The 121,896-nt window shown below is 37.4% G+C and overlaps 1 long non-coding RNA gene and 1 other non-coding gene across 3 annotated transcripts; both read right to left on the bottom strand.

Moving 5' to 3' along the window:
* Positions 1-3,816: 3,816 nt before the first annotated feature.
* On the bottom strand, positions 3,817-91,191 carry LOC131752674 (uncharacterized). Of its 2 annotated transcripts, XR_010838058.1 has the most exons (7): positions 90,989-91,191; positions 53,490-53,648; positions 26,706-26,818; positions 12,234-12,373; positions 9,618-9,707; positions 5,701-5,759; positions 3,817-4,184 (listed from the first exon to the last, which is right to left on the bottom strand). It is a non-coding gene; the product is annotated as an uncharacterized lncRNA (long non-coding RNA). The 2 variants fall into 2 exon arrangements; XR_009334589.2 differs by lacking the exon at positions 5,701-5,759.
* On the bottom strand, positions 76,684-76,810 carry LOC131746929 (small nucleolar RNA SNORD22). Its single transcript, XR_009332708.1, has one exon. It is a non-coding gene; the product is annotated as a small nucleolar RNA SNORD22 (small nucleolar RNA).
* Positions 91,192-121,896: the final 30,705 nt, after the last annotated feature.

Here is a 121,896-nt window from a genome sequence, read left to right as displayed (position 1 = left end):
TAATTGGAAAAAGATCAGTTTTTTCTTGCAAAATTTAAAACTGTCTTTCCCAGTTCTTCTTCTCTGCTCCTTTGTGTATTTGAACCTCAAACTATCCCTTCATGTTTAAATTAGGCCCCTGAATTGTTGGGCAGTCTACTGACATGGCCTCCCCCCTTTGAGCTGAATACGTTGCATGTTATACAGTCATTTCTCCAAGCTGTGAGCCTGCTCTTTCTCCTGTATAGGAAGTGGCACTTGAGAGAGAAATGGGTCCAGGAGAAAGGGACAGAGAATGGTTCGAACAAATAATGTAATTTACCAAGACTGTCATTGCTTCTAGGCTTTTGCTGTGGACAAAATTTGGACATACATATTTGTTTTTTAAAGATGTGTTTATACTATTTCCAATTAAATTATAGTATTACATGGTTTTTAATTAAATTATTTGATTTCATATTTGTCTCTCTTTTCACTTATACTGAAAATCTTGGCTTTTATAACAGTAACATTATTATGTATTGTTGTAAATTATTTATATTATCCTATAATTTATATAAGTTTCATAATACCAGAATTACTGAAGAATTAAACCATTAAATGAAATTTAAGACTTATTTATAGCTTTATGTATCCCTCATATATATTCTGCAAAGTTGACACTGTCATAATAATATTATATATCATATAAACTCACTTAAAATAATTATTTTTTCTACCAACTGGATAGGCAGTTAGCTTCATCTATTTCAGTTCATTTTTAATTTTATGAATGTCAATATTTTTAAATTAATTTAATTTTTTGAATATGTAAAGCGTATGCAACATATATATTTACAAGCTTGCACATATATATAAAAGACCTATTCAGAGAAGTCTAACTTCCATCCTTACTGCTTTCCACCTATAGGTAGCCATTCTAGCTTTTGGTTTATCTTTCTAGTGCTTCTTTTTGCAAATACATTTTAATACATAATATTTTCTAACACAAAAGGTAGCATAAAATATATAATGTTCTTCATCTAGCTTTTTTCACTGAACAAAACATCCAGGAGATTTCACCTTTTTAGTGGCTACTGACTTTCCCTCTTTCTTTTTACACATCCTGCTATTTCATTATGAGGAGGTGGCATCATTTACTCATTGTGTCCCCCTTGTTGAGGGTCATTTTATTGTAAATATTTTAGTACTCAATGATCTTACGACAAATAACTGTACATAAGTCATTTCATTTTTTTTCAGTAGATCTTTGGAATAGATTCCTAGAAGTGAGGTTACTAAATCAAAGAGCTAATGGATGTATTATTCTGTTATATGTTGTCAAACTCCCTTTCATTGCGGTGGTACTAGCTGCATTCCCATCTGCAATACCTGAGGGTACCAGTCCTTCTCTCAATCTAGGCTCACCTGCCTATATTTAGTGAAGGAATTCTTCAAAGGTTTCAGAATGTGAATAGCACCATTCCTTATGTTCTCAATTTTTCTCTACTGTTGCTTTCTTTTGCAATTTCAGTGAAGATTTGCAAAGGGAAGCAAGTTCTTCTTGTGTAACCAGATTGCCATTTTGTTCCCAATGGCTGACATTCCCTTCTGACAGCATTGAATCAAATAAAGTAGAAGTCACATAATATGTCTGTTACCCAGGTGCAGCTTGTGTGCCCATGCAGATATTATACAAGGTCAAATAAATCTGGCAATGAAATCAGACTTCTTTATAGTTTACATGTATACTTATTTGACATGTTTTATTTGTGTTGGGGCACTCTTGGTACAAGATAAGTTAGTAACACAAACATTGAGTCCCGCTTGGTGCCAGGGCTCAGAGTCAGGTGTCTGAGTCAGTTGCCTTTCTTTTTTGATGGACTCATGATGTGATTTCCACCTCATTGAGAATTGCTAGTGTGAAGGAAAACAGCAAAAACTATAGCCTGCTGCTGACTTCCTCAGAGTGGAAATGAGATTAAATCAAAAATGGAAACATCAGGATGACTCTTCTTCTCATTCCCTGTATTGTCACTCCTTTCACACCTCCTTGTACTTGTCCTGCTTTAATATGCATTTTCTGTTTGTCTTTCAAATTTTCTTTTCTCGTCTCATCTACATATTTTTAATTGGTTAATCTGATTATTAACCCAAACTAACATACGCTTTTCCCTCTATTTATATTTCAGTTGAATAAATGGAAAAAGTGAGTAAAAATGTATAAGCATTAAAAAACCCCAATTATCAACAAACACATGTGTAAAACAAAGTTTCTAACTAAGTCATATAATCCTTTTGCTAAATACTTTGGCCAAATTTCTTTTTTCTTCTTAGTTCAATTGTAGAGATTTAAAGTTGCAAAAGACTTTAGGAGATCAACTATTCCAGAAACTTTATTTAGAGATGAGGAAATCATTGCATCTGGAAAACTCTGGGAGAATATTCAGTCTGACTTGCATCAAAGAAGCAGTGTGTGTTAGAGCTAGCCTGAAACACGGATCTCCCAATTTTTAAATTCAGTGCTTTTACCATGAAATCTCGAGACATTTATTCATTTTTTGTTTTTGCCGTTGTTGCTGTTGTTGTTAACAGAAGGACATGAAAGGGCTAGAGGATGACTTTCCTTTGATGGTGGGTAGAATTAGTTTGACGTCAAGTAGTTTCCTTTGCTGTGACTCAGATGATTCTGGCCATGCCTTCCCTAGAATCTATTGTGTGAAAAATTGAGAAGCTTTCTTACAGACAGCTCCATTCTAAGAAGAGGAAGAGAGAGGGATTTTAATTTGAGCCCAATCTTAAAACCTTAGCCTTTACATGCAAGGCAGTTCAGAATTTAGCAAGGTGCTTGACATGGAGATGAGTCTGCTGGCTCCACTTACAGATTTATGCTTGGTTCTCTGAATAAACAGGAAGAACTGCTCCATTAAGGCTGTATATGATATTGGAAAAAATGCAGTTCTTCGGTACCATTTTACCAGAGCGTTACACCGAAAGATGAAAGAAGGTCCCTTGGAGTCCCCCATACTGGCAGCTCTGGAAGTTTGAGTCAGCACTCCAGGGGTGTCGTGGTTCTCAGAAGCAGCAGAGCTTGGCGGCCAGATTGCTGTTACCCAATGAGATTGTCAGCAGGGGGAAGCAGTCCCTGCTGAGGGTGACTGAAAGCAGCGAGAGGACAGTGATGCTAATGGGAGTGGTTATCATTCACAGGAAAGCAGAAGTAGGGAAAAGGAGGGTGGTGCGGTGTCAAGTTTGACTGGGTTTGTAAAATCTCCTGGAACCTCTCAGAAATACTTCGAGATTGGAGGAAAGATAGGAAGGGAATTACTGAAGACTAAAGCCCTGTAGTATCCAGTGGACAAGATTTTCATGGAAATAAGTTAATTTCATAATCTATATATGCCCAAAGTCCATTTTATTTTGTAGTAGCCAAAAATCATCAATGAGATACCAAGAGATCTTTCTTTAATTATTACTTAATTGCATCAAAAATCTGAAGACTGTTATTTTTACTTGATAAGTACAACCATAGTTTTTACCAAAATCATTAAAATTAACAAAGCAGAGAAGATAAAAGTACTTTAGTACTTTGAGCTCATCTATTCTTTGAAAGTGTGAAATTTACCAAAGCAAAATGCCTCCTAACTTTATAATAGAGTTGGACTTATAAAAAGTCATACCACTATTCATTTTGCTTTTATCAACCTGTGAACTATGAAAACTTAAAAAGCCATTTAGACTTTCTGTTATGTCTATCTGTTGCTGACTGCTGTAAAACATAACATTTTAAGAAAAGATTTAGTAAGAAAAGTGACAAGTCATAAAATGGTGAAGAAGTATAAAGAAGTGCATCGGGAGATTTAAGAAAGAAAAAATCAGTAAAAGTGACAGAGGAAGGGCAAACTGCTTGCTAAACCAGCAAGCTTTCTACATTAGTTATCCATTGCTGTGTAACAAATCACCTCAACACTTAGCAGCTTCAAAGAATGAAGACTTGCTCTCTCACAGTTTCTGGGGTCAGGAATCTGATGCGGTTTGGTTGGGCTCCTCTTGGCTCAGCATGCAGTCAAGGTGTTGGTCCAGCTTCAGTCACATCTAGATTGGATTACAATGGGGTCCACTTGCCAGCTCACTCAAGCAGCTGTGGCCTCAGTCCCTCATCACGAGTCACTTTCCACCAAGATGGTCTCAGGATACAGCAGGTGGTTCTCCCCATAGAGAGTGAACTGGGAGAAAGCAAAAGAGAACCACCAAACGAGAAAACACATTTGTTGGTACCCTAATCTTGAAACTGATTCCCTCACCTCCACCACATTCAACTGGTTAGAGTTAAGTTTCTGGGTCCAGCCCGCACTCAAGAGATTGTGGCTATACAAGAGTATAAATATCTGTCGAAGAGGATCATTGGGGCCCATTTTAGAGACTGCCAACCACGCTGTCTAAGATGGAAAACGTTGGGTCAAGGGTTAAGGGTCAAGGGTTAAGTGCTATATCCGTGAATTATTGGGTAGTTTGCGCTTCAGGTGCCCTAATTCAGGGGTCCCCAACTCCCGGGCCACAGACCGGAACCGGTCCCCCCATGCTCCCTGCCGTCTGTGGAAAAATTTCCTTCCATGAAGCTGGTCCCTGTTGCCAGAAACGTTGGGGACGGCTGCCCTGATTATTTCTTCTCACACTATCACTCTTTTTCATCGTGAAAATAATCCAGATTTATTGGAAACTTCTCTGTTTAGAATTCCTTCATCTTTATTCTGGATAATGATCATTTTCTCCTAAATGGTGTATCAGCAGCTCCACTAGCAAACCCATCAGGTCATCCTTCACACGCTAACCAGAGTGAATTTTTTTTCTTTTTGTTTTTTGAAACTCAATTGGATCATCCGCTACCCTCCAACTCCCACCCTTACCCCTTGTTTTAAAATTCTTTGGTGGATTCTTATTGTGCTTTGGACAGTAGACCAACATGTTTAACATGGCTTATATATTCTTATATGGCCTGGCCATAGGCCACCTTCTCAACCTCAGGTGACAACAGTTCCGCAGGCTTTGTTTCATCCATACCATGCTGGCCTCTATCCTATCCTTAAACTGACTTTCCAATACCTCTGCTGGTGTCCACATTTGTTATTCTCTCTGCCTGGGGTGCTTTGTCTCCTTCCTTTGACTCCTTATCCTCAACTCCTTTACCACTTACCTCTACATCTGCAAATGGAAATTTTTTCCACTTCAACAGAACTTGCCTGGAAGATATCAAAACTAAATTTCATGACAACTCTTACTGGATGTTAATTTCAGCTCTAACCGGATGAAACTTGTAGAAGACTATGAACTTTGAGTGACCTTGGTATACCAAACCATTACTGGATCTAACTGAAGATGCTTCATTGGTCAATAAACTATGAGGTTTTTTTTACCCAACCATAGATAGACCTTGAATTTATTCAGAGAGCTAGTTTTTAATCCTGACTTGTCTTTTGGTCAAGAATATCCTTGTTTAGCACTCACAAGCCATAACTTTGCCCTCTCCCTAAGTGATCTAGTGAAGTTCTTCATTGGTTTTCATTCCCTTGCTTTGCAAGTTAGGAAGACACAGTCTTGACCTTTTTTCTCTTTTTTATAAGTTCTGGTGGTCTACCTTTTACTCTCTAGGCCTTGACATTAGAGCTCTCTATTAGCAAACTTTGTGATGAGTATTTTTCTGTGCCTCTCTACTTCAAGTACCCAGGAGGTGGGACCACTTACCATGATACGACTCAGCACTCAACAAAATGTCAGGAAATAAATAGGCTCCCAACACATACCTGTTGAATGGAAGAGTACACAGCTTTGCATTTTATGACCTTACATTCTAAACCAAGAAACTACATACCATGAACTTATTCATTTCCTTTTCCACTGGTTTAGGTCTTCATTTTCAGGCAACAGCTGTCATTTTTAAATTTAATCAAGATTCCTGTATCTTAACTGCTGTGTTAGTTTGTGTTTACCAGTTGCAAAAGGCATTTAATGGATTGGAGAAGGTGATCTCTCCTCCCCTTCCTTCTGACATGCCCAGTAATGTGCTTGGCCAGCTGTGCAGTGCTGTCCGTGTACACAGAAATTCTTTTCTGAAAAGCACAGGTGATCAGGTTACACCCTGAAGCCTGAGATCTGATTACTCTTATTATAGTAGCTTGAAAAGTAACACATGTCATTAGGAGTCCTTAAATTACTCTCTTTGGCTCTCTAAAAGGAGCTCTGGTATTTGACTCAGCGATCTCACATGGCTGTAAATTCCACATTTTAAACACGCATTTTCATGGGACTTCATATTCTTTGACAGATTCTATGTGTTATTGCTCTGAAAGTGACTCTCAGTAATGAAAGTAGAACCTGAGCCCAAGTATTCTAATGGAAATTTATGGAAATCCAAGCCTTGGAACTAAGTGTGTGTGAGTGCTGGCCTGACCAAATTGTCTTCTCCACCCCTTCGACTACCCTCTTCTTTTTTGCTGTGTTCAAGCAATTTAATTTTGCGTCTAATTTTAATCTGTAAACCATATCCTCTCCTGCAGTTGTAAAGCATGTGTTAGCACTTAACCAGCAGGAGGGTTTGTCTAAGGTAAGGGGACTGATAGCACAGAACAGGCATCTAGAAATGGCTTTGTGTGATTTGGCCCTACTAGTGAAGGCTTATGTGCCTGGGTCCAAGCTGTCTGTCCAGGGCTTAGAGAGATTCAGGCAGGGAATATAGTGGAATCTTTTATTCTTATTATTTGGTGTTGATTTTCCAGAAAACTTTGCATGAGGAGGGGTGGTTTAAAGGACTCTGAAGGTATTCAGAGAGGGAGCAGGAAGAATGAGTGATTTTGTCTGAAGAGGAAGCGGGACTTACTTGGAAAATGTGATTAAGACCTTTTAAAATTATATTGAATTGTGATGGTTTCATGGAAGGTAAAAGAAAGGATTTGTAAAAATACAAATTTAGCTGCTAGATAAATGCTAGCTCTTCTTACTACCTATAATTTATGGTCTTAGAAATTAGGAAAAAATCTGTTTATACCTAGGAGTTATTCTTACCTTAAGGTCAAGGGGAAAGTTAGATTTTTAAGCCAGCATCTAGGATAAACATCATGTAGAACTCAAACAACCCTTGGAAATTCTAAAAAACACTTGTAAACTTCAAACCGTACATTTCATTTGTGGTCAATGGTGGGGAAAAATTAAACCCATTCCCAAAATCTTTCCATCATTTTTTTCTTATTTGCATTACCTTTTCAGGTTTAATTGTGTCTATTGTTTAATAGAAGGAATGCAACCCGGTGGACTTCTGGGAATAAATATTCTATTTCATTGATTCTAGATGTATCTGTTTTATATTTTAACATCTCTTAAATTGAGACGTCTCTTATAATTGATGGCATTTTAAAATCATAATGGTCAGAGTTCTCTTTCTTTCTTTCTTTCATTTTCTTTCTTACTACTTTATACAGTGATGGTTTGTCTTGCCATTGTTAGTCTATTAGCTGGAAGAAATATTGTAGTTAAATTCATATATGGTAAATATATAAGAGAATGTTAGGAATCCACTCTGGAGGCTAGAAATAAATGTCACTGTTGTACATGTAGTTTTCTGAAAAAAAATTACAGTCTTCTAGCCAAGACTCAACTTTGATTCATAGCATCTGGCATAAAGCATCATATCATATGAGTCAGTCATTGAGGGCTTGGCTTGCTATGTAGCCATGCTTATGAGTCATTCATTCACATAATGTTTGTTGAGCTCTTATCATGTCTTTGACATTGCTCTTGGTGCCAGTTTGAAGCAGCAACCAGAGCAAGTAATTTTCACTGATGAACAAGAAAAACCAGGTCTCAAATCACTTAAATTACAGTGCCATCCTTCCAAATATGAAGTCTGAGAGGACACACCTTGTTCTCAGACTATATCTTTGTATTTCACTTAAATCCCAGGGATACTTAATTTGGGCTGAATTATTGTCTTGAAAGGAATATACTATTCTTTTTCTTAGAAGTTATTCATTAACGGATAGATTCTCAAAATTTGAATATAAATGAAATGGTAGAGTTTAGTGCTATCACTCCACCAGTTATGACACAGACATATGACTTATTGTCTTGTCCCCATCTTCAAAATTGTATGTCCTTCCTCAAATGGTTCCTATGAGGATTGAAGGAGACAGTATACCTAGATCATTGTGTGAGTTTAGTAAAGTAAATGATAATTCTATTTAATTTTATTTCTTTTTGCAGTTGACTAAAAGTTAAGCATAATTTGTGGTGTGACTTTTTTTGAAACAAGACCTAGAGTCTTTTAAGATAGTAAAGAGGTAAATGTTGTCAGCTTGAACAAATCAAAGAAAAACAAAGCAAAAAAATAATAAATAAAATAAAATGATGTCATGCATATGAGAAGTAAAAGGACCACAATTTCAGCACTAAGAGTTAAATAAAAAGAATACATTTTACATAATGGGATCCTATCATACATAGGATAGAGTTTACTACCGCTACTACTACTGAATATTTATTGTGTCAGGTATTGAGCTAAAGTCATTACATAAATTATTTCATTTATCCTCAGAAAACATTATCAGATAGAAAATATTATACCAATTATATAGTTAAGAAAATCGAGTCTTAAGAAGCTTGATTAATTTTGCCAAAGCTGCTTCTTTAGTAAGTTGGGATTTAATCCTCAGTTTGAGTTTTACTTAATTATAAGCAGGCTCTTCAGTCATGAAAACATTCTTGGGTAATTATTATTTTCTATCATATTCCTGTTATAATTAATTGCTCCATTCCCCATTGTTGGACATGTAGCTTGCTGCCAGCATTAAATTTTTGAAAATAATGTTGCTTTGAACATCTTCATACATACATACATTAAAGAGAATCCTAGAATAAGAATGAAAGATTCAAAGTTTACAAACATTTAAATTTTTTTAATGAATAGTGCCAAATTGTTTCCATAAAGTTTACATGAGTTCATATTCTCATGAGCACTGTATGATTCTGAAGGCAAAGAATAGATACCAGTGTTAGCTAACAAGTAAACTAGGGTTAATTTCAAGGCTTCAATCAACTGGTAGATATCTAAAAGCTATCCAAAAGCATAGCAAAGACAGCTGGGAAAATGAGTGTTGGACTTGGAATTTTGTGGATGAAAACTGCCCTGTCCATCTTTCAGGGAACTGCTGTTCTTCACTAATCACCCTCTGCTTCTGACTTACTGACACATAAGTAAAGTAAAATGAAGTCTACCTCACATCTTCATGACATTATGGATCTCTTATACACCTACTACCTCCTGACTGATTTAATAGATTTTAGCTCAAGTTCCCAAGGGAAAAATTATGAAAGTCTCTGCCAAGTTTATGGATTAGCTCCCCTTGGGACAGGTGTGTGCCCTTGGTCCAATCAGCCATCACTGGGGAGGTCACATTTTCAAAAAAGGCAGATCGAGCATAAAGTGAGTATTAGCAAAAACCAAAGATAATCATACATCATACAGTACGAGTACATTTCTTTCAGCGTTGGTGGCTTCTGTGTTCTTTTGTTCATCAATTAACTTTACTAAAGATAAATTACATCTCATTGTTTTAAACTTGAATTTTCATGAGTGAAGCAGAATTTTACATCATATATGTAAAATTTACCTCTCTCATTTGTATTTCTTTTGTGACTTCTCTGTTCAGATCCACTGTTCATTTCTCTCTTGAGGTGTTAATTTCTCCTTATTGAAGTTTCTATATTAAGAACATATATTTTTAAATTTTACATATTAAGCATATTAATAATTTGTCTTATTTATTTTTCATATTCTTTTTCATTTGACAACTGCCTTTTCATTGTACGTTTTTTTGACATGCTAAAGATCGAAGTTCAAGTAGTCAAATCTTCTCATTATTTTGTTTTCCTTTTTCCTCCTTCTTTGTCGTTAATATTTTAAAAGTTCTTCACCATTTTAAGATTAGTAACTCTTCAACCTCACTTACCTGAGAAAAAAATTTTAAATTGCCATTAACTCCTTAATGTACTGAAATAAAACTTGAGAACTTCTGTGAAGTTTCAGGTAAAACTTCATTTTTTCCCAGTTAGCTAATTTTCACATTTCCCACTAGAACAATGTGTGAAACGTATTAGGACATTGTATTCAGAGTGCATAAAAGGATTCTGTAACACAATTAAATGTTTTAAAAGATTTTGTTTTCAAATGCTATGGGGAAAGTATATTGACCAGATGGTGGATTGAAGACAGAAAGTTAGTTAGGTGACTATTGGAATAGTCCCAGTAAGAAGTGTGAGTTTCTTAATGACACAGGAGAAGTACATAGAAAAATTGGACTCTTGGCAGGATAGCGAGAAGTGGACACCTTTATGAGTTCGTGATTATATGTGCAGGAAAGAACAGAAAGGAAGAGTCAGGAGCATGTGATGGTGTCCAGATTTCTGGCTTTGGTTGCTCAGGAGATGAACGTTGTTATTCCTTGGGGAAAAGATGATGAGTTTGCTGTGGTCATGGATGGACAAGGGTCTATGGGAAGAGCAGATGACAGAGCCATAGATTTGGGATATCTTGACTGGAGATAAACACTAGAGTATCAGCAACATCTAAGCAGATATAAACATCATACAGGTGACTTAGATCCCTTGAGAGATTGTAAAGCATGGGAAGAGAAGCAAATCTGAAAACCAGTGATGTGTCTCACAAAGAAACTAGTCATGCTAAGTAAGGCAGAATAAGATGGGCCTCTAAACAGTAAGATTTCACTGTAATAAAGACAGAAAGAAATTCCATTGAGAATAGGCTCACGTCAATGGAGACTAGAGTTTTAAAAAGGAATGAATGTCAGTAGTGACAGACAAGAAGGGGTGTTCAAGTGGTATCACTGACAGAAAAGTGTGGTTTGTAGTATTCGGCTCTATGGAGTTTGCTGGTGATTTGGTCAAGAGCAACTTCAATAGAATAATGTTATGCATGAGTGAGTGTAATGTTAGACGCAGCCAAATTACAGACAACTAAGGTGAAATAGAAAGTCATTGAGTACAGAAAGAAAGTGCTGTAGCTCCCACATCCTATATCCAAAGACCTAGCTTGAAACAGCAGGAAAGAAGTGGGATGATTATTTGGAGGATGCAGCAGTACAGAGATTTTTCTTAACTTTCTTTGTTTCTGTTTGAAAAAGGAGAAAACTGAACTTTGTTACACGTTCAATGAAAAGAACCAATATACCAATATGGCGACAAAGGAGAGAGATATTAGGGAGGAAGACCTGTCCTGAACAAGGAGGAAGCAGTAAGAAAACCACAGGTCAGAAGCCTGGACATTCAGAGACCGTGAATGAGGCAGTGGGGGAAGAGTCCGATGAACTAAAGCTTCTTGGTGAAAACCAGAGGTCACTACCTCTGCTGCTAATAAGCTGGTGGAGAGGAGCAAGGAGAAGGTTTCGGCTAATTCCTGGGGAGCAGGCTGGGAGAATGCAAGGTTGGTGTTGAGGGACCAAGGGATTTGGAAGCCCATGAAGACATCCAAACACAAGAGCATAGGATCGTGTGATTGTTTTCAGCAACGCCGCAGCTGAAAAGACGGTTGTTTGGGGGATAAGAGAATGAGAAACTAGAATAGTAGGAGGTGATAGGCTGAGAGTGGACTACCACAGTTTAGGTACTAGATGTGGTGAAATATTTGATGGTCATAATGAGATCTAGAGCAGAGGCTCAGGAATGGGCTTCTGCAGTGGGAGTTGAAGGTAAATGGAACTGAAAAGGGCAAGAAATGGGAAGAATAATGTATGTGACAGAGTTTTAAAAATAAACATTGAAGCCTTCCAGATATTCCTAATATGGCCACTCTGTATAAGTATTTATATTGTGAGTATTGTAACAAGAATATAATGGTTATTATCATTACAAACGATAAGCTTAAAACTGCTGTGATCAAATTCAAAGACAGATGTACTATATAAAAACATAGAGCCAAACTAGTTAAGAGAACCAAACCAGGCGTATTATAAGTCCCACAGACTTATGAGGCTGTGGTCCTAAGTCTAATTATATATATAAGGTTCTTGGAAGGGAGAAACACAAAGAAGGTGGATAAAATTTCATCTTCAAGTTGGATTTAATTATGGACATTTATCTGCTCTCTGACTCTTAGAAGTGTTCTGACAGATATATAGTTATATATATTTTCTTCCCTCCTTAGCAAATTCCATGAAAGAGGAAGTATTCTTTGAGTCAGCCCCCACCCAGAGCAGCAGAAATAAAATTACCTGGTGATTATGTCCCAATTTATCAGGAAATCTAACAAAAGATGCAGAGAATGGATACTGTTAAGTGTTGTTGCTGTTTTAAGGGCATCGGTACCAATGACAAAGATGCTGATGGACTTCTCATGCTTTCTTTTTCACCCCTGTAGGAAGATGTAGAAACTTAGACGGTTATGTTATAGATTCCGTGAGCCAAATAGTTTACCTTTTTGAAAAAGTGCTCTATTTATAACTTACAGAAGTGTAGAAAAGTGTGATTCTTGTTTAAACTAGTGCCTTTTTCATCGAAATCTGATCGTATGGTATACATTGAATAAATAAACCTGAAGACTCTACAGATTGGAAAAGTTGACGTAAACCATATTACTACTTTCAATGCATCTTTCAAGGATGAACTAGCTCTTGACTGCAAAATGCGGGGCCACAGTTGCATTCATCGTTCAGTGAGCTTGTCCACACAGCTCAGCCCACCGACAGCAATGAATGTTGATTGTGACCTTTTAAGAAATAACCTCTGCCAGGGGAAGAGAAGGTCCTGGTGTGTCCTGCTTTGGTTTCCTGTCTTCAGCAAATTCTGAAGCCACGGTGGAGATGGTGGTTGGCCATAGGGTACAATCAACGGTCGATGGTTTTGATTTTAATTCCAAACTCACCGACAGCGTTGAATGTTCACTGAAGCAACCTCTAAACTCAGAATTCTGCTGACTTTACAGGACCTGTGAGTATCTGGAGGGGTTGGGAGGGGAGACAGAAACAACAGAGTAGCTGTAGTCATACATTTGATGCATTTTAAGCCATTTCTAAAGAATCAGAAAGAAGCAGCATGATTTCTCCAACGGAGACTTTGGCAAGTCTCCACGTCACATTGTGTGTGATAGAAGGATCTGTTTTATTGAGCTAAAAAAATTGTCTATCCTGGATTAGTTCCAGGGATGAAATTATCTCACTATTGATGACATGGAGAATTTGTTATTCAGAGTAGCTTGAGGTATCAAATCAAAACAATATCTTCTAATTTAAATATGGTTATTCTTTTTTTTTTTTTTTTTTTTGAGGTACGCGGGCCTCTCACTGCTGTGGCCTCTCCCGTTGCGGAGCACAGGCTCCGGACGCGCAGGCTCAGTGGCCATGGCTCATGGGCCCAGCCGCTCCGCGGCACGTGGGATCTTCCCGGACCGGGGCACAAACCCGCGTCCCCTGCATCGGCAGGCGGACTCGCAACCACTGCGCCACCAGGGAAGCCCTAAATATTGTTATTCTTATAGTAGGTAAACATGATGTATTTAGATTATACAAATTAAACAGAATTTCTTACATTTCCTAAAATCATATTAATGTTAGTCAGTGTTATCCTATTATATTTAATGCATTTTTAAAAAAAATAAGGTTGTAAAATTAGTATCATTTAGAAACTACTGAACACATAATAAACGAAGAAACCAACTCAACACATTTTTCTTAGCTTATGACACAAAGATTTCATTAATACTATGAAAGGTACAATCTAGGTATGCTTCAAAACCATTCATTTCCAAGGTTTTGGATATGAAAATCCTGGTTTTTGTTTGTTTCTGTTCATTTCAAAACCATTCATTTCCAAGGTTTCGGATATGAAAATCCTGTCTTTGTTTGTTTTTGTTCTTTTCATATCTCCTTTCTCCAAGAGTGCTTTGTGATTTATACTTATTTTTAAATTATTGTGAACTCCAGTGAATGTATTTTTAGGACCGCTTTCAATAATTTTCTATCATCAATTCAAAAAAAGTCACTTTGCATGTATCAAAACCAGGGTAGAAAGTCACTATTTCATGCATTAAGCTGGCATCCAATGTGGTTATAATTATCTGTGGGTGAGACAACCCACGACAATTTGGGCTACTACTTTGAAGGTGACCATAGTCTATTCAATTAAGACAATTGTTCTCGAAATATAAGTGAAACAGGTCCTCTCAACTTTTATACATTCCAATATTCACTCTGTTAAAATATTTTAAAGCCTCTAATTGTTTACTACCTTCTAGACAATTTTTTTTAGGGGCAGAGGCTTTAGTGATCTATTGGGAGTTCATACTGCAGTGACAAAATCTTAGAATATAAAAACAGTGACTAATCTGAATTTTGTGGTGTGTATTTCTGTTGAAATAAGCAAATGTTTCCTATGGAATACCACTCCTTAGGAAGATGTGCTTTATCAGTAGGTACTCGTGTATTGCTGCTGGAAAGAATATTAGCGTGGGGCTGGGGACTCACTTGTTTGCATTATCAATTACCAATGAAAGCCTATCACCCCGACTCTGTTACCTGTCCATTGCAATATCAGTGTCAGGTCAACATACAACCATTTTCAATCATGCCTATTCATCTCTTGGTACATCTGCTAACATTTGTATAATAGGGGTGCCATGAAAAGAGGCTCTAAACTGTGTATTTCACATTAACACAAAATATGCATTGGCCTACTAATAAGCAAATCTCTAGGGCAGTTGGAATGAATTGCAAGGCATAAACTTATTTTTCTTTGTATTCCAACATATTTTCCTAGAAGCCCTTAGCAGAATATAATTAACTTAAAATTCTTAAATATAAAAATGATTCACTTATAGCAATAAGAAATTCCATTAAATGTCAAATACACATAAAATAACAGTAGTAAATTCAGTAATGAATTCTTTCTTCTTTCCTTGGACTAAACCACATGTTTCCAATAGTTATAGTTTGCTGAAGATAATACCTCATCTCTGAGTAGTTTAAATTTTCTACAACTGGGAAATAGGATCTTATTCTTGCTTGCAGGTACCTAGTGCCAGAAAAGAGAATAAACTTTAGGGCCCTATATTCTCTGATATTTTTGTTCTCTCCTTGGCTTTACTTGCTGGTTCAACTTAGTCTTTCACTGATTCAAGAGTGGCTTTCAATCAGCACTTTACATCTTCCTATGTCTTCCACATCTTTATTTTCATGACTTAATCCTTGGTTTTCAAGTATTTATATTTAAAACATTGAGATTCAACAGTACCGAGGTTTTACATTTTCTGTAAGGAAGTGTGTAGTGCCGTTTTGGGGAGAACACACCGTCATAATTCCAGAATTCTAAGTGGATAGCAGCAATCTGAATTCTTGCATAGTTTTCTTTGAATGAAAAGAGCCACAAGCAATAGATCATTTATGGACAAATATCTTCCTTTTCACTTTCCCATAACTTTGGAGGGTTGTGTGGGCAGAATAAGACCAACTTATTTTAGCTTTTATTTCTCCATCCCTAAGCTTGTGAGAACATTAAGTATTTCAGTTTTCCTTAAGGTTAGTAGGTCATAAATAAACAAAAGCAATTTCTTTGCTTTGACCAAGAGGGTCACAGAATACATGAAGTACCACTTTTAAACACAGCCAGCCCTAATGTGCTTTGACAGAGGAACACCAGGAGGTAGTGTTATGTGCCCTGGTAAAAGGCCATAGAGATTTGGGATGCTCGAGTTGTCTGTTTTAGGAATAGATTATATATCTTGCCTGATGACCTGTGTTTAATTTAAGTGACTGCTACTGCCAGTGCTTCCAGAGGGCAAGTGTGTGAAATAGAGCATCTCAATGTCAGTCTGCAGTCCTTCCTTCTGCCTGACGCCTTGACCTACATCGAGAACCCGGGCTCTGATCTGGACAAACGGAAGGGAAGGAGCCTTTCCTACCGCACGAGTCTTACTCTTCATTCTACTTTGTTTGAACGCTTTAGGGGCAGCTCATATTCATGAATATTTATAGTTTAATCAGCTTTACTTTCTGTTCATGGAAATGAATATTTTCAAAATAGAAAGAGTGAGAAATGTTGCTTTAGAAAAACAGCCATCGCTGTTCCCCCTCCCCTCCCCTTCCCCTCAAAGGACATAACGCTCTCTCTGAAACCTATAAGACATTGAGAGGCCACTTAACTGTTATTTGGGGGCCCCCACCCCTTTCTTAAGTCGATTTCCACTTTCTTAGAGGATTTCTTCCTCTTTTTCAGGCATGAAATCTTGTGAAATGTTTCAGCACTGGCACTTTCACCTTACCAATTATACACTTAAAGTGAAATATAGATCAATGGAACAGTATAGAAAGCCCAGAGATAAAAACCCATGCACATATGGTCACCTTATCTTTGATAAAGGAGGCAAGAATATACAATGGAGAAAAGAGAGCCTCTTCAAAAAATGGTACTGGGAAAACTGGACAGCTACATATAAAAGAATGAAATTAGAACACTCCCTAACATCATATACAAAAATAAACTCAAAATGGATTAAAGATCTAAATATAAGGCCAGACACTATAAAACTCTTAGACGAAAACACAGGCAGAACACTCTATGACATAAATCACAGCAAGATCCTTTTTGACCCACCTCCTAGAGAAATGGAAATCAAAACAAAAATAAACAAATGGGACCTAATGAAACTTAAAAGCTTTTGCACAGCAAAGGAAACCATAAACAAGAGGAAAAGACAACCCTCAGAATGGGAGAAAATAGTTGCAAGTGAAGCAACTGACAAAGGATTAATCTCCAAAATTTACAAGCAGCTCATGCAGCTCAATATCAAAAAAACAAACAACCCAATCCAAAAATGGGCAGAAGACCTAAATAGACATTTCTCTAAAGAAGATATACAGATTGTAACAAACACATGAAAGGATGCTCAACATCACTAATCATTAGAGAAATGCAAATCAAAACTGCAATGAGATATCACCTCACACCAGTCAGAATGACCATCATCAAAAAACTTACAAACAATAAATCCTGGAGAGGGTGTGGAGAAAAGGGAACCCTCTTGCACTGTTGGTGGGAATGTAAATTGATACAGCCACTATGGAGAACAGTATGGAGCTTCCTTAAAAAACTACAAATAGAACTACCATACGACCCAGCAATCCCACTACTGGGCATATACCCTGAGAAAACCGTAACTCAAAAATTGTCACGTATCACAATGTTCATTGCAGCTCTATTTACAATAGCCAGGACATGGAAGCAACCTAAGTGTCCATCGACAGATGAATGGATAAAGAAGACGTGGCACATATACACAATGGAATATTACTCAGCCGTAAAAAGAAATGAAATTGAGTTATTTGTATTGAGGTGAATGGACTTAGAGGCTGTCATATAGAGTGAAGTAAGTCAGAAGGAGAAAAACAAATACCGTATGCTAACACATATATATGGAATCTAAGAAAAAAAATGTCCTGAAGAGATTAGTGGTAGGATGGGAATAAAACACCAACCTACTAGATCATAGACTTGAGGACATGGGGAGGGGGAAGGGTAAGCTGTGACGAAGTGAGAGAGTGGCAGGGACATATACACACTACCAAATGTAAAATCGATAGCTAGTGGGAAGCAGCCGCATAGCACAGGGAGATCAGCCCGGTGCTTTGTGACCACCTAGAGGGGTGGGATAGGGCGGGTGGGAGGGAGACGCAAGAGGGAGGGGATATGGGGATATATGTTTATGTATAGCTGATTCAGTGTGTTATACAGCAGAAACTAACACAACATTTTAAAGCAATTATAGTCCAATAAAGATGTTAAAAAATAAAAAATAAATAAAGTGACTATTACAGATGCTCATTCTGGGTAATTATCATTGTAATTATTGGGACTTCTGGCTACTTCAATAGAAAAAGTGGAAGCATTAAAGCGTCGGAGTCTGAGTCAATGCAGAGAGAGCCAAGTTGAATACTTGGACATGGTTCTTCAGCGAGAAAGCAGAAAAAGCAGGGCAAGTCATGCCAAAGCTTGGCTTGGATTAGACAGCTTTTACTACTGAAACACTGACACCCCAGAGGGGCTATAATTTTGTTTTCCAACAGACTCATAATTACTGATAGCCCTTACTCCTGTTGACGGCAAAGGGCCTGAAACATTTCTCGTTTTCCTTCCCCTATAAACTGTGGAAATAATTCCACACTACTCACTTTGTAAAATGTCTTTATGACTTGTTTTGGAGAAGCGATGCATTTCTAGCACAACCTTTGCACTATTTGGCAAAGTTACTAGTAATGAGGAAAAAAGTGTTTGATGTTTAATATATATATTAACTGGATATATACATACGAAACCCATACTGTATATATGTTCCAAAATACACTGTAAGTCATTGAAACATATTTTTTTCACAGGTAAATCAGTCTAGCTGACATTTATGGAGCCCTTATAATTTTTTTTTTTAAATTGTATTTTTGGGAAAGATATGGAAATCTACTGATGTGATGTTTGTTTTTGGAAGTATTCACAAACATATTTACGTCTTTTGTATAAAAACCATATACTACCTCAAATATTTACAGTTTCATTTAGTAGAGAAGGTTAACAAAGAAAGAACCAAATAGAATGTTTTAATAAAAGCCTAGAATTATTGATATTTTGTGCTTATCTTACTTTCCTTATATTAACCATTTATTATTACATGTTGGATTAAAACTGGGGGTTTTTTTGTACAAACTATATGTATATGTCTAAAGGTTTTCTCTGCATGGGAATTGCAGCAATGTAACAGATGTACCTTTACTGGGAAACACAATACAATAATTTTAAAAAGAGCAAAAGAATTGGGTCATTTTTCCCGGGTCTGCCACTCACCGGCGTGGTTACCTAACCTCCCCGAGCTTTCATTTCCTAGATCAAACCTGTATAATAAAATCATCCTCATGTACACTAGCTCACTTTATTTCTAAACAATCCTGTATAATAGATATTCTGCAGGTGATAGTGTGATACTCATTATATAAGGGGTAAAAGATTTAAATCTAGGTCTCGTAAGATTTTAATGCTTCTTCCCTTCACAAACTGCTGCTTTCCCACTTCTAAGATTTAAAAAAAAGAGAAATATTAGATTTATTTTCTAACTAGCTTCCTAATATGTCCTTTTTAAAAGACCAATACAATAACATTCCCAGTAAGATCAGCCCTTTGCTCTGTCGCCCTCTTACCTGGTAGGTGGTACTGCTTGACAGGTAGGGAGACTCCTTCCGGGACACGTGGTTCTCAAGAGAATCGATGTTGACCTACAAGTTATAATTCATCTCAAACTCTCCTCAAGAACCCCTGATTAATCTAATGCATCTTTGTCTTCATCGCCAACGTTAACACAGAGGGTGGGGACCAGAGCACAGTCAAGATGGCTTTTCCTGATCACCTTTCAAATAGTTTATTGTCCTTGAGGTTCTGTCATAAATCATTTTCAATCGAATAAGTACGTCATGGGCTCTACATAGAATTAGACCAGTGTTTCCATATTATTGTATATTTAAACAGTCATCAAATCTTCATATTTTTTAATGTTTCAAAGTTTGTCTACTGGAAAAATATGTCAGTGTTTCTTTGCTCTGAAATTTAGACTTCTTCCGAAGCAGAAAAAGGAAAGAAATATATACATTACTACATTTTTCCAAAAACTGTGAGCTTATTTTGTAGTTATACTGAGCCATCAAAACTATTCCTTTATGAACAATTAATCGTTTAAAGAACCAATTAACAAGAACATTTAAAAAAATAGAATAAACCTTCTTTATAGAAAAAGGAACAAGGATGGTGTTCAGTTTGGAGTGAACTGAATATAGTGAAAAATTCAAATCACAGTTGAAGCTAGATTGTTGTTTCTTTTTGCAGAGTGAAGAACCATTATGTCAATAGTACAGCCATCATGACTTCAACAAATGTGTCAATGTCATGTTCAGCATGTTTATTTTTAGCAAAGAAATATGTCTGTGATCTCAGACTTTGCAAGAATGCTTGATGCATCCTTCAGTTTGGAAAGGAGATATGTGTTGACTGGTATTCAAAATAATTAAAAAATTAACTCGCAGGGAACACTATCATGGTAGTAACTCAACTTGTCTTATCCAGGTTTATTATTAATCATGTGAATTAATCTTGGAAAATTAAGAGCAATGTGTGTGCTACAGAAAATAAGTATTTTTCTAGGAAACTTGTTAGTTTTTGAAAAGAGGTAGACCTATTGCTTACACAGATTGTTTAAAGTTTGTCAGCAGAAGAGATCAGATATGCATAATAAAAAAAACACATGCTAGATTTTTATTTTTCATGTAAAATGATCAAATACTACTTTATGATTATATTGTTACATTGTAAACTGAGTGATTACAACCATATTTTTAGATTATTGATAGCATCTTTTGAATTGTCTAGGCTCCATTCAAAATAAGGTCTACAACCTTGAGGCTCCCAAACTTTTTGACTTCATTCCCCACGAACTGTGTTATTAGAATATCTTACTATTTGGGGGAAGATACTGTGAATGTATTTCTGGCTTCATAAATTATACAAGCATCCGTTCTGCTCTTTCAATCAGGATACCAAATGTTTTTTACATCAACCTGGGTGAAACAATGTATATAATACAATTTTATTTCCCATGAGTTTTTAGTAAGCACTGACTTTGTAGCAAAAAAGAAAAACTCTTTGAATGATTAGGAAAGTGAAAGGGAGATGAAAAACAGTAAACAAAATATGTATTATAAAGTAGGATCTGTGGGAATTATAAAAAAGAATTTATGATATAAAAGTGGCTTATAATAGTTTTCTAGGGGTCAATTCTACATAGAAATTTTAAAATAAATGAGATCAGCAGAACTCGATAATTTTTAAGTACAAGCTGTATCTCTATCGAAAGATTACTTCTTGTGGCTTTAGTATTATATAAAACTCTATATTTGGAAAATACGGGAGTTTATAAAGATATTTTTTATATCAAGTTCTGATATGCAGAACTTGATATGAAAAGTTTGGTTACTCCATCAAAATCACTTTTTATTTTTTCTTTTTGGCCACACCTCGTGGCTTGTGGGATCTTAGTTTCCCTACCAGGGATCTAACCCAGGCCCTGGAAGTGAAAGCGCCAAGTACTAACCACTGGACCACCAGGGAATTCTCCGAAATCACTTTTATTAGAATTTATCCTTAAGAATGAATAATCGAAAGGAGACTTGGACATGCAAGAACATAACCTAACTTGTGGCGGAGAAAGGATTCCAACCAAAGTGAAGAGTCCATTAAAGTTAGCTAACACATTACTCAATAAATCTTATGAAAATGAAATACCTTAGCACAGTTATTCATCAGATAGATGCCGTATGATATGTTTGGATTGTCTAAGGAATTTATGCACTGATTTTGAATGTTGATTAATGACCTCTTCTAGACATGAGATTCTATGTTTTAAAATTCTACATTTTCAAAGAACAAACAGTCAAAACCCCAGTATTTAGTTAACAACTCACAGTACTTTTTTTTAAGAAATATTAATAGATCAGCTTGTTCCTTGAACAATAGGACCTTGTGTCAACTCAATTTGTTGAAATCATAATTGAAGAGAGAAAAGACAAAAGACTTCATTCAGAGATTACTTTATGTTGGTACCATTGTAAGAATGTTCCTTATTAAATGTGTAGCAATAATCCAGATATTTTAACAATTTTTAAACTACTCATTGTATTCTTTATAACTGTTTCTCCTCCAAAAAAAGTTACACAGACATTATTATCTATTAAAGTACGTCTCCAGAAAGAGACACAGAGACAGAGAGAGAAAGAGAGAGAGAGAGAGATAAGAAAGTAAGAAAGAAAGATTCCTTCTATCCAAATTTTCAAATCTTCACTGTTGGGTTGCTTACCTTTCATACCGACATATTTACAGAAAATCAAATGGCTTAAAATTTCAAAAAGGACCATATGATAAATGAAAGCCTATGAGAGATGGAGTTAAACCACCTTTGATGTTACTAGGTAATAGTGGAAATTATGATTTGATTTAAGCAATCCTTATGAAATTACTATTTACAACCCTGTAAGGACACCTCACCACCACAAATCCAGGGAGAAACACCTAGTTTCTGGCAAAGATATGTGATAACTGTACCATATTTTTTGGAATTATTCCTTTTGGACTTAATTCACAAGCAGCCTCTCTCCTGTATTAATCATAAATGGTTATTGGAGGCTAATGCAGAGGGAAACTGACACAATGACACATTTGTAGAACTGTTTTTAACAACCTTTATTTACCATGTATAATAGAGTGGCTCTAGAGCTTACAATTGTTTAATCAGTGAGGGTATTAAACAGATAATCTTGGAGCAAAGTCAATATAGGTGCTTTTTTAAATGTCCTCTCTGAAACCCCAATTAAATGCACTACTGTTCCCAGTTTCCTGTCTTAAAAGTAGTTTTTAGTGTTGCCTGGAGGCTGGTGAACAGCTGCAACATTCCAGCCATGAAGCTAATGCTTTTTAGTGATGAGAGAATTACACAAATGCAAATACTGTTACATGTCTTCTGGAAAAGGATTTACAAATACATGAATTTGAGGAAAAAAAAAAAAACTTAGATATCAAAGGATTTCAGGCATAAGAGTATACATATGCCCATATGTACCTTAACTGCTTTATGGAAAAGATGGTGATCATTGTACAAATAAACACATAATATAGCCATAGGATGGAGACAAAGTTATTCTTTAAAAACATGAAATGTCATGCTCAGTTGATATAGAGACTCAGACACACTGAATAACTGGGGACAAGCGATCGGACAGTGACAGAATTCTACTCGCTACCCCAGCCCCTTTTCACTTTTCATCGTCCTATGTATACAATGTATTAGATTTTTTTTTTTTTTTTTTTTGCGGTACGCGGGCCTCTCACTGCTGTGGCCTCTCCCGCTGCGGAGCACAGGCTCCGGACGCGCAGGCGCAGCGGCCACGGCTCACGGGCCCAGCCGCTCCGGGGCACGTGGGATCCTCCCAGACCCGGGCACGAACCCGCGTCCCCTGCATCTGCAGGCGGACTCTCAACCACTGCGCCACCAGGGAAGCCCAAGCTTCTATTTTTAACACCTTTTCGTTACCCAATTATTAGCTACGGATTTTTAAAATCAAAATTGCACAAGAAGACAATATAAATGATTCTGTATATATACTTTGAGACTTAAAGGTCATTTGCTATTTCCCACTGAACTTGAAAATGAGAGGAGAATAAGGAAGGGTAGTAAGTTAAGCACAAGTGCACCAAGAGATGTAGAATTCTAGTTTCAATACTGAATTTTTTTCTATGCGACACGACTTTCAAAAATAAAAAATAGATACACCCGTCACTGCACGAGGGTTCGTTGATAATGCTTCTTGTCCTTTGTCTGTTCTCCCACTAGACGGTGAGACCCTTGAGGTCAGAAACTGTTTCTCAATCATCCTTGGACTCCGGGGACCTAACGCATCTCCTTGAACACAGTAGGCGTTCAATGTTTGCTTGTGTCCTCTTTAATTTTCGAGCACAGGTCTATATCCAGCTGCTCCACCAGACATAGGCTACACCCCAACCATCCCTCATTTACCTGATGATGAAAAACGGGTGCAAGTGGCTAACTTCCACGTTGGGGCCCCATATGCGTCTGGATAATCGAGAACCTAAAGTCGGTCACAGATGCTAATCATCCTCCAAAATTTTAACACAGAAACATTCAAACAGGTTACTGCTCGTCAGAGATCTTGGCCACCGCCCGAATCACTGATATCAAGCAATGCCGAGGGCCAAATTTCAGACAAATAATTCTTTTCGGTTCTTAAATAAGGTGTTTCATTAAGTTAGGAATTCTACTCTTCTACGCAACAGACCATATACCTTCTGCTAACAATAGAAAAAAGATGACACTTTTAAAAAACTTACAGTCATGAACATGTTTCCAGACCTTAATGTACTTTTTGAGCAACTGTCTACTTCTTCCAATAATATTCTCATTTTAGTAAACGTTCCTGTTGTCTCTATTGATCCAGACTAGGGTACTATGGAAAGTATGATAATTTGGGGCCTATTCTTTAACTTTTCCAAGTTTAATTTAGTGAAAGCCTACATCATGTGCTCTGGGTAGACCAAAGTCCTCCGTAGAAATGAGCTTTTCTACTTCGGTTCTTACCAAAACACACCTCTGGTAGTGAGTTTTGTGCTCCACCCCCTCTTGTATCTAAATATTTTAACCACATACTGTTTTCCCATTGAGGAAAGGTCCAGTAAAAAAAAAAAAAAAAAAAAAGATAATCTGATTCTGTCCATCAAAATGACCTTCAGAGTTATTTCATAAACACAGGTGAGAATTAGTGTTAATTTTTTCATTCCATTGCGTGTGAATCAATCTGATCAACTATTATATGCACCAAACTTTGTAACGTGAAGGATATTTCGGCTCTTCTGAAAACTGAATCATTAGAGGAAAGTTGCCATCATTCACAATCTTTAAAAAGTAGGGTTAAAAAATAAGGGCTTCCCTGGTGGCGCAGCGGTTGAGAGTCCGCCTGCCGATACAGGGGGCGCGGGTTCGAGCCCCGGTCCGGGAAGATCCCACGTGCCGCGGGGCGGCTGGGCCCGTGAGCCGTGGCCGCTGAGCCTGCGCGTCCGGAGCCTGTGCTCCGCAACGGGAGAGGCCACAGCAGTGAGAGGCCCGCGAACCACACACACACACACACACACAGAGTGGGGCTGGATATAAAGACAATTCCAAAAAGTGATTGGGGGCAGATTTCCTGGCTTATGTTTCCACTATCTAAGGCGATTAATTCTGAAGGCCCAACGGAGTTTGGATTATATACTGGGATACGTTTATCCAAAAATCAGTTACATTAACATAAACTTGACATTTATAAAAAGTCTCAGCAAATGGAAAATTTGCTCCACAGTCAATTTAAAGAAACACAAAGATTTACTTACTAATGGTTAAGATGCTATCAATAACAATGTTCTTAAGGGAAAATGTTCCACCTTTCTTGGATTTTTTTTTTTTCTTTGTTAAAATCGTGTTAGCAAGAAGATATTTTGCCCAAAAGATACCATTAGAAAGACCTTTAAAAATATCATAATTTATTCTAGAGTCTTCTTTTTCCAACACTTCTTTTGCTGTTATTAAATTCACCTTCCATCAGTGTCTAAAAAGTTGATAATCACTCCATTGTCGTGTTATTACTTTTATTTTATTTTTCAGTACAACTTTCTCAGTGAGATGCCTGTTTACACTGTGATCATCATATTATACCTGAAGTCGCATTTCTTCATGTAACTTTGGATTTCTGCTATTACTCAAAAGAAGAAATTCTGAACAGAAATCAACAAATTCTATTGCATAGTTACCTAAAAGGCTAAAGATTTCCCAAATAGTTTCAAACATGTTGATTAATTTGAGCATTGCAATTAGTTTCTCCCCATACTTCATACTTTTCCACAGGGAAGGCATATTTTACATAATGATATTTGCAGAGAAAAATCTGTCATTTGGAAAGAGAGCTATAAAATATAGTATGTTTCAGTCTACTTTCAGCTTTTATTTTATGGTGAAAAAGGAAAATAATTTTGGCAATTACTTGTCAAAAAATCCCCTCAATGATTTTCGCTGTTTTAGGGTAACAAAAAGTAGTTTACCAAATGGGGTTTTTGACCTAAATGTTAATTTAAAAATGGTTTCTTTCACATTTTCAATTCTACACTCTCCCCAGTTATGTTAAGATCACCTGAATGATACAAAATGTTGCTAACTTATGCTGACTTAAAATAAACCAAAAAAGCACAATTCTATGGACTGAAACTACATGACTGTAATTCTAATTAACAAGATTCATTCCATGAGATATCTTTCAGTGAGCGCCTTTAAACTACCACAGTTTTCCCACACTTTACTGAAAACATCCGAGGGCACTGTAGAGAAATATTATCGTTTTTTGGGGATAAAACAATTAGTATCAAAAAGCTAAAAATGTCCTTTGGAGGCAAAAGATATGAACAAGCTTTCCTTTCTATTATGGGAAATAGCTTGACGTATATGACAGAAGGAATGGTAAAGGGCTCAGTTTTCCTAATGCCTTTAAATATAACTTTTTACTTTAGCTAAAGCCAATCTTACATTGAAAGTACAATTTTTGTAAAACCTCTGTGGTTACTAAACATACATTACTGAAATGGACAGTAAAATGTCAAAATTAGCTGTACATCCATTATCACAAATCTGGAATACTTTGGGAGAAATAGTGGAATAAAAATATACACGGTACCCTGAAAAATCCAAAACAGATGTCTCCTGAAATTCAGCATATTTACATACTTGTAAATAGTATATCTTTTCCAAAACATGACATTTCTTCTTTAGGATAGTTTGTGTATGTCCATGGGATAGTGGGGGTAGGAGAAGGAGAATACATTTAATTCAAACTTATATGCTCGATGAAACTAAGATTGAGTCCTTAGAGATATTCCAAGAGCAACAGAACGTTTCTATTTGAAGAAACATTTGAGTGAATAAAGGTTGGTGATTTGATTTAAGTTGATTTATTTTCACACTTTTGCACGCATCCTGTGGAATATCTGCTCAATATTCACTCCATGGTTTTTATATTTTTAAAGATTTCAGAGATTGATACATAAAAATACAAGCCAGGGCTGTTTTCAAATACCTTTCTGCAGGAAGATGGCTGAATTTGGAGGCTGCATCCCTTCTCTTATTTTATGGCTTCCTAGCTTGCTTTGGAATTCTCAGCAGAGTATCATCAGGTAGTAGTTACAAAACCTTGGAAACATAGGGAAAGCCTTCAGGAATCTGAAGGTAACATTTCCAAACAAGATCAACCCTTTTTTTTTTTTTTCCCTTAGATTTAGAAGCTCACATGAAAACCAAATGATAACTTCTATTGCTATTTTAGCAACTGCACATCGAAACCCCAAATACAAATTGATAAAATATTTTTCCATCTAAAGCTACCCTTGCATAAATTGTTTTCTTAGTAAAATAACATAATAAAGAAAGGAAAGAAGAGATGGAGGGAGGGAGGGAGGGAGGGAAAGGGGCAGATTTCTAAATGGGCATGTTACCATCCTAACATCAATTTCATCTTTAAAAAAAGGGCAAACAAACCAACCAACAAACTAAAAAAACTCTTTAACATTGCTTCATCTTTGTTTTTCTTTGTGAAATTTAAAGTTATGAAAGCCTATGGTTTAGTTACAGGGAATATCAATGTGAGAGGTTGACACCAAATAGAGCACATATTATACTTTAAGTAAATAGTTCTGCAATACTTCTTTGATTACAGATTATTAGCTGAAAGTGATCATAAATTTGGATTATTTCCAGTTTAGCTAAAACACAAGCATACGCTCTCTCATAAAAAGAAATCTTAAAAAGTAACTCTAAAATTAATGATGATTTCAAGAAGTAGCGTTGACAAATGATTCGAGCTCATTCTATTGATATTTATTTTATTATAAAGAATATTCTAAGATTATGCTTCCTATCAAAATAAATTAGTACTTAAACTCCAATTCTTTTGATTTTTTTCTTCACCTAGTCTAATCAAATCACTTTATCTCATAAAAGAGGAAATGGATGCTTGGAAAATTTAAGCGACTTTGCCTGACACACAATAAAAATGTAGAGTTAGAGCCCGGAGTCAATTCACAGTCACAATCGCGGACCAGTTTCAATCATCATTTCCTCTTCTTTCAGGTGCTTCGAGAAGCTCATGAGGCTACAATTCTTTTTCCAACTTTCAGGACTGTCGTTATTGCTCCAGACCTTTTTCCATGTTTTGGTTCATCATATGAATGTATTTTTATTTTGTTTTAGCCAAAAGATAACACCTAGAGTTTTATAATCTTTAATTATAACATCATGTATCTCCTAATTGTTTTTAATCTCCTTTACCTTTTGTTTTTAAAAAATGCATTTAAGGGACTTCCCTGGTGGTCCAGCGGTTAAGACTCCATACTTCCACTGCGGGGCGCAGGTTCAATCTCCAGCCCCCCAAATGCATTTAAGAACCTAGAACTTCCCGGGTCCTTCGGATCAATGTCACCACACTGGTGCCACAGGGACAGTGAATCTCCTGTCCAGCCCTCCCTGCCCAACCACCCCAAAGCCACTGGCAAGTACATTTGATCTCAAAATGTCATAAAACATCAACGTCCATTCATTTGTATTTTGAAGGGCAAGGATGCTTAATGAATTTTTTCTTTGCTATTTCTTTTCTGGGACTAGGAGTGGAATGCTTTCTGTTTTGTAGTAAATAAAAACTTTTACTCCTTTAATCCTTAACCCCCTGGCTACTTTTTCTTCCTTCCTTCCCCCCCCCTTCCCCTGCCCCTGCCCCTCCTCCTCTAAAAATAGTTACCTTATTTTTCATTATTTGGAAGGAAGAAGGGGAAATAGAACTTGGAAACAGAAGAAAGCATTACTTGCAGAACTATACATTGGACCTTAAAATTGTATTTTCTCAACATATCTTCCCATTATTGAACTGATATTCAAAAAAATCAAAAGCTCAAGTTCTATTTGATCCACGTGAGAGATACATAACAATATATTGTGCGAGATGTTTACCAACATGTGTTATTCATATAGACATTTAGGTTGTGGGGTAGCTATGACACAGGTTTGGATTTTGCTATTTACGGCTTTCCCTCTTGCCTTTCACCTCCAACCAAATCTGTACACACCAACGTGTAGATCATTGGATTCTTAAAATATAAAACTATTCTAAATATCTAGAAGAGTGGAGTATGAGAAGTGGGAAGTCCATAAAAATGAAAAAACACGTTTTCTGAAGTCTTTTCAGACCACCGACAAAGCTCATCACAGAGCTCTGGGACTCTCAATAGAGTCTGTGCCTCAACAGACATCAGAAGCTGTCCTTGGCCCCTGTCCTCTCCTGTGACAGAGTTGTGGCCCCGTTTTTGCCTCTACAACTATGAGAAGAATCCTTAAACAAAACGGTGTGTTAGTTTTTTTTTTTTATCTGAGATCCTTGATAAGAAGATTGAGGGAGTAGATTTCCCAGAAATAAAAGAAGTACTAGGTGATAGTTAAGTTGGGTTGTTTGAACGCCTAATTCATTGAAAGCAATTTTCCTGCATCATTTTATTAAGTGAAAGGAAGATACTTAGAAAAGGTCAGATAGAATACTTTTTTTTTTATTCTAAATGAGGAATAACCAAATTAAAAATTATTTTCCTTCCATTGGAAACAGAGCAGTCACGTAGTAAGACGACTCCGAGAGCCAATTGCAAGGTGACAGCTGCTGACCCTTTGTGCTGTCAAGGCTGGAGCTGGCCATGCTCACCTAACGATGTCCCTTCACTTCAGGCTCCTGTGAGGAAGCAGCGTCAGGACCCTGATGGTTGGGTTTGAAAGAGCAGATGTAACCTAAAAGCGCTGATTTTGGGGTGGGTTCATTTCTGTTTTTTTTTTCCCTTAGGTATTTATTTTTTTAAATTGAAGTAGAGTTGATTTACAATGTTGTGTTAGTTTCAGGTGTACAGCACAGTGTTTCAGATATATATATACATAATTTTTTTCAGATTCTTTTCCATTGTGGTATTAAAAGATACTGGATATAGTTCATTTCTTCTAAGGAATATTCCAAGGGACCTCTTAGCTCTCTTCCAGGGCTAAAGTGACAGCTTTCAGGTGTAGGGCCAAGGGCCAGAGCAAGTCCTGTGACCTAGGGAGGTGCCTGGTCCCTGGCCAGGCATTCATCTCAAGGAGGACTCAGCACATCCATTAGAAACAGAAAGTCTGTCTCCAAGGAAGTCGAGGGGCAGCTGAGCACGAGAAGGAGCCCTCGTCGGCAGCTCCTTCTGGCTGTCTGCTCAGGGTATAATTACAGGCTGGAAAAATGCAGCCCCGCAGAGGTACACGGGACTGAGTTACAACATAGCAATTCATTAGAGCAGCCCATACTCAAAGTCCTGAAATATGAACACGTTTTCAGGACAAATGGAATTAATTTATAATGTATAATAGGCAGTGTGCCCAGTGCCGTGCCTTTTGGACAAGCAAAATAATTAAAAGCCTACATATTCTACCAACTCTATGTGAATTTTTGGACCAATTTCTAGAACTCTTTTTGGGATTAAATATAGCACATGCTTTTTAAACTTGACAAGTAAAATCGGTATAGAACCGGCAAATATGCGAGATATCTTGTAATAACCCATAATGGAAAATATGGAAAAGAATGTATCTATCTATCTATATGTATACATATATATGTATGTATGTATAACTGAATCACTTTGCTGTACACTTGAAACTAACACAACATTGTAAACTAATTACACTTCAGTTTTTAAAAATCTGCTAAATAGATTAGATTCTCGCTATCATACATAGAATTAGACTAAATGATGAAGTATAAGAAAGGCCCAAGACTCCTATTTGGAGTTTTTTGAAAAAGCAGCTTCCTTTCTCTGGTGAGGCTGAAAGGGCATGTTCTGGTGTTACATTGAATCTGTGGCCACCTTGACAATGAATTATTAGGTGATTTGAAAATGTTCTTTTCAGAAATGCCATCATATTTACTGAAAATTCCAGAGAATATGCTGAATGTAGAAAATTATTAATAGAAAATATTGATCAATAAGGTATATAATAAAGCACAGGCTTTAATGCTACCATGTACCCTCTTGCTGAAGATGATTAGAAGCATACCCAGAATTGGGCTGGAGATTATCAATAGTGAGAAATCATTTCCTCCAAAGGTGGATAGTTTATCGAGGTTACATGATCTGCCTGGTAATGTTTTGGTGAGTTTCTGAGACCAAACAGTAGTTTGGAGTAAACAAATTCTGTGACAGGAAACTATTGTCATTTCATTGATTGATTATTTGATAAAATACTGCTATATATTATGAGCAGAAAAATCCATAACACAGACTAGAACTAAAAAGTTTCTGGTTCTGTTATCTACAAAACAGAAAGAGACTCACAGACAAAGAGAAGAGACTGTGGTTGCCAAGGGGGAGGGGTGGTTGGGAAGGACGGTGTGGGAGTTTGGGGTGAGCAGAGGCAAACTAGTACACATAGAATGGATAATAACAAGGTCCTACTGTAGAGCACAGAGAACTATAGTCGATATCCTGTGATAAACCATAATGGAAAAGAATATGAAAAAGAAAGTGTATATGTGTGTGTGTGTGTGTGTGTGTGTGTGTGTGTGTGTATAACTGAATCATTGTGCTGTACAGCAGAAATTAACACAACATTTTAAATCAACTATACTTCAATGAAATAAATTTCAAAAAATGTTTCAGGTTCTATGAGTGGACGGCTATGCATGATATGCCTTTAAAAAGATAAGACTAGGACTTCTCTTGTTATTACTCTTTCTGTATTTTCTTATGGAAAACTTTCCTCGTGTTCCTAAGTTGCCTTCTGGGTGTTGAGTTGTTCTTGTCATAAGGGCTGTAGATTGGGAGGAAAACCGAGCATTCATTTTGTTGGTTTTCTTTTCTTTGACCTATAACCATGAATCTATCCATGGCATACAGTAAGTAACTTGTACTGAATACTGTGTATACGTCAGATATTCAGCTATGTGTGTTAATTCTCTCAACATCTCTCAACACCTGAATTTGGCGGCTCTCTTCTTATCAAATCCACATCCTCATCGGGGTTTACATCAACAGCCTGGATAATTCCTCTCACTTTGGCGCCTAGCTCTCGTCTCCTAATTCACTCTGCTCCAGTCACACGCGTCTTCCATGCTGTTAACAGAATGTGCCAAATACGAATGACCTCACGGACTTTGCACATGTGGTTTCTTCTGTCTAGAATATTTAGCCATCAGTTACCCCATGGCTTACTTTTCTCACTTCATTCATGTCTCTTGTCAAAGATGGCCTTCTGAGAGAGGCCTTCCCCCACCACTCTATCAAAATTAGTACCCAAGTTTGCAGGACTAGTCAGGAGCTAAGCTGGGATTCAGTCTTGGTCAGTATGATGCCACAATCTGTGCTAAACAGGGGTCAGGAAACTACAGCCCACTGGCCAAGTCCAGCCCAATGTTTGCTCTTGTAAATAAAGTTTTATTGGAACACACACATACAAAAAATAAAATAAAATAGTACCCTGGTTACTCTCTCTATCCACTTACTCTATTTTGCTTAATTGCAAATATAACCATAGGACATTATGTTAGATTTGAATGCAGTCATTTAATAAATAGATCACAAACCCCTGATAGATACCAGCTGCATTCTAGGGCCTTGGGACAGAGTAGAGGATAAAACAGACAAATGTCCCTCCCCTCCTGAAGTTTATCCTTTAGTGAGGAAGATGTGACATAAACAAGATAAATAAGTAAAGATAGGGTATGTTAGTGCTAAGGACCACAGATTTTAAAAAACCAAGACAGAAAAGGGAATAAAGATGTGATAATGGTGAAATTGAAATTTAAAGTTGGTATCCAGTAAAGGTGACTTTTAAATAAGAATCTTAAATTCTGGGAAGGGGCTAGCCCTTTGTCCATCTATAGGAAGAAAATTCCAGGAAGAAGGAAGACCTCACTTTGGGTGGAGAAAGCAGAGGGCCCATGTCATTTATCAGCTGATTATCTGTACCCTAGCACGAGAATTCACCACCAAGAGAGCAGGATTTTTCATTGTCTGGTTCACTGATAAATCCCCAGAGCCTAGAACTGAAAGCTCCCACTAAGCATGTTTGAATGAATTAAATATGGTAATTATGAACAGTTTGCAAATGAAGAAGTTGAGACACAGAAGTTGAGTTGTACCCAGCTGGACATAAGTATCCAGTTGGACATAAGTGGTGAAATACACTTTGAACAACTCCAAAAATCTAAGCCACAGCCTGAGTTCTCACTACTGTCTTCAGATGTTCTGGGAACCCCCAGTTCTCTCTGAAGGTAAGAACACAAGGTATGGAGACTAAATGCTGAAGTGGGAATCAGAAAAAGATGACAAAAAGAAGAAAAGAAAGGAACTATCCTGGATTATTCATTTCATTCTCAATTTTAAATTTAGACTCAGAAAGGCTAACACATGTCCAAAGTTTAATTCGAGAATTATCTGAATTGAAGACTGATGTGATCACCACTGGAGAGACTGGCAAGAGATGGGTAACGGTTTGGGGCCCCCCATATCACTCTTTGACTTTGGGCAATATTTTCTCTCCGTGCCTCAGTTTCTTTGGCTGCAAAATGAAAAGACTGGACTGGATAATCCCTACATCTTTTTCCATTTTAATAGTCTCTTTTCTCTAAATATTAAGTCCCTGAAAATACTCTGGAAAGTTTTGAACAATTCTTGTCCATTAAAGAGATAAACAACTCGATTAAAAAGTGGGCAGTAGAATTGAATAGACATTTTTCCCAAGAGGAAATGCAGATAGATGGTCAACAGGCACATGAAAAGATTTTCAACATCACAAATCATCAGGGAAATGCAAATCAAAACCACAATGAGATATCATATCACATCTGCCAGAATGGCTATCATCAAAAAGAACACAAACAACAAATGTTAGCAAAGACGTGGATAAAAGGGAACACCTGTACACTGCTGGTGGGAATGTAAATTGGTGCAGTCACTATGGAAAACAATGTGGAAGTTTCTCAAAAAACTAAAAATAAAACTACCACATGACCCAGCTACTACACTGCTGGGTAAATATCCAAAAAAAAAAACCAAAAAAACAAAAAAAAACCCCAAACATGAATTTGTAAAGACACATGAACCTCAATGTTTATTGCAGCACTGTTTACAATAGCCAAGACATGGAAACAACCTAAGTGTCCATCAACAGAGGAATGGATAAAGAAGATGTGGTACATATATACAATGGAATACTACTCAGCCATAAAAAATGAATGAAATTCTGCCATTTGAAGAAACATAGATGGACTTGAGGGGCATTATGCTAAGTGAAATAAGTCAGACAGAGAAAGACAAATACAGTATATTACTCATATGTGGAATCTAAAAATTACAACAAGCTAGTGAATATAACAAAAGATAAGCAGACTCACAGATAAAGAGAACAAATTAGTGGTTATCAGTGGGGAGAAGGAAGGGAGGAGGGACAGTACAGGGGCGGGGGATTATACATACAAGCTATTAGGTATAAAATAAGCTACAACGATATATTGTAGAAGACAAGAAATATAGCAAATATTTTATCATAACAATAAATGAAATATAACCTTTAAACATTTGGAATCACTATATTGTACACCTGTAAGTTATATAATATTGTACATCAACTATACCTCACTTAAAAATAAAGAAAATAAAAGTGAATAAATAAATAAAGAGATGAGTAGAAATTATCCATAAACAGAAATGGATAGAGGTGTTCCAAGGAGAAAGGGCTGTTTTTTGAAATATATTTTATTGTTTAATTTTATATTGTAAGATAGTTGATTAACAATGTTGTGCTAGTTTCAGGTGTACAGCAAGGTGATTCAGTTATACATATACATGTATCTATTGTTTGTCAAATTCTTTTCCCATTTAGGTTATCATAGAATTTTGAGCAGAGTTCCCTGTGCTATACAGTAGGTCCTTGTTGGTTATCTATTTAAAATACAGTAGTGTGTACATGTCCATCCCAAACTCCCAATCTATCCCTACCCCCGAGAAAGGGATTTTAAGAGAAGGCAACAGGGCATAACAATTCCCATGTTAGGGAAATGGTACCCAAGTATTAGATGGGTAGGGCTGGAATATAAGGTGCGGAGAGAGGCAAAGAGGATGTTTGAAGATGCTAAGTTCCTGAGCTCAGAAAATAAAGAGTTTTCCACACCGCGGTAGGAGATTCGGACCCTATTTGCTGGGTAGCATAAGTATGGACACTTTCTACAAAGAGTTCATGGGGGGTTGTTGTATATATTTCACGTGATCACTGTGCGCTACAGCAACAATTGATTGGTTTCTTGTCCTAAAATGCTTTCTTTGATATGAATTGTTTCAATGAGAAAGAAGAAAGAAGAGACAGAGCTTTAAAGACTGATTGGAAGAATTATACAGATGTAAAAAATAACATCAGAAGACCACTCTATCTCCCTTCCACTCTGTCCCACGCGAGGTCCTTGTAGACTGTGAGTCACGTGGTCCACACTCTCACACAGCTCATCGCCGAGTGGAAGACAGTGTTAAACAAACACAGAAACTTGCTCTCCAAGTCACCTAACAGTATATAATGTCGAAGACTTAAGAGAGCAATTCTAAATTGAATATGAAATTCTAGAATGTTCAAAAGGCCACCGGTACATGAGAAAGGTAATTGTTAAAAAGAGTTGCATTTATATGTGGAATCTAAAATAAGATACAAAAGAACCTATCTACGAAGCAGAAACAGACTGGCAGAACAGACTTGTGGTTGCCAAGGGGGGGGGTGAGGGGAGGGATGGAGTAGGAATTTGGGGTTAGTGGATGCAAACTATTACATTAAGGATGGATAAACAGCAAGGTCCTACTATAGCACGGGGAACTATATTCAATGTCCTGGGATAAACCAGAACGGAAGAATATGGAGAAGAATGTATATATATGTATAACTGTGTCACTCTGCTTTACAGCAGAAATTAAAACAATATTGTAAATCAACTATACTTCAATTAAAAAAATATCGTAAAAAAAAAACAGTTGCAGGTCTCCTTTAAATGTTTGGTTCAATGGTCAAGAAATTAAGGAACAAGAAAAGCTGCTTATAGAGAGGCCTCCTGCCTACCTGCACCCCCAAACATCATTTCTTTTTCCCATCCCTGTCTCTCCCCTCCTCCCCTTCATTCCTCCTCAGGCTTTACCGCAGCCAGCTGCATGAAAAGCTCAAAAAGCTTTCTTTACAGATGGAGATTCACCAGTCTTTACACAGTATTGCATTTCTTGAAGACTTACATGTCAAATAACCCACGTGTGCCCTTCATTTTTACCCGGAAACTGTACTCTTCCCCCAGAATTATAAATAGTTAATTTGGTTGGTAACACATGAGCACCTCTACAATATAGGCCGATAAAAAAAATTAAAATACAGTTTCTAGTAATAGCTTGTAAAATGCACTAAGAGAATTTTGTAGAAATCCATTTCTGAACAGATAAGTCAAAAAGAAAAGAAAATACTCTGGGCTTGGACCATTTTCAAAAATTCCAGCTACTTTCAAATCTAAATATTTAACTCATCGTCGATCAATACATTTGACTTAGGCCAAACCAAGTTACCACTGTAAAGAAGAGTGACCTAATTCTGGAAATTACTACAATGTCTACCAGAACATTGAATTCAAAAAATGAAATTCATTGTGTGTAATAGTGATTGTTTCGAAGACGTAAAGGGATTATTGCATTGATGGTTTTGATGTGTGTGTGTATCACATACATCGATATTTTGGTAACATACCTGTATATATATTTAAAAAATAATATCATTGCCTTGCTGTAAGTAGTGAATCCTTTTCAGAAGTAAATTGATATCATGTATAAGCTTTATCTTCCCCTTCCCATTAGATCCTCGTATTTCCTGTGATGACAGACATAGAACCCGCTTATTTTCCAATATTGTTCTTTCCCTTTCTTTGCCTTCGTGACTACCATTCATATTTTTTAAATTAAAGCCTTCTTTTACTCACCTACCCTCATATTTTTTTTAGAATATATGTCTTACCTTCAAATTGTTCAAAGTTATTAAGAACATTCTGGGTCTCACTTTTTGTGTACCTTTGTACAGTGAATATTTGGCAATGACAAGAAGAGTATCGCTATAAAAGAAGAACCACTTCACAACCCTGAAAACAGGCTCTGGAGAAACGTCTTCTAAGAATTAGAATGTAACCCTTCCAAACATGAATGACTATATCAGCGGTAAATGGCAGATTTTTTTTTTGCAAAGTGGATGACTGAGAGATAATTAGTTCCACCTTGTATGGGGAAAGCCTATGCAATTAGTTAATCCATCATAACAAAAACAAATTTTATTATTATTATTATTTTTAAAATTTTATTATTTTAAATGGAGAAAGTGAGGACAAATAACCATTCTCCTTTGGAAATGAAATTATCCTAATATTTCAGAATGTTTGAATTTTTAAAGCGTGTACATACTAAAACTATAAACATAGGTATGTTTCTAGTTTTCTCTAGTGAGCTCTATTTTTGCTTGCATCTGAAAATATTTCAATATTATTATCAACTATCTTTTAGCAACAAAATAATTTTTTAATTCCTTTATTTTAGGTTTAAGTAATGATGAAGCTCTGCTCTGTTTTATGCTAATAAAACTGAAATGTAGAGTGAGTGAAATCAATTGGATAAAAGTAAAGCTTACTTAATAATTCATACTCCAGGAAAGAAGGACCATGGGGGCGTGGATGAACGCTTGTTCGGGCACAGGCATTAGTGGGGAATTAGTATACAGGAGTCTCTAGGCTGAAATGAAGCCCCTTGGTGGGAGAGGTGATAACAAATGCACTTGTAATAAGAGGATATGATATCCATTTTCTTAGCAAAATCCTAGGAAGGTATGGGTCTGGATTTTTTAAAAGCACCTCATTTATACAATTATGTGTTTTAACATTTACAGTGCATTTCTCCCCTTTCTTTTTGGAAAGACATTGCACTCAAAGGGGCAAAGATATTTTGATGAAGTGACTAGAGGGTGAAATTTTTAGGCCAGACAAAATGAAAGTTCAATTAATCACATTTGTAACTGTTCATTTGCATCTGACTGTATGGAAACTGCTGCCCAGTTCTTTGACACAAACGGGCTTAATCCAAAAGATAGTGAGCAGTGACCTTTAGGGGATTCCCCCCTGTGTTGCACAAATGACATTTTTATTCACTAAACTTCAAACTTGGCTAAATTACAAATATATCTAGTGATAAGCACTGAATTTTTCTGTGGATAGATGATTATCATGTTGGAAACTACTAAAAAGTGATATTACTGGGAGTTGCTAATAAAGGTGAGCTGAGGTGGCAACCCCTTAAGGGATCCAGATTAAAAGCACCCATGCAATTCCTACTATATCAGGTCAGTACTAGCAGGATTGTATCTAAGCTTAAAAATATGTTTAATACTACAAAAGATACATGTGCTGTAAGCTTATACTTAAGGAAACTTCTTGCAGTAAATTGTCTTAAGTATAATGAGATTAAGGTCCAGATGATGGAGATCTGCTCTCAAACTCAACAAATCTAAAATGTGATACTCGTTCTCTAGATAAAAGAAGTATGGCACAGGGCAGGTTTTATCCTTTACGTAGTTTCAAAAATATACAATCCATGTAGAGGGTTCAGACTTTATCTCGGGGGGGAAAATGCTGTATATTAACTTCAACAAAAACTGATGTCACCCATGGAATGCGTAGGATAAAAAATGAAACAGAGGACCTGAGTTTTTGCTATACCAACTGTCAGCTATGAAATCCTTATCAAATGATGGAACCTCTCCCCTCCTACACTGTCTGTGGAAATGTAAGTTGGGGCAGCCACTATGAAGAACAGTATGGAGGTTCCTTATAAAACTAAAAATAGAGCTTACCATATGATCCAGCAATCCCACTCCTGGGCATATATCTAGAGAAAAACATGGTCCAAAAGGATACATGCACCCAATGTTCATTGCAGCACTGTTTACAATAGCCAAGACATGGAAGAAACCTAAATGTCCATTGACAGAGGAATGGATAAAGAAGATGTGGTACATGCATATAATGGAATACTACTCAGCCATGAAGAAGAATGAAATCATGCCACTTGCAGCAACATGGATGGACCCAGAGATTGTCATACTGAGTGAAGTAAGTCAGACAGAGAAAGAGAAATATCATATGATATCGCTTATATGTGGAATCTAAAAAGAAATGATACAAATGAACTTATTTACAAAACAGAAACAGACTCACAGACTTAGAGAATGAACTTATGGTTACCAGGGGGGAAGGGTGGTGGGAAGGGATAGTTAGGGAGTTGGGGACCGACATGTACACACTGCTACAGTTAAAATGGATAATCCACAAGGACCTACTGTATAGCACAGGGAACTCTGCTCAATACTATGTAACAACCTAAATGGGAAAAGAATTTGAAAAAGAATAGATACATGTATATGTATAACTGAATCACTTTGCTGTACACCTGAAACTAACACAACATTGTTAATCAACTATATTCCAATATAATATAAAAAGTTAAAATTTTTAAAAATTAAAAAAAATAGATGCAACCTCCATAATTTCATTCCTTAAGAGAAAATGAAAGGCTGCCAACACCCCAGTAGACCTCATGGTGTTTGGGTGGGAATTAGGTTAGCTAAGGGAGGACAGACTCTATCACAGTTAAATGGATTTTGGTACCAGGAAGACCTGAGTTTGATCTTTGACTTTGCTGCTTTGTAATCATAGGACCTTGAACACTTAACCTCTCAAAACCTCAGTTTCCTCCTCTATAAAATAGATATGAAAGGGTTGAGCCAGTCTTACTGATTGGTTATCTATCTATCTATCTATCTATCTAACTAACTATCTGTCTTCCTACTTACCTACCATTTTATGTATGAAGTAATCATCACATTGTGAGTTTTGGTAAATATTAATAAGGTAAAGTATTGTGACGATTAGTATTCCACACAACTGTAACCTGTTATTAGTAGAAGTAGCTTGAGAAAAATTGCATATCTATAATGCATCCTTCAAAGTATCAACATTATACCTATAGCTAAAACTCAAGCAATTTCATATTATTGGAGTATAGCAACCTGGATATTATATCAATATCTAATTTTTATTCCTAGAAGAAATGAATGCATTTAAGTAACAGAAAAATAATGTAAAATTTTAAAAAAGTATAAAAAGTGTATTTTCTCTATCCTTTCTTCTGTCTAGCTAAAGAAGGTATTCTTTGGATTTTCTTTTAACACTAGAGGAGTAGCTGCCCAGGATGCTGATTCATGGGGGTTCTTGAAAAATCTTCACACCTAAAGAGAATTGAAAGCAGGGACTCAAGTAGATACTGGTACCCCCCACGTTCAAAGCAGCATTATTCACAATAACCAAAAGGTGGAAGCAGCCTACTGTCCATCAATAGATAATAGATTAACAAAATGTGGTCGATACACACAATTAAATACTATTCAGCCTAAAAGGAGAAAGTTCTGCTATATCATGGATGAAGCTTGAAGACATTATTCTAAGTGAAATAAGCCAGTCACAAAAGGACTAATACTGTATGATTCAGCTTTCTTGATGTGCCTAGAGAAGTCAGATTTATAGAGACAAAAAGTAGAAGGGTGGTTGCCAGTGGACGGGGGGGAAGGGCGAATGGGAGTTTTTGTTGAATGGGTCTGGAGTTTCAGTTTAGGAACATGAAAAAGCTTCTGGAGGTGGATGGTGATGATGATTGAACAGCAATGTGAATATATTTGAAGTCACTGAACTGTATGCTTAAAAATGTTTAAATTTTACGTTATGTGTATTTTACACCATAAAACATGTTGGGATCTAACAATTTTCTCTATGTTTTTCTGCCTCCTTATATTTAAAAATGTAATCACAATCTTCAGTTTTTGGTGTGTATATTCAGTATCTCCAAAAATAATTTGAATGGATTGAACAGGGCATGGAAAGGGGAGTAAAATAGGTCATTTTTGCTTTGGCTGAATCCTCTCATTTTAATCCTTCTTTCCTAAATTTAAAATAAATACATTTAATCCATGTTACGAAAACCAAAAGGGTTTCTGGCTTTGCTTCCTCTTCTAGCTAATGGATCTGGATAGAATGATTAATTAATTGTTTCAGCAAGCCAGGCATTTTTTAGAACCACCCAAATAGCTACTTATCAGTGGAATTGATGCAGAGCCACAAATAGTACTCGTACACATATTGCAAGTATTAGAAACTTCTTGTGTCTTTTAAAGAAAGCCCTATCTAGCCCAAAATAATAATATTATTTACATAGGAGTTTAAGGTTTTATTTTTCACATATACGCCCTTAATCCACACACAAATCTTAAGACTCAGAAACTCCTATTCTAGTACATACCTTAGAGCATTTCTTGCCCATGCATACCAAAAGGCATATACAAGGATAATTACAGCAACAGTGTGTGTAATTGCCAAGCAGATAACAACCCAAAGTCAAAGAAGAGAGTAGAAAAATAAATTGAGGATATGGACACAATGGAAAATGACACCGAAGTGAAGTACAAAAACACACAACTATATTCGACAATGTATATAACTCTTAGAAACATAATTTTGAGTTAAAAAAAAAAACCTAGTTCTAGTAAGACCATACAGGAAGTGTTACTTTTATGAAGCTCAAAAAACCAAAACTATCAGGTATATGAAAAGAATCTCAAAGCAGCCCACGAGAGTGACAGAGCCATTGTGCAAATCTGTGTAGGTTACACACTGCACACTTCAAGGGTCATAATTCACATGAGGCTCAGCTGGATGGGAGGGTCAGCATCTCTTAAACTTGTAAAGTGCACACTTTGCACAACTTTCTGTGGCAGGCCTGATAACAGCAGCTTCTGGGAACGGAGCGGGGGATAAAGTAGAGGCATCATTTTGGCACTCTTCTGGTTCTCAAATTGGATAGTAGTTTTACAAATGTTCATTATATTGCATGTAACCTTTTGTATTTTTCAAATAATAGACTCCCCAAAATATTTCTAGGCTGTATCTTGGGGTTTGAGGCAGAAGAGAATGGGGATATATAATCAACTACTTTACACATAAGGAGAATTTTTCATTCTATTCTGTTCTCTTGCCCCTAAAAATCATTATATTTTTGGCTCCGATACAAGAAAAATATATATTTCAAATTAAAATGGCCCCATTTAGCTACAGCAAATTCTGATGGGAAAATATTTGCCACGATTCCTTGTCAATTGTCAATGAACTGTGGAGACATCCAATTCTGATTCCATGAAAAAGTGATATATTAAATTGTGACCCTTCTCAATGAATCAACTGCAGTTCCTCAGGTAAGTTAAAGTATGTTGAAGAATTCCTGGCATTTCCAGGTGGTAAAAGAGACCTTATTCTTCAAAGCCACCACATGCCCAGTGATCCCCTTCCTTCCTACTCTATGTGTAGCATACAGAATGTGTGATTTTCTACACAAAAATATTAGGAATAAAAGTTGGTCAAAATTGTTTGGAAGATTAGGAATCAATTTATTTGCAGTAGATGGCTTTTCCCCAAACAGATGCATATTAAAATACATCTATCTGTTTGGGGAAAGTTGAAGCTTAGCTGAAGTACTGTCACTTAAATTAAAAAACAAAACAAAACAAAACAAAAAATAACTACATAAATGTCTCCCATGGGCACATTAAAGTCACTTAATCTCAAACAAGCATCTTGCAACCCAATCTTAATATGATTTAAAAGCTCATTATCTTTTCAAATTATTTAAATATGCTTGAAAATGCTTGAAGCTTCATGTTATATTTTTGAAGCATGAAAGCGAAGTTATCCATCAGTTACCAATCAAACATATGCTCCTAGACAAAATAAGTTTCACTTTTTTAAACACTGTAATAACTATTTAACAATATATATATAACATTGGGTAGCAAAAAAGGTGTAAGATCACTGATTGCATGTTCCTGCTTATATCTAATAGCGCTACAAAGAATTCAGATTACAGCCCCTTTCACTTATATGTAATAGTCACTCTCTTATATATCAGTTTAAACTGATAGAAAACACTTTGCTTTGAGGAAAAAATATTTTAGCTATAATTCCCTAATGGACACACATTCTTGATTTTCATTTAATATGTGTCTATAGTATATACCATGCATCATGTCATATATAAGAAAGATGATAATAGTAAAAACAAACAAAAATGTGGAGGAGGTAGTGCAGAAAAAAAATCTATAAATTGGTTTAAATTAAATTAAAATAACATAAAGCAAAGTAATCTTTTGTCTCGCTTGACTAGGTCAACTCGTAAACCCAGTTTAAAAGACAATTTGCTCAGTGTTTTTCTAGCAAAAGAGAAAAATAAGGACAAGTACAGTATGGAAGGGTCTTAAAATGACATACTGACAGATTATAATATGGTGTCTCATCAGATGACGTGGTGTTTTGACTGCATGGCTACAGAAGGGCTATAATTTAAATGCCATTAAAGACACATAAACTCTAGCATGGAGACAGGAATACTGAAAAAGTTTTTGGTCTATAGTCGCAATGCAGACAAAATTGTTTCTTTGATCTTGCAGTGCCAAAATCTGTTGTCCAGAAGGGAAATGTCTTTGTGTTTCTCTCTTAAGCTAAGACAGATTTCAATTTCCATCTAAGTCGTTTCGTTAACACCACATAAAAAGTAAAGTGTATTTTATCAGCAGAACTTAGTTTTCTTCCATCGTTATTTTAGGTTACTTTATGATCACGTAGTGCTCAAAAAATGTACCCAAAATACACGCATCTGGGTTTAAAGTGACAAAACTCTAACCTCAAATGTTTTCATAGGGGCAGTTTAGTAGCATTTCTATCTAAGGAATTAAGAACAATGCAATTTTCTTCTTTAATACATTTTTCTTTTTAAAGAATAAGGACACATTTTGTTTATAAGACTCAGCAGAACATAAACACACATATATGACCTTTGTGAGCAATGTTAGCAGCTAATAATCTGTAATAAAATATTTACTACAACCATTTGCAAAGCAGAGTGAATTCTCTCCTGAGCAAGTTTCTTAATTATTGAAAATCTTGTGAAATGTTAAAAAAAATTTTTGGCTTTAAATTGTAATCGTAAATTATATATTACATTTTAAGGGAAATATTTGGTGTGGAAAATTTTCATAATTGATGTATTATGTCTTATTCTTTGGAAAACCAGACAAAAGAAATCAGTCACTATGATTTTCACTTAGCCTTGGTGGCTCATTGTACAGGACCTGATTACATTTATGTCAAAATCATATATTGTGTTGGGACCACAGTATGGCAGCGATAGTTTCTGGAATTTAGTGGACTTTAAGACTTAGGCATTTATATTTTGATCCTTTTATATTAAAATACGAGGAATAATCTTTTAGAAAATAGACACTGAGTTGGAAATAGTTTTGCCAAGATTGGATCTAATATTATAAATCTAATTTGTATCTATCTCTCTCTATTCTCATTATACTTAAGAAGTAGATCCAATTTCTCTTCCAGGTGAAATTTTGGGGATGATTGAAAGCAGTATGTTTAATGGCCAAAGATAACATTTTTATCCTGTCAAATTTATGCCGTCAAGGTGGGAAAATCTTGATAATAAACTACCAAAGTCAGGTTTGAAAAACTTAAAGGAAAAATATCTACTGTATAAACAGTGCTTCTTTAAATTTTTTCTACCTTGATACATATTATTATATCATGGAGTAACAAAATCCTAAAGTAAATTTTTTGATTAAGAATTCTTTGGAAAATTAAAACTTATTTTACAAGTGAAAGAAAAATGTTGAAAAGCTTAATCGGCACGATTTCTGGGACCGAACCTGCTCAGGGTAAATCAACTCAAACGCATTGGGCATTTCTGCAAAACACCCACCAACAAGCAAAGCGAACGAAACCAAAACCCAAGCCTGTGACTGAAGGCTTCCTTAATGCTGTTCTTCTATATATTTGAGAGAGTGGTTTGTATTCAGTAGAAATGGGGGCTTCTTTCTTTTGCTGCCCACCCCAACGTGGAGACTAGTGGAGAGGTTTCTGTGTAAAACTCTTTCCTAGCGTTTACTGTCACCCCCCAGCAGCACCTCACGAGGAAAGACTCTAGATTGTGATCCCCTCAGCCGGACCCCACGCAGTGTCCCAGACGTCCTTCCTTGCAAAGCCCCTAGAGCTCATCAGACCTGGACCAAAGGATGAAGTCACCACCTGCTGAATAGTGGCCCAACCCTCTTTTGTGCAGATCAATCCCTTGACAATAAAAAGTACACCACTGGCATTCTACTCAAACCTCTGCGTAACGTAAAGGCTGTGTTAAAACTCCATCATATAAAAATAACTATGCTTTTGAAAATATTTCATTTGTCTATGAATGTCCAGGAACAACCCAAGAGTGATACAAAGTGTCCTATTACTCAGTGCCTGCTGATGAAAAGTGAATTCTAGTTAACATAATAAGAAAGGCAAGTGGCGTGGTTGGCAACAAAAAACAATCCCAGAGAATATATTGAATATTATGTATCTGATTTTGAAATGTTAGTTTTTAAAAATTTCGTATCAACGTCTTTCTGGAATCCATAATTGTTAACGGTTACAAGTATTGGCCCCAGGCAGATTGCCTAGCAAGGTTTTCTAGGGTAGTAAAGGTAAACAAGCCAATTACTATGCAAACAAATACTGTTTTTTATGGTTATTTAAACACTCAGTGTACATTGGAGTATTAAAATACTAAGAGGAAGCATACTATCTTCTGGTTATCATAGGAATGGTTGGATAAAACAGAAAAATGCTTAAGCATACATAGGATCAGTAGCATAGGGAAAATATATTAAACACAGAGCAAAGACATTTCTAACCAGAGGGGTATCAGAGGTCACAGTCACTAAAATAGAAGGCATAAGTAATTATTTAGAATCAACTCTTAAATTATGAGAGAGAGGATTGATTTCATCACCACGAGTTTAAAATTCCACAAGAAATAGCTAAGTAGAGAGAAATATTTTATTAAGTTGGAAATGAAAGCCAACACAAATATACAGTGGTAAATAGTGCTATGTTTTGGAGGAAATGTAAGAAAGAGAAAACACATTATAAAATGTGTAAACTAAACACAAATCATCTGTCATTGTAGTTTTGCAGCGTTCTGCTCTGAATCAGTGCAATCTTGAATGAGTTCTGCAGCAAACCAGTTTGGTTTCAAGGAGATCACTGGTAATAATTTTGATTAATAAGGTAATTGTAGGGTGTTACTAAAATCCATTTCATTCTCAATTGGATGAGTAAAAAGTACAAATGTTCTTACAATGAAGGTAATAATTATCTGTAGCCCTTTCAATGATAAATTCACAGTAAATCTATCCAGTAGTTATTCCGATTCTTTTAAAAAATTAAAGCACCGTGAATTAACAATATATAGATGTTATCAGCTCAAAACCAAAATCATTTCAGACGTTTAGTGAAGCCAAAATACAGTTGGGTTTGCCCAACGCTGAGTGATTTTGCACTTCTTTGGAGCTCTCTTGATTTCTAGTGAATTGATAAGTACCTGAAAATATCTTTTAATGGAGCATTATAAGAACAAACCCAGTACGACAAAAATCGATTTCTAGCCTATATTAATCCATTTTCTTCCAAAAATTTCGATTATTACTTGAGAAAATGATAGCAGAGTGAGGTCATCAAGTAAACCATGGAGAGTACTGTATGAACGGTATCTCTATTAATTCTCTAACAAAGCACTCTATATTGAACATGGTTACATTTGGAATTTGATCACCATATGCAGTTATAGGTCATTAAGAGAAAGACAATATCCGATACCTATAAGTGGTTCAGGTTGTGACAAGTTATGCTTTTGTGTATGGTTCCAAACGTGGTTGGTACAGAAGAGTGTGTTCTCCAAGATCCAAGCTTCTCGAGCTGCCAGAAAAATATCAAAACAATCGGGGCTCTTTGGAATGCGTACTTAACTTCCTGCTGTAGGACAGGAATGCCAGCTGCTCCTGTAGCAGTGGGTTTCCAGATGTCAAGGCCGTATGGATAGTGAGGTAATTGCAGGAAGGAAGGGATACAATTTTGTTATCACAGATTACCATCCCCATTGAAAACCATGGCTACGGCATTAATGTCAGTGCTTTGGAGACACACAGTATGAATGGGAGGTCTCCGTGTTGAAGCGTAGAGGTTTGTGCATTTGCTTCTGTGGAAGAGGATAGGCCGAAATTATTTAAATGTGTGACAAACAAAGAGAGGGAGCCTTCTCAAAGCTGTAGTGTCAGAGTGACAAAGCATCTGTAATGCTACAGGTCTTATCAGCTAAAGTAGGTCTTATAAGGCCAAGAACAAAATAACAAGGTTTAACTATAAGTGTTCTGGAACTATGGCTTGCCCATTGCGTTAAGTAAAATAAAATGTTTGGATGCAAATGAATTAATCAACAACTCTATTTAGGGCTGTCTTTTGTTATTAGTGCCTGAGTAGGGGAAAGCGGACGATGATTTGCCGGTATTCAACCAAGAATAACTTATTTCTCAATTTCCCCTGCTGTGTTATCGATAGGCCATAAGTTATCAAAAGCGCTGTAAACATTTTTTAAAAAATTTTATTGGCGTGTAGTTGATTTACAATGTTGTGTTAGTATCAGTTGTACAGCAAAGTGATATATAGACATATATTTCAGATTCTTTTCCCTTATATGTTATTACAAAATGTTGACTAGAGCTCCCTGTGCTACACAGGAGGTCCTTGTTGGTGGTCTAGTTTATATATAGTAGCGCGTATACGTCAATCCCAATATAAACTTTTATTTCAAAGCGAGAATCAAGATGCCACATTTCTATCTGGGACTTTTAAAGACTACTTTATTTTGGCATAATCCACTGGCAAAACCAGTCCATATTTGTTCCCCAATTACAGAGATTAATTGAGAAAATTGAATGTAACAATTTCTTGGCTTTCTGTCTACGGCTCCCGATTACTTACATGCTGAATGCAGCACATGTGTTTAATGCTGTTTGCAAATGAACAGAACAGTTGGTGCCTTGGGTCACCTACAAACATAGCAGGGTGGAAGACGGTGTCTGCAAAGTCCTTGATTCTGGATTCATTCCACCAGCCACGAAGATAAGGGACTTCTCAACTTCCCTCACGTCAGAAACTCTATCCTACTCAGACACCAAGATGTGCATTGTTCTTCTGGGCAGCTGCATGTTACGATTGGCTTAACACTGAGCTAAGAGCAGTCAACTAACTAGACATAAATCACACGTGCAATTCGTAAGCCAGGTCTCCCCCACCCTGCAGAGTTTTGTGGTTATGCCTGTCTTGTCGAACCTGCCCTATTATATCTGACTAAGGCACACCCGATGGCACAATTCCAGGAGTTCCATTTATATCATCGCCTCTGTCAATGGCACCTCCTGGGGATGTACTGTGCACAGTTTCTATGGCCATAGGTGACAGCCCTGCATACCCTTGAAAATATTTGTTTGAATCCTGAATAATTTATTCAATATATTACACATCCCAGAGCTTAATGACATCCTAAATATCATAGGATCTTGCCAAGTGCAGTGCATTGAAGCTACGAGATATATAAGGACAAGAGCTGTTGCATGCATTGGGAGGGGGTACGCTGAGGGTGGAGAATGAATAAAATTTTTGTCTGGCAGGTGGGAAAAGAATGAATAAGGAAAATATAAACAAAATATGGATAGCTAAGTGTTCGCTGGTGTAGGAAAATAAAATTTTACTTTGTAGTAGGCATTTAAAAAAATGTTTTGAGCTCCTTTAAATCCCTGTTTGGGAATAGTTCGTCAGTTTTGTTTTCCTTTTAACATTTCCTGTCTTTCAATGATATGTGAAGACTCTTGTATTAAAAACATTTGCTCTCATAAGTCATTCTTTCCAGTGACAAAGCTGATTTAGTCTATTGCAAATGAGTAAACCCAAATTTATACAACTCTTTTTATGTCTTTGTATTTATAGCCTCTGCCATTTTCAATAAAGAAAAAAGGTATCAAGTCAGACTAAGAAGCTACATCTGAAGTTGAACTTGTCTCTAGGGCAGTGGACATCTCTGGTTCTGGATCACCTGAGAACTTGTTAGAAATGTAGGTTCTCTGGCCTTGCCTACTAATCAGAAACTGGGCAGGAAGCCCAGTAATTTATATTTCAACAAGCCTTTCAAGTAATCTGATACAATGAAAATTTGCAAAACTTTGACCTAGAAAATCTGTGGTAATAAAAATGTTTCTTCAGTAATTAAATAGCAAGCAATAGTCACAGAGTATGTAGGTAAAAGAAATGGTAATTTCTTTTTAATTTCAACATAGTTGCTCTAAAAGTGTTTTATACTTTTCATAATTCACTGGCAATGATAATTTCTCATATCCACTTCTCCCCTTGTTTGCATCTTATATTATTTATTACCAGGGAAAGATTTCTCTGTCGTTAAAAACACACACATGGAGAAATAAAGCATTATCACACTGAGCTCCTACAGTCCTATTTTTTGTATCCTGCAGAAAATATTTGCAGTACAGAACTGTTTTTCACTTGGTACATACGAGTTCTCTATGCAGAGTTTCTACTGACCGTAATGTGAAGAACCAACGTAACTCATTTTGCAGCGAGATAAGCGAAGAAATGAAAAATGTTTAGACAAGTGGTTCTCCACCAGGGGCAATGTCTGGAGATATCCATATGGTGGGGGAGGGATGCTGCCCACATCTGGTGAGTAAAGGCCAAGGAGGCTGATAAAAATCCTGCAATGCCTAGGAAATCTCCCACACCCGTAATTATCTGGTCCAAAATATCAATAGTGCTTCTGTTGAGAAAGCTTGGCTTAGAGAAAAATAAAGTCCTATTTCATCAAATTAAGTTAGTCATAGTTACTATAATTTCCATGTTACCCACTTGGGAAGCCAAAGCCTTCCATCGTAGCTGCATAACCCTAGAACATGAATTAAATTCCCTTTCTTACCATCAAAATCCCCACTTCCACACCAATCCTCAAGCCCTGAAGAGAGCTTTCCTTCTTAGTGCAGAAGATACGGCTAATTATTACAGACCAGTATTGAACTCTCTTTTAGGGCTCACATTTTTGCACTGGCATTTTGAGTTCCATGGCACATTGCCTTGTGGGAATGTTCAGCTGTTAGTCAATTTCTTTTCCTGAAAAATGTTGTTTACTTGAAGTAAGACTTCATCATGAAAAAAGAAGCATTTATTTCACTATCTGTACGTTTATTGCTCCTAACGAGATTCTTTTTTACATTTGCATCTTTTTCTCAATTTCTGTTATAATTGAACCCTATTGGTCAGGTTGATAAGATACTAAAGCATAGCCCAATTTCTAAATAAAACATATTTTCCATTAGTAAACATTTTTCAATGGTCCTTTCAACAACTTCTACAACAGCTCTGAAAATGTTTTCTGAAGGGCATGTGATGACTTTCTCCTTTCTTAGCCAAAGGATGTTTTGGGGCTTCTCTGGCTAAAGAAGCCATTCAAAATTTAGTAGAATTGTGCAACATGAAATTTAACAAAGGACAAATGTTGTTGTGTGTATGTAATTTATCTGGAAATATACAGAGCAGACTGGGAATACTGTATTTCTATGCAATCTGATTTGAATTTTCATGAAGTTACATCCTTTGGGCACTGTCTATAGAAAGCAGGCAGGTGACACACAGCTGCACCCCCCCTGCTCCCGAAGATTCTAGGAGAGGTAATTTGACACGAAGCCTAATTAACTCTGCAACGTTTGATCACAGATATTTTTATTAAGAGCATACGTACCACCCACCTGCAAACTCTAATGTTAGCCATGGATCTGTTCACGTAGCATTAAGACAAGAAATATCAGACTCCATTGTTACAGAATGGTCTACAGAAGTACCAGGAAAAATAACCATGCAAATCTGCATGTGTGCTGAGTCCTCTCACTTTTTGGCTCAGGGAATAACATTTTCCCCTAAATCCGCACTCATGATATTACACTGCTCTGTGTTTTCCATGCTATTATGTAAATGATGACAATAATAGGTACAATTCAGATCTTGATGCTGCTTAACTCAATTTGGAGCCCCTGAAACACATGTCAAAATGTAACATGAAGTTGATCACAAAATTGCTGTTTAATTCTTTTTTAAAAAAATTAATTTCTCCTAGATGTGTCCTCGATATTTGGGGACTGAAGTATGCCCCGAATAAGGAGCCAGTGTTTATTTCTGGAAACTGATAATCTCCTGATTTTTACTATTTCATTAAAATGCCCACCTTTAACTGAGGAGGTGGCCATCTTTTAAATATTTTCATCAAAATGTACCTCAAACAAAAAGTTAGACAACTTATAAGATCTATGTAAGATTTGCATTTTTAACCTTAAGGCAGTGGGTCAGGCTTTTTGGAGACAAGACCTTCTACGTGTTTAATTTATAAAAAAATACTCATTTCTAGTAACATCACTACACACATTTCCATATGACGTTTCAAACATTAATCTGAGTAAATATTTCTTTTTTGAGTTGTTTGATATCCTAGAAAAACTAGAAAGGCAGTTTAGGGGTATAATTAAAAATTTAAAAGCTTTGTTTCATAAACATATTTAGGGTGTGTATAATATCTTGTTTGTTTGTTTTTTTAACGTTAAGTCTACTATGTCTTCAAGAGCAAATTTTATTTTCTTTAGAATACCACTGACTGCCTTTAATAATAGGATCTAGCTGTTTCTCTGCAGTAGACTTCTTCTACTCTCTCACTTCTGCCAGTTCTTTTGAGAATACTCAGAAGTGGAAGATAGGGATTTATCTGCTTCATTTTTTTAAGAGCACAATGTTAGTGATGGAAGAGAACTTCTGAATTTCCAATATGCTCGGGACAACTTACCTTCTTTTCTTCTAGGTGATCCTTTTTGTTCTGATTATAACTATAGAATTATGAGTAATATATAATTGCAATACAAAAAAAGTCAAAAATGGGGTTGTACTTATATACAAAAATAATATTCATTCATGTGTATGGTTTACATACTTTATACAATGATTAAAGGATGTTTTGCTATATGAATAATATCCTCAGGTAACTTCAATATATATTATAGCCTATTGAATAATAGTTATATTTTACTGCATATATATTTTCATGATGCTATCTCTTCTCAAACATTTCTAACCAGTGTTTGGGAAAACATATTCTTTATCTAAAAATAGGCAAAACTACAATTGAACCAATGGCACTTATAGACAAGCAGAACGACTTAGATGATTTTCTGGGCTTCATTTTCTGTGTTTCAATTTGAGAGCTGTATTACAACATTTCTATGATTTCTTCCAGACCTATGACTCAGTTAATTCCAATACCAGCTATTAGGATATAAAGAGAAGGCCAAATTATGAAGTGAAACACCCAGGATCACAGTGACTGTTATGTAACCAGACAGGCACCTATAGCTCATCATTTTATGAGTGAACTTGTTACTATTATAATTTATTCTTCAAATCACTCCACATGTGGAGGTTTGATTGCCTGACCTCCATATGTGCATACGTGTTCTTTAAAACCTTTCCAGGGGAGGGACTCTTTCTGAAAATCTACAGCCACAGCATGTCCAAAAATGAACAAGGTCAAGTACAGGTGCTCCAGAGATGCAGTGTCTCTTTTTAAAACATGTTCTTTGTTGCCTGGGAAGCTCCAGCACGGAGCAGTGGTCAGAGGCCAAGCAACTAGTGTTTAAAAAAAAAAAGTAAACAAGGTGAAAAAATGGGAGGAAGGAAAGTAATATGTGGAATTGTGAAATACAGGGATGGAGTCAAATGGTATGGGGAAAGGAGACAGAGACAAGCAGGAGAAGGACCCAGCAAGTAATCCCCACCGTCTAGTGAGTCTACACCGCTGAGTCACGGGTATACTGTAAAGTCCCCTCTTCCCAGACTCTGTGCGTAAGTGACTGTATCTTTAAACTGCCTGATCCGACAGCTGATTCAGTTGCTACCACAGAAATAGAAATTATAGCTTTCAACCCTTAATTTGATCCCTCTTACCTATAATCCTCTAGTTCCAGTCTGTCTGACCACTTGACAACGTTGTGGGTTTTTTTTCTTTCTTTTTTTTTTTTTTTTCTTTTTAAATTAGCACAGCTTTGGTGGACCACTTAAATATGCTTTACACATAGAGAGCAGTAGACACCCCTGGAAACTCTTGATGAGAAAAAAAAAAAATCCTGCTGGGAGTATAAAATGGCACAGAGAACACACAGAACAGATTCTCATAATTGAGATTGTCATGTGTCTTATTAAAAGCCATCATTTACCTGGAGGTCTTTCTTTAAAGCCTAAGATTCTTCACGGATTTTATGTAGGGATAGCTCTTCAGAGGCTCACTGATCTACTTTCACATGTGTGTTGTTTGCTTGGGTCCTTCAAAGGGCTTCAAAGTTTACTTTCATATTTAAAACGAGTAATGAGGAAGGCTATTATTTGAATGCAATGCCTTCTGTGAGACCAAGATGCTTATTGTAATTGCCCTGATGAGACGGTCAAAGCCTCTCATGGCTCGCAGGCTCCTCTAATGTGTATTTAGGTGTCCTGCCGGATGGCTCGCCTCAGTGATGTGGCATAGATTATATGAAAGGATGGTAAACGACGTCAATTGTAAAAGACATATGTTAATGGGAAGAAGGAAAGGAAGAGAGAGAGGGACTAGGGGAAAAAAAGAAGAATTATCTGCAGTACAAAGAACAAAGCATTTCAACTAAACTAAAAGAAATGACGTACCTGAATCACGTCCTAATTTTAGGGTATAACTATGCTCTTTGGAGTATATGTCTGGAGACATAACATATTTCTTCAACTTTTGTGGGACTGTTATTGAAGGTGTAGATCAAACTGCCTTCGGTTTCCTTTATGGACTTATTGGTAATTTTGCCACGATCCCTGTACAAAACAAAGATGTTATGTAAAACTCAGGTCATGTTAAGCAAACTAGCTAAAATTGATTTTTATCCTCTTATGGAAATGTTTTCCAATCCAGCAATCCATAGAGATCTGTCAACTTTTCATATCCTAAATTTTCCTTTCTCTAGGACTACTAATTTCGCCCAGAAAACATTGTTTGCCCACCTCTCCATAAAATAACAACCAGAGACCCCTGGAAAGGTAAAACAAATAGTTTTGCCTACCTCTGCTATGGTAATTCATTATAAGGATTACTTTTCTTTTGGAGGTATCTCCCATGTGTAAAAAGGTTTTAAAATATTAAATACTATTAGTATAATTCATAAATAAGTCTAGATTTTTTTCCCAAACCCGTTAAATATATTGCTTTATTTTTTATCTAATTTCTCTAAAGACACTCACTTCTCTATGTAAATAATACTGTGCTATATTTATATCATTCTTCTAGTCTATGATAATGGTTGAATCTTCAAAAATAGAAATATTGAATGTGATTAAGGCATGTGGTTTTCTGCCTTTCAATTAAACTAAATGAAGACAAGCTAATGTGGGCTTTTTCCCCTCTTTTCACTGTAGAATCAGAGAATCCTGGTATTATGTTTAAAAAAATACTGTAAGAGACGGTGTTTAGAATTTATGAGTTTGTTAGACAATGTGAGACAACTTATTTCTTCAGTTAGACAACGTATCCTCGCCTTAGGAATGTATCTGTTACTGTTACTGTAAAAGACTATCAGTATTTTCTGTCCACATAACAATATATTCACTCCCATACTTTTCCTCTGTGCTCCCTGGCACTGAGGTGAGGCTCTCGAGAGTGCCCAGGGGCACAGCTGCAGGTGTGTGAATACCCCTTGGCTGAAGTGACAAGGGAGAAGAACGTTGAACAGCCTCCCACGTGCTCCCTGCTATTCCCAAACCTGCCCAGGAAGAGGCAGTGGGTGTGGCAGTGGGGGAGGGGCTTAGCACAGCTCCTGTTTTCTGGCTGGGGTTTGGGGCATCACTCGGTATATACCCACTTAGCAGGAAAACGACTAACAAGGGGAGAAAGAGTTCATACCAAGAAATACGTCAGATATGCTTTAAGAAATTTAAAATCACTCTGTCAGTTTTAACATTACAGAAGGTTGAACCATTCTGCAAAGGCCATGCATACATCCATCACCTGGTCTGCAGTGCGGTGATTGCCTAGCTTGTGACTAGTTTCTTTTACTGAATTCACCAGGGACTTCCTATCTCTATTTATGGCACCGAATTGTTCTTCATGTGAAATTTAAAGTTTTCAAACACAATGGAAGTTGAACACACCCCCTCCCCCTATGCACTCACATATGTCAGCACTTTGGAGTCCATGCTGCCTTTTGAGATTCATCCCCAAACAACTTTCTATGACTGGCAAAAATTCCTCCTATGATAGATAGGGAAACTGAGGCTCAGAGATTCACTAAAGTTACAGAGTGATTGAATATGCATAAAAGGTTATACTCCCAAGGGTGTGGAGAAAAGGGAACCCTCCTACATTGTTGGTGGGAATGTAAGTTGGTGCAGCCACTGTGGAAAACACTATGGAGGTTCCTTAAAAAAACTAAAAATAGAGCCACCGTATGATCCAGCAATCCCACTCCTGGGCATATATCTGAAGAAAACTCTAATTCAAAAAGATACATGCACCTCAATGTTCATTGCAGTACTATTTACAATAGCCAGGACATGGAAGCAACCTAAATGTCCATCAACAGAAGAATGGATAAAAAACATGTGGTACTTATATACAATGGAATATTACTCAGCCATAAAAAGAATGAAATAATGCCATTTGCAGCAACATGCATTGACCTAGAGATTATCATACAAACTGAAGTAAGGCAGAAAGAGAAAGACAAATACAACATGATGTCATTTATATTTGGAATCTAAAATATGGCACAAGTGAACCTATCTGTGAAATAGAAAGAGACTCACGGACATAAAGAACAGACTTGTGGTTGCCAAGGGGGAGGGGGCTGGGGGAGGGATGGAGTGGGAGTTTGGGGTGAGCAGATGTCAGCTTTTATGTATAGGACAGATAAATAGCAAGGTCCTACTGTATAGCGAAAGGAACTATATTCAATATCTTGTGATAAACCATAATGGAAAAGAATATATAAAAAAGAATGCATGCATATATATAATTGAATCACTTTGCTGTACAGCAGAAATTAACACAACATTGTAAAGCAACTATACTTCAATTTAAAAGAATATATTTTTAATTTATACTCCCAAACAAGCACTCCATCCACCACACTCCTTTTTCATGGCAAATAAATGGGTGCTGGGGACACTTCGATTATTGTTAATACCACAAATAAAATCTCAATGTTATGATCTCATGTTATAAATTTACTGTATTTTGATTAGATCGGAAAGGATAGCTAGAAAGTATTTTGACCCAAATACGGTGATGGGAATAAAGAGTGTATGTGAAACATTTTAATGGTCATAGAATTTATCTACTATTCTCTTTTTCCACTCAGCCATCCTTTATTAGATTGCGAAGTCAATTTTTAGTTGTTTTTCCCTCTGCTATTCCTATTAACTAAAGAAAGGTAAGAATAGCAGGCGCTTGGAAGGCAATGGCAGAGGACAAAGGGTGTTCTGAATTTTTAAAAAAATTATTTTTGTAAAGTTTTTAAATTAAGTCTTGGCCTATAGCCCCTGACAGCTACTATTAATTACATTTTAACCTGTTAATGGTCTGACACTTTCCAGCATATTTGAAGCCCATCTCAAGTATTCCACAAGGATTGAGCCCATTTATGAAGAACAGAGAGCAGTTGAGTGGATTGGGCTGGGGATGCAAGCAGACTCAATTTGGGAGAGAAATCTTTATTAAAGGTTTCAGTGGAGCCACCAAAGTCCAGGGTATTTGAGTAAGACAAAATTCTATCAAATGGTCGAGTTAAATCTTCGTATAGGGTTCTCCTGTTTAAAAGTGGTCCCCTGGTCACTTTTCACATACAACTGAATGTGCCTCTGCATGGTGTATGAAACAAAAGAAGTACAAAGACACGCAAAAGTTGACAAGCTAAGAAGGCAGGTGGGAGAAATCTTCCTCCCTTGCTTTCAAAGATTGCGATAAATTAAAACTGCAAACTTTGGGGACTTCCCTGGTGGTCCAGTGGTTAAGAATCAGCCTTCCAAAGCAAGGGATTCTGGTTCAATCCCTGGTTGGGGAACTAAGATTCCACATGCCACGGGGCAACTAAACTCTCGTGCCTCAACTACTGAGCCCACGTGCTGCAAACTACAGAGCCCACGCGCTCAGGAGCCCTCATGCCACGACACAAAATCCCACACGCGACAACGAGGATCCTGTGTACTGCAACTAAGACCCGAAGCTGCCAAAAATAAATAAATAAAATTTTAAAATTAAAAAAAGAACCAACCACAATCTATAAAAAAATAAATAAATGAAAAAAATAATAAAGCTGTAAACTTTCTCTCTCCGTCTCCCACTCCCTTGCTCTCTCTCTATGTATCTACAATACATTTAGAGCATCACTTGAAGATATGTTATAAACTAATTCTCTAATTCATTTTGGGAGTTTTTTTTTCCACACATTTCTCTTTTCATCTGCAAAAGTCACCCTGAATTTAGAGAGGAAGAAAAGCATGACCTTCCATAGTCAATGATGATCTTTCTTTGTTTCCCGGTCCCAGCCTTTGCACCTACATACTGCCCCGGAGTGGTATGGAGGCCAGCCAGCCAGCGCTCACTGCTAGATGCCAGAGAGACTGTGGAAGCCAGAGACCCTGGGCTCACAGGCTGAAACTTGCTTGCTTGGCAAGGCTCAGATGCCATGGTTTGAATCTCTAATAAACAGCTCGCTGCCTCGCCAATAATGTACCCTGGGGCTGCTGGGAGGGGATTCTTTTTATAGAAAACATAAGGATTTAATATCTCTATGAACTCTTTTGATTGAATAGAGTTTTGGGTTTTTTTTTTTTTTTTTAAACTTTCCTCTTTATTTTGTAGACCCTGTGATGTGAACCAGTGTTAATTCTTGATGTGGCAGGAGGATGTAATCAACATCTCTCTACCGGGTTCAAGATTCTTTTTCCTTTTCAACCATGTGCTTAAAAGAAGCATAAAATATCTCGCCACCGAATGTCTTTTTACAGACTGAAAAGACTTTTAGGTTAAACAACATTTGTGAGGTTTTTGATGCAATCAAATGCGATTTCAATCTTCTTGAAAGATCCAGCCCTGCCTCTCGAAAATTGCTCATATGTGTCAGCTTTCCATCTTCCTCACTGGTGTTTTACACATGAAGTCTATTTTCACTGAGAAAATGGAATCTTTGTGTCTTTGTCTCTGAGAGTGCTGCTTTCAGGCATGTTCTGGCAAGGGCTTTGACTGTCGAGGCTCTGGGGGAGGGGCCTGGCAGTCATTTGTCAGCTTTTCTTGCATCTGTAATTTCTGGCCACTCAGCAGTATTAGGGGGTCTCAGAAAGGGGGCGAAGAGGGTTGAGGGGAGAGCTTGTCACTGATGAAAGCCAAACTCCACATAACTGCCTGAATTAATGACCAAAGAGAGAGAGAGAGGGGAGTCTGAAGAACTTTTATTGTGCCTTAATGAAAAAGAGTTTTTGGAAATGGCTAATTTACAAAATTGCACATGGTAACATTTTCAGATCTCAGCTGAGAAAGCCCCCGTCCATATTCTGTTACCGATTTCATTGCTTTTAGCTTGGCACTGGCTCATGAAACTATTTTAATTTTCCACCAGTGGCTTCTGGTTATTTCTGTCCTTATTTCCTCGTAACGTAACTGACAGGCCAATTAAACATCTGCAGTTTTTTAATCTGGATTTTCCCCCATAACTATTTTGCTTTTCTTCTAAAACTTCCAGATGTTTTGGCTCCTTTAGGATTTGACGGCATGCAACTTTACTTGCTCCTATTTCAAAGACAGAGAATCAGATGGACCGGCCAGATGTTTCTATAGGAAAAGCTTGGTAACACACCAGTAATCGGGTCAGTATTTTTGTCCCTTTATAGATACTTCTACCCTCGTACATATCTTCTTGTCTTTTAGCATTTTACTATTTGAGTTGTTGACCTTGGAAACATTTTTGTAGGTGATGAGAGTTCAGAATTCATGCTGCTATCTGTTAAGTAATCTGTTATGGCCAATGAAGAAAGTATCCAATTCTGTTATCTCAGTGTCTAGCAATGGGAATAGAAGCTGCTGTGATTTGTTTTTTTATTATTTCTGTCTTCCCCCCCCCCCTTTGTGGGAGATAAGAAGTTGTAAAACTATGTGAGGCAACAATGTATTTTAACTCAGTTTCCGGCTTTGTACAAACATTAAAGGAATCACCAATACCTTGGCTTGTCTGGAGAAGAGTTAAAAGAGGCTCTAATGTACTTCAAGAAAACCTGTTTCCCATAATTAATAACAGGAAGCCGGGTAAACAGACATTTGCTGACACGTGAAACTGAAAGAGTAACATATACACAGAAACCTGGGAAATGAAACAACGCAGCAGCCCTGTATGGTTAGACCAGAGGGCAGCTCGGCTGTGATAGATTTATTCATAGTCACATAAGGTCCAGGGTAAATGATTATTCACTTTACACTATAAGGTGACTTCTGACCATTCAAACACGTGCTCGTAGAGTGCACGGTGAGTATTTGGAAATGATCTCAAGCTATTCATACTCTTAAGATTTAGGCAGAAAATCATTCTTTCCTGGAAGATAGATTTTTCTGGACAATCAAGTAAACATGAAGGAAGACAAGCTTTTCTTTCTTAAAACATTATTATGAGATTTTAAAACCCATTCTTGCTACCCTTCTGGAAATGAGAACACTTAATGGGATAATCTGGGTGTATGTAAGTTTGCTTTATCGGGTGGCGGGGTAGTACACACTAAATAAGTATAAATAACTAAATGCAGCAGTTTTAATTAGACACATAAAGGATCACTGGGCACCCTGGCCCAGTTGTGATTACAGCTCCAGACCAGCTTCCCGGGGAAGTAATGTGTCTTTATCTTCCAGTTGTATCAGAGAGTGGGGGCCGTCTGTGCTCAGTACTGATCTTGAAAGCAGCAAACTGATGCAAACTGATGTGATGTGTGGTTTCCCTGCTTCTTAGAAGACACGGAGCTTGATTTGAATTTGGGGATTTTTGTACAGAGTTAGCCACTTAATGTGCAGTTAATTTTGAGGTATGAGTGGCTGGATCCTTTAAGTGAAACATTTTTTATTACATTTTAAAATTGACTTTCTGAGAACTGTTAAATGTAAAATGAAGCTTCATCGAATGTTTATTTCCGGTTTTGTGGGATGAATAGGAGAATAAGGAGTGATGACAGAAGTGTGGAAATGTGTGTTTTGTGATGTACATGTGCAAACTAAAGGATGTATTTTGACTATTCTAGTGTACTACAAAGAAACCCACACTGTTTCACACAGACGAGTTATGTGTCTTCCCGGTAAGCTCCCAGTAACTCACATCTTAACGCTAGAAAAATGCAGTGTCCTGGGTACCAGAATCAGAGGATTTTGCATCCACGTAACTTATCTCAAAACTGAAAGCCAAATTTCTTGTTTTCTTAACTATATCTGCAGTAGATATACATTTAAGGCAGAGGTGTTATTTATACTCAGGTCCAGTTAAAAGTAAATATAAATTATTTCATGTTTTATATACACGTGGATGAAGAAAAGTAAATAGGAAACACTTTATCTCCAGAATCTTCTATGCGTTGTGGAATTTGGAACCCACCCAATGGATATCTTAAATTTCAAGAAACAATTGAGTTGCAGTGAAGCTTTGTTAATTGCAAGCAAAAAAAGAAGACATTTTCTGAGCTGCAAGATGTTAGTGAGTTTATAAAGGCGCAAGAAAGTATGTAGACATTTAAAGTGATTCACGTGTACTTACTTATTTGGACTTTTGTTAAATATAGGATGAACTGTATATTGAATATTAGGAGTATACCAGCTATTCAGAATTTTTTTTTTTTTTTGGTAAGAAAAACATAAGTTAATGAATTCCAAATTACAAACAACAACAACAAAATTGCTGTTCTCCTTGTTAAGCCTCATGGAAAGAAAAGGGAAGCCCAGCAGGTTTGGTACTAGAATTATGCCATTTGCAAATTGATGCTGTGGAAAATAGAAAATATTTTTTTCCAAAATTTTTTAGGTGAAGATCGTCTTGGAATACTTTCAAGTATAAATTATAAACTTTCAACTATTAACCATGAATTTTACCCATTTGGAAACAATGACGATGCATTAAAAAAGAATGCTTTTCCCAGGCAGACTCATTACTGTACACTCATGTCATGGTATTTAAAGTTGTTCTTGGAAATGGTTCAGCGTAAAGCCCCTGTGGATGATCTGTGTTACGTTGCTCAGTGACGATCCCAGAGCCACGTGAGATGTGCGTTTGCGCTCCGTCCTCAGGGAGGTTTGGTTGACCAGAATATTAGCGAAGTCTGCTAAGAGCAGCGCTTCCCTTCCTTTCTCTGACTCCATCAGAGCGCAATGTCTTTACGTGAACCTGATGGAGAAAACCTGGTGGATTTCTTAAGAGAACAATGAACTCACAGTTGTGACGGAGTCAGTAAATCCTCTTGCTTTTGTGGAAACTACTAACTAAAATTTCTTAAAAATGAGATCTGGAAGCAGAAATAAACTTTTTTTTAAGACGTGAACCTCAGTGTTATATTGAGCTCAGACCAATATTTCGAATAAAGAGCTAAAACATATAAAGCAAAGTTACAAGTTAGACGTGTGTACATTTTCTAATAGTAACGTCTTTTGGTTCAAGTGGTTTGTGTGTGTGTGAATTTCACTCATCTGCTTTGCTCATCATATAAATGTCCACTTGACGGTTATCCTGCCACACTGTTTTCTAGTCTCTATTTGCTTTTTAGGAACATGCCCAGAAAAAGCTGAACATCTACTTCCTGACTTTTGCCTTTCCCTCCTTTATTTTTATTTATGTATGTGTTTATGTATATATTCAGTCCTCTGTGAATTTTCTCTAAAAGGTATTTCAGAGAGATAAAACATATGGATATGAATGGAAGCTGGCAAAATTATTTATCGATTACTTGGTGACGCCTGCTCCCTACAGCTTTCGTAATCGCTGTAGTCTATCTGGTGCCTAGTGAGTTTCCAGGACAAGCTTGGACATTTCTGTCGTGACTGTCAGGTGTGACCTGGGCAGTGCTTGTTAACAGCGTTGGCTAGGAAAGAGTTGGGGATATTGGAAACATTTTTGACAGAGAATTTAGCAGTTTCAACATGAACTTTCCTGTTCCCCCTTAAGCTTCATTGCTATGATCAAACAAAACTCGAAGACTATTCCACACGTCTCAAAACAAGGAAGTGCTTCAAGCTTCAGCCAGGTTTCTGGAGATCTTTCTGTCTTGCATTTTTGTGTGCTTTCGTTAGCACATCTCAATACATTTCCTGTCATTATCATCTTTCTAAACACTGCAACTTGTGACACACACTGAACCCATTGCTGGAAAATCTATTATTTTGCTCATAATGAGCTAGCAGCAGAAATTATGAAGATTGAAGGGCAGTTTTGAAACATGTGCTCGAGCAGGAATAAACGATGGTTGTGATGGGACCTCTATTAAAGTAACAATTAAAATTGTCTTTGTAGTATAAATATAGGTCAGACCTGGACAGGTATACGGTCTATCAATATTAGGAATGCTGATTCCACTATTAAAAAAAAAAAAAAAAAACGATACAGAAATTGCCTAAGATATAAAGATCAACCTCTTTTTATTTTTTGCCTTACATTAAAAGGGTGAACTATCACTGCCAGCCATTTAGTATGCATCTTTCTTTCCAGTCCTACCACTTACATGTCTTCCTCCTTCAAAGGAAAGCAAATTTGCTTTGCTGGAGGGGAAATTATGTTTATAAATTTTAATTTTAGAATGTAAAAGCATAAAGTTTGTCTCGGTGGTTTAACAGGTCAAGTATGTTTCATCCATAATATATTTGCAAGCTGATTTAGTTCTGCTTTACAACGTCTGAGGATATGTAGGAATAAAAGTAATTTTAAAGCATAAGTTACACTTTAAAGTGAACGTTCCTCTTTAAAAGAAAACTCTGAATGATGTTGCTTAAGAGAGTTGCTAACTTTAAAAAAAACTGTGGATTTACTTATCAGTTGCTTAGAAAATCTAAGTATGTATCGTGAATTTTGTTGAATTTTACTGGCTTCCAGATAAAAACTTTATTGAAACTTTAAAAGCATGGTACACAAATTCTCCATGAAAGAAGCCTAGAACAATGTACAGGCAACTTTTAGGAGCTGATGCTGGTCAATTCTACTTCTTCTATTCTGTATGGGATAAAATATCCCTAAAGTTTGTAGGTCACTTGTATTGAAGTGGTATAAATAGGCGAGTCAAATTGTATAGAGAGAATAGGACAGGAATCAATTCTGCCTCTTTCTGCCGTTTCTTCAGCAGAATAGTTACTAAATAAGTTGTACCTTATTTAGCATCTGGATACTAAATAAGGTACAATAGATACTAAATAAGTATCTATCGCATCTTGTAAACAGGGTGTGTGCCCTTTTCATTTAGCAGATCCTGTAGCCTCCCTGACTTCCACATTTCACAGGATGGGAATAGAATTAACAGTCTTTTATATATCTGGGAAAAATTGACTTATTGAGGAGGAAAACCACAGATTTTTTTTTTTTTCTTTTTGGTATGTCTTATACTTTCTCTTGTAAATTCAGTGGCAGCAAGCGTCATTAAGCCAAATTTGGTTCACGAGTTTAAATTATAATTTCATGTAATACAAATTCGTGCTTTAACAATGTTTATCAAGCAGAATCATTCAACACTGATTTTTCTTTCAGCATAACATACATTTTTAATGTTAATCAATTTAATTAACATAACGCAGCAAATATCTTTTTAAAACAAATAACTCTTACCAAGTTAACACTATCAAATTGTGACATTTATTGTCACTATATTACACAAAGAGAACTTCTTTATTTTTTGTATTATATGAGTAAGTTTCGATGTGTAATTGCAAGAGGGATTGTTTGGTTATGGCCTTAAATCTCTATGAGAAAATATTTCTAATGTGAATTATTGGTTTCATACACTAAAATATTTGAGGTATTTGTGGTTTTAAGTGGCAACGTACTTTTTTTGTTAATGCGATTAGAAAATGTTGGACCCTGGAACTTAACAAAACGACCAAAAAACCATTTCATTGTACTCTCCCATCATGTTTAGTATAAGCATTGAAAACAGAACAGAACAACAAGAAACAGAAGACACAGAGGATAATACACTGAGATATCACCTTTTACATGATCTTTTGAAAACAGCTAAAATATGCAAGCAGGGTTGAAGCATATGCCTGACTGTCAGACAATCCAGTTTACAAGGGAGCGGGTTTGAGCCTCAGTGACTCTGACAGGATAAATTATTCTATCCTACTTACAGGGAATCTACACACATCCATTCTAGCATCTTCTAAGACAGGAAGAGTCACCTGTTCCCCTTAACATATGTGTAGGAACATGAAAGATTTTCACGGGACAGAGCCCTAGGCACCATCTAACCAATGAGACTATACGTGCAGCCATCTTGAGTGCCCTGGGAGACTCTACTTACTTAAACAGAGGCTGCTCATTTCTGTATTTTAATAGAGCCTTACTCTAGTAAATATGCACTGAATGAATACACCCCCCAGCACCCCCCACACACTCACATCTGCAAATGCTCCTACCATCAAGGATTAGCACAAATGCCGAGGAACGAAATACAAAGAAGACTCCAAAAGGAAAATACCTGAGAAGAGATGACAGAACTCATCTTTGATGAAACAGAAGAAAAGGTTAAAAAATTCCATTTGGACACTTGAAAAAAATGCTCATTTTTTTTTTTTTCTTAAAAAAGAAGAAATTGGTAGACTTTATCAAGGATCATTGTTTAGACCTTCAGCCTAATGGCAGGCTTTCCTCAGATCATGTAACCTGAAGCCTTATTCAGGAGTCAGGTCTTCCGAGAGCGGGGGCTGTGTCCAGTTCTAGATTATTCTTCCTACCTCTTGGCCAGAATAGCAACCACAGGGACCATCCACAGATGCACAATGCATTCAACTCAATTTCAGTTTCCAGAGGACAGGGATGGGGAAGAGAAAGAAATCCTTGACTCAAGAGGCTGAGAGTCTATCTGAGTCAGGTGCGGGTCTAGGAGAAATACGCAAAAAAAAAAAAAAAAAAAAAAAAAAAAAGTCTTGTGGAAGAAAAATGAGTCACAACTATGTGAGGAGGACGCATCTTTAATGTCCATGTCCATATTTCTTGATTAAAATATGGGTATTTGCATCATGCTGTAGCATTCGAAATATAATCGCAGCCAAGACTCTCTAAGAATAAATTCTTATTCAAGAACAGGAAGGAAGGAACTGGTTAGACCCTTAATGGTACAATAAGAAGCACGGTCTAGCACAATACTCTTATTACAATAAAACCTGTTCGCTGATTGGTTAATGTGTCAGAGGAAATCCCCAGGTGACTAAGAAATTTTTCAGGATTAAAAAAATAGGTCATTGGCTAATATTTCAGAATACATAAATATGTGAATAGTCAGGACTAGCAACACACTTACATTCTCACTCTTAAAGTTTCTTAAATGGTATTTTCAGGTAGGCTTTTGATAACATTTAAATTTTTAGACACACATATTTAGAAACAGGGCAACACAGAAAATATCACGAACCGAGTATCATCACTCCCACAAGCAGGGTACTTAATGGAACTGCTCCAATATAAATTACTGCATTATTGTGGTGGCTACAAAATAAAAGCATTGCTAGAAACAAGTACAGTAATCCTTTGAGAATAAGATGCTAGTACTTTTTTTATGAAGCTAACCATTTAGTCAATATTCAGAATTTTTCCTAATGCTAAAATTACCTTACATATGGCCTTTTGGATCAAAACTTCTCTTGGGTATGCAGAAGAACACTGGCAAAATGTGAACTTTAGTAGAAGGAATAGTAGCTTTGGAGCTCTGGGATCTGGCTTGACTTCTGACACAAAGCCTGTCACCCAGCCATCTCTGAGAACCACTGTTAATCCTAATAGATGCGGCCCCTAGAGAATAAGGTGGGGCGTGATTGCCAGGATAATTAGATGCCACAAAGCCCCCATAGAAAAGAGACTCTTCTTTCATCTGCATCTGATAGAATCCTACTTAGTAAAAGTCTTAAAGAATAATTTGACCTTAGCGCTAACAAATTATATCCAGAATCCACCCACTTCTCACTACTCTGCTGCTACCATCCTAACACAAAGCGCCCGCATCTCTTGCCGGGGTTCTTACTAGACTGTCCTAAGCAGCCACCATGATTCATCACTACTCATCACCACCAGCCTAGCCAGCCCTGCTCTGCACACAGAAGCAAGAGTGACCTTTTTAAACCTGGAGCCAAATCTCATCAAGTCCACTGCTCAAACTCATCCCAATACGTCCCCTTCTCACTCAGAATAAACTCCCAAATCTTAACCGTGTCCGGCAGGGGTCTGCGCACCCCACCTCTCCACACTAGCTGCTGACACGGTTCCCTGTTCACTCCGTTTTGACTATAATGAGCTCTTACTTTTCCTCAAGCACCCAAATAATCTTCGTGCCTCCGGAGCCTTTGCACTTGCTGTGTCCTGGTCTGGAAAGTTCCTCTTTGGATATTTCTACTGCTTCCACTAATGGTTCAACCAAGGCTCAGCTCCAAGACTACCTAACCTAGACGTCTTTCCTGATAGCCTCTATAAAATCTCATACCCTGCTTACTGGCACCTTCTTGATTTTATGTGAGTTTACTGTGAGCAGGAAATTTGTTTACCATCTTTTCCTCAGCAACTAGAAGAGTGTTGGACTTAAAATATCGGTATTTTATAGTATAGTTTGAAGTCAGGAACCTGATTTCTCCAGCTCCATTTTTCTTTCTCAAGATTGCTTTGGCTTCTCAGGGTCTTTTGTGTTTCCATACAAATTGTAATTTTTTTGGTTCTACTTCTGTGAAAAACACCATTGGTAATTTCATTGGGATTGAATTGACTCTGTCGTTTGCTTTGGGTAGTAGAGTCATTTTCACAATATTGATTCTTCCAACCCAAGAACATGGTATATCTCTCCATCTGTTTGTGTCGTCTTTGATTTCTTTCATCAGTATCTTATAGTTTTCTGGGTACAGGTCTTTTGCCTCCATAGGTAGGTTTATTCCTAGGTGTTTTATTCTTTTTGTTGCAATGGTAAATGGGAGTGTTTCCTTAATTTCTCTTTCTGATCTTTCATTGTTAGTGTATAGGAATGCAAGAGATTTCCGTGTATTAATTTTGTATCCTGCAATTTTACCAAATTCGTTGATTAGCTCTAGTAGTTTCCTGGTGACATCTTTAGGATTTTCAACGTATAGTATAAAATAGATAACTAATGAGAACCTACTATATAGCACAGGGAACTCTACTCAATGCTCTGTGGTGACCTAAATGGGAAGGAAATCCAAAAAAGAGGGGATATATGTATGTGTATAGCTGATTCACTTTGCTGTACAGCAGATAGTAACACAACACTGTAAAGCAACTATACTCCAATAAAAATTAATAAAAAATAAAAAACATAGAGGTGTTCACTAAATAAATGTTGAACAAAAGAATGAGTGGATAGCAATCAGTCTCAGAGGTATATAAGCCATAAAACTTCTTAGGATTACATCTATTTCTTGCAGCCTAAGGTCTCCTCTCCTCCTGATCTCAAAATGGAACTCTGTTTTACGTACTTCACTTATTTCTCAAGGTTTTCTTTGATGAGCTCTTTATCGGTAGTTTTTAATGATTAATATATAGTGCATACTCCCATTTAAAGATTTTTATATTCAGCTTATAAAGAAAATTGGGACTGCTTGATTATTACAATTTAGACCGAGAAAATTTCGTATGCTTAAAATTATCAGAGCTATTTCAGTCCTAGGACCAACTCTTGGATTTCTGAAGGAGTTTTTCTCAGTCCTTACCCATTCATTCAATATTTCAGCAATGTTCACTCTGCACCTATTAAATGAAGAGCACTCTTCTGAGTGACTGATATCCTATCTTCAAGGATTGGTCCTCTAAGGATGAAAACAATAACACAAGGAACAAAGTGCTCAGTGCCCTGAAGGGGGAGAGCTAGGTTACTAGAGTTTAAAGAAGGGATTAAGTCCAGCAGAGGTAGGGGATGTGGGCTGGAGAAGGTGGCATTTGAGTTAGGCTACATTTGGACATTCAGAGAAGAGCAGGGGAAAGTCATTTCAATAGGAGGAAACAGCATCAGCAAACCAGTGAGGTATATGGAAAACAAAACAATAGGCTCACATAATAATGGGAAACCTTGCACCATGGATGTTTATACACTTAAATTCTCTGTAGAAGTGCACACTGGTTCTAATATACAGTATGGCCTAAATTTAAATGCACTTCTGAGTGCACTTGAAAATATGCATTTAAAAAGATAAAACCTGTCCATTTTTCCCTGTTGTATAACACAAAACAAAAAGAAATCCTCAGTGATCAAAGTAGATCAGAAAATTCCGTAAGTAATAATTACATACTATTCCAAGCAATGTATTCAAATCTAGCTTTGAGTCCTTGCAGGAAAAAAAAAAAAATTACATAAATTTTTAAACCATTCTTTATCACCAGTGTCATTAGGAAATGTGCCATATACATTAGATAATATTTTAAACATGTTAACCTTGTCAGATCTTTGCTTGCGTGGCAAGATACCTGCCTACCTGCGCACATTGAGATGTGTTTCATGCTTTGTACCCAGTGAATATAAACATGGAGAACTCGCTAAGAAACCTTAGGGTAAAACTATTCTTCCATGTCTATATTTTTAGTGAGATTCAACATTTTATCGCCCATGTGCAATTCATGACTCGACTACAACTTTCTTGATCCATTGCATTTCTGGCAAATAGACGACAAAGGAAGGGAATTCTACTTTGCATTAAAATGGCAGCTTTGTGTTTTCTCCACATCAAAAGCATCTTTCAGTTCATATAGTTTCATTTTAAGATGAAGAACATCAAGATTCCTGTGCAGAGTGGATTTTGAGAAGGGCAGAGCAGTGACACTGGTGCCGGGAGCCAGGCTGAATTGTCCCTTATGTGGTTTGTGTTTGCTTTTGACATTTCCAACCTTAAAATTCTACCTGGCCTGAAACTGCACTGACTCAAGTGTGTGCTCCTAACGTGTCAATAAGGTCTAAGACAAGGAGGAGAATAAACAGCTGCTTGTTTTTAGTATTTTGTTAGAAGAATAAACAGTTTGGGGAAAACACAAGTTCTATTTCATGCTTGGATCATTATTTAATTTTTGGCAATTACAATGTTACCTCATCTGAACTGAGGCCTGAGTTATCCTTCTAAAATGCAAATCTGATCTTGTCATCTGTCCTCTCCTTTGTCATCCTCAGATGGCTGCCGATGCTCTTCAGTGTGTAAACAGACCATGTATTTAGGGACCATGTGTTTAGGAATGAACTTGATGGGATTCCCAGAATCACATGCTCCACGTGTACAGATTGGGTTTCACTCCAAGAATGGAATGTTGTGTATGTTACTCTGTCAACCCAGGATGTTTTGTGGGAATTCTGTAGCTGATAGCTTTGCACTCCCACTGCAGCTCTGCCCTGGTCTCCAGCCTGCTGTCCACCCCGAGGACAGGGACTTGCAGGCTCCTGCCTGCAGCAGTGAGACCTTGAACACACCTTTCTCTCTCTCCCCTCTCTTTCTTTTCTTTCTCTTCTCTTCCTATTCCCTTCCCTTCCTTCCTTCCTTCCCTCCTTTCTTCATTTTCTTTCTTTCTCTTTCTTTCTTTTTCTTTCTTTCTTTCTTTCTTCTTTCTTTTCTTTCTTTCTCTCTTTCATTCCTCCCTTTCTTCCTTTTTTCTTTCTTTCTTTCTCTCTTTCCTTCCTTTCTTCTTTCCTTCCTTTCTTCTTTCTTTCTTTCTTTCTTTCTTTCTTTCTTTCTTTCTTTCTTTCTTTCTTTCTTTCTTTCTTTCTTTCTTTCTTTCTTTCTTTCTTTCTTTCTTCTTCCTTTCTTCCTCTCTCCCCTCTCATTCTTCTTCCTCTATCTATCTATCTATATCTATATCTATATCTATATCTATATCTATATCTATATCTATATCTATCTATCTATATATATACCTCATTCACACAAGCCCCCTATTGGCTTCTGGGGAAACCTAACTGGTCCAGGAATGGTGGGTGTCTTAAAGATGGCTACCTGAATACTGAGCAGCCTCTTCACATGTGTTTTGCTGTGTGACTCCTTGGCAAATCCTATCTTTCTTAGAATTATGTTAGAACTAGGTCAGTAGAAATCTGTTTGCTGAGTCAGCTTAACCTGTGCACCAGAATTATCCCACAGCGTGGGAGTCCCAGGCATCGCTACAGCATCTCTAGAACATCTGTGCAGAAAGGCTGCAGCTTTGAAAGTTATTTCTGCCCACATGCAGCTGCCCTGTTGGAAGCTGCCCCCAAAGGCAGAGGGTTGGCATCAGCAGAAGGGCCAAGGGCAGAAGAGCATGCAGGAGAGACAGGAGGGAGCCCCAGGTCATGTCAACATTTACAGCAAAATTGTCTCTGTGCCCTGCAGAAATTCATGAAGACTACATGCAGACATGACTTGGCTGAAGGTGTTTTCTTCTTGTGATTATGATGAAAAACTTAAATATTTGGAGAAGACTTTTGTCAACTATGACTCTCAGACCACAAAATGTTCATATGACATATTATTGAGGGAGTTTTAGAAGAAGCCTCGGTAGTAGAAATTTTGAACAGAATCGTTTATTAAAATGATGTGATACTGTTGGTGGGAACATAAATGGATACAGCCACTATGGAGAACAGAATGAAGCTCCTTAGAAAACTAAAAATAGGACTACCATATGGCCCAGTAATCCCATTACTAGGCATATACCCAGAGAAAATCATAATTCAAAAAGACACATGCACCACAATGTTCATTGCAGCACTATTTACAATAGCCAGAACATGGAAGCAACCTAAATATCATCAACAGAGGAATGGATAAAGAAGATGTGGTACATATATACAATGGAATATTACTCAGCCATAAAAAGGAACGAAATTGGGTCATTTGTAGAGACATGGATGGACTCAGAAACTGTCATAGAGAGTGAAGTAAGTCAGAAAGAGAAAAACAAATATTGTATATTAACACATATATGTGGAATCTAGAAAAATGGTATAGTTGATCTTATTTTCAATGCAGAAGTAGAGACACAGATGTAGAGAACAAAAGTATGGATACCAAGGGGGAAGAGGGGAGTGGGAGGAATTGGGAGATTGGGCTTGACATATATACACTATTGCTACTCTGTATAAAATAGGTAACTAATGAGAACCTACTGTATAGCACAGGGAACTCTACTCATTGCTCTGTGATGACCTAAATAGGAAGGAAATCCAAAAAGAGGGGAAATATGGATACGAATGGCTGATTCACTTTGCTGTACACCTGAAACTAACACAGCATTATAAAGCAACTATACTCCAATAAAAATTACTTAAAAAGATAAAGTAAAATGTGTCCCCTAAAAAAAAAAAAAAAAAAAAAAACTTGATTAATGTGATGGTGAGAGTAGAGGTGAATGGTTGGCAGAGGGGTGGGAAGGGGAGGGGTGATTTTCTTGGGTCTGGCTTGGGTGGGAGATCAACCTTTTCTGCCCTCTACAGTTGGGAGCTCCAGCTATAAGCCCTGGATGGGGTAGAAGGAAGTTGTCTCTGGTGCAAAACCCCCAAGGGCTCTCCATGAAGACTGGTGACAGTCACTTCAGCCTTGGTCCCTGCTTCTCTGTGGTGAAGTCTTGCCTTATGACCACGTGTGTATAGGTATTTGTCAACTGCTTTGTGAATATCAATTTAGATAAAGACTCAAAGATGGGATGTTTTCTTTCACCTTAAATCTACCTTTTCCTATTTTATCTCCTTTATATTCTACTTTTATTTCTTTCATGCATATCTTTATGAGAAAGAGTTTCTCCTCCTGACTTTCATGTGTGGAGTGATTCTACCATCACAATACTCTTAGCTCTCTCCTTTCTTCTGTTCCAGACAGGCATCTAATTGGAAAGCTTGGAAGGAAAAACTGGGCACGTGAGCCAGCAAATCTTCATATTCCCTTCTTCTCTGTGTGTGTGTGTGTGTGTGTCTGTCTGTCTCTCAATCGCTCTGCTCCTCCCCCTGAAGAACTGCTCTGCCTGCAGAATTCACGTTTCCTTGTATGACCTCCCTGCTGTGATTTTCAGCTCACGTGCTTGTAGGTATAAGGTACAGTTTTCAAAATGATCAGCGGCAGCAGTAATAGAGGTGATATTGTCTCCATCTGTTTTATTTTTTATTTTATTTCAGAACTTGAAGGGGAAAGAAGGGTGTAATGTCTTGAGAACCCCAACTATCTAATGCATCGCTTGAAACAAAGCTTTGTTTTCTGCCTGAAAACCAAGCATCGCTAATGTATATTTACCCGTATTTCATGCTATTGTTATGATATCCCATTTCTTTTTTTAACGGTGACTCAGAGCTGTGTGTGTAGTAGGGTCCAATCTGACACATTCTCATTTTTCCCCTTAAACAACATAAATCAAAGTATTCAAATACAAGTGCCCATACTTCATTTTCTTGGGGGTAAAAATGATCATCTGTACCTAAATTAGGATAATAAGTCAAATGCATACAGATTAAGACTTTTGATGGCAAACACCTGTATCATGCCTTCCTTTACTCTTTTAGGAAATATAAATTTGACCCAAAATAAAGCAAAAGGTTTTAACAATTTTCTTTTTCTGTGTTTTAGCCCAGACTGTGCTATTTTGCAGAACTGACATATGTGGCCATTACAAATCTTTTAAATTCCTCATTACCTTCAGACCCATGAGGAGCTGAGGTAAAGGTTGATGATTCTGCACTGAGTTATGATTTCTTTACCCTTCCTGTAGTGTTCCCATTCATTCAGAGCAGGTATTTCCCTCCAATGAGAAAAACCATTAAAGCCAAGAGCAAAATAAAAAGCTCCCTTCTCATTTACTTTCTCAGCAATTGGAACCACTACATGACTCCAGCATCCTAAAATTCAACTATATAAGAGTGATAGCAACTTACTCAAAACTCTCAAAACTGGCTGCATTGGGGGCAAGGAGGTACAGTAAGGAACTAAAAGCCAGTATTCATACAGAGAGGCTCATGAGGGGCGAGGCAAAGGGTCACAGGGAGGGAGGTGATTCCTGGGCAGCAGCCTGCTAGCTGTTATCAGAGCTGCTGGGGATCCCACAAAAACTAGCGAAGAGCACAGAAGCCCAGGAGCTGTGTTTCGTGACCCTTGAAATTCTCTTTAGAGGTAGCAGAGCACACCTGAGTCTCTGATCATCTGGAAATGCAGCTTCTGTTTCCGAAAGCCTCACCAGCTTCCTCCTGATTCCTGGTCAGATGGCCCCCTGGGCTCCCTCAGTCTTCACAGTGTGTCCCTTTGCCACCTCCCTGCAATTCTGTTTTCATTATAAAACAATTCTATCTATGTTATCTTGGAAACTATCTTGGCCTATCATCATCTTAGCACTTTTCTTTGGCACCTAACCTCCCAGGACCATGCCCCAAATGAATCAAAACCCCTGATGTTGACGTGGCAATTTCTAGGAAGTATCATTCTGTCTTCTGGCTCAAATACCCCCTAAGGTTAACAGTGGATGAATGAAAGTCAAAACAAGCCCCTTCCCATCTTCCTGGTACCTAGGAGGGAGTAGAAAAATAATGAGGGTGGTACTGCTGGATGGGATGGAATTAAGAAGAGGCATCAATGGTAAGATAAATGCTCTAAGAAAGTAGACCTACGTTTCAAGGAGACAAGTGGCAAGAATTCACTTAGCCATTGGACCAATGGCTTTCAAATCAATGTTTCCATGAGCTACTACTGCTACGAGACTCCAAGTCATTCCAGAAATGACGTTTGATGGGAGTATCCTATCTCCATCTGTCTAGCCCCACAGGCATCATGGCATCCATCAAGTTCACTGCTTGGAAATCATTCGGAGACAATTACTTTTGTGGTTCTCAGGTCTGCTGAAAAGATTGTACGGTGTGATGCATACAAGCCACAAGAACGGCCCAGCCTGATGGTGAAGATTCTTGAGGCCATCCCAGGTGGCACTGAGTTGACCCAGAGCATGTGGTCAATGCTTATGCTAGCTGTCTTCAGACCATGCCACCCACACTTTCAATAATATTGATTTGATGGAGATGGGCCCTGGGACACTGAGAATGACATGAAAGAATTCCGAGGCCCCAGGTGTTATTTGAAATGTATCTGAGTTCTTCCAAATGCCTGCCGATTTATTGGAACAAATGTTCTACAGCAGAAGTTACTTGTTTGGTCACACAGAAAATATTCCTACTTGGTGTCTCTTTCCTTTCATGACAAGGACTTACTCTAGGAATCGAGGAGAATATGATTGCAGTCCACTAATAGTGACTTGAAAGCACTTTTTACACACTATTAAAGCAAGCAGTTAATTACCTGATTTAAAGAATGCCTTCAAATGACATGAAATGACAAACATTAATACAGATATGTCTATTTTTTTTTCTGAAAATGAACTGACACATTTGATTAATCCTTGGATTCTCATTTTCAAATATTTTAGGAATCAAAGAATAGACTTTATCCAAAAACTTTACTGAATACAATCCGGTGTTTACTTTTATAATTCTGAAAGTTTAGAACATTTACTCCTTTGATCTTCATGATGGAGATCAATTATCTTTGAAAAGCACTGAATAATGACAACTTTGAAACTGTAATTTCGCCCTGTGTCTACTTCCTAATAAAATAATAAAGTGACCAAAAAAATGTAATTCCTTGAAATGCCTCCTCCTTTTGGATTGTGCATACTTGAAATGTTGCTCTCCTCAAATTTAAGATTTTTGATACAATTTCTTGCTATCAAAAAGAAAGATAGTTTTCATTTTTTAACCTCACTCTATATTTTAAATAAAATAAATGTTAATTACCTTGAGTATCTTTATTTGATTTTGCATCAACTGGATTATGAATCCCTTGAGGGTGGAGAATATTTTTCTTGTGTTTTTGATATACTTCTTCCTGTGTAGCCCTGTATTTAGAATAAGTAAGAGCTCAATAAATAGGACCTGAATTAAAGTAACACAGTGATCCAGTTTCTGTCTTTTCACCTTGACCATAATCTATAAAATTCAGTCAGCATCTCTTTTGCATTCTTCTCCTAAGGGACACAGTGTTAGTTTAAATGTACTCTTTCTCTATATGGTAAGGTTGAATGATTGATTCAGAAATCACTTATGAATATAAAGGTCAAAGAGAAAAAGGGATGCAAATTATGGACAAGCATTCAAATATAAAACTTTTTGACAAGAGTTTAGTGACTCTTGCAATAAGGAATCAACGACATTTGAAGGACTGATTGGAGCATTTATTTTGCAGGGATAAATAATGGAACTTCTTCAGGAGAACCCACATGACTTTAGAAAACAATTTCAAATTTATTGCAGTATTTCTCAGAATTGAGAGCAATGCTGCAGATAGGAAATTACCACAGTAACCTCCAGCCCCTCACTATATGTTACCCTTGACCTTCAATAAACTTTTACTATAGTAGGCTCCAGTTTCACACAGACACACTAGATTAGTGTTTTAAAGTGAATACCTTAAGAGGTATTTTCAAGTGAATGAAAAATATTTGGTAGGAATCCCTTCAGATATAGCATATAATAAAAAATACTCTACTGCTGTTTGTGGAATGAATGTGTTTCTGTAGTGAGTTTCACTACCTGACATGAAATCAAGAACTTTTTTTTTTAGAAAACTGAGAACTAACAAGAAAATTTTCTGGCAATGACTTACATTTCTTCTCCAAGAGAGAAGTTGATTTGAGTCAGAGTTTCACATCTAGAAATACCCAGTTGATTAATGCTTAAAGAATCACGAGAGAGAGTCTTATGAGTCCAAACAAGTCTCCCCACGAAACCAAATTTTAATTGTTCACACAAATTTTTAAAAATGACAGACAAAATTTGAGAGGTGCGAGATTTTAGGATTTCTAAGTACACATTTTTAATCCTTGACAGAGCCCATTAACTTTGATCCAAAACTGAGATTGTCTACATTTTTTTCTTTTTTTCAACCATGAAATCATGAACCATGTTGATGGCCAATGTCTCTCCCAGAGCTAACATTCAATAAACTTTTTAGATTGATTATGAAATGGCTACATTGTAGCAATTTGACAAGCACTGTCCTTGAATAGAATTTTGTCCTTTTGAAAGGATTATCGGTGGCTATGTTCATTTGGATGGAGGCCATGATAGGCTGCACTCCTGTGCTACTATAAATTATCTTATCGCCAAGTTCAGTTCATTTACTAAAATGCTATGAGGTTAATTTTAAAATTTGCAACTATTACTAATATACTTTAAAAAAATAAAACAAACATTTTATTTAGAAAGGCTGAAATGATTGTATGCTAATTTGAACAGGTAGGTTGTATAAGAAAATTCCATTTTTGATATCCTTCAAGAGTTGGATTCCATTATGTGTGCTTTGTTCTTTCTTCAGACCTCTTAACTTCAGACTGGAGTTGAACAGAATTATGGCTTACTCCTTTCCCTTCAAATCATTCTCAGGCTCCAGACAAGGAAGCTGGACCTTTGAGCAAACAAGCAGGTAACTAGCAATGGTACCTTTTAACTCTGCTGGAGGCTTTCTAAGAGTATACAGGAACAAGGAACAAGCTGCTCCCGAATGAGAAGATCATGTAATTAGCACGGTATCTAAAATAGCCAGAATTATCCCAGCTAGGGTTAATGGATAAGCCAAGAAAAGCTAAGCAAGTGATATCCACAGACATTTGCTATACCTCAGACAGTTCCTTATAGAGCAAGCTTTCATCCTCTCTCCCAGTTAGCTCCCGTGGATTCACCATTACTGGCTCTGGGGCTAGAACAAAGGTAAGACAGGATGCTTGCTTTCCTCGTTGGCTAATATACTTTTTTTTGAAGCATTACTCCTATTAAGATGGAATAGCAGAATACAATATGTTGATTATCTAACAGAGATAAAAGCAGGAAACTGATGAACCACGGGGAAATATGACTGAGAGCAAACTGATTTCATAAAACAAATATAATTGGTGTGGAAATGAAGTTTGTCTTATCCAAACAGGTCAAATTCTAATACAGTGAAGTTCAAGAGAGTTCAGTGCCGGAATTTTAGATAAATAAGTAGAATAAATGGGCTTTTCCATGGTGCTATGTATGTTCTATCTCAATCTTTCTTGTAATAGAACTCATTAGAGAGATCAGACCTGCACATTTATGAATTGATTACCCAAGATGATGTGAGATAGACCCAGAATCCTTTCTAGAATTAATACTATCTTGCATTTGTAAAATGTTTTAATACACTGATGTTTCCCCCCACACACCTATTACTTCATATTTTAGGACCATAAGGGAAGAAGAGCCAGGAAAAAAAGCAGTTAGATGCACAGGTGAACAGTCTGGCCTTTGGGTTCAAATGTAGCCCTATTCCATAGGCTTCACAGCATCTTAGCCTTATTACTTAGTCAACCTGTTTCTAAGTGTCTTCATTCCCAAAATAGGGATAATAATGTGTCTGGCATCATATAAATGTTGATGAGAATTAGACTCAGAGCACATGACCTGGTGACTTACTGGGTGTAAGCACTTAATAAACATCACTAGTATTGTCAGATGTATAAGACATGTATTGGACTGTTTACAAACGAGGAAATTGAATAAGAAAGAGGTTAAGTGCTTCTGTAGGAATTTTGATGTTTCTTATTGTAACAAATTGACTCAGCTTTATCTTTAGTAGGACTTTTATCAAAACAAATGCTATGAACCAAATGGAATTGTGGGGCTTTCCTCTCTAAGCGTTTTCCTTTATCCAGTTCTTTTTAAAGAGACACCCGAGAAATGGAAAGAAGTCTATCCTATCACTCTAGATAATTTATTCCATGAATTTGGATTCCTTTCTTCTCTTTTCAGACCTCAGTTTCTTTGTCTCCTGGTAATCTCTGAGGCCCTTTTCTGAGTGAAAATAATATTATTTCACAAACTAGAAAATCAAACTCTTGACCTCTGATGTTTGACTCTAATAAATAAATATCTTAAATGAAAAGAGAAAGGGATCCACATTTTGATCATAAAAAGACGTTGTTACATTTTATTCTATGCATATTATTTAGGTGCTGACATTTCCTAGGTCAGTTCTTCCTTTGGTTTAACATTCCATTTCAAAAAAAGTTATAACGGAAATTCAGATGCATAAATTCAAGTTAATATTGACAGCAGTCATGGAATTAAAGTTTTCCCTACCAAGTCCAAAGAAGACCATTAATTATGTATTAATGTGTGCATATGGTATAATGTATCACAGCTTCACATAATGACAGACAGCATCCAAATCTAAGTAAATATTTCTGAAATTCTACATAATTTTCATTAAATACCTAATTTCACATTTTCAGCTAAGGAACTAGTTTCTAGATTTAATATGATCTGCTGTTATATCTTTAATTTTTCTCCTTTATTTCTTCCTTTCTAAAGCACAGGCTTATATGGGTATTTGAATACAGTGATTGTTTTTTAAAGAAGGATGAAGAAAATCACAGACATTTCTGCAATTTCATACTATGGCTAGTTTGATGACTATTGATACCTGATTCTTGTATACTATGAATAGCTACAAAAGTGATTTAATTTGGATCTATTCTGTGTTTATACACTATTCTAGAGGCAGACATAATTTTGGTGGCCAAATAGGTTAAGGAAATTGGTTTCTAAGTGCTTTATGAGATGATCTGAGTAGTTGTTGATTACATTGGTATTTGCAATTTCCCAGAAGAATAAATTAAATATTTTGTATAGGCTTTAGTAGAAAAGAACCCTCAATATTGTTACAATTCTGCATATTTCAAGTGTTTTTTTTGTGATTCATTTTATATTTATTATTTAACTCACTTGATTTGGTAGTTTCCTCCACAGGCTCTCAAAACTCATGCTGCACTCTTGATTTTTGGATTATTATTAATATCCCTGCTTCTGATATTTGAAACTATAAGTTCAATTCCTTTATTTGCATTCCCCATGGAAGTTCAGCGTATGTACACCGCAGTTAAAAACTCATATAAACATAAAGCATAGCGTGAATTAGCGAGAGATTTTATAACTTACCTAAGTTGTTCAGAAACCTGAGTTAATTTGCTAAAATTAAGGGTAAAACTATTGGCAAAGTTCCTCAACAGTCTCTCAATGATCAACTTCCCTATTATAAAAATAGTGGTAGCGCTGACTCGAAATATAATAACTTTTGGTAATACCTTGAGGGTGTCTATTACGTAACTCTTAGTGTTAATGACTAAATCAGCATTTGCAAAATCCCCAAGTCCTATCAGATGATTGCAATAATAACAGTGAAGATCCATGCCGCAGCAAATACCTTTTTTTTCTTGTGTAACTCAATGGTTCAAGAATTTTGTGGAGTTTGCAAAAAAGCCCCACTCAGAAAGGATCTGTACGAAGAAGTGACCATGTTGTTTCCTGACCTTACTGGGCTCCTCAGTAAAATGTATCGCCAAAATTGTCCAAGAATTCTTTAAAGTATACAATTTTACATATGATATCTCACACCAAAAGTCAGCTGTTTTAGATGAAGAATACCCTTCAGATGGCACATTTAGGAATCAGAATTTATACACAGAGGAATTTAAAAAGTGAAAATTAAATCCTTAAACGGAATAGGTATAAGTGTGACTACATTTTTAAAAGGATGGACCACTTGACCCATGTGTAACATATTGAGATAATTTTGAGAGCTCAGAATTCATCAGAGTTTCAATTTCAATTAATCATGGAGACATATGTCCCAGCACCCTGGACATCTACTAGCTCTAATTCCCCAAACTACTGAAAGGGAAATTGAGGACCGAAAAGAGTCAATAAGATATTTAGTAAAATGTCTTCTTACTTCTTACCCAGTGCCCTTATTTGCTGTGTAACTATGATGAGAAACAGACATAAGAATACTAAAAGGTAGTTAGTTAGTGAACTGACCAGAATTTTGGAGAAACGAGAACAAAAAAGACCTCAATGAGTGGCACCGACTGTGAAGTTATCTGAGGAGAAAGAATATGGGTAGCTTAAAGGCTAAAGAACATGATAGGTGGCTAAGAAGAAAAGAAAGAAAAAGTTGAAAAAATACTAAGTCAGTATATTTGAAGCTCTTTCTGACTTATAATAAGAGAAGACTCTTTAAAGATAGATTTCCATACTCCTGCATTTGTTTTATACTAAAAATGTGATGTCTTTGAAAAAAGACTTTGTACACAAAACTTATAAAGAAATACATTTAAAATATGTTATGTAGCAATATCTTCTTTTAAGAAATGATGCCATCAAAATCACTGTGCCATTTTTTTAAACACCTAGCATAAAAGACCTGGAGTGATATTTATTGAGGGCTACAATATACTCTGATTTGAACCTGAAAAAAGGGTGTAGTCTTGCATACTTGCCTGTCTTTATCTTTAGACTGTGTTAGCCTAAATATTGCCTGAGGTAAATATTACTAGTGGCAATTGTCCAATCTTGAAATAGCATATAGTCCATAAATGCAAGTTGAAAATAGTTTAGCAATCTCAAGTATCAAACCCAGGTATGTTAATTGCATCTTTTCCATTTGGGTATTAAGATTGTGACTTAAGTTTTAAATTGACTGTATGTATCTCTTGATTTATTGCTGCCTAAATAATTAGTAGGGAAATGATAGGGAAAAATACATTTAAACTCACCTTTGTGTTACTCTGAAGTTTCCTCTCTTAAGATTATGCTTAAGATAACACAGGACCTTAAAGGTGCTGATGTAGAGTTCTACTCTGATGCCCTCAGAGAGATGTGTGAGGGTTAAGAGGTGTCTATGGCGATGCATTGCCGCATAGTTCATGCAAATCCACAGTAATTCTGTGTTCAGATAAGGATCTCGGTTTCAATATACTTTTTCAGAAACGCATTTGCTTCTTTTTTAAGGGAAATCTGGCTCCAGAAGAAGAGGTTAAAAAAAAAAAAAGACACCCTAATGTCAATGCTCACTTATTTAACTATGACATTGCTGATATTTTCTTAACAAATCAAAACAGATGTAACTTTGCTGACTCCTTAGAATAATTTAAAATAAACATCCTAACAAGATGCTATGAATGTAATATATGAAAATTAATATCCATGCATGAAGCTACCTACAACACATGATTTTTTATGAAAACAACAAACTGAGAGCAATGGCGGTAATAAAGTATAAAGCTTTAACCATATCACCAATCCCTTATGCAGCATGAAAATGGTTAAAATTTAAATGACCCAGTTCTAAAGAATTTGAATAAAAAGGAGGTAGGAGGCATGTTTATCAATTTCTGCAACCAAGAAAGTTTGTTGAGACAGGGGAATGAAATCTTTTAACTTATATTTATATATTTAATCAGCAGTATGGTTTTTTAACCAAAAATAAATAAGTATATACTGTTTCCAACGAATATGTTTGTTTGAAAATTTTCCAATAATTTTAAGGTAAATTTAGAGACAGGAAATTTAGGAACTTCATAATTGATACCTTGTTCACTTTTTATTTCTGTTTTTTGATACATAAGTAGGTGATTACAGAGTAAAAATGGAGATATGAAAAATGACCTATCAAGTGAAAGATAGTGATTACTTCTATAGACAGAGGGGCATCAGGAAATGAAAGGGGATTGGAGTCCTCATCTGTATATTTATTTTTTAATGGCTTGGAATAAATAGAGAAAAATGTTAAAAATTATAAATCTTGGTGGTAAAAAGATGAGGATCTTTATTACATTGATTTTACTTTTCTGTGGAGTCTGAAACACTTCTAAATTGAAAATGAAGTTCTTTTCTACTTTTTAAATTCTAGCTAAAAAAGCATGTTCATATATGTCTTCTTTAGTGAAACTTAAAAACTTTCATTTTCCTCATTAGTTAGAGATTTCATTTTCTTCAGAGTTCAAATTTTATATTTAAAATGAGTAGATTTATGTAATTTAGAGAATTGTTTGCTAAACAAAACACTCAGCAGTAAGAAAAAATAAAATCCTAAATCTTTTTAATATATTCTGATACCACAAGACCTTTATTTCCCCCTTTTATGTTTGTATAGTTAATTTGGGGTCATTTTATGTGCTTTAATGCAAGTTAACTAACATTTCAGAGGCATAAACATGACAATTTTATACAAAATAGCAATTAATGAGTATGCATAAATTGGTTTTCTCTTATATTTATCAAACACTATGTAAATGCAGAAATATGCTTTATGGAATTGTTACAGCAGGAAAAGTTTTACTATACTTCAGGATAAAATTCTAGGGAATTTTATGTGTTTCTTATGTGTTTCTTTCTGTTAGTTAATGCAATTTGAAAAGTCAAATCAAATCCTTTTAGAAAAGACAAAAACAAAACCTGGAACATAACAGCCTCTTCTATTACTAAGAGTGGACATGTGAAAATTTTAAAGAAATCATTATATATGCTTTTCTGTGTTTACTTCAAAGAGAATTTTTTTAGACAGGAATCATTGTTTTAAATATTCTTGCAAAACATCCTCATAACAGCAAAGGGACCGTGCTGGTTTAAATGTAAGTTGCACCTGATTAGGCTTAGTTATATCTTGAAGAAGAGCTATAGTCACTGTTTATTAATTATAAAAGGAGGCGGATTTAATTTTACAGGTCTTCACATTTTTTTTTAATGGGGACTTCTCAACTCCTGGATTTTCTACCCCCCCAGCATATATGTTTATTCACAATTTGAAGTTTGCACATAGTTTCCAGTAACGGTAAAGCCCTGGCAGTAATGTTGCACCTGGACCAGGCAGGCGGAAGGGAAGCAGAGGTCAAGACCAGCCCTTAATGAGCATTGACTCCACAGACTTAAGACTCCGTGAAAAGTCCAGACGACCCCTGCAGCGTCATCTTACAGCTCTGATTTTCTTCTTTTCAAGATGTAGTATAATCCATAAATACAAGCAAATCACGAGCAGCTTAGTCTTTGGTTTTTATCTTCCACGTTTGGTCTTTTTTTTTTTTTCCCTCTTCACAGAGGTTTGAAAAATTAACCCTCTTCTGTCCTCAGACTAACCAGAGAAAGAAGTTCTCCATCCTCACTGCTGTCAGCTTAAATCTTTAAGTCCTTTCAAGGCAAGAGGCACTTTGTAAAATGACTTATAACAACCAGAGAAGCGGCTGGTGGTTCATTTTCTCCCAATATAGGTGAATAATATCTTGATAGCTGACTAACAGTCCCAAGGCAAATCAGTGAAATATGTCTCTTTTATGAAAGTTTCTAAAGCAATACGCTTAGATACTTAAAACCTGAAATGGAATTTTTGTTTAGCTCTGATTTCCCATCACACAGAGGCTGTATTTACGCACAGGCTTCTAGATAATCCACATGTATGATAAAAATGTCTCTAATCACCTTTTCTGACATATTCTCTTCATATTGGATTATCTGGTGCAGCTCAAACTCTCCTATTCTGATGGAACATAATCTTTTTTTCACACTTACATTTTGTCTCTCTAGCCCAAACTTTCCTGAAAGAGAAGTTAGACCCTTATGATTAAAACCGTCATTTCCCTGCAGGAAATACACCCAATCACACGTGCACTGCAAGGATGCACAGAATCCAGCTCAGGTGCATCCGTGGAGAGGAGCCTTCCACCCCGAAATGGGCATGGTCCACGTGCTGGAAGCAAGGGCTAGCCAATCAGATTCAGTCTTATTCTGTCCACAGCCTTGCAGAATTTCAGGAGGCCAGAGACATCTGCCTCTGCCTTGACATATAGTCTTTTGATGCCCTGTACACACTGAAGGCCCCACTCTCTCCACAGTTTAAAAATATAAAGTTTAAGGTCCTACTGTATAACACAGGGAACTATACTCAATATTTTATAATAACCTATCAAGGAAAAGAATCTGAAAGATAATATATATATGTACATATATAACTGAATCACTGTGCTGTACACCTGAAACTAACACAACCTTGTAAATCAACTATACTTCAATTTTTAAAAATTATATATATATATATATATGTATATATATATATAACTTTTAAAACTACAGTTCTGAGTGTGAACCTTAGCGGTATAATTCATGGTGAGGGCAAGTGTTACCCAAGCAGAAATGGCTGAGAACCTAGCACAGTGGGTGGGAAGTCTGGAGGATTCATACGTTTGCTAAAGGCTGGGGAAAGAGCCTTTAGAAGGAGCATAAAAATGGATCCCAGGAGAGCCAGAGGAGGCCTGGTTCCTCAAGGATCTCTATCTCTGACAGAAACAGTGTCACAGAACAGGAAGGGGACAGAGTGAGGGGCAGACATTTTACACAGCTCACAGCTTCAGCTCTGATCACACTTTCTCCCAGGCTGTTCCCCTAAAGCATCAGGACACACAGGAAGACCTCCACCATGACCCCATGGAAATAAGAATGCCAACATTCACTTAGTATTTGTGACTCTCTATGATCCTGCAGAATCAGACCTGTCTCTTCTTCAGAATAACATGGAAGAGAGAGACAATGGGAGGAGCTCAGAGTACTATTTCTTATTCACACCTATCTGTTTTGAACATCTTAGCTTCAACTAGCTGAAATTACAACACCAATATAATTTTAATAATTTTTTCCCAAGATTCTGTTATCCATCACCTCCTCTCACATACAGAGCTAAATTCATTGCTCATTCAAATCTGTTATTTTAAAAGTAAACCTAAGCTAAACAAGTGTTTAATTTAATACCTTAGACTGTATTATACTGTTTATATTTTGACTTCCGTTTCTGACTATAGTTTATTCATTTAGGGTAGTGGAACTAAATCACTAACATATATATTTTTTTCTAATGGATTTTTATAATTCATAGATCAGTGGGAAGTATCCCCAAATATGAACAATACATAGAAATCAACACATATACTTAATGGCATAGTGAGAACTCTAATATTTCGGTAACACAAATTGACTCACAGCTGTATACATATATGTATATATGACAATCATCTCAGAAATTTAAATTACAAGGTTCAAAACAAACTGACTTTTCATGTTGGTGGCTTAGAACACGCCTTCATAGCTATGAATTCCATGGGCAGTTCCACTTTAGTTTTTGTGTAATTTGGAGGCAAAGAAATTCTAATTGAGCTTATCAGTCACAAGACGCATTTTGCAAACAATTCCACTAGTGTGGCTTCTGATGAGGTATCCCAGTTTTGACAGCTAGTGGACTGGCTTGAGATAAAAGGTTACCTGAAGAAGAATGAGCAAAGAATTCCAGAGACAGTGCTGCTGTGTGGCCAATAGATTTTCAATACCACTGGTAGTTAATTTGGGGATTTTCTTATCTCTATCATACATTTTTAAAACTATGCCCCTTTGGTATGTGTTTTTTTTCTCTCTTTATTAGTCAAGATAATTAGTTTCAGAAAGAAAACTTGTTTTCATCTAACACTGTTAAAATTTCATCTAACAATTCTAAAATTAAATTTTTCAAAAGAGAACATCTTTGACTTTTGCAGTAATAAATAAACTCTGAAGAAAATTGATTCAAGAACTTATCAAATAGAAAAAGAAAACTGAGAACTTACATGCCCACTTTTACAGCAAATGTGATTTTCTAAACTACATTGACTCTGCAGATTATCTTCATTTCTTGATATATCTTTTACTAATCCGAGTCCAAATGAAATGTCCAGAAAAATATAGTTTTCTTTATATAATAACTATACATATAATGAACCAAGAATTTTAGACAATGGATACTTTCATGGTAAATTTAAAAATATATATATATATGTATATTCCAATAATGATGATTTATTCAAGTGACAAGAAAAATAAATTTAGCATCATCACTCTTTCATCTTAATTCAACCATTATGCCAAATCTCAGTGCATTTTTAACCAATACATGGCTTTCCAGCTAGTTGAGAGACTGTGGAAGTGCATGATAACTTTTAAAAAGAATGACTTGCGATGAAATGGCAGAAACAGCCACCTCAGATAATTTGTATTGAGGATTAACCTTGCAGCTATATTAATATGAGTAAAAATTAAATATTTTCAATTTGTTTAGATGCACTAGCAAGGGGAAAACACAAAGACAAAACTGAGGCAGGGCGGCTCACAATGACTCCACTGATTTCTCCACTGGTCCTTTTCCTCTGCACATGGTCAATTAGAATTGAAAATCCTGTGCTGATTTCATTCGCTGGAATTTTTAAGCAGGTCAGGAAGAAAGATGTTATTGAAAGGAAAAATCTCATCTAAATAAGAAAGGAGCACAGGGCCATCTGGTCTGAGCTATACATATAAAAAGTTATTTCAGCTGAACTGCAGGCTTGATGTTTCAAAAGAAGTGCCAAAAATGAACCCCAAATCTGTTTACTGTAAAATATCCCCAACGTTCCTCTTTAAGCCTCAAATATGCGATACACAGTTCATTTCCTATCTGTGATTCATGAGCCCATCTGACCCCAGCGCCTCCCTGGGCTTCACTGGGTCTCAGGCAGCGATAGGGGCGTTCAATCACACTTCAGACACATCTCCCTCGTGGGGCATCAACGGGAACGTGGATCTTTTGAAAATTGTGAAAATGACTTTGATAGTTTTCCCTCAAATGGATTTTGAGTGCAGCCTGCATGTGGGCTTGGAAGGATAAAATCTGAGGCATGAAGCAACCAAACCAGTTTCCCTTCTTTCCTCCTTGAGACTGGCGGTAGGTTCCTGTGCATTCTCTGTGCAGTGCCCAGGCATCTACGGAGAATAATTCCAATCCCAATGCCTAAGGGCTAAATTTAAAAAAAAAAACAACACCCAAATCTCTCTTTTCATTAAACAGAAATTATGAGTGTGAGTCTACTCTCAGAAATCATCCTCCTAATGGTAACAGAGATTAAAATATATATATATATATATATATATATATATAGTGTGCTGTTTGTCAAATGAGAGTCCTATGTTTTGATAGAATTAAAATATTTTTGATATGAGGAATTTGCAATAATTACATCATCAATCCCTTAATTTAGCCAATATCTGACCACAGACATAAGTAGCTGACATTGCCATCCAAATGTCATTGTATTAAAGTGTTAATATTCTAACTCAAGAGTGTTCTAAAAACTCTGGTTATAATACAATAATAACAATTATTTTTGGCCATAAGACTATGTTCAAATATATCATTTACATGTACTATATGTACTACATACATGTCCAAAAATACAGCATTATAATAACAGCACATGTTAAGCAAGAGTACAGGTTTTAACTAAAGTCTTCCAATAAATAATTGAATTAAGTATATTCTAATATATGAAACACCAGAATCTTGATATATCCCTGACATCAGACGTCATTGGTTGTTTTTGTATTTTTACTATGTTTGTTCTGCCATTTCAAATAAATCGTTACTATTGTGTGAGAAGAATAAACTGTCCTATAGTAAATTGTTCTTTCTCCTTTATGCTCTGAAAAACCATTTGTTCTTGGCGTTACGTAGTTCAACTATTTCAATCAAGTCCATTATCTTCTTTTCTTTGAAAGATGCCTTTTTAGTAACCTGTATCCCCAGCGGGCCATGTTATGTTTTGTTTTTAGAAAGTAGGTGAAATTTAAATCTAACTACTTGCTCACTTTTTAATCTTTGATAAAACAATTTTATAATTCATCCTCAGGCAAGAACTCCACTATATTTTGGAAGAACTGTTTATGTAAAAATTATGGAGTCAGGTCCAAGGATTTCTCAGAAAAGTTATTTATTAGTTCGCACTGCAGTCTTACTCCAGAGAATGTCACCTAACTTGTGTAGCTTGCTTTTTCTAACTACAAAATGTGTTTGTTCTTTAGGTTATATACTTTTGTAAATAATAGTAACACGAAAGCAAAAAAGAACAAAACGCTTTTGCACTTGTTCTAAAAGAATCACACTACATCAGCAAAATTAATCTCATTACTTTGTGTGTTGACAAATAAATACTGCTGCTCATGTACATATGACTTGCAAATCTTTTCAAAATTAATCCTTTTTTAAGTATGCAAGAAAGAAATATTAAGAGCAAATTCCAAAATTAAGAAAATAATGTGTCAAATACTTAGTATGTAAGAACTGGTAAGCATACCCAGTCATTCTATATTAATGAAGATTAATTTAAACTACAGACCAAAACTTGGTAATTGAGATGTTATATATGTACAGTTGTTCTATGTTTATATCTCAGATACAGCAATGTACTTTGTTGAGATTATTACACTTTGTTCTATTTAAGTAAAATAAAATCATGTACTTAAATATACACGTCATTAAAACTTGGAACACTTGTGTGGTGAATAACTGTTTAGCCTCTAAGACCCATAAAGTAGACTTGAAAATAAATACAAACACTGTACCAGCCCACAAAATTTTAATCCAACTATCATCTAACCCAAAGCACATGAAAAGAGCATTACTTCTAAAGAATCATTTGTATAGGAATTCTCTATGCAATAAGTAAATAGTAAAAATGATTTAATAGGTTACAAAAATTTGAGTGTCAAATAAAAATCACCAAGTCATAACAGATATCAGTGTCGTAGCATTTTTTATCCAAAGGATTTCAAAATGCTCCCCATTTCCGCATCTTATTCGCATCATTGAAATTCAGCCACCTCTGAAATGTTCAACCAGCATGTTAATAAGGCTTCCCAGAACCAGGAAACTCCGCCTGACTACATAGGTCTTGATAAATATGGCCATACCGCCCCATAACACATCTTCAAAAGAAATATAGATGCAAATAAAATAGTCCTTTCCTGTGGGTGTCGGTTAACCCCACAAACATGAGAACTTCCTATGGGCACACACCCAGCATACACAGGCGATTGATTAGGTGATTGAAAATGTTGCCCACAAAGGCGAAATTTTATATGTGATGACATCATCAGCAAACCAGGGTTTCTCTGTGATAGAATGATATACATGCCTGGCTGAGTGTGTCTCTGGAGTGTGTGTGTGTGTGTGTGTGTGTGTGTGTGTGTGTGTAGAGAGACACACACACAGAGAGAGAGGGATGCTTAAAGAAGAGCATCATCAGAAATGGTATAACCTTCCACAAGGTTTGCAAGAATCTTTCCACAGACCTCTGACTTTCTTCAGATTTCACACAGCTCAGCTCAAGTTCATTCAAAAATGCATTTCCCACACCAGCAAATCGTGTTTTGTTTAGTGAGCACTGCTGTTAATCCTAAAATACCCCGGTGGGTCTGTGGAGATGCGATTTCTATAACCAAATGAGGCGTGGGCATCTGTGTAATAGTGTGCGTGTGTTACAGGGTCCCCGGGGACTTGCATTGGAACGGAGAAGACGTCTTGGTTTTCCAGGCAAGGAAAGGGTTAAAAATTGAGGCTGTCTGGGGTAAGAGAAAGGGGATATTGTTGTCTTTAATCTTTCCGCAGTCTGTGTAAGACTTCCATCCCGGATCTGCACAGAGCAATGGGACAGGCCGGGCATGCATTGCGTGCAGGCTCCTTGATTGTAGAGGGGGGACCTGGCTGGGGTCCAGACAGGCTGGGGCTCTGTTGATCATTATGTCTGGCCTTCAGGTGTCTCGGCGCACAGTGGGCGGCGGTGGGGGAGGTGTGGATAACAGGAGAGCAGACAAAGAAAAAAAAAAATGGTGTATTTAAAAAAGATGATGCGAAAACGTGTGTCCAAGTCCTCTTTAAAAAATGACTCCTAACGTCTTGGACTTTTATAATGAGAACACGAGCTCTGCTCTGGCAGATCTCTTTAAGCCATAATTAGTTATGTCTGGAGCCTTTGAATAATTCCTTTCCATAATTGATGGAGTTAATATTCTCTTTCAAAAATGAGGAGGACAAGGGTTTTCTCCCAAACTCCCTTTGGGTCGGAGGTTTTGCAGGTCCAGATCTTCATCAGTGAAAAATCGCATTGATTTACCTTTTAATTTCTTAGGAGACTTAGCTTATAACTTTTTAAGGATTTGGATGATTCTAGAAGTGAAGGCATAATGCATTGCTGGATTCCCCTCGCTGAATGTAAAAAGAAAGCAATAGTACAGGATCATTCTCCCCCATTTGTTTCTAATTATTTTATAAATAATAATAATAAAAAAAACTGCTTTGTATGTTGCTTCTGTTTGAAACTCCATCAAAAAAAAAAAAAAATCTTACCATGAATGTGACTTCGATGGTAACCCTACCCTTGTGTGCCAGTAGAAAGAAATCCCAAATTCCTTTATTCTTTAAGCATTTCTTCTATAAAAGCAGCTTCCGCATGCTTCCTCCCCACCCCCACGTCCTCACTCCACCCTATTAGGAATTTCAAAAAAAAAAAAAAAAAAAAATCTTTATACATGGAAGGCTGAAGCCCCGAGACAGAAAGCTGTCTTTTTCTTCTGTCTTTGCACTGGCCGCTTTCAGTAGTCTTTCCCTTCTGCTGGAACTTGATTTCACATTTTGTGGATGAAAACCCTAAAACCAGTTCAGCCTCTTATCATGATGAGAACATGACAAGTGGTGGTTAAAAAATAAATAAAAAGAAAGCCTTGGCTTGAAGCCATTGTTCAGAATTTAAGAGCTATTTGCCCCCAAGTGTCTTAGCCGTCTTTCATAGCTAATTATAATAACTGTCAGATGTCTGGAGAGTGGATGGTGCCCTCGTCAGTAAAGTCAGCAAAGTTTGTCTTTTATTTTTCTTGGGGACAGATCAAATCGGATTAGGCATTAAGAGAGAAAAGAAGTGAAGTAAGTACATATGTGTGTGCCTTCATTTTTTCTTATGAACAAAGCAGCGTGCTGGAGCGATGTTTGAGGTGCAGCCTCCTGCAGCTACTCTTGGAATGCCTGACTTTTATTTTTCATTCTTTCTCTTTCTCCGAATCAAGCATGCAACAATTGTTTCTGAAACCTTTTCCTGCCAGATGAACACCCTTCAAGACACACATACAAGAGTAGCTCAGGAAAAAAAAAAAAAAAAACAAACAAAAACATCTTCACGTATCGGAAGCTTATGACAGAAAACTATTTTCATCAACACCCTGGACGGAAAGAAATGGATACTTACAATTTCCAAACGGTTATTTGTGTTAGTTCCTTGTCCCCGGGGGCACGGCCGAGGCTCTGGCCAGACTATCCATCAGGCAGGTGCAGAATCCTGGTTTCCAGGCAGGAGACAGTTAGCAAAGTGTTTCCCAAAGTCCCTCGGAACTCAGGCGCTTGTGCCCAGGCATCCCTGGCTGCTGTGAAGGCTGTACTATCTGCAGTTCTGAATTGAACTAAATTACAGCCCATGTGAAAGACAGGGGCAGCGAGTCACGTGGGAGATACACAGCTATCCTATTGGCCACTGAAACATAGCTTAGGCATTCTGCCTTCTCCTCCATTGGTGAATAGTTAAAAATGAAAGCATCTGGCTCCTCCTCTCCAGCTTATTTGTCCTTTATGTGTGGAAGAATGACTGTAGGATTTTACAGTGACAGAATTAGTTAAGAAAGGGACTGAAGTCATCTCTCACAGAGGCTGGTGGGAGGGGATTGGAAGCCCAGCTTTTTCAAGATTTTTTTTTTTTTTTTTCCTTTTTATCCCCCTGCCCTGCAGTTTTGTCTGTGATTGCCTGTTTGCCTGTCAGGAAAATTGTGTGTGTGTGTGTGTGTGTGTGTGTGTGTGTGTGTGTGTTTCCCCAGTTAACTTTGGAAGTGACAGAAAGTAAATTATCTCATTCCTGTGCAGAACTCAGTCGTGTTCGGAAGCACAAAATCAATTTTTCTTCAATGATGAATTTTCAGAGTTTATTTTGATGTTGAAAGAAGCTTAATTGCGGTTCTCAACAGCCTAAGTTGTTCATTATTGACACCCAGAAACAGAATTAACGTTTTTTGAGTGGCTGTTACAGTTTGGAGAATGTAGGGGGGAAAATGACCCTGGAAAATATTAAAAGGCAACAATATCAAAGAAGCTTCAGCTAAGCAGGGATGAAGAAGAAGTATACTTTTTCCAAATCCATTCTTTAATTTACCTCTTTTGATAATGCAACACGACCATAAAATGGACAGGCAGAGGTGCTTTTTGGTTATCCCAGCATTATTTAATTCACCTGATTCATAAAAACCTCTGCTGCATTTGTAAAGATTTAGAGGTGTGAGTTCCCTTAGAGACCGTCACATCCTTAGAGACCATCACATCCCATCTTCCCACTGTAAAGGTTGTCAAAGGTGAGGAAGGTGGATTCTGACAGGTAACACCTCTCTATTCATTTACCTGGATCCAGGATTCACAGAGTTATGTAAAGTAAATGAAGGGGACACCAAAGGGAGTAGTACTGCTTTGCTTTTTCTTGCAAACCTACTACGAGCCAGTCACCCTTGTTTAATTGCTACAATGACTCATAGGGTCAGTTTTATCACTTTCATTTCTTGGTGGCAAAAACAGACTCAGATGCTTTACTACCATGGTAATTCTTGATGTGAACCCATATTGGACTGATTTCATGTCAACTTTTTCAACCAGGGATATTGCCTTCCAAAATAATAGCAGTCATCCCTTGTAAATACCTTCCTGTTGTGTGTGTCAGTTAATGAGCCAAGCACTTCACATCACCTTGTTCAATCCTTACAACTAGCAACGAGGCAGCTATTCTATCATCTCCATTTCAGAGGAGAGGAAATGAGGCAGACACTCAGTTTCATAAAGTTGGTAATTGGTGGTACTTGATTCGAACCAACGTTCCTCTAGTTTACACACTATATGGATTTTCAGCATGGTGTTGAATAAGTTTGTTTTTTTTCCCTTTCTGGTGCAACAGATTTGAATATTTCATGTATATGGAGACTATCCACTGTAGTCGTCTAAGTGTGCTTGGTTCAGACCCACATCTTACCTTTAAGTGGCTATAAATCGGCCTTAGAGGGGCAGCTGTGGAGCCGTATTTGCCTTTGCGGCCCCTCAAGAGGCCTTGCACAGAATCCGGCAGCAATAGAAGCTTCCACATTTACTGAAGGAACACATTCACCCAGCACGTCATTCTGAGCCTTAGGTGCCCTACGGCCGGTCCAGAGCTTGAAAACACATCAAAAAGCAGGATAAGGCAAATCCTGACATCCTTCCCAAAACAGCATCAAAATTCCATGTCAGCTAAGGCAATATCAAGAGTCCACGTGGAGTTTCCTGAACGTGCCTCCACTGCAGCCCCAATCACACCAATTAAAGGACATTTCCATTCACACCACCTACCCTTGTGGGGTCTGTTGGGAGACTGGAGATAATTACTCGAAGAATATGACTGCATCCTCACCGGTGGTGTTGAACATACACACTTCTGTCGCTCAGAGCACAGGGCGGCTGGGCTCAGTTAAACATAGGTAGATAGGTCAGAAGTAGATCATTTTTGTCTTCTTCTTTTCTGACCTATATTTTTTTCTTTCCTTGGGTGGTACTTAATTTCCCCCAAATTGTCATCACCTCGTGCCAGCCAGAGCTCTTCCAAGTCTGCCTTCTCATATAGCACCCGTGTGATCATGTTATGTTATCCTCTTTTCACTGAGTAAGTTTCTCTATTGAAAATATTTCAAGGACTGGGCTGTATCTCACTCTGTTTTTCGTTCCTCATAATGCCTATCATAGTAGAGATGAGATAAATAGGTGTTGATTTTTTTCCCTTTGTCTTGCAGTGATCAATTCACAACTAAGCTATCGGATCTAAAATAAATCGGGTAAGATAAAGCTAAGGTGTTAAACATAACATTTTAAAATCAACTCTGCGGGGACTTCCCTGGTGGTCCAGCGGTTACGACTTTGCATTCCAATGCAGGGGTTACAGGTTCAATCCCTGGGTGGGGAGCTAAGATTCCCACATGCCTCACGGCCAAAAAGCCAAAACATAAAACAGAAGCAATATTGTAACAAATTCAATAAAGACTTTAAAAATTGTCCACATTAAAAAAAAAAAAAATTGGGGGGGGGGCTTCCCTGGTGGCACGGTGGTTGAGACTCCGCCTGCCGATGCAGGGGACGAGGGTTCGCGCCCCAGTCCGGGAGGATCCCACGTGCCGCGGAGCGGCTGGGCCCCTGAGCCGTGGCCGCTGAGCCTGCGCGTCCGGAGCCTGTGCTCCGCAACGGGAGAGGCCGCAGCGGTGAGAGGCCCGCGTATAGCGAAAAGAAAACCAAAAAAACAGAAAACAAACAACAACAAAAAATGTTAAATAAAATAAAATAATGTCAAAGTAAATGAGTCCGACACTGGAGGACAGGAGGGAAACGATTTTGAGAGCACAGACTCTCCCCGCTGTTGGTCTAGATTAACCATGGAGCACGCTCACACGGGCCAAGCTGAGGTTCCCAGTGTTGGCACACGCTTACTTAGCTCCTCCTGGCCATCACCTATCAACTTCTCTGTCCTTCTCACCCACTGGGGACCGGGCATCCGGTTCTCAGATTTCCTCTTTAGCGCGGGTCCAGCGGTCCTCCCAGTTTAGTTCAGTGCTCACCGAGCAATACATCCAACTGTCTACTATTTTGGTTCCCTGACCTCTTCAGTGCTGATGATCCTCACCTCCACTGCCACCGCAGCCACCCCTGCCTGCACCACAGAGGTTGGGACAGTTTGCTTTTGAAATTGTCAAATGAACCCGCATGCTCTGTAACTACCACCTTCAACCGTTCCAACTGGATCACTGTGCCTCCCTCTCACCCTTCTGATCCTTCCAAACTCTCTGGCTCCTCCATTTCCCCGTATCTATCATCCATTTCCATTTTTCTTTCCCTTTCCTTTCATACTTCCTTCCCCGTGAGAGTCCACATTTTGTGAATTCCTACAGCATCTGGTCAATAGCCCCAACTTCCTTGCCCTGTTTTCCTTCTAATGCCTTATCCAGTCCACCAGGTAAAACCCATTTGGGGGTTAATCCAATTGATTATCTCCTGTAGACTAATCTGGACTTATAAGAACTGCCAAATCAAATTCTAATGTCTGTAAAGGGTATGACTATTATTAGCACATCGTGTCCAAAGTTGCCTAGTTCCTGAATAACACCTGTTTGCCCACGCAGCCCCTTTTCTCACTGTCTACAATGCTCTACACCCTCTCTCTCTCTCTCTCTCTCTCTCTCTCTCTCTCTCTCTCTCTCTCTCTGTCCCATCCATCTACCTAGGTTGTGTTGCCTTCACATTCCCAGGGGCACCAGTAAACTTACCAAGTTGAAGATTCGTCCTTTCCTCATTTCTTCCCATTACAACGGAAAAGCTGTTTTCAAATCTGCCCAGGGCAAATCACTAACCGTGTACAAGGATGTTAACCTCCCCTGCCTGCTCAGAAACCTTTTTCTTATCTGTTTCTACCCTCCTCACATTGTCAACAGCTCCCTCCCTACTCCGTCTTTCTTGCTAGCGTTAAAAAGTATTCAGTTCTCTTCAAGACTTAAAAATCCCTGCCTTGGGTACCAGGCCCCCCTTCTGTATTCTGTCCTTCCTGGACAAACTTCTTGAAAGGTTTAGTGACACACAGTTTCAACTTTCTTTTCTATCATTTCTCTGCCTGCTGACTTCTGGCTTGTGTCTTCACTGTGCTGTGCTGATAAGACCACGAGGATTGTGTGTTGCTAAATCCCATGCCTTTTTGCCACTTGGCTTCTCTAAAACTTCTCTGCAGTTGGTCACTCCCTCTTTCTTGAAGCGGTCTCTCCTTCTGGCCTTATGTGCCCCTGGTTTTCTTTCTATCATTTTATGTCGTCTTGTTCTCTTTGGTAAACTGTGTTTCCTCTTCCTGTTTGTAGTGTGTTTGTATTTTTCAGTCTTTCGGAGGCTCTATTATCTTCTCACTAATTCGCCTCCATGGGTTTGATGGCGACTCTGGACAGATGATTTCCATCCTTCTAACTGCAGCCCGAACCTCTCTCCTGAGGAACTGTAGATCCACAACACCTTTCCCCTTGAACCTCTCATAGAACCTCGCACTCAATATGTTCATCATCTCTTCTGATCTGTGTAACCTTCATTATTTCCATCTCCATGAATAGAACCACCAGGGACCAAAGACAGAAAACTGGGGCCGAATATTTAAATCTTCCTTTTCTTTTCCCAGGCTCATATCCAACTCATCAGCGTACCCAGAGACCTCTTGACTCTGTCCGCTTTGCTCCATCTATTCCCTGGTGAGTATGCTTCAATATTCTTAATACTTCAGATCAGAGAGTCCCCTCTGCTTCAGCCTGGCTCATCCCCTCTCCATGTCCCCTCCTGTAACAAGCTTTTCTCAATCTTCCGCCTTTTAAAGGGAACACTTCAGTGGCCCTGATTTTCCTTAAGGCAAAACCTGAAGTCCTCAGAGGAGCCTGTTTTTTAATCTCCTATTTTATCTCGAAAAAATTCATGGGCATATTTAATTCTACCTCATAGTTTACAAATGCTACTATATATGACATACATTAAAATCAAAGCACATAAATTTTAAAATAAATTTTAAAATGAAATATATAAGTTGTACATACTGAATACATACAGTTAAAAATTAAAATGTATAAATTAAACTTGGCTTCCCAAGCCTTTAAAATCTTTGAGTAAAATTGATGGATCAGCAAAGCACTATATTTGTCCAGTGGTTTAGACAACACTCAAGGAAACTAATACCCTAGTTCTAGAAGATAAAGACAGAGTGGATTCAGTACCTTTTTTCTGAGGGAGCCTTGAAAAAGCCCATTTGCACACTCAGAGGGACTGGGTTTCCTTTCCCCTGGCTTAAAATCTGTTTCTCTTGAAAGTAGAGGAATTCTAAGAAATCTGAGTATTCTTACATACTTCCTCCTCTTCCAGGGGTCTGTAAAAGTAAGGGCTTCCTACATTTCAAAGAACTAATTAAAATGATGAGCTTGGTCAAGTCACGTGGCTTTCTCATTTTTTTGAATCTCCTTCCCCATGCATTTCCACGGAGAAGTGAATATTGTGAGGCTTACCTTCCAGAAAGACCTTAAGTGCGATAGCCTCTCCCCACCCCTTTCACTGCTATGCATGTCCTGGCCACTATTACCTCTCTCATCCGTGACTGTAACCACCTTTATCTGGTCTCTCTGATTATGCACGTGTTCTCACTCCCACCACGATCTGTGTTCCACGCAGCACTTAGCTTTTAAAATACAAAATATACCTTGTCACTTTCTTACCTAGAGTTCTCCAGTTGCTTCCCATAACATTTCTATTAACCTCCTGATTCCTCGCTGTGACCTGTAAGACACAGCCTCACCCTGTTACTGTTCCTACCTGACACTCTGATCTCACCTGGTAGCCACGCTGCTTTCATGACTTGCAATCACACCGGCCTTCCTAGTGTTTCAGGCTTTCCTCAAGCTGTTGGATTGGCTGTTCCATCTATCAAGAACACCCTTCCCTTCAATCTTCCCGGGCTGACTCCTTTATGTCCATCACCTGTGTTTCTCTTCAAATGCCACTGCTCAGAGAAAACTTCCTTCTAGAACGGCGCTCATCTATTGACTTATATAACTTAAGGTTTTGTTTTGTTTTCCGTTCATAGAACTTAACACTCTCAGAAAATATCTCATTTTAACCCACTTTTCTATTATATGTCTCCTTTCACCTGGACATGACTCATACGTTTCCCTCAGTGCTTAGAACATTGTGCTGCATAAAATAGGCACTTGTATATTTGCTGAATGAATGAATGCATAAATAATTATAAGGGAATTCAATTAATGTATTTGAGGGAAAAGAATCACGTAAGTGTAAAAATAAAAAATTATTAACGTAGTTCCATAGTGAAAACAATAGAGAAACTCTTGCATAGCTAAAAGCTAAAGTCAACTGTACAGATTAACTAGAATATATTGCTATTGAACGTTCAGTGAACTATCTAACTAGAATATGTGTCTGGAATTTGTTGTGTCTATGGTTCAAAGTTTGAGTTCCCATATTCTAAATGTAGTGTACAACCATTACATATATTCATTTACAAAGGAATTAGTTGAGAAAACCAAATTGAATAAAATGCCCAAATGTGAAAGTGATGAAAATAAAATAACGACTAATAAATGAGTTTTGTGATTATATGTTCACTCACTCCTTCAAAGTTGTAGGTATGTGCTTTTATAATTGTGCAAGGCCAGTCATGTAAAGTAAAAAAAGAAAGTAAATCTATGTTTTTGTCATGTAGAGATATTTCTTTGTACATTAAAAAGGTCAATTTCTGTTTTCAACTTACTAAAGGAAAATCTATTGAAGAATGAATGTTATCGATGGCAGAATTGGGCCTGTTAAACTGCATATTATTAAAGAAGCCCAGAATAGATACCCTATCATAAATCCTAAAATGTCTTTAAGAAAACACACTCACCAATGACAACCTCTTCTATATATACAGCACTCGCCACACCTCAAAGCTCTTTCATTGCCACTGTTATATTTGATATTTACAATAACACAGTGAGGAAGGTGGTACAAGTATTGATATTCCCTTTACTACGTATAGGGAACCTGAGATCTAGGAAATTATGTGATTTGTGAAAACTCCGAATGCAACATAGAAAGAGCACGGTGTCTCTGCTCATCAACACTTAAACCATAACAACTGTGAAAATGTAAGAAGTTCTGTTAAGACTTCTAACTTGGCCTTAAACTTGTATCCTAAAGGAGAGGGTCCACAGACAGTCCTGCTTTTCACACATTTATATACAAATTGTTTTCATTAGAAAATTAGCTCTTGGTAGTAATTTTGTTTGTTTGTTTGCCATGGGTGGTCTGAATCTTGGTTGGGAAAATTGAGATCAGATGAAAATGAAAGCTAGCTGAGCAGGAAGTTTCTCCAGCATTCTGAATTTACAATGAGCCCACATTGGGCTATGTGGCCAGCTCTTAGATAGTTAGGCCAAGCATAGTAAAAAGGTTGCCTCTTTTTTCTTTTTTGAACCCTGTAATAGACAAACCTTTCCATGAACTTAGATTTTTAGCTTTAATTGACTGAAATGCTTTTGACTTTTCTTGGTTTATTATCCTCTCTTGGGTGTGATGACCACATTTCCTACAAGTATGTAAAAGTTAAACATTCAGACATAGAGGATTTCCCAAATATGCATGTGATGCATGTAGAACCAAGTCAAAACCCACTATTTTGGTGTTCTAGTTTTCTGTGGCTGTTTTGTCATCAGGTAGAAAAAGGAAGAGAAGTAGGTTGATCTACCTTTGTCTTAAAGTTCTCAATTTCCAATGCCTTAGCTAATGAAAAGCAAAGTATATTTTCTGTTTTCTTCCAATCGTAGGTAAATAGCCACACAGACAGCACACAATCTGTGAACAGAAACTCTAATTTTTAGAATTAGATTAACCAAAAGAAAAGTACTATTATTATCTGGTCTCAGATTACAAGAACAAAATTTTCTTTATTTAAAAGAATCATTACTTTATTTGAGTTTTAATTTTATGTATCAGTACGTCCTTTGAGTGTTTATACCTAGATGCCAAATAGCAATGTTTTTCTGATAGCCATGCACGTGAAATATGTGGGACTTTGTCAGAATGCAGATACTGATTCTGTAGGTTAGAGGCATGGTCTTAGCTTCTGCACGTCCCTCTTACAATCTCCCAGGTGATGCTGACGCTGGCCTACTGAGCACAGTGGAGGATCAAAGCTTCAGAAACCAGTTAAATGTATCAAATTAGTACATAAGATAGACACCAGCTACTCAGCAGGGCTTGCTGACCATATCCAATGAGAGAGAGTTTCTCCCATCCCCTGTTTTCCTTTTTCTCCTCTTTTGTCAATTCTCACCCTCACCCTCCAAGTTTTGTCCTATCTTGCTGGCGTGGATACCTCAGGAAGTTGCCAAAGTCCAGGTGATACCTTTAGGAAGGGTCTCCGCAATCCTTGTCTGCAAACCCACAAAATAGAATCTGTAAAGATTGACTTGAACCCCTCCACAGTACCTCATCAAAGTCCTGCTCTTTCATTTACTTATTCAAAGTATCACATTTGTCTTTCATCCACAACTTTAACTCTGGAATGCTTTCATTCAGCGCTTGGATTGTGGGGCTGAAAAAATAATTTTTGCTCTGTTTGTTTTGATGCCAAAATGAACTTGCAAATAACCTACTGTTTTTCTGAAATCTTGGCTTGATTGTGTTAAAGATCGTTCCCCAGTAGTGCTGTTCTACTAGAGGGTACCTGCGTGAATAAGTATAATGAGGTAAGATATTTACCTATTGGGAATCCAGGGGTGAACATCTTTGGCAATGACTACTTGGAGAGGAAACATTTTGATAAAAGGTGAGATTGTTTTATGATCTTCAAATAACACCGTTAAGTGACTATCTACTGCATTCTGCTTTGGGCATTCATGTTTCTTCTAATATCACATATATGATTAATTTAAGCTGTTCTACTTTCCTTGGCGTAAATTGAGTATCCATGTAATTGTAACACGGTAAAATGTCAGATTGAAGTATCTTAATCCTATTTGGGGGGTTGTAAGTATTTATAGAAACTTGTGCTGAACGTTCTTTTACTCTTCCTGGGTCTTCCTTTTACAAAGATTTCTTTTCTCTTCTTTCTTATTTATCTTCAAAAATATCACTCAGGCCATGACACTTTATTGAATGAAAGCAAGTGTTTTACGGGCAATTAACTTTAAGAAATTACCTACTGAGCCTGGAAAATAAAATAGAAAAGGCACAAGGAATCCGAGTTCACTCTACAACTCCAGCCTCTTGACCTAGGCAAGTACGTGGCTTTTACAGGCACACCAAATTACCCAATAAGGTCTTCAATTATGAAAATTGTTAGGCCTTCCAGACATCACATTATGTTTGAGCTGTATCTATATATTCACTTCCAACACAACTCCCAACTCTTGGGTGGTCTAAAATTGAGATAATTAATTAAACCCTTTGAAAAGCATCTGCCAACCACATTTTGTCTTGGATGAAAGAAATTATTTCATGCTTTACTTAAGGAAAGTTAATACCCAAAGCCTGCACATTACCACTGTCTTGAATTAGAACTTACCAAATCTGAAAACTGGCTATTCACAGGCAATCTCCTTTAATAACTTATGAAAATTTAAATTAAATTGGATTAATAATTTACATAGAAAGTTCCACCAGTGAAGCTCCACATTTCTAAGCTTGAGACTAAGCAGTGAAAATAAAAGTTAGAAAAATGGGTGGTTGGATGTGCTCTTTCAAAGATTGTTTTAAAAGACTTTAGAAACAAGGGGAAAAAATCCTTCTTGGGAACTTGTCTTAGAGTAATATACAATATAATGGGAACAATACATTCTTTGAAAGAAACGTTTAAAAGAAAATGGAACCATTCTTTCCCTTCCCATGAACAGATGATTTTTTTCCATGCTTTAATGGGCGAATGTTAGGTGGGAAATTTCCAGTTTGAGCTTTTGCATTAGAGATGGGCTCAGGGAATGAAAAGCAAATGACAAAACTATGCTTCTTAGTCAGTGGGGACGGAAATGGCTATGTAGTGAGAACAGCCAGCAGTGAAGTGTATGAGAACATGAGCTGTCGGTCAACATAGGAAAAAAAGAGAGAAAATGGATGGGGTGCAAACTTGAATACTAAGGTGATTGTACACCTGCTCCTTAGGTTGGCAACCAGTACATCCAATATGTATGCATAGAGCTGATTCACTTCGTTGTATAGCAGAAACCAACACAACATTGTAAAACAACTATACTAAAAAAAAAATAAATAAAATTAAAAATAAAATCCATGCTCTCAATCTATCCAAGGGCATCCCGAAGGTAAGGGAGGCATGGAAATCATACAGGATGTATGTCTTCTCATTTAGGGCAGACTTCCTGCCAGCAGCTGGACGCAGGAATATTGTAGATGCCTGTTGGGTTGTTTCCCCAGACTCCTAGGAAGTTCCATTCACAAATTTGCATCTGGAGCGGTCATGTTCTTATTATCCAGCTCACAATGCGCTGGTCCAGGTGTGGGACTTGATCTAAGCACAGTGTGTCACAGTCCTTTTCTTAGGAATTTGAAGTTGTGACTAAGAGATTTCCACTTCAGTCTATAGACTAAGAAGGAAGGTCTATTTTCAGCAAGAATATAGACTAGGAAATCAAGAGAGTCGATCTTCAGCAAGAACAGAGACTGATGCAGTCTGCAGTGTGGATGGTAGCCTTCTTGAATTTTCTACAAAGCCATAGTTTGCTTCTGTTTTAATACTCAGCTACATTCTGACCACTGGGTTTCCTGACATCTTTCCTTCAATCCCCAACACATCCGTTCCTTGGATTGAGATCTGACATGGCCTGGCCATAGAAACAAACTTCCATTCTAGACAGATTTGTTGCAACTTCTGATCATAACCATCCAATCAATGTATACAGGCCTCACTTTCCCCATGACTTATATAACAAATCGCATCTTAATAGAAAAAGACACATCCCTTTTATTGGAGCGACTTCCTACTTTTTGGAGCAACTGAGAAGTTGTCTTAATGCCTGCCTGAGACACCACGTGGGGCCTCACTGTTTTCTTCATTTATAGTATGCACAGTAAGATTGAATCAGTCAGCTAACAAGTATTTATTGAGAATGTACTATTTTCCATCACTATCATCAGTTGGGAAAATAAAAGTGAGAATAATGCCTTTTCTTACCCCACGGGAAGAGATAACAAGGTATAAAATCATCAAAGTGCATCTAAATAGAATAAATTCTTAGGCTTCTTTTAATATACTGAATGATATATAATCTACTATATGTAATCTAAAAACAAGAAGCAGATAAGAGAAGACAACTTTGACACTAAACAAGTAAAAGTCTGGTCAACACAAATATTAATGTTCTTGAACTCTGGAGAACATTGCTCTGCAAATCTCTCTTATTATGACTATTTCCTTTGGGTTTTTCATGTTTTCTGGTGACTATAAATGGCATGATTTTCATTAAGTTCTATGGGGGAGCTTCTTGTCATTGTTCTTAGTTCATCTACATCATTTCACATTCACTGATCCTCCCCTTGATGTAGAGTCAAATCAACTCCTACTGGAGGGACGGAAACTCGAATGACACTGATATATTTCATCTGATTCTGACTTTTGACCCTAAATTCGGGGTTTGCCTAAGTATACGGAGTTTTACAAATAGTAAGATATCAGTTTTCTCATTCACTTCTATTCATGAAAACAAAAGTGATATCAAACTTTTCATCCCCCAAAGAATTTCAATTACAAGATCTTTTCTTTCTCCTTCTACCCTCTTTCCCCAAAGCCAAATCCTCTGCAGCCCTGACTCATTCCAGATAGCTGTGAACCTTGATCTCTTCAGATTCTTGCTATGAGATTCAAGATCTCTGCCTCTCAACTTTGACGTCCATTCACTACTGGACTTCCCATGCTCTGCAGTTTTAGGGGAGAAGAAATTTCCTAAGACCCCTCTGTAGTCATGAGCTGAAATGAGGCTATCGTAAAGCATTCTGTAAGGACACACCTCTTCCAGCTATAACACGTCTAAAATTCAGAACTGCTAAATATATTTGAGCTGCCTTTCATGCCATTTTCCAGAATATTAGGGCATCTAATTAAATTATGCATGCTGCCTTGACCAAATAAGGCATTTGCTTCATTTTAATGGGGAGTGACATTTATTTTCCTACCCTAAAAGTATTCCACACAGCTTTCATTGGAATAAAGGTTAATTTTATCTTTAATATGGTAACTATATAGACATAACCATACCATTTTTTTTCAGATCAGTCTTCTTAATTTAAAGAGGTAAATTTTCCTTACCTGCATCTTAAAATTAACAATAGATCTGATAACTAACTTCAACTTTTCATCCTGGTTTTATGGCATATGTTCTTGTCATATCCCCAATCTGTGAACTGAACATATCATTTGAAGGCACAATTGAGAATCAACATAATTATTTTAAATGGGTTCTTTCCATGTTTTGATGACTATTGAAATTTGTACAATGGGGTCAAATTGCAATTTACAAACTTTTGTGCATATTGAAAGTGATTTCTTTGGCAGTGATGTTTTCAACAGATGATGATGATGGCAGTTATCCTCTGCTGGTCTGAATTTAATTTTAGTCATTTTTATTCATGATATTCTAACCCATGGCATATTAAAGAATACATAACTTCCAAAAGTGCTGAATTATCTCTGAGTGGCAGTTTATCTCTGTTAAATACTATACATCATAAGCAAACAATTCATGTAGAAAAATGTGCCTGTTCTTTGGAGGGAAGTAAATAGATAAGCTGTCCAAGGTACAAGGAAATAGAGCATAGATAATGCAGGTCTGAGATATTCTCTTGCTTAAGTGATGCATTAAATCAATATTCTGCAAAGTCTTTTTCCTGTTATGTTATTTACTTGGATACTGTCACAATTTTCCATTAAATTGTCTATTTCAGAAGAAATATTTTTTTCTCAGTTCCCAATTTCATTTGATTAGTATTCTTTAAACTCTTTCACTATATATGCAAATGATCAACTATCTCCATTACGTCACTCTTCTGCTCAAAGACCTTCAGTGGTTCCCCATCTCTTGTCACATCACATGTGACCATTTTTGCCTGATTTTCAAAATCTGCTGTACCTGCGTCTTCCTCTAGCTAAGCAACATTATTTTCTAATGTTATCCTACGTTTTCCCTAATCCAGCCAGGGTTGCTTCTGACTGTCATATATACATATCATGCTAGTCTCATGAACCATAACTTTATCCTCTTCCACCTCCTTCTGTGTGTGTGCATGTGTGCGTGTGTGTGTGTGTCCTTTCTTTAGTCTTTAAAGGCTGGAGAACCTTCTCTTTAAAGTCTTGTTTTACTCCCTAAAAGATAACTGATGGTCATCTTTAAATATTCCTGCACACGTAGGCACATGTCGTCTCTAACCATGTAATGTAATATAGGTCTTATTATATATTTTTATTCCAAGAGCCGTTATCATATACCAGGAGGTCTGTGATGTCTAGTTACTTGGGATAAATGAATACAGCATGGTAAATGTTTGTCCACTCCTACATAAGTGCCAGAATCAAGAAACAAACCCATATCTGAATCCCAAAACTCACTCCCCTTTACCCTACTGAACTGCCTGTATCACGTGAGTGATTTCTCTGTGGTTCAATTCCATGGATTAAATGAGAGAGTCAACATGAAACACTGGTAGGAATAAGATAATAAGAATCAATAAGTTCATGCCTCATCTTAAACTCACTGTTCTGGTTGAGGGTCTATATAGCTCGGAACTAGATCACTTCTCTCTGTTTCCTTAAAGTTTTGCCATTCCTGACAATAGTTTATGGTTCTTTACTTTTCGAGAAGATGATAAAACACTGAGGACATGCTTGGGGTTCAGTAAAAATATTTTCAGTAAAAATGTGCTGATTCAAGTTGTGATTCTAAAGAAGCTGGTAAATCAACTTGATTTATGTATATTGGAACTTATGAAGAAATACATAATTGGTGACATCTGTCAAAGGATCTTCAGGTAAAAACTAAAAAATTTTCCAACACAAGATGGGTATTGAAAAATATTTCTTCATATATAAATAACCCAACTTTAAAAATGAACAGGGTACTGTACTATACTTAAGAAAGAAAAGCCAAGACATTTGTGACAAATGCATAAGCTGAAGTTCAAAAGTAATCACAATAATCCATAAATATTAATAAGATAGATATTTTGTATCTTTATTTTGGCCATGCCTGAATGGTCAGTGAATGTTTCACAATACTGGGTAACTTTGTTCCTGCCCCTGAAAAATGGTTGAAACACGTAGGCTCCCTTGGAAAATATTTTGTGGGCGCTCCGCTCCCCTGGTGGCGCAGTGGTTGAGAGTCCGCCTGCCGATGCAGGGGACACGGGTTCGTGCCCCAGTCCGGGAAGATCCCATGTGCCGCGGAGCTGCTGGGCCCGTGAGCCGTGGCCGCTGAGCCTGCGTGTCTGGAGCCTGTGCTCCGCGATGGGAGAGGCCCGCGTACCGAAAAAAAAGAAAATATTTTTAAAAATATTTAGTTTTTTTTTTTTTTTTTTTTTCAAGGTGATAGGCCAAACAGTGGGCTGATCTTGAATTCTAATCTCTGGAACCTGTGAATACTACCTAAATGGTAAAAGACATGATTAAGTATCTTGAGATGGGGAGTATCTGGAGATTATCCAGGTGAAGCCAATGTAATTGCATGTGTTCTTATGAAAGAGAGGTACAGGGAAATTTGAAACAGAGAAGACACACACACACACACACACACACACACGAGAAGGCAATGTGAAGATGGAGAAAAGATTGAAGTGATGTGGCCACAAGCCAAGGAATGCCAGCAGCCAGCAGCGGCTTGAAAAGGCAAGAAACGGAATGTCCACTTGAGCCTCTGGAGGGAGTGGGACCCTGGATGACACCTTGATGTTGGCCCAGGACACTGACGTTTGATTTCTGGCCTCTAGAACTGTGACAGAGTGCCTTGTTTTAAGGGACTAAGTGGTGGCAACTTGTTATAGCGGCCACGGGGACTAGTGTAAGTGACCAACTTTTAAGATTAAGCTCTGTCCTATTAGGGAAAATTAAAACACGTTAAATATGACAGAAGAGCTACGCTATGTTTCATAATTTATTTAACTCACCCATACGTTCTTACACATAACTTCTAATTTTGGTGTACAATATCATTTGTGTTTCTTATGTAATATTCTCACATATTAAAGATATAAACTATTGATTGTAAAATTGAGAATTATTTTATCAATCATATTGAATCAATTGTAGAGCTTAACTAGACAAGTGTTTGTAGAAACAACCCTCAGAGAAAAATCAATACCACCATAAAGTGTATTGCTATGTAAATACATGCTTTTTATAAAATCTGATGATAAGACTAATAATTTTTTAATGAGGATAATAGGGAAAGTTTGACTACAAACCACAGATGCAGGATGTTTTTTTAAAAAGGAATGTTTTCAATGGAGTGCTGATAAATGTTTGACTCTGGGGGGGCGGGGGGAGGAAGGAAACCGTCCTGATTTACAAAATTGGTTGATTTCCATGATGCAAAAACACTTAATGTGGCTGATATGATGTCACTGGACAGGTTGGTAGGAGATATGCAAATTAGCTCCTGCAAACCTGTCCAGCTGGGTTTTGACTCCAACTGCTAGATATTTTTCACTTTTACACTAGATTTCAAAACAGGTATCTTGAAAATGTGCTTTACTGTGGTTGCTTCTATTCAGAGTTTATTTTCATATATTGTTACCTGTTTCTATGAGGAATTATCTACATGCTATAAAACATGTCCAGCACTGCACATGACTAAATAAAGACTTGCAGAGACAGTGAAATACCAAAATAACCCAGTAACTAGACCGTATATTCTTATTTAATTTTTTTTTTCCTGAAAAGACATCATAGGAAGAGGAGTGACTAGTTTCAGGCAAGTTCAGAGAAGGTTTCATGTAAGTGGTGTCTTTGAACTAGGCCTTTAGAACACACAAAAAACTCCAATGGTCAAAGAGAAAATGTTATAACACTTCATACAGGGCATGAAGGGAACTTTGAGAGAAAAAGGAGACATTCAAATCAAATGTATCTATTATTTTAGGGAAATAGCTCTGGCGGCAGCTTGGAGATTAACCTGAAGCGGGGTGCAGTTTTGTATTAGGATAAGCAGTTTTAAGGGCTTTGCTGACGTGGCTCTCTGAAAGATCTTAGTCCCATTACTAATGGGAACATCCATTTCTCATTAGAAGCCCTGAGTTGGAGAGTTCCTAGGTATGGAGGCATGATTCCACAATTCATAGTTTAAATGTTGACTAAATGGCCCCTAGAATTGGTTTAAAATAAACAGTTAAGATCAAGGAGACTTGCTACTTCTCTGAGCTAGGGAGACACCCCTACTGGCTGCATAAGCCCACATGGAAGTTTGCTTTTGTGTGATGTATACGTTGCCCCAAAGGGTTGAGTTCATCTTTCTTGTGTGATAAGTAAATACAATCCTGATGACTGTATATGCCATTACAGGAATAACAGTCAACTACTTCTTGGGGTACAGAGGTGTAAGAGTTGTGGGAATAGATGAGATATAACAGGTGTGTCAAGCTGACCAAAGGTGGAAGAGAAAGATGGAGAACAGGAGGGGCGGAGGAAGCCCACTGTGTTCCCTGCCTCTACTCCAGTAAAGGAGGGGTAGCAGAGGACATGCTTTGCTAGAGGAAAAGTGTGCATGCGAGTGTTTAACCAAAGAGTGGAGAGACATTGGAGAAGCTCTCAGATGACCTAAAGACGGTAGGAGGAACACTCATGTCCCTACTCAGAGCTGTGTGAGCCTTTCTGGAGAAAATGAGAGGCTTCGAAAAGTAGAGGGTCAAGAAGAGAGATGAGGCGACTTGGGGAGTGCCTCCCTCTTTCTCAGGTAAGGTCCTCTGTGCGTGTTTCTAAGGCAAAGAAGGTGTGTGTCCTTCCCTCTCTGAGGGTGCCCCAACCTCCCTGTAAGGCAGGGTTGAGGTCCACCCTGCAGTTACACAGAATCCACGCACACAGACTTCCCAGTCATCCTGCAGCAGAGAAAGGAATTGCAGACTTACTGAGGGAAGGAGGTGGACCAGCTTTAGGAATAGTACTTCCAACAAGCAGAAGAGACCTCCACCACTGGGCTCTGGAGGGTGTCGGCACTGCCGTCCCGCTGGAGTTCCGTGTTCCTCATTCCGTCACTCAGGCTTCCCAGCCATCACGTCCAGCACAATCTTTGCTCTTCTGACGGCCAAGGAATACATGTCCAAACGGTGCCCAGTAAAGTGGCTTCTCTCACTCTTTTTCTGACTTTTGTGGTTTTAATGGAGCATTTTTTATGATTCTATTTTCTCTCCTTTCTTAGCATAGCAGTTATACTTCTTTAAACATGTTTTTGTGGCTGCCCTAGAGTTCACAATACACAACTACAACTAATCCAAGTTGTAATCCACTTTCAAACAACACTATGGCACTTCACGGGTAGTTTGAGTACCTTATAACAGCAAGATAATCTTAATTCCTTCCTCCTGTTCTTTGTATCATTTCTGTATTCATTTCACATATATAATCTTACATAAGCATAAAGATATATATAGGACAATGTATAGATATATGGTATATACATAAGCATACATAATCAAGTACATTGCTGCTGTTATGATACTGAACAAACTGTTATCTGTTAGATTGCTGAGAAATAAGAAGATTAAGTTTTATTTTACTTTCACTTATTCCCTCTTATATGCTCTCCCTTTATTTCTGTAGAGCCACCTTTCTGACCTGTATTATTTTCCTTCTCTCTAGAAGACTTGTTTTAACATTTCTTGCAAGCCATTTCTACTGGTAACAAATTCTCTTTTTTTGTCTGAGAAGTCTCTTTTTCTCCTTCACTTTTTTTTAAAAAAATTTATTTTTGGCTGTGTTGGGTCTTCGGTTCTGTGCGAGGGCTTTCTCTAGTTGCAGCGAGCAGGGGCCACTCTTCATCGCGGTGTGCAGGCCTCTCACTGTCGTGGCCTCTCTTGTTGCAGGGTACAAGCTCCAGACGCGCAGGCTCAGTAGTTGTGGCTCACGGGCCTAGTTATTCCGCGGCATGTGGGATCTTCCCAGACCAGAGCTTGAACCCGTGTCCCCTGAATTGGCAGGTGGATTCTCAACCATTGCACCACCAGGGAAGCCCTCTCCTTCACTTTTGAAGGAGAATTTCTTAGGGTACAGAATTCTAGGTTGATGGTTTTGTTCTCTCGAAGCTTTAAATATTCCATCCATTCTTTTCTTGCTTTCGTGGTTTCTGAGGAGAAGTTGGATGTAATTCTTATTTTTGTTCCTCTATAGGTAAGGTGTTTTTCCCCCTCTGGCTTCTTTCAGGATTTTTTTCCTATCTTTGATTTTCTGTTATTTGAAAATAAAATGCTGATGTGTAGTTTGTTTGTCTTTTGCATTGGTCCTGCTTGGTGTTCTCTGAGTTCCAAGGATCTGTGGCTTGGTGTCTGACATTAATTTTGGAAAATGGTCAGTCACTATTGTTTCAAATATTTCTTTTTTTCCTCCTTTTCTTCTCCTTTTGGTGTCCCCATTTCACACATTACACCTTTTGTAGTTGTCCACAGTCCTTGAATATTGTGGTTTTTTTTTTTTCATTTTTGTTCTCTTTTCAGTTTGGGGGAGTATATTCTAGCTCAGAGAACCTTTCCTCAGCTGTGTCCAGACTGCTAGTGAGTCTGTCCTGGGATTCTTCATTTCTTGTAGTGTTTGAGATCTCTAGTCTTTCTTTGTGTTTCTTTCTTAGGATTTCCATCTCTTCATTTACATTGACCATCTGTTCTTGTGTGCTGGCTACTTTGTCCATTAGTGCCTTTGGAGTATTAATCATAGCTGTTTTAATTTCCCAGTCTGATAATTTCAACATCCCCACCTCATCTGATTCTGTTGCTTGCTCTGTTTCTTAAAATAGTATTTTTTTTTAACATTATGGCATACATTTTAACTCTTTTCTTGATAGCAAGACATGACATACAGAGTAAAAGGAACTGATGTAACTAGGTTTTAGGTGAGGTGTGACATGAAGGGAAGTGTTCCATGGTCCTATGGTGAGGGCTCAGGCTTTCAGTGAATCTGTGTCTCTGGGCTGTGAGCTTCACAATTGTTTACCAGCTTTTTCTCCCTTCTTAGGTGGGACAGGAAGGCTAGAGAGGTTGTGGTTGTTGATTGCCTTTCCCCAGGTCTATTAGGCTCTGATAACACCCAGCAGGGCTTAGCTCTGGTTAATTAGTTTCTCCTGAGGGCAGGCCTTGTTGAGAAGGACAGAGCTCTCTGACATTGTCCAAAATGGTTCCTTTTCCTTTCTCTCTGCTAGAAGCCTAGTGGATTGATTCCCCCTGTGATATGGAAACCTGGTCGAGCTCCTGGAGGTAACCCTCACCATATTGTGCTCCACGCCCCACGACTGGGTTTTTCACTCTCAGTATCGTCTGCACTGAGCACCAGCAATTTTATTACAGATTAGGGTTTCCTACCATGGTTCAGTGTTCCTGAGGCCGTTTCTGCTGGCAAGTCACTGCTCCCATAAACCACGATTCCCTGTATTCACTTGTCTCTCCAAACTTTGGGACAGCATGTTGCTATGTGTCCTTCCTGCTCTTCTGGATCCGAGAAGAGTTGTTGATTTTTCAGTTTGTTCATTTTTTTAGTTGTTCCTGGGTCAGAGTGTTGACATCCAAGCTCCTCATGTGCAGAACCAGAAATCAGGAGTCCACACATAGCAGGGGAGGGGCACAGTGACACAGACTCATGCAGGAGGTCAGTGTGATGGTTTGACACCAGGCTCTTTGCTCTACTTTAGTTGTGACAGGCACTAGTGTACAGGAGACACTGGTGGGCTCCTGTGAGGTGAAGCTCCTTGGAAGGATGTTTTCTGGGTAATATCTAGGAAGCATCTGTAGACCAAATCCATCACAAGAACCATCTGAAGGAGGAACACAGGGGAGAGCCCGGGGACTCAATCAAGCTCATTCATAAATGGATGGGGGGAAGGGTGGCTATCCTAACAAAGGAAAAGGAAGTGTTCGGAAGTACCCAGCTTTTAAAACATGAGTTCAAAAAGTTGAAATTAACCTTCACCCCTAGACATCCCAGCTCGGAAATCCTAAGAGAAAATGAAGGGAGGAAAAATCAGGATCTACTGCCCTCTCCACTCCACCCTCAGATCTTAAATACAAATTTTAAAAGGTGATGACATAACTGCCCCTCTGGAGGAGGTCAGTGGCCCAGGTTAGAATTCTGCCCAACTGGGACCACTTTTGTCTAAAAATCATAATATTGCTCTAATAAGAAACATATTGTCATGTTCTGCAGTTATCATGTTTAATTTTAGCCAGAACAACAGATGCGGGGGGCAATCTGGCTGTAGACTGTCAGGGGTGATTTCACTGAAATCCAATAGCTGAGCAGGTGTCCTCCCCCACCCCACGCAAGTTCCACCGAAGAATAGGCCAAACTTGTCATACCCGGAAATCCCTCTTCAAGCAAAGTGATTCCCGTTAACAAGCAGAATCTGAACCGGGTTTCCTAGTCTGTGAGGACAGAGATCCTATCACCAAGTCCACGTGAATTTCCCAGAGTACCTAGCAGGAGGTGGGGTACAGACTAATGATTGATCCAACTTGATTTCCACCTGTAATTGATTATCTTTGCCTTCTTGAACTGGAATTAGATGAATGTGTCATCTAGTTGTTACCAAGTGTGCTAGACCCATGTTTAGTTTCCTATTTGCCTAGAATTCTCAGTTGCCTGAGAATTCTACTTGTTATTGGCTATTTTGCAGCTGAATCGATTCTAAGAAGATGCTCTATTCAAGCGTTTCTGTGCGTCTGGCTGTGTGTATTCATTCATCACACCAGATATTTCTAACAGTTTGAGTTGCAATCTAATACTTTATTTCCCTATAAAAAGGTTTATAATGAAATAATTTGGAGCTAAGTTTTATGATACTTCTTGGTATTATTTATAGTGTTCTGATATATAGCAAAATCAGTACTGCCAATAAAGTTGTTATTCTTTAACAGTAAATATCTACTTGTAATTGTTTTATTCATTTGAATATAAAACTCAGGAAAATATTCTAAAATATCAAAGATAATAAAAGGATTCTAACAGTGTTTTTTAATGCTCAACTTACCTCTTGTTGAGATATTTTTTCAAAAAATATTTTACTTTAGAAAGGTTATATTTGAAATACTATATTCCACATATATTATCTTCCAAACTGAAATATTGATAATGCTTGGTTTTTGCTACCAAAAGTAGATACATGTTTACATCAAATACTTGTGGGTATATTATTTGCTACTCAGATATTAGTGATTTCTGGGACAATATTTGGTTTTTATATTCAAAGTCTATGAATGCAGGTTGTCTAACAATTTGCATGAGACCATGGCTCTCCTATAATACTAGTAATAGTAACTTCTATTGTTATGTATATTTAAATACAGGTGGGTGGGATGCCAAAAAGCATCCTTCAATTATTTTTAAATAATTATATATTTCCCAAATGTACATTTCTATAGCAAGTATTGGATATGAAAAGCATTTTTTAATGTCAAGAATTTCTTTTTCTAGGAATTCTTATCACTTGGTATTGCTGAGTGGATTCTTTAGTCATAATTTTACCGACATGCATCTGTTAAATAATTTTGAAAAAAAAAGTGAACATTTTCATGCTTCTTAAAGTGTAGTCATGTGATCACTTTAGTACAGCTTTCAGTTTGCCCAAGAGTCGTGTTCTGGTTTTTTCCCATAATTGGCTCTCATCCAGTTAATGTATGACCCCTTTTAGCCCTGGTAATATCTGTTCCATAATGAGCAGGAGGAAGGAAAAACAACTGTTGAAACACTATCACGTAGTAACTGTAGCAAGAAGATGAGGTGGTTAAATGTAATCTGTAGCATTACTCACCAGTGATGTGAAACATTCACTATAAGTCTGCACTCCCAGGTCGGGGGGATGGGGGAAATATTCCTTACCTTTTCCATCCATGTAAGAAAAGAAAGCTCAGGTTTTCATTATATGGAGGAAAGGAAAGGGTCATAAATTACAGATTAATATGTATTTCATAGTCTTTCCCCCTTTTCTCTGTTAATGGTATATAGGCCAAGCAATATGGATTAATTTTAACTACTTGAAAATCTGGTTATGTATTTTATGAAATCAGACATTTGTTTCTGGAGAGAAAACAAAGTATATCAATGGGATCAGCTTTATGGGCAGGACTCCAGCATTCTCATGTAATTTTCATGCAGGACAAATTCAAATTAGCAAAACATAAAATAATAGAAAAAGAGATTGTCTGGATATTTTAAATTTCAGCTGGGCAAAAGGCACTTTGACAGTGATTCTGATGAGAGGTTTGGTTTGTGTTCTTTTGTTTGTTTTGGCATGCTTTCAGATTCTCATCCATCTAGGCTTATCTTCAATCTGGAAAAGGCTGACAAATATCATTAAAGGAGAATAGGAACTCACATTGCCTTATGACAAAAATAAGGAATTTCTTTTTGCTTTAAAATGAGTTCAGATTTTCATGATCAAAGAAATACACGAAGGCACTAAGATAACTTTCAAACATGACTCCAGGACCTTTGGGAAAATTTAGAGAAAGTGGAAATGTTTCCATACAAATTAAGAAACATAATTGTACAGATTTGTATGAAGGGTAAATAATGAAAAGATTCTGGAAACTACAGACTTGCAAATTTGATGTGAATTCCTGATAATAACCAAGAGTAAATGCCCAGAAAAAAACTGGACTGATTAAGAATCACATGAAGAATGAATGATCACAAAGAAGCTTGAAAACAGATTGACGTAGAAAAGTTGGCCAATAGGACACAATAATAAGAAAGAGCTTTCCTCAGAAGAGGTCACATGGAAGAAGAATTAGATTTCAACTCGGTTCCAGAGGACAGAGCATGAACCAAACTCTTGCGGGGGGGGGGGGGGGGGGAAGAGTGATAGGTTTTCCAGACATTTGACCTATTTGTATATGTAATGTGCTGTAAAAGTAAGGATTACCCAGTCACTTGGAGTTTAAGCAGAAGTTGGATAAATACAGCTATGTTTTAAAATAATAACAACAACAACTTCTCCCCTCCCTCCTGCAAAACTTCCTGCATTGTGTCAGATGAGGGAGATGACTTCAAATGTTATTGTTATTTGAATGCATGTCAGTTTCTTTTATCTCAGTAAAATATTTACTTCCTGTTATCCCATTTTTAAACCATATGTAATGTGTTCTTAAAATTTTTCTTTATAGTAATTTAGATTTGATGGTGAGATTTTAAATTTATTAAGTCTAGATCATGACTTAGCAGGTAAGGGATAAATCATTGGATTTTTATATCTTCACAAATCATGCCCCCAGAAAAAAGGATTTTGTTTTGTTTTTGTATTTGGTTTTTTTTTTTTTTTTTTTTTTTGTCGTTGGCTAGTCATATAAAGATTCATATGGTTTCACACAAACTAGGAACATAGGAATTGCTAATACTCAACTTTATTATTTTCTTCTCTGAAAATACACAAAAATGTAAAGAATGTGAGAATTGAAATGTAATCATTTTAAGAATATTTTTATGATTGGGCTTGAAGCTGTTTTAGGCAGTGTTGGATAGTCTCCAGAAAAAGTAAAAATCTTTATATGTTCACAGGATCACGGGATGCTGGCCACAGGTTGAAATTTCAAAGTTGGTTTTGCTGTGGCTCTTTCCCCTCTGAATTAATTGTAGCACTGAATACATTTTGAATCGTCTAAAGAAAAGTGCTACCTGCAAGTAGAAATCCTGCTGTGTATGATTGTTTTTGCCTCTGGAGAGCAGACATCATGGTACCCTGTCTTCTTTGGTAGGTAGTGTAATCAGGTAAATGAATTAGTAAGTTCCTGTCCTGGGAAAAGAGGAGGCCATGGAAGATTATGAGGAAAACAGTGTGAGAAGGGAAAAAAAAAACACTCTAGGCCAATTCTGATGATACTATCAAAAGAATTTTCTGATTTTTCTTGGGTGGGTCTCCAGGTAAAGGAAGAATCAGAATTGACTGCTAAACAGCTAGGCTTGTGTTGGTGTCTTCTTCTGAAACCAAAAATTCAGGGAGGAAGAAGTGGGTGCTGTTTTAGTGGGGGACTGGGGAAAGTAGATCAAATATAAACATGTGAATTTTTGGATGCTTATGAGGCATTTATGAGGGCCTGTCAAATGAGATGCATGAGTCTGGCACATAGAAGAATTATCTTGGCTGCAGAAAACAAATTGAGAAATCTCTATATTTATGTGGTATTTAAAGCTTTAGAAAAGTATTAGTTCATCTGGGACAGTTTAGAGAGAGAGAGAAATGGAAGCTGACCTGTAAAAACGTAGATAGACAAGGTTCACCTATTTTTCTCCTAAAGAGATTTAATCCGAGAAAGGGACACAAAATTTGCCCAGGAAATCAATGACAAGAAGTCATATAATCTTGTGTTTACAAGATTATATGGGGTTACAATCCATGTGTATACACATATACATATATATAATATAGCTGACGCCAGATTTTTCATAAATACTCCATCTACTGTAGATTTTGGTGCCCGTGAGTTGTTTTAGAAAATTTAGCACAATGTATTACAATCACGTGTTAGGAAATTTCATGGTGTCACCTACACAACTTTTATTTTGGAATTGAACTATGATTAAATTGCATCCAACTCTGGACTACAGTTTAATTATACTCAGTGCTTCTTAAGGCTTCATTTTTCCAAACTTTAGGAAAAAAAGTACTTAAACTCTTCTCCAGACACTTCTGAATGGACCCAGGAGAACAAGTGAATTCCAATTCCAAGCTTGACCAGACTGGACAGATTACAGAGTTGAGAAGACTAGGTTGGAATGAAATACCAGCCATAGCGTGGGCTTGGCAACCAAGACACTGAGTCAGCTGCAGGAAGTGGGGATTGTGTTTGGGAGGCACACACACACACACACACACACACACACACATACACACGCCAGCACATCATCATCGGGCTGTGTAGCAGAAGTCAGGAATGGATTGTGATGAGTGGAGCTTGGTAAGAAAGCGTTGCCTTTGGTGACCCCAGGACACCCGCAGATGACAAGAAGAAGTGAAGCCTTGAGTGACTCTCCCTTCCGTCTGGGAAGTGCGCGGTGCCCAGAAGATCAGCACAGGGTAACAGTCACCAGTTCTGAATTCGATGACTAGATAACAATACTGATCTCTACAGAAGCCACACTGGCATGTGGATCTCAACACTTGCCAAAGTGGACATCTCACCCTTGAAGCCCAGTGAACCCTCTCCCCTCTCTGTGGATGTGCTGCTTACTCTTCTCATTCACCCCGGAAAGCACCCAAGTTCATAACTTAAATGTCAATCAGTTCACATCCTTCTCCCCAAGAAACTCCTTGAAAGGCTTCCTTTTGCATTTATAGTAAAATCCATGACTTCAAAGGATGTTCACGTTCAGATCCCTGATCTACCTTCCCCCCCTCATATTATCCATGAGACCTCTTACTGCCTTAGGGACAGCCAACCCGTCACACAGTTAGATGCACTAACATCTCACCTTGGTTCTTTGACTTAGTTCCCTTTGCGCGAATGCACTAGTCCCTACTCTTAAGGCAAATCATGTTGTTCCCTCAGATTTTAGCCTCAATGTCTCCTTGTCAGAGGAGTCTTACTGAAGGTCTTACTTAAAACACGTCCCCTCTTTTATCCCCTCAGCTCACTTTGTTCTTTGTAGTAGAATATTTACTACTACATGTTGACTTGCTGAATGTTTCCCTGTTCATTAGATTATGAACTCCATTAAGGATACGAATTATGGCATTTTGATTCACCATTATATTCCCAGTACTTGGTATGTAGAAATATTTACTAAAGGAATGCATAAGTACATGTAGAAGTGAATGGATGAATAAGTGAATGAATTAATAAACAAAGGAAGACATTTTCTCATTAACATCTGGCTTTTTAGTGCATGAACACCAGCCATCAGCAACGATAGTAGGGTTCAGGTAATCAACTTCTTTCTACAGTGTGTGAAACTACAAAATGTTGTTAATAGTCCTACTTCAGTAAGTAAAATGTCATGACAACATCTGTCCCTGGATTTTGATGGTTTTGAGACTTGATTCAGATTTTTTTTCATATTGTTCTAAATTTTAAATTATGGTTGTGAGTATAGTTAATGCATTTATATCTTAATTGATGTAGGAACTTACTTCTATTTTCAACATGTCGTGTCCAACCAATAAAGAATGATTCATTTGTTTACTCCAGACAGAATGTGATTCAAATTCCACAACTTACTAAATTTCACTACTCCTTTCAGAATTAAGAAAACTTAATGCTTCTCTTTATCCTAGGAAATTACTTGAGAATTTCAACTTTAGTCTGAGTTTATTATTAAGAAGCAAGAAAAGATATGTTTGGACAGTAGATTCCACACTGGTTCTGGTTTTTAAAACTAGTTTGTTTTCACGTTAAATTTATATGAAAGTCCAAAAGAAGCGAGTGTGGAAATGAGGCCAGTGTTTTGCTCTGGTATCAATAATATTTGTTGCAATAGTTGTTGTAAAGCATGCTAAAATCTGTGGTCTGAGGAGGAAAAGAATATATCAACTATTTTTCATTTCAAAATAAATTTTCTTTAAAGTCACAAGTCATCTTGACTTTTGCACTTGCTAAGTTATGTCCAGTATATAATAGGGACTTAAACGATGTTAAATAATGGAAAAGAGTCTTAAACCAAAATTCAAACACTGACGTAGCCAGTCCTCACTCTTCATGGTCCCAATACACACGGATCTCAGTTTCCCGTGGTTCAGTTATGGAACACCCGTCCCCAAATGACGTGGTTCAAATTTCAGCTACCAGGGCATATTAACTGTGAATAACTGCACAGAGTAACACGCTGCGGCTAGCTCTTCACTTCCCAAATCACTATGTAAATAACAGATGCAAATCATGTTCACTAGTAGCCAATCATAGGTCAGTGTTTGGTCACATGCACCTATTATTCTGTCCACACACACACACAGGAAAATGTGTAGTAGTGTTACCTCCTGGCCTCCTAGGACATGTGACATTTGACAGAACCGATAATCAAAAGACAGCCTTAGACAACAAGGATGAAATTTCAAGAAAAGAATGAAATATGATCCCCCTGGCAGTGAAATTTGCACAGATGGAAGTGTGGATGAATATACTACAGAAGGGTAGCGCGTGTACGGCCGTGCATCCAGAGGGGCTTCATAAGGGTGAACTTATCAACCTAAGAGAAAAGGATGCGAGGGATGATAAGAAAGATAAAGATGTCCCAGAGGAAGGGACACCGGCCAAAAATTCATGTTAAAGGGATTCTCGGAGACAGTCATGACTTTGAAAATGCAAAGGATAAAATGTTGGAAGCTGATCCAAACTTAGAAAAGAAAGGACAATTCACTGAGACTCCTAAGATGCCCACTCTGTATCTTACGTATGGGACGAAGGCCAGCACTGTTTAAACAACAGCTGAAGATTTTTTACAGTGCTATAGAGCACTTTATTTTTTTTTTAATTTTTTTTTTTGTGCTAGGCGGGCCTCTCACTGTTGTGGCCTCTCCCGTTGCGGAGCACAGGCTCCGGACGCGCAGGCTCAGCGGCCACGGCTCACGGGCCCAGCCGCTCCGCGGCACGTGGGATCCTCCCGGACCGGGGCACGAACCCGCGTCCCCTGCATCGGCAGGCGGACTCTCAACCACTGCGCCGCCAGGGAAGTCCAAGAGCACTTTAATTCTCAATGATTTTAGTGCTTTAAATTACAGTGTTATAAATAAATATTAATTTCACTAATTGTTTTCATTTCCCCATACATTTATAACTATTAGAAAGAGGTTTTAACGTTTTGGAGAAAAACTTTAAAATCATAGAAAACATTTTACTTTTCCCACTGATTATTAAGATCACTTTGCACAATTTCTGTTTGTTTGTCTTATTCACAGTCCAAGACTATTGTGGAAAGCAGGGACTCTGCCAGTATTAATTTCTTTACTTCATCCGCGTGATCAAGAATCAAGTTCAGGGCTTCCCTGGTGGCGCAGTGGTTAAGAGTCCGCCTGCCGATGCGGGGGACATGGGTTCGTGCCCCGGTCCGGGAGGATCCCACGTGCCGCAGAGCGGCTGGGCCCGTGAGCCGTGGCCGCTGAGCCTGCGCGTCCGGAGCCTGTGCTCCGCAACGGGAGAGGCCACAACAGTGAGAGGCCCGCGTACCGCAAAATAAAAAAAAAAAAAAAAAAAAAAAAAGAATCAAGTTCAGTATATTGTAACAGGTACTGGGTGATTTCCAAATTATCACTAATCACACTTACATAAAAACAGTCTATAGTTTTGATATGTTTTGGAAGTTATGAATGGCCTAAAATTAAAGACAATTACTAATAAAAACTTTTTAACATGAACAGTAACCGGTCAACATTTCAGGACTGATAAAACCTATAGGGTTTGGTCACATATAATTGGAAAATATATCATATTTGAAAACTGCAGAAAAAGTAATTTAGGAAGGATAATTTAAGGTTTGAAAGACATATGCAAAAGCTCTAACTTATTATTTTGGAAAAAAAAAAAAAAAAAAGCTCATCTACATTTTTGCCTGTCCCTAGAAAGATGTCATGATTTTGGGGGGAAACATTATAAATTATTATCATAGCTCCTCAGGTCATAAATAACTTAATCGTGCTAGGATTTGCTCCAATTATAGGAGCAAAGGGCTAAATTAATAACACATTCCAGTGTTAAAGAAATAAAAGTGGTGGCTTATATTAGCCTTTATATTAGCCTAAGCTGAACCACGATCTGGTAAGCAGAGGAGAAACATTCTGTACCAGTCAGAGCCAAGGCTGGAAACAGAACAGAACTAATGTGGTTTAAGAGATGTTAATGAAGGGTTTGAATAGAATTAGAAGAACCAACAAGGTTTGTTGAAGCAGCTGGAGATTAGCAAAGTGAGAAGCCTTTCTTACCCTTGACCTAAAGGGTTAAATAATAGAGGACTTTAACAGCCCAGTGAAGGGATACAGGCTCCGGGGCTAGAGCCATGGTCCTGGACTATCCAGCCACTGCCCAAAATGTGGCCTAAAGAAGGAAGAGAAAGGGCAAGAAACACCCTGAATCTCCTACTCCTCCCGCCTTCAGTCTCTCACCAGTGGATCCCATTGGCCAAAACTTACTGGGAGCAGCCAATCAAGAGAACCCATGATAAAATTAACTTCCCATGGCCCTAAGCAGAGAAGAGAAAAACGTTTAGTTCTCTGGCTATGTCAAACAGAATAACCATCAGAATAGCCAGCATCATAATAAAACCTTATCAATACAATTTTGGCCCACTAAATTCTGCTTCAGAAGCAAGATCTCCGGATTTGAAAGTAAGCAGAAGTTCCGTAAACTCTACTTGAATTCTGGGGAAAAAAATAAGTTTTATTACATATTTTTATTGTTTTATTACAATCATGTTAAAATCTCAAGGAGGTGTGAGCCCCATTTTTCTATTTAATTTTGTTTAATCCGCATTTCCCACTTCATTTAAGCTATGGTTTACATACCTTTACTTTGAGACGCTTGTAGACACCCACGTGGAGTGCTCAAAGATACCTACAAAATGATTGAAATGTAGCACGCCGTTACAGACACGCGTTACAGACACGCGCTGCCTGCCCATTAAGAAGTGGTCAAGGGGTGTCCTTCCGTGTGATTATTGCAGGTGAACAGGCACCTGCCATCTCCAGAGAGACAAGGTAGTCTTTTCAGAGGTCAGGAAGCAGGAAGCAGCACGGTGCTTTCTTAAATCAGCAAAAGCAGTTCCATATACTGGACACAGTAAAACGCGATGTGGTACGCACTTGAAGAAGAGCACCCTTCTGCAAAGGATGCTGCCTTTTGTGTCTTGAAAGTAACATTAGATTTTATATTTTCAGAAAACTGGAGAAACACGAAAGAGTGAGAACTAGGGGAGAACTAATTACTTTGAAATCGTGCTCTGCTTGGCCAGATAGATTCTGGCTTCTGTTCAAAGGTTGGAGCCATTTAATTCAGGATTAAACTGTTTTTCACTCTGGGGGGAAAACGTGAAAAAAAGAAAAAAACCCTAGAAGTGGTGATTATGTTGTTTCTATAATAATAAATAATGGCTACTAAAATGTTTTACAATGACAGGGTCAAATATTTAATTAAAAACTATAAGGAGGAAGCTTATATGTTGCACCAGACCACGTATTTGGCAGGGGCTACAGCATCAGTCTTTAGGTATCCAGACAAAGTACATAAAACGGTATGGACAAACATGGTTGCCATTTGAAGCTACATATTTGTGTGAATCTGGGGGTTCTGACACACACATCACGATGCAAAGACATAGAAGAGAAATCGTGTGGATAATAGACCTGATATGCAGCATCAGATCTCTGTCTCAAT

The sequence above is a fragment of the Kogia breviceps genome, chromosome 1 (genome assembly GCF_026419965.1).
Source record: "Kogia breviceps isolate mKogBre1 chromosome 1, mKogBre1 haplotype 1, whole genome shotgun sequence".
Taxonomy (NCBI): Eukaryota; Metazoa; Chordata; class Mammalia; order Artiodactyla; family Physeteridae; genus Kogia; species Kogia breviceps.
This window is presented reverse-complemented; position numbering and strand designations above follow the sequence as displayed.